Below are 141091 nucleotides of genomic sequence, written 5' to 3' on the forward strand. Positions count from 1 at the left end.
GCAGCATGCTTTTAGCTCTTCCACGGAGCCTGCTCCCCTCCCTGGAATTCACAGCCAGCGACAGTCAGTCTGGGAAGTGACAGGTGGGGACTGATAAAGAAGTGCCCTGTGTTCTGCCAGGGGGTGGGAAGGGGCCTCAGCTGAGTCTTGTGTGGCTGCCTGGCTCCTCCATCTCGGGGAATTCCCCTCCTGCCTAAAAGTCAGCCCAGCCCAGCCCTCCTTCCTGCAGAAGCAGAGTGAGCGGAGGAGCCTTCACAGGGCCAGCAGCCCCGCTGCACACACCCTTGTCTTCTGCCCTTCTCCAGGTGAGTGACCCAGCGTGGGGGCGGTGAGCCAGGCAGGACAGGGGAAAGGGCTCACTGCACAGGGTGCTGGGGCCACAAATCCCTCCCGCCTCTGGGCCAAGAGCCACCGGCCTCCTGCTTTCCTGCCAGCTGGGGTCAGCAGCGGCTCCGGCCCAGGTCTCTCTTCCCCCACTCGGGGCTTGGGCCTCTCTCCCTCTTGCTGGGCCCCATTCTCTTCTTGCTTCTGTCCCTCCTGTTATGTCCCCTTCCTGCCCTCCTCTTTGCCTGGCCTTCTCAACCAGTCTTTTCTAACTGCTACCAGTTTTTCCAAAGGGAAGGGAAAGAAAAGTCTATTTTTATCTTATTCCTCCCTCAAGAAAAGGGGGTAGGTTCATAAGTGTGAACGTGGATGTGTGTGTGTGAACGTCTGTGTCTACATTTGTGAGCATGTGTCTGATCCACTGATACGTACATGTGTATGTCCGGGGAGCAAAAGTGTGCAAGCATGTTCCTGTGTTTGTGTGTGTGTGTGTCTGTGGGTGTCTGGGTCATTATGTGTGTGTCTGTGTGTGCGGTGAGTGTGTAGGTGTGTGTGTCTGGGTCGTTATGTGAGTGTGTGCATGTCTGTGTGTGAGGGGGAGTGTGTGGGTGTGTTGGCAACTTTAGTGATCTAAAGCTAGCCAGGAAGCGGCCAGGTGGGAGTCTACCCCCACCTTTCTTGGGGACATGGACTTTTCTGTGGCTGAACCTTTAACAGAGCCCGGGGCACCAGGAGTGGGTGAAGGGCTGACAGACAGTGGTGATGTGGCCTCCTCTTTGATCACAAACAGTCCAGATTTTCCAAAGCTGGTCAGAGGCCCAGCCCAGGGAAGTCCCTGGCTAGGAGTGGCAAGGAGTGGAGGCCAAGTCACTGACAGTGGCTTCTGGGTGGGAGAATCAGGAGGGGCCCGGGAGGGGGGAGCATGAGAGGACATGGGGTGAGGCTGATGGAGGCTTGCTCTCAGGGCCCTGCCAGGGCTTCCCAGGATTAGAAAAACTCTCTGGTTCCCATGGGTCTGCCCCCTCAGGGGCTGGGCTAGGCCTGGGCGAGCTTGGATCTAAACCCAGATCCGCTTATCACCCTGACCTGGAGACAGGGAGGTCGGAGGGAGAGGAGCTGGAGCAGGGGAGGCCTGGGGTTCCTCGGGACTGTGGGAGGAGCCTGGCGAGGCCACGTAGGCCAGAATGTCCCCCAGTGTCACTTTGCCCTTTGCTCTCCTCCAGTGGTATCCTAGAAACCCTATGTCCAGGGATTCAGGGGAAATAGTTGGGATTGAGAAAGAGGAAAACAGGAAAGAACTTCTGGGCCTGGCAATTCCGAGAACACACTTCGTAAGGTCTGCTGCAAGTTCCTCCATGGCTCTAGGCCTCGGGGTCCTCACAGGAAACAGGAGGTAAACAGTCCCTGCCCACCCTGTGGGACTGATAATTATTGTCGCTGCTTTTCACTGATGCCAGGCCCTGCGGCATTTCACTTGCTCCGCCACGTGCACTGGCCACTGTTTTAACCGTCACGTTATGGATAAGGAAACAGGCAGAGAACGATCAGGAGGGACAGTTGCTGTGGCAGGACTGTGAGCTGGGCCCAGGTCTGTCTGACTTGAGCCCACACCCTAACCGTGGCAGGACTTGCCTCTTGTGGGCATATGGTTCAATTCGTGTCAGGGTGCCGAATGAATGTGCAAAGTTAAGGCTCTCTTACAGCTGTTGTATCTATGCCCTCATTCAGTTATTTGGTAGGTAGGGGGAGAGAATTAAAAATGTCTTCTCAGACTGAGGGTGGGAAGCCGGGGCCGCAGACTCTGCTCGCTTATTTACTTCTTACCAAAAAACACGATTACCTAGTACTTCAGTGAATGTCATGTGCGTGACACGCATTTCTCATTTAACTATCACTGAAATCTCTTTCTCACACACACACACCCAACACCAAAAGCACCTAGAATCCACCACAGGGTTTTACATTCCTGAGATGGCCTCAGGTTATAGATACAGGAGACTGGATCGAAGGAAGAGACCCAGACCAGGATTGCTCTTTCCCTCGTTCCTTAGCTGCTTGCCCTGAATTTCACTGACTCCCCGGCCAAGACCCCAACCTAACTCACTAACTCACATAATGGAATGATACACATGCTTGTGTGCTTTGGAAGCTCCATTTCCCATTAGTGGGGCATGGAGATGGGTTCTAGTCCCAAGTACTAATCACAGACTGGCTGTAAGATCTCCGGCACATCCCTGCCCCTCTGGTCCTCAGTGGCTTCACCTCTACTAGAAAATGGTTGGGTTTGATCCTTTCTAAGGACCCTTTATTTTACTTTTAAAAATAATTTTTCTGCCCTGGCCAGTTTGTCTCAGTGGTTAGAGCGTCGGCCTGCGGTCCGGAGAGACCCGGGTTCGGTTCCCACTAAGGGCACGTACTTCGGTTGCAGTTTGTCCCCGGCTCTGGTTGGTCGTGCGGGTGGCAGCCACTCGATGTGTCCCTTCACGTCGATGTTTCTCTCTCTCCTTCCTCTCTCTCCCTCCCACTCTATCTGTACAAAAAATGGAAAAATATCCTCGGGTGAGGATAAAAAAAAAAATAAATAAAAATAATTTTTCTTATTGATTTTAGAGAGGATGGGACAGAGAGACAGAAACCTCAATGAGAGAGAACATCAATTGGTCGCCTCCTGCGCGACCCCCCCAGGGGATCGGGCCCACAACCCCAGGCATGTTCCCTGACCAGGAATCAAACAGGCAACCTCTTGGTACATGGGTCGATGCTCAACCACTGAGCCACACCGGCCGGGCACTATAACCCTTTAAAAGGACTGGAATTTTGAGTTCTTTGTTTTTCTAGCTGGCAAGATGCCATACACAATGCTTAGGAGTGTTAAGAATTTAAGAGCCTGGATCATCCTGTTCTAGTTACCCTTTGCTGTATAAGACCTCGTTCACGTCATCTGACAGCTCCAAGCCCCAGTTTCATCTGATAATGGTCCTGACCTCTGAGGGTGGTTGGGAGACAAATTATGTAAAGTGCAGGCCTAGCACCTAGCAAATACTCCACAAATGTTACCTTTTAATGTTTTCAATATGCAGCCTCCATTCCTCTTTAGGCTCTTGATTTAGAGTTCAATCAGTTATGGAAGGCTTTTGGGGTATGGTGGGGTTTTTTTTTTGCTTAGAAGTATAAATTTTTTAAAACTATTTTTATTGTTGACAGTATTACAGATGTCTCCGTTCCCCACCCCTTGCCCTCCTCCACCCAAGTCCCCTGCCCCACCCCAGGCCTTCACCACACTACTGTCTATGTCCATGGGCGATGCATATATGCATATATGTTCTTTGGTTAATCTCTTCCAGACCCCTCCACCCCTCTGAGATCTGTCAGTCTGTTCTATGCATTCATGCCTCTGGATCTACTTTGTCAGTTTATTTTGTTCATTAGATTCCATATTTAAGTGAGATCATGTGATATTTGTCTTTCTCTGACTGGTTTATTTTGCTTAACATAATAATCTCCAGGTCCATTCATGCTGTCACAAAGGGTAAGAGATCCTTCTTTTTCACAGCTGCATAGTATTCCATTGTGTAAATGTACTACAGCTTTTAAAAATATAGATATGTTTTTATTGATTTTTCAGAGAGAGAGGGAGAGAGAGATAGAAAAATCGATATCAGAGACAAACATTGATTGGTTGCCTCCTGCACAACCCCCACTGGGGGTTGAGCCTGCAACTCAGGCACGTGCCCTGACCAGGAATCAAACCAGGATCTTTCAGTCCATAGGATGACGCTCAATCCACTGAGCCACACCGGCTGGGCATACCACAGCTTTTTTACCCACTCATCTACTGATGGGCACTTGGGCTGTTTCCAGATCTTAGCTATTATAAATAATGTTGCTATGAACACAGGGGTGCATATATTCTTTCTGATTGGTGTTTCGGGATTCTTAGAATATATTCCCAGAAGTGGGATTGCTGGGTCAAAGGGCAGATCCATGTTTGTTTGAAGAACCTCCATACTGTTTTCCACAGTGGCTGCACTAGTCTGCATTCCCACCAGCAGTGTACCAAGGTTTCCTTTTCTCCACATCCTTGCCAGAACTTGTTTGTTGATTTATTGATGGTAGTTATTCTGACAGGTGTGAAGTGATACCTCATTATAGTTTTAATTTGCATCTTTCTGATGATTAGTGAATTTGAGCATTTTTTCATATGTCTGTTGGTCATCTGTATATCCTCTTTGGGGAAGTGTCTATTCAGGTGTTTTGCCCATTTTTTAATTGAATTGTTTGTCTTCCTGGTGTTGACTTGTATGAGTTCTTTGTATATTTTGGAAATTAAACTTTTATTATTGACTAATCTTTTCCCATACAGTACGTTGCCTTTTCATTCGTTGATGGTTTCTTTTGCTGTGCAGAAGCTTTTTAGTTTGATGTAGTCCCATTTTTTCCATTGTTTCCCTTGCCCTAGGTAATGTATTGGTGAAAATACTGCTACATGAAATGTCTGAGATATTACTGCCTATGTTTTCTTCTAGAATTTGTATGGTTTCGTGACTTACATTTAAGTCTTTTATCCATTTTTAGTTTACTCTTGTGTATAGTGTAAGTTGGTGGTCTAGTTTCATTTTTTTGCATTTACCTGCTCAATTTCCCAACATCTTTTATTGAAGAAACTTTCTTTACTCCATCACATGCTCTTGCCTCCTTTGTCAAATATTAATTGACCATAATAGTGTGGGTTGATTTCTGGGGTCTCTGTTCTGTTCCATTGATCTATATGCCTATTCTTGTGCCAGTGCCAGGCTGTTTTGACTACAGTGGCTTTGTAGTATAGTTTGATATGTGGTGTTCTGATCCCTCCAACTTTGTTCTTCTTTGAGGTATTTTTTTAATTTCCCTCAGATACAGATTTAGGTCTGACTTTGGAGCAGCCTTGGTGGAGGTGGTAGAGGGAGTGGCGGAAAGGAGATTGGGAAGCTGCATGCTTTAAAACAAAGCAAAATTAAACACAGGCCTTTTGATTGTCCTCCCAGGTGGGGCTTTGCACAGGTGCTTGTTGTCACGCTAGAAGAGCAACAGGTTCCCAGCTGCCTGAGTCACTCAGCTCCCTGTTTCCTGGCTTGAAAATCTTCCAGATCTGGGGAAAGCAGGAGTGACACGCTAGGGGACCTATTTCCCACCATGCAGGCCCCCAGTCTAAGGTGCCATAGTGGATGTGGATGGTGGATGGAACCTGGGGAGGCTGTATTTCTGGGTTTAACTGTGACGTTCTAAACAATGCATGCAATCCATGTCTACACATCACTATCATTTCACAAATGCCTTCTGTGTGCCAACTTTTGGGCTTTACTTGCATTATCTCATGATCATCTGAAGACTAAGTACAATTATTATCTTTACATTCACAGAGGAATTGAGGCTTAGAGAAGCCACCCAGGTAGTAAGTGGTTGAGTAGGGGTTAGAACCCCATTAGTTATATTCATAGCCTATGTTCATAATGAGTGCTGAGTTTCTGTAAGATAGTAAGAAAAATCATGACATTGTAAAGGCAATGTGGTGCAGTGGAAAGTGTACATATGCCTAAGAGCCCAGATCCTGAGTTCCAACACTGGTTACATCACTCAACATGTATGGCCTTGAACAAGTCCTTTACTACATTGAGGCCTCTATTTACCCATCTGTCAAATAAGGGATTGTGATCAATGCTCTCCATGGCCTCTAATATGGTGGGATGTTCCGAAGTCAAACAAAAACTTAAAAAAGGATGGAAGGGGTGGGTGAGGTTATGACTTTGAAGGGATGCGTTTTCTCACACAGTAATTGCTAAGAAAAATTATTCAAAAGTAGGAAATCAGGCAAAAAGATGACTATGCAATCTTTTAATGTCATACTAAAGCACTGTCCAAAAATCCCACCTAGGAGTCATTTGGCATTTTCATCTGGAATGAAATTATTTTCCTAACTCTCTAAGGTCAGACATTTTACAAAAATGGCTGAAACAGTTTGGAAATGCAAATCGTTGGAGACCCTTCATTTTTTTAAAAGTAAATTTCAGTGTTCATGAGACAACTTGGGTTGGGATTAGGAAGAGAGCATTTTAGGAAGAGGCAATTTGGGATGTACAGATAAAGAACAGGAAGAAAACAAGTTTGGGGGGACCCAATGGGTAGAGATGCAGCCTGAGGACTGCCATATAGATTCTAATCTTCCTGTACCCTCCGCCTTGGTGACACTCAGTGGTGCTATGGTGTTTGCATCCCACAGCAGCTCCCTCCATTTCTTCAAAATCTGGGTATAATGTGTACTTATTTTCATAATTAAAACGAGCCGGAATATTGTTTTGAGAATTTGATAACACCTTTGAAGTAACTGAAGGCATCCCAGCAGGTCACAAAACCTGAAAGGAGAATGCTTGGATTAGGCATATGCTTGTGTGTGTGTGTGTTTGCACACAATCACAGTTGATTGACAGGTATCTTAATTTGTAAAATGAGGGCCTGTGTGAAATAGCTTCTCAAATCCTTTCTGAAATGAAAACTTACCCTCTTTAAAATAAAATGATGAGCCCTGGCCAGTTTGGCTCAGCGGTTAGAGCGTCGGCCTGCGGTCCGGAGAGACCCGGGTTCGGTTCCGCTAAGGGCACGTACGTCGGTTGCAGTTTGTCCCCGGCCCTGGTTGGTCATGCGGGAGGCAGCTACTCGATGTGTCCCTTCACGTCGATGTTTCTCTCTCTCTCTCCCTCCCACTCTATCTGTACAAAAAGTGGAAAAATATCCTCGGGTGAGGATAAATAAATAAATAAAATAAAATAAAATGATGATCTTAAAAGGAAGGGGAAAAAAAGTGTCCCCAACCTTAAACCAAGTTACTGCTCCTTATGGATCTGGGAAATCCCACAGCCTCCTTGGGTGCTCTGGCCCACCTAAGGTATACTAGGTACGCAGGGCAAAGGCCAGCTCTGGATTTGTCCACCTGGGTTTGAATCTTGGTTCAGCCACTCACGTAAGTCATCCAACCTCTCTGTGCTTCGTACGTACATTTATGGTTAAAAAAAAAAAAAAAAAAAAAAGGTGGGGGGTACAAAACCCGTCTCACTAGGGTGGCTGCGCAAATTAAATAAAGTGATGCATGCAAAGTGCTCACAATGTCTGCAGCAGCAAATTTTAACAGTAACAATACGCCTCCTGAAGGGTCCTTCGAGCTCGGAATTTCTGAGCTCTGATTAGAAGGCCAGGAGCGCCCTGGGCCCTGAGCTTGGGCTCTGGCTGGGCTCCAAATGCTTACGTGCTCTTTGGCAAGTTCCTTTCTCGCTCTGGCCTCGTGCCCCTCGGCCCGAGGAAGTTGTGGGGTGGTCTCTGCGGCTCGTCTCCGCTCTGAAGCTTGGGCTTTCAAGGAGGCCGCAGCCTCATTCCGGAGGCCGGGTCGTCCGGGGTGGGGAGGGCCTGTCAGAAGCTGCCCAGACCCGGGGAAGTCGCCGGCACGTAGGACAGGATACCCGCGGCCACTCAGCGGTTCTCCGGCTGTTTACCTCGCTGGGCCCCACCCTGGCGGCCGCGCGCCCGCCCGCAGAGCACGGCGCGATTGGACGAACGGCCTGTCAATCTCCGGGGACTTTCCCAGGGGTGGGGCAGCCCGGCCCGCCCCTGGCACTTCCTCGTCCCAGCCCCTTCCCTGGAGCCAGTGGAGAGCTGCGGCGCCTGAGCCTCGCCTGGGCCGCTAGCCGGGGGTGGGCGCGGGCAGTGAGGCCTTGTCCTCAAGGCCCTCACTCTCAGGTAAGCCGGCTGGGCCTCAGCAGGGGGGAGGGGGAGGGGGAGAGTCTGGGACCCGGCCGTTCAGAGCCTCAGCTGTGACCTAGTGTGGAGTGGGAGGTCAGGCAGGCCCGGCCAGGTGGCCTGGGCTCCTCGGCCCCCGGCTCTGGCGCTGAGGTCCCCGGTTGCGGGGCGCCTCCCGGGGTGGCTGGCGGGTCCGACTGTGTGGGGAATCCCTGCCCGTCGCGGTGGGTGCGCGTGCGCACTGCGTAGGCGAGCGCGTTTAGAAACGGTGTGCAGGCCAGTGCAGGGCTTGCAGGCGGTGTGCACCCGCCGGGCGGAGGGGGTGTGCGAGGCTGCGTCTGTTTACAGTGCAGGAGACCAGTTTTGGAAGCGCTGTGCACAGGTAATAAAGAGGACAGTCTTAACTATCGTCGGGCGCTTTCCAAGCGCTGATCTAAACCCTTTACATGCATTTAACTCATTTCGTTGTCACATTCCCTCTTCAAAATGAGTATTGTTATTATTATCCCTTCCAACCGAGGCACTTGGAGACAGGGGTCACACAGCTAGGGAGTTGCAAAGTCAGCATTTGAAAGTGGGCATTTGGCTCCATAGCCCCTGCTCTATTGTTTTTCTGTTGAACATATTTGCACAGCGTTGGAGGCAACATTTGTGTGTATCTGCAGGGTAGCTGTAGTGAGTTTTCTGAGAGTGATTTTGGGGGTGGATTTCTACGAATGGGTGACTTTTCTACTGTGGAACATTTGTGTGCATACAATGATGTGTATACAACTGATGACATTATACATTTATTAATTGTATATATGGGGAGTGGGTGGAAATTTTATGTGACTGGGCAACAGATTATGTTGTGGTTGGGGGGGGCGGGACTTATGTGGATGATGCTTAAGAATCAGCAACATTCATCCCCACCCCCTTGCACAATGACAGTGCAGAGGAAGCTGTGGATTTCTAATGCATCATTTTTATTTTACAGTATAGTCAAAATGGAATTTAAGCAGCACTTACTCACTTTCCAAACAGTGGGGTATGGTAGAGGGGAATTCGGCATCTGCTGAGAGGTCAGAAAAAGGGAATCTCTGATACTTTTTTATTCCTGACAATGGATATTGCATTAGGAAGCTGGAATATTTATTAGTACAAACTCATAGCAATCCTGTGATATATCAACACCCCTATTTTACAGCAGAGGAAACCTGAGACAGTGAAAAGCCAGTAATGGTAATAACAGCTTACATTTATCAACACGTACCATGTGCCAGGCATGGTGCTTTACATTCAGTATCTCATTTAATTTTTTCAGTAACCCTAGGAGATCATTACTATTAGTAGTCTCAATTTTCAGGTGAGGAAACTGAGGCCCAAAAGGTTAAGCCTTGTCCCAAACTAGTAAACTTTGAACCCTGCATCCTGTTTCCTTTCCATTGACCAAGGCTCTTGTCCTGGCTGTGTTCTGGGAAAATAATGTGACCAGGGACTGGCACTTCATGAAAGCACTTGATCATGTCCCTCTGGAAGCTGTGAGAGTCCTGTGTTCTACATACTTCCGTGACCCTGTTCTACAGAATTCTGTGGGTGTCCCGTGGGTATGGTGTGGCATTAATGCTGAGGGTTGGTGCCTGCCCCTAGGCCCACACCAGTCTTTTGGGGCCCCAGGAAGCCATGGGGTCTGACTCATACCCTTACCCCTAGTGCTGCTTGTGACTCGGGTCCGGATGTCCTGGGTTGGGTCGGGCCGACCTGATTTGAGCATCTTAGAATTGTAAGAGTTTGTCTATCTGCCTCCCTCTCTGGGTACCACTGGGTACCTTACTTCTGTACTCACTGCGGTTTAGCCATGGCACCTGCTTTTATTCCCTGCCAATCTCGGTCTTTCCTTGAGGCCTTTTATGTGCTGTTCCTTCTGCCTGGAACATCTTTCTCCAGCTCTTTCCATGGCTGGTTCCTCCTTGTCTTTCAAGTCTCAGCTCAAATGTCACCTCCTCCCAGGGGCCTTCCCTGACCTTCCTATGCAAAGTAGCCCCTTTTTTCCACTTTCTGTCATAAAACTGTTGTATTTTTTTCATACATTTGTCATCCTCCGTAATCTTGTTTATTTGTAAATAGAGTATATTTAGTATACTACATAGTAAATGTAGTACAGAACTTAGTGTCTGGCATACAACAATGTCAGTGTTTACTTGTTTGTTGTCTTTCTCTTTTCCTGGAAGAGAAGGGTGAGAGCAGGGACCCCTTTAGTTTCACGTGCGCACCCCTGAGACTAGATAAGAGTGTCTAGGCTAAGGCTCTGTTGGCTTTGTTCAATGGCTGAGTAGAATCGAAAAAACTAGAATAATAGTGCATTTCCCAGGTGAGGAAACTGAGGCCTAGAGATGGGAAGGCACTTGTCCTGGAGAGGTGATGGCAGAGTGGGGATGAGAACCAGAACTTGCTTCCCGAGGCATTTTTCCCCCTTCTGATAGTCAGCAAACATTTCCTATTGGCCCTTGTGCCTGGTGCTGTGAATGTGACGTGATGCTCGGGTACATAAGGAATTGGCTCTGCCCTTGAGGAACTTGTAGTGGAATGGGGAGAAATGTGCTCTGAGAGCTGTCTGGAAGCCATTGTGTGCCAGCAAGTGCCAGGCAGTGAGTCTGACTGGAGTGCGAAGCAGTTTGGAGACACCAGGTGGGCAGGGGGCTTCTGGAGAGAGGTGACTCCAAGGTCAGGCCCTAGAAAGATGATGTGCAAAGTGGTGGCCTGAGCCCCTTCTGGAACTTGGTAGGCTGGGTAGTGGATTTGCAGTAAGGCTCTGCTGGGTTGGGGAGGCTGACCAGCTGGGCTAGCAAAAACCCTAAGGTCTTGACTACCAGGTAGAGACTTGTTGGTTTTTCCCTGTGGGCAGCACTGGGAAGTGATCAGAGCATTTGGTTGGCAAACTTAAGCAGGCATCAGAACCACCTAGGAGGCCTGTTAGATTGCTGGGCTGTGTCCCCGGATGTCTGATCTGATGGGTGCTGGTGATGCTGCTTCTGGTCCGGTGGCTCTTTGAGACCCCTGGTGTGGAGTGCATGCTTTGGAGTTCAGCACACCTGGGTGGGTACTGCCTCCGCTTCCTCACATGTAAGATTCTGTGATGTCAGTGCTACCTTTTAGAGTGCGCGAATGAATGAGACAGTACATGTCAAGCACTGAGCGCAAGGCTGACATGGGGTAAGCCATCGATAAATGCCCACTGCTGACCTTGTTAATGATGATAAGCATAAGGATGTGGAAGGGATTTCAGTAGGAGAGGATGGGATGGTCCATTTTTCTGTGCCTTTGACTCTCTGCCACCTATAGACCATGCTGTGTCTTCTCTGGCTGGGTCTGCCTTTGCTTTGTCTCAGACATCTGGTCTTTCCATCCGATTGGAATAGTGGAAGCTCATCTGTGTGAGGGACACAGAGGACATCTGGCCCAAATTCCCTCAACAGCACCCCAACAGGTGATCACCCAGCCTCCACTTGACCCCCACCCTCAGGGTCAGGGAGCCCTCTGCTTGGCAATGTTGTTACAGATGGTTTGCTTTTACAGGAGGGGGAATGGGCTTGGTGCAGATTTTTTCGTCCTGACCTCCTCTTTGTTCCCTCATTGCTCACCTGACCATTTTAGAGGAGGAGGGGAAGGAAAGAGGCAGGGCAGTATCGTGGTGTGGCAAAGAGGGCACAGCTGGCCACTAGAAGACCCAGGGTCGCCTCCCTTTGCATCATTGCCATCCCTTGTAGCCTTGGGGAGGTCTCTTCGCTTTGCTGGCTTTGGTGTCCCAGCTGCAAAATGAAGGGATTGCACTGGCTGGTGCCTCGGGTGTCCTCTTCCAGCTCTGAAAGTTCTGTACCCTAGCCATTGAGCCTCCAGCAGTTTCCGAGCTTTTCCTGGTGGACCAGGCCTTTCTGTGCCCACCCTCCCTGCTTCTAGAGGCTGCACCACTGCCCTCCTTTCCCTGTCCTCTGAAGGGAAGGTGTCTGGGGTCCTCTGGAGAGTGGCCAGAAAGAAGGCACAGGGAAACAGGGAGAAGCTCCCCAACCCTAGAGACAGACCTTGGCAGTCACCACAACCGGTTGCAGGAAGTTCGCGATGTTTCCCATGACTGGCCCAGGACAGTCACTCTTCCATAGGAACCGGTGACTGGCCTGCGCAGCAGCTGGCTCTTGGTCTGCGGGCTGCCCTCCTTGTGGAACTCTTCCCGAGGACCTCACCCCGAGGCTGCTCCCTGTGTCCTTGTGCCCCTGCAGGGTGAACCAACCAGGTGGTCCAGCAGATGGATGTGTGTGGGGTGCAGGTAGGGGGAGGGGTGCCGTGGGAGTCATGTCGCCAGAGTCACACTCGGAGGCCAGAGCTGGTATGTTTAGGGTGGGTGTGGGGGGTGTCCTATGAGTCAGGGGCCTTTGGTTTGCTCTCCACCCACACTGGAGAGTACTCACTGCACTGGCCATTGCCCTCTGCCAACATGACCGGCTTCGTCAGAGGGCTGAGGAACCCTGGCCCCTCCATACCCCCACTTCTGCCTCTGCAAGTGCTACCTCCCTCTCGTTCCAGCCCCTGGGAAGAGGGTCTGAGGACAGCATCATTGACTTTTAGAACATATGAAGGACTTTTTCAGACATAGAGGCTAATATGCAAATACCTGGGCACCCACCAGGACACATTTCTGTGCACCTGAAATTTCTCCCTTCCCCTCCCCTGAATTTAGACTTTATTCTCCTGCATTTCCCCATAGTTTTATTATAAATATATGTTTCCCTAGCAATATATAGTTTTATTTTATATGCTTTAAAAAGTTAACTTAAATGCTGTGATACTGTCTGTCTTCTTCTGAAACTTGATTGTTTTGCTTAATATATTTGTGAGATTTATCCATGTTGGTATCTCTAACTCTGGGTCACTAAAGGTTCATTCATTTTTTATGGCTGTGTAGTATTCCCTGATATGAAAGTGCCCCATTATATTGACTCATTTTCTTTTTCATTAGGTAGTTTTCAGCTTTTTCTGGTAAAACAGACACATTTGGATTTTATCTGAGTGGTCTTACTACCATCCAACTATCCCCTTCCTAGCCAGTAAGGCTCCTGTTGGGATAGCACTTTAAAACCCATAGAGAGCTATATGGTTTCTAGTTGGTGTTCTCAGCATTTTCATAGGGAGAAACAAGGAAACCTGTTGAGAGAGCAGAGCCAGGATTTGAACGTGTTCAACCCTCTCTCCATCATATTTGGTATACAGGAATTCTCAAATGTTGTCATCTTCCCTCTTAAAGGGGAAGTTACAGGGTTGGAGAAACCCTTCCTTGGATAAACCAGCTCTAGGCATATTAGAGACTGGGAGACAGAAGGACAGTTGAGTTCCCCATCCCTTTTGTCCCAAGGTTGGACCTAGGGCCCTTTGTCCCTCTAGCTGATAATCGAGGTCCTTCTGGGTTGGGTGGTGTCCCAGCTGCTAAGCGGGAAGTGAGCTTCTGGTTATGGAGTGTGTGCACTGTGGATCCCAGGAGCTGAGAGGAGGCATGCATGGGGGGAAGGAAAATGGACTGGGATGGCTTCTTAGCCCTCCTGAGGCGGCTTTTAGCCATGGGGAGCATAGGGTGGGGACTGGTGATGTCCCTTGGGAATGGTGTGGCCTTGAGCCAAGCTCTGCACCTGTCTCGACCCAGCTTCCTCTCTAGCAAAGCAGGTGTCAGGCCCGGTGTGAGGACCCACGGACAGTGGGCAGGGAGATTTGCACCTGCTCCCAGCCGAGAGTGGTTATCCCAAGTCTGGTGCTTCTCTTCCCACCTTTGCCAGCCCTGACCTTCCTGAATCCAGATCTTTTCTGGTAGTTTCTAGGCTGAAACTCCTCTGTAGTTACCAACTTTCCCACCACCAGATACCTTGACTAGAAAACTTGCTCCTGGACTTTCCCTCCTGATCTGCGATCACGTCCCTGCAGCCTTGTCTGTCTGCGTGAAGCAGACACGTGGGAAGGAGGCTCCCACCCTTGCCCACAGCCCTCCAGCCTCATTTGGTGCCAGACCATAGGCTTTTCCAATTGCTTTGACCTTGTCAAGACACTTACATTTAAAAAAAGTTTTATTTTAAAACTTCTCTTTAAAAAGTGACAAAATAACATGTGTTCATTGGAGAAAACAAAAATCTCAACCAATACAAAAGGTGTAAAGTAAAAAGTAAAGTTGTCTTCTCTCTTCTTCCTCTTCCCTGCCCTGTCTCCACTGTATTTTAAAATTAATTTTAACTAGACCAAGACTAGATTTTCCTTGTAAAGAGCTAAAAAATTACAGGTAAAATAAAAGCTTCTTTTGATTCTGATCCCCATCCCAGTTTCTCCTCTAGAGCTGTCTACTCGTAGCAGTTTGGTGTGTATCTTTCCAGACCTTTTTCTATGCACATTTGAGATTTTATACACACACAGATACACACACAGTTGTGTGTGTGTTTATTTTTTTAAAATTCTGTTATACATATAAATCTGTACTTTGCCTTTTTTCCTTAATATTTAATGCGCATCTTCCTGTGTCATTGCAAAGCAGTTTGTCCCATTCTTTTTATGGCTGTATAATATTCCATTGAATAAGTACACCATAGTTTATTAAACTAATCCCCCCTTGATGGACATTCAGGACATTTTTGCTGTTACAAAGCATGTGACAGTGCACATCTTTGGCCAGCCGCTGTGTATAGTGATGCAAAGATTTCTAGATTCTTAAATAGGGGATTACTCAATCAGTTACCTCTGGGCCTTTAGATAATTGAAACCTCCTTATGCATATTTTTCTACAAGAGAACTTTGTTCTCAGCCAATCAGGCACACAAGCAAGTTGTTGCCATCATTGAGAAAGGGCACGTTTTACTGCTGGTGACCCAGCTGTAAGAAAAACAAATGTATATTAGGTGAGATCAGTAGAAACATAATATATAAAAGGGTGGAGGTGAAAGTTTCTCTGTTTGGCCAGGCAGACCACACCTGGAGTGTTTTGTTTAGTTTCAGGACCAGCTATAGATAGGGTAGAGGAGGTGGAGGGTTGAGGGGAGTGAGTGGGGAGGAGTCTGGAAGCCAGTCCCTGTGGCAAACAATGGAGGGAACAGGGGTTGATCGGCTTCACGAGAATGCTGCAGGGTCCGGATCTCTTCAGTGCTGAAATGGAGAAGAGAGGCAACTTGTTCCTTATTCCAGGTGACCCTAGAGGCAGGAGGGCTTGGTGGGAGCAGCACTGGAAGTAGCCTGACTAGTGCGGCTGCCCAGGGGAGGCTCCTCGGAGAGGAGGTCTAGGTCACCGAAGGTGATCACCACTGTCCCTTGCCCCCCCCCGGGACTGGACAAGCACAGGGCTGAATTTCCCCTGCGCTTCCTTCCAGCCTGAGATTCTGAGTCCTGGTGTCCGCTGGTGATTAAGGGCAGCCTGAGACCTGATTGCATACCAAGTTAGAGAGGCATAGAGGCAGGGGCTGGGAACCCCGGGGCCATGTTCCAGATAGCAGGACAGCAGGCCTGGTCTCCCCCTTACCCCCTCAGCTTCAGTCCATTACTCCTCAGGCAGTGCAGGCCAGTGGAAAGGGCACCGGTATTGGATCTGACACATGGAGACTGGATTCTTTGTTCTGCCACTAACCAGCTGTGTGTCCTTAGGCAAGTGACTCAACCTCTCTGAGTCTGCTTTCTGATATGAAAAATAGAGATAATGCTACCTAACTGAGAGCACTAGTTTTCTTACTGGAAAACGGATAATAGTTTTTATCTCTGTGTGGTGAGAGAAGAATGAGGCAATGTGTATCATGACGCAGCCCAGGGCCTGGTACGTGGGAGCACTTCACAACTGTCAGCCTCTCCCAGCTTTAGTTAGGTGCTCCTTGGTCTTCTTTTGCAGTGATTGCAGCTGGCGGATGTCCCTGGCCCACTCCCCTGTCCCAGGCTGGTAGTGTGGAGCCTAGGTCTTGCAGGCTGAGTGGAGGCAGCGGGGCTTCCTCTGTGGGTGAGTCAGAGGAGGGGATGAAGGCTAATGGGGCGAAAGCGGAGGACCCGGTGAAGAGCTGCAGACACTCTCTGGGAGTTTCTGACTGCTCTTGGGGAGGCGGCAGCACTCCCCCCCCCTCCCCGTAGCACTTGTGGGAGGGCTCATGTGGGAGGGCTCATGGGTCAGGGAAATCCACTTGGGTGTTAGGAGGAATTGGAGCTGCAGAGAGTAGTCATAAGGTTATAGAAAAGGGTGATAATAAAATGCAAGTTCTGGACTGTTAGAACTAGAAGGGGCCTTAAAGATGATCTGGTCTTGTCTGGCCGGTGTGGCTCAGTGGTTGAATGTCGACCCATGCACAAAGAGGTCACCGGTTCGATTCCTGGTCAGGACACATGCCCCTGTTGTCGGCCCGATCCCCAGGGGGGAGCATGCAGGAGGCGGCCAGTCGATGTTCTCTCTCATCGATGTTTCTTTCTTTTTTCTTTTTTTTTTTTTTTGATATTTTGTTCAGATAGAGTGGGAGGGAGAGAGAGAGAGAGAAACATCGACGTGAAAGGGACACATCGAGTAGTTGCCACCCGCACAACCCAACCAGGGCCGGGGACACACTGCAACTGAGGTACGTGCCCTTAGCGGGAACCGAACCCGGGTCTCTCGGGACCGCAGGCTGACGCTCTAACCGCTGAGCCAAACCGGCCAGGGCTCTCATCGATGTTTCTATCTCTCTTTTCCTTTCTCTCTTAAATCAATAAAGGAAAAAAAAATTATATAAAAAAAAAGATGATCTAGTCTCCTCACTGTGTTATATGATTACTATTGTTGCAAACCCTTCCTTTTAGGAAACAGGCCCAGTGAGAGGAAGGTGTTTCCTGGGGTTCCTTGACTAGATCCCATGATTTCTAGCCCCAGCCCCTCCTAGTGCAGCCAATCGACCTGCAGCCTCTTGATTGCTGACTTGCTTGCAGAGACTTAAGTTCTTAGCTCCTCACTGGTTAGGATGCCAGGGCGAGCTTCCCGAATGCATACCATCTAAAGTAGGTGCTGTCTTGCCCTGGCTGGTTTGGCTCATTGGTTAGAGCGTCGACCTGCGGTCCAGAGAGACCCGGGTTCAGTTCCCATTAAGGGCACGTACCTCGGTTGCGGTTTGTCCTTGGCCCTGGTTGGGTCGTTTAAGAGGCAGCCACTCGATGTGTCCCTTTCATGTCAATGTTTTTTTCTCTCTCTCTTCCTCTCCCTCCCACTCTATCTGAACAAAAAATGGAAAAATGTTCTCGGGTGAGGATAAAAATAAATAAAATAAAATAAATAAAGTAGGAGCTGTCTTTGCTGATAGTTATCAAGAGAGCACAGCCTGCTCGTTGATGGATGAGCCTGGGACCACAGTTTCTCTGACCATGAAATGGGTGGGGACAGATTTTTGCTTTAGTTGGCAAGGTGCTTTCATGATGCCTCACTTCCTCTCATCCCTGGTGGGCATTGAAAGATATTTCCATTTTCAATTGAGGAAAATGAGGTTCAGATGATTCTCTGTCTTGATGAGTGTGGTACTGTGGTTCATGGGCTTCTTTTTTTTTTTTTATCCCCACCCAAGGACATTTTCTATTTTTTGTTCAGATAGAGTGAGAGGGAGGGAGGGAGGGAGGGAGGGAGAGAGAGAGAGAGAGAGAGAGGAATATCGACATGAAAGGGACACATTGAGTAGCCACCACCCAGGGCTTCTTGTACCTACATTTTCACTGTTTGTGATATTGTGCCAGTATCCCTGCTTAATGGTTATTTGTAGGCATTGAGTGGATGGCACAACCTAGCTTACTGAGCTTATGGAGGACCCTAAAGACTTGTTAAAAGAAGGAAGAGCCCTGGCTGGTTTGGCTCAGAGGTCAAAGCATCGGCCTGTGGTCCAGAGAGACCCGGGTTCGGTTCCCACTAAGGGCGTGTACCTCGGGTGCAGTTTGTCCCCGTCCCTGGTTGGGTCGTGCGGGTGGCAACCACTCGATGTGTCCCTTTCACGTCGATGTTTCTCTCTCTCTCTCCCTCCCACTTTAGCTGAACAAAAAAGTGGGAAAATGTCCTCGGGTAAGGATAAAAACAAAAAAAAGAAGGAATAAATGAGTGGGGGGACTTGGTCCTTAAATCAGCCAGGCACAGTTGTGGGGCTGCCTTCTGCTTTTACTAAGAACCTACTATGTGCCAGATGCTGAGCTAAGTACTACACATTATTATTGGGAAAATTTTATTATAAAATGAATAAATTTCTTGTCACATAAACCAAACAGTGAGGAAGTAGGAAGGGAGAACTCCCTCCCAACTATATACATATTGTTTCATTTAATATCTTTTTTAAAAAAATTTTTTTAATTTATCCTCACCCGAGGACATTTTTCCATTTTTTGTTCAGACAGAGTGGGAGGGAGAGAGAGAGAGAGAGAGAGAGAGAGAAACATCGACGTGAAAGGGACACATCGAGGGGCTGCCACCCGCACGACCAACCAGGGCTGGGGACAAACTGCAACCGAGGTACGTGCCCTTAGTGGGAACCAAACCCAGGTCTCTCTGGACCTCAGGCTGACGCTCCAACCGCTGAGCCAAACCAGCCAGGGCTCATTTAATATCTTTAATCTGATACCAGGTAGAGGCTGTTATTATTCCTGTTTGCAGATGAGGCAGCTGAGGCTCAGAAGAGGTGGGGGACTGGTTCAGTATCACAGCCTGCAGGGGCAGACAGAGCTGGGATTGGAGGGAGGTGAGTGCAGGTGCGGCCCCAGGTGCAACACGTGAGGCTGACTGTCACTCAGGGTCACATGCGAGCACTTACGCACCCGCTTCAGTGTTGCACCTGCTCTGCCCCAGATCCCGCCCTGTTTGGACTCTTTCTTCCTGACCCCCAGGCTGTATTATCTGCAGTGTGCTGGCTCTCCTCTTTCCTTGACCTGCTGCTGGCCCCCGAGGCTTGGCTGTCAGTCATTCCTCAGGCCAGCTTTGAGACAGCCCCAAGCTTCTCTCCTGTCCAGGCACACCAGGGAACTGAGGTGCCGAGGGTAGATGGGCTCGTCTATGGCCATGAGTAGCAGAGAAGACGCTAGGACACTCTGACTTTCTGTCTTGTGCCTTCTCCTGGAGACCCCTTTGCTTCACCTGTCTGTCACCCCCACCCTCCAGCATCTGTGGAAGCCCTTGCCTCTGCCTGGGGCATTGACTGTTGGCCACTGTGACCTCCCAACTTGCAAAGCAGAGATCTGCGGGACTTTTCCCTCCGGGCCGGAAGCTTCACTTGCCCGAGGCTTGCAGGGCATAGCTGGCCCCAGGGTGCAGCCAGTTCCCGCAGCATCCGCAGCATCCGATGGGGCTGATTAAGCTCCAGAGTGGGCCTCGGTTCCCTCATCTGTCAAGAGACTCCTCTCGCCTCCCTCCCGAGCCTGTGTGACCACCAGATGGAAAGAGTGCCTGGGGGACTACGAGGTGTTTTGCAAATGTCACTGGTTATGCAAGTTTCTATCTTTTGGGGGGCCTGGGAGCCCCCCTCCTGGTGACAGCACATGACAGTCTCAGATGGGCTGAAGTATTTCAGGGCAGAAGCTGGGATGTCAGTTTAGTTCTGAATCTCTCCTTTTCCAACCTTCTTCTTCTGGCTTGTGATTTGGGCCCGTGCTCACACCCCCTCACACCCTCTTAGCTGCTGCCCGTCACCCATCACCGTCACCGTCACCGTCACCGTCACACTGCTGCCGCCTCCTCCTTTGGGGGCTGGTTGCTCCTTCAGTTTCAGCAGCACCACTTCCATCCTCACTGTGTGGTCACTGCCTGGCCCGTCTGCACCCAAACTGGGCCTCTGGTTCCATGGGCACCCAGGCCGCCTAGGAGCAGCTTGTGGGAACACCCCCACCCCCAGCTGAGGCATTGTTTAGGAAGCAGGTCTGAGCCGGCTGCCTCTTTACCATCGGCTGTTTCTGCGTTTGGAAGATGGCTTGGTGTCCCATTGCTGGAGGGTCGTCTGCTGGGCTGTAGCTGCTAGAACAAGGCCCAGGTGGATGTGGGGTGTGGGCCAGACCCCGCAGGAACACAGGGTGGGGCCTCTCCTTTGCAGCGGGATCCCAGTGCAGGGGCAGGAATGGATGGTGGGGGCAGTGGGCAGGCCGAGAGAGGGACCTCTGTTTCCAGCTCCATCCTGACTTGGTGACGTGGGTCTTCATGCTCTGGCCCTGACTGGTGGCCTTCACACCGTGAGAGAGAGTCAGAGGGCCCCGGGACCCTAGGCACTGAGTTCCCGCACTGCCTAGGCAAGGGGTGGGGTCTGTGACCCAGCTGTCAGCCTGGGGGACAGGAGAGTAGAACGTAGCCCCCCATCAGAGAGCCCAGATACCTGGGAATGGTCTCAGCCTCATTGCCCTGGGAGATTCCTTCATCCGGGGAATGATTCCTCTCCCCAGGAAAGGTTATAAAAACTCTGACCAGGAGGAGAGTCCCTGTCTGCCCAGCGGTCATCCTGGAACTGCTGACGACCATCTGGGCATGAGGTCAGCAGGTCGTGGAAATCCCCATTTCTCTCTGTCTCTCCTCCGGGCCCTCCTTTGGGTGGCTCCTCTGATATCGAGAGGGTTCTCACAGGGGGTGCTTTCGTCTTTCTTCCATCTGCCCACTGCCTGGCGGCCTGTTCTTCTCCCTGCTGAGGCTGGAGTTAGGGAGAGTAGCACTGCCTGACCCCTCTTTTGCTTCCCCTGAACCCCTTTCCCTGTCAGCTCCCCAGTGCAGAGGGAGAGCCCGGGCCCGGTGTGGTTTGAATGGTGTGGAGATGGGTTTTCAGTTCCGCCATCCTCCATCCTGCTGTTGCCTGGCCTTACATCTGGGCATCTCAGAGGGACCACAGCTTTGCCAGCCCTGATTCTAGAAGTGCGTGGTGGTTCAGGGGCCTCTGGTCAGTAGGTCATGGCCAGGCTCTCGGGATATTTGCACATGGCCTCTCAGGAGGCAGGGGCTCCTCTGGTCCTGTCTCTCTCTGCTCTGATTAGAGATTGTTTGATGCTTTATTCTGGACCACTCTGAAGATACCCTGGTAGACAAGATGGACTCGGCCCCTGCTTTCATGGAGCTTCTAATCTATTGGGCAAGCCAGATGTGAAGCAAAAAGCATACCCAAATGATCGTGTAATGTCATCTGTCAGTTCCATTATGGGTGGGTACAAAGTAGTGAGCAGAAGCCAGGACTTTTGCCACCACTTATCACCAAAGGTGACTACAGGTCCCTTCCAGCTCTCAGCCTCCCCCCCAGTGAACTCCACTTCACTGCCAATCATGGCTCACCTTCCAAGTGCCACCTTCTCCGTCAAATGCCCAAAAATGCGGACAGCAGCCCTGACCGGTTTGGCTCAGCAGTTAGAGTGTCTGCCCATGGACCAAAGAATTCCGGGTTTGATTCCAGCCAAGGGCACGTACCTTGGTTGCAGTTTGTCCCCAGCCCTGATTGGGGCTGTGTGGGTGGCAACCAATCTATGTGTCTCTCTCACATCGATGTTTTCTCTCTCTCTCTCTCTCTCTCTCTCTGTCTTCCTCCCTCCCTCCCTCCCGCTTTATCTGAAGATAAATGGAAAAACATCCTTGGGTGAGGATTTAAAAAAAAATGTGGACAGCAGTCAGATACACTTCATACTGGTCAGTAAGTGTTTTCCTGGAGCAGACATGAGGAGAAAGGGGAGCACCGGGGAGGACCCCCTCCCACACACACACATCTTACCAACATTTTGAATACTTTGCTCTATGCCAGTCCTTGTGTTAGTGTCTTACCCACATTGTCCTTAAGTCAGTGAACATTTCAGGGCTTTCTTGTTCTACTGTGTAGCATTGACCTTTCATGTTGAAAACAAGCCCCACCCCCACCCCAGCTGAGTGATGACTTGTGTGGGGCCAGTAGGCAGCTGTCCTTTGCCTCTGTGGGGCCCAGCAGGGCGTGGGTGCCTCCCACAGTGTGTATTCATCTTCTCTGTTTGTCAGGCTTGGAGGGAGGGGTCCCACTCACCAGAATTTTATTTTTCTTTCTCTCTTTTGTTTTTATCCTCACCCGAGGACATTTTTTGCATTTATCTTCAAAGAGAGAGAGGGAGGAAGAGAGAGAGACATATCTATGTGAGAGAGAGACATCGACTGGTCGTCACCCACACAACCCCAACTGGGGCTGGGGACAAACTGCAACTGAGGTACATGCCCTTAGCGGGAACCGAACCCGGGTCTCTGTGGTCCACGGGCCGACATTCTAACCACTGAGCCAAACCGGCCAGGGGAGAGCTTTATTTTTCTTTCTGGCCCGTAGTCCTTGTTATTTCTTGTGCTTCAAGGCAGGGGACATAGCCCAGAGGGTAGCTAACAGCTCCATGTTACCCTACAAACTGGCTTGACCTCCTCTGGCCTGAGCCTTGTTGGGGAGCTGCTGGAGCCAGGGCTAACGGCTCTCTTAGGCAGAGCTGGACTTGCATCTCGGCTGTCACCTGCTGGCCCTGCATTCCTGGCCCAGTGACTTAACCTCGCTGAGCCTCCCTTCTAATGTGAGGATAATCTCGTGTGCGTTTAGGGTTGCTTTGTGGCCTACCTGGATAGTGCGCCCGAAGCGTTTAGTGCAGCACCTGCCACGGAGATGGCTGGTGGACAGTGGCTGTCACTTCAGTCCTTACTCACCCTTTTCTTTCCCAGAGCGCTGCGGGGTGCTCAAAGGGCCTGCGGGGGTTCTCTGGGGGTGGGGGTGGGGCGTCTTCGGAAGGCCATTTCCAGGCTCCAAGTCCTGAGGTCCCGGTGGAGGCCTTTGGAACTTTTTGTAGGGCTAGAGGCAGGATTAGGTTTTCTGCCCCAGAGCCTTTGCACTTACTGTTCTGCCCACCTGGAATATTCTTCCCCCAGACACCTGTCTGCATGGCTAGTTCCCTCACCTCCTTCAGGTCTTTGCTAAAATAACTCCTTCTCTTGGAGGTCTTTCCTGGCAGTTCCCCCGTACAATTCAAGTCCCTGCCTCGGGCATCCCTGTTTAACTTTTGTCCATAGACATTTTCCTCACTATGTCTGTCTGTCTATCACCTCCACCACTAGAATGTAAGCTCCATGAAGGATTTTGTTGGCTGATAATTTCCCCGCACCCATACTGGTACCCAGCACAGAGTAGGTGCTCAGGAAATCATTGCTGAATGAACGAACGCATGCTAAAAGAAGTTTCTCTACTAAGTTGTAGAGCTAAGATCCTGAAATCATTTTCCAGAGTGATTTCGAATGAAAGAAAGCAGATGAAATCAAACAGATTAATGCAACACACTTGGTATGCAAGGAGATAAGGGTCTGTGGAAATTTCATCTGTTCATTAGAACTGGAAGGGACAGACCATACGTGATATGAGACTGATGGAGGAGGGTGACGGTGTGAATTGGTACTATGTATTAATGTTAGTCTGGGTTTTTCCTCCTTTCTTTAAGAAAAAGAGGTGACATGCGTATAAATGGAACTTTGGCTTGGATTGACTTGCTTATCCCTTAGGGCATAAGCATTTCACTGTAAAGATCACTGATTTAGCGTAAGACTTTCATTTCCCCTCCCAGAGAGGGGAAGGGACTGCCCACATTTTCACCCCAATTTCACAGTGAGTTAATGGTTAGATCATTTACTTATTCAGTAAATATTTATTGGACATTTGTTTCATAGCAAATATTGTTTTGGGTGCTGGGGATGCTGTGAAGCAGGGTCCCTGTTCCTCTGGGCCCCACCGATAGGGCATGAACTCAGGTTTTTAACTCCAAGTGCAGTGCTTTCCTGTACTCCATCCACACTGCACCTCAGAGCTGATGGCTGTTCCAAGCGAACCAGCAGCGCAGTGAGGCTGCTGAAAGAAACGGATGCCATTCTCGGGTTGCATTTGTAGAGGCAGAGCATCCAGATCAAACACAGTGACTGTCCTGCTCTGCTGGACTGTGGCCACACCAGCCTGAAGTGCTGTGTTCTCTTCTGGGTGATGGGGACTGCCTTCTGGGGCACCTCAATGGCCTGGCCAGCCCCCTGATTTCCTGCTGTTGTCCTTACAGCCAGCCGGGCACCACGGCAAGGGGCTGAGCCACCCTCATGGAAGGGAGAGGACCATACCGGATCTACGACCCTGGGGGCAGCGTGCCTCCGGGAGAGGCGTCCACAGCTTTTGAGCGCCTAGTGGAGGAGAATTCCCGACTAAAGGAAAAAATGCAAGGGATAAAGATGTTAGGTAAAGCAGACGCGCGCTCTCCCTGCAAGCCTCCCCCTGTAGCCTGCAGTGCCAGCTGGCATATGCCTCCACCCCGCCCTCCCCTGTCCTTCCTGGCCCTGCACTGGCTCCTGCCCCACAGCAGTGTCTTTATGCACTCCCATAGCGTGGTGGCAGCATTCCAGCCCTGAGTCCCCAGCACCCCAAAACCATGACAGGACTTAGCATACCTTGAGGGACTGAGAAAGAGGCATGGGGTCAGGGAGAGGGAGCTAGAAGGTCCATTTTGTGGGTGTAGAAACAGAGTAGCCTTGTCTTCCAGAACGCCAGAGAGGGGGAGAGCTGACTTCACCAGGGCAATCGGGCACGGCCCCCAGGTGTTGGAGCAGGGAGCCAAGCTTGGCTTGAAGCAGGCGGGAGTAGGCCCCTTGATTTCTCTTTTCCTGGCTTTTGCTCAAGCTGTCCCCACTGCCAAGAGGAGTCCCACCTACCTCTGCATGATGGAGCCGTCCCCATCCATCAGCACCCAGCACACATGTCATCCCTCCTCCATGAGAGACATTCACTGATTTCCGCACGCAGAGGGGTCTCTCTTTCCTCCAAACTCCTAAAACTCTTCCTTTGCCTTGCTGCCGTTTTCTCTGGTCTTAGGTTTTGGGGGGCGACCTCAGTTCACCAATTTTCCAAATGCTTTCTCCTTGCTTCGCAGACCGCTGCTTGGAATGGCATATTGGGGAGTGAGGAGTGGAGTTGCCCCTTCTCCACTTGTGGGAGCAGGAAAACCGAGGCCCCAAGGGTGGTCGGTATTATCGAGGGTCTCATCCCTTAAGACTGCCCCAGGCTGTGGGTGGCCCCCGGGTGCCATGATGGTAGGTTTAAGAGAGCCCTGACCTTCTGTGGGGTCCCGGCCCGCTGTGGCGGGACTGGGGCAGGAAGGGGGTGCCAGGGGCCAGGAGTTTGTCCTAGATTTCCCTCCACTCCTCCCCTGATTGCAGGGCCCTCTTCCTGTTTCCAGAGGTGGGCTGGAATGAGGTATGTCCCACTCAACCCACGAGGCAATAGGGGCAGTAAATTCCAAGGCCTGAAGCATCAAAAGCCAGGCTGAAGCAGGTTTAGGGGCACGGGGTGGGGAGAACCCTCGCATGGAGCTAAGTAATTTCTTTTGCCCCTCCTTTCCCTGTTCTTTCCAGGGGAGCTTTTGGAAGAGTCCCAGATGGAAGCATCCAGGCTGCGGCAGAAAGCAGAGGAGCTGGTCAAGGACAGCGAGCTGGTCAAGGACAGGGAGCTGCTCCTACCACCGTCTCCCACGTTGGCCTCCTTCGACCACCTGCCGGAGCTCACAGGTCCAAGGGGACTCCGGGTTGTTCTCTACTTTTCCTTGTACTGCCAACTCCCCAAGCCCTCAACAGTGGACACGAAGTCTACACCTCCTTCATGTACCCTTGGGCCACAGGCCATCCTCCCAGTCATGTTTCGGATGGGACTTCAAAATAATGTCCCAAGATGGTTGGTGACTCAGCACTCCCGAGGCCCTGGCAGACGTTAGTTATAGATCACAGCACTCACGATGTGGCCTCAAGATCTTTATCAGCACATTTATTCAGCAGATATTTGATGAGCCGCTATCGTGTGCCAGGCAGAGCACTCCGGGCTCTACTTCAAGTCACTCAGAGTTGGCATATGAGTCAGTACCTCCCTGGTCTGGTCTCCCTCCTTGCCTTTACAGCTGGGGAAGCTGAGGCCCATGGAAGAATGTGGACTTTCCTATTAGCCTACTGTGATGTATTTCAGATGGGAGGTGACCTCTGTTACCTATTAATGGAGAGTGTTGACTGTGACTAAGGGTTAAAGTCCTGTGTGTGGTCACCATGCTTTCCTCTGGCATGTCTCCGAGTCCAGGGCAAGGTCTGGGGCCAGAGGGGCCAAGGTGTCCACACATGGGGCGCAGAGGCTTCGAGCTGCAGCCCCACATGCAGTGTCAGCCTAGGCCAGGGCAGGCTTCCGTGTGGCTGGTGGTCACACTGGCTGAATGGACGAATGGAGGAAAGGAAGGACCCCAGAGTCCACTGTGCTGCAGTCAGCAGGTGTTTGCAGCCTCCACTTGTCCCTCAGCAATGTTTGCTGAGCCCCAGATTAGGGCCGGGTCCACCCCCAGAGAGAGATGTGCAGCTCCCTCTGGGGAAACCTGTGGCAAGAGCCCGGAGGTCCGGGAGGGAGAGCCAAGTTTGAGTCCTGGGTTTTCCATTGCTGGCTGTGTGACTGTGGGCTCGTTGGTGACTTTTCCGTGCCTCGGTGTCCTTGCCTTTAAAATGGGAATTCAGAGCTGTTGTGAGAATCGGCTGGGATAATAAATGTAAAAACATTTTGTTAATTGCAAATCGTCATCCTTGTCATCACTGAGGCAGGTCCAGGGTAGCAAGGAGCAGCGGCCAGCAAGTCTAGGGATAATGGTGTCGCTGCCCAGGTTCTGTCCCTACCATTCCAGGGCTGGTCATTTGCCCAGGCTCCCTGGCCCCAATGGGACCACCTCCCATTTTCTCAGACTCATGGAGGGAACTCGAGGCCTCCTCTGGCCAGGGCTTTCCTCAAGGGGGCGGTATCTGGGCTTTTCCCCTTCCCTGCTGCTCATCCATGTTTTCTCAATTCTCTAGGAAAGGATGCAAATGTCCCAGCACCCCCTGCCAACCCTGCTCTCCCCAGTGACAAGCCAGAGCCACTCCAAAAACCTCCATCCAGTGTAAGTTGCATTTGGAGTCCTGGCTGAAAGTTGCCTGGACTTCAAGGTCCCTTTGGCAGATACAAGGACACGAAGAGAGAGGGCTGGGGTCTAGAAGCCCAGGTTCTGACTTGCTGGGTGAGGTTGGGCAAGCCGATCTCCATCTCTCTGGGGTCTCCGTTTCTTTTAAATGAAGGTCATAGTTAAAACTTACCAGGAAGACCCTGCGGTGCACAAGGAGGCCCTCATACACTGAGCTGCAGAATGGGAAGCACGTGTTGGCAGTGCATAGTGCAAGAGAAGCGGACGGAACTCCCATTCTCAGAGGGGCTGAGGACTTGCCTGGCGACGTTTCGCTGGGTGTCCTAGGACCAGCAGGGACCCCAGTGATCGTATCATGTAGCACCTTTATCCTGCAGATCAGGTCCAGAGTGAGAAGAGCACTTTCCAAGGTCGCGTGTAGACAGCAGGGGAGACGTAGAGGTGAAAGGGAGATTTTTAAGGGCAGAGCCAAGATTCAGAGCTGGCTTCCTGGCGGCCATGAGGCTCAGCAGAAGCTGCGAGCAGAGGTCCTGCCCTCCGATCCCGCCTGTCTGCCCTTTCCGAGGGAGGGATGAAATCGTCTTTGCAGACAAGGCAATCCCAGAGCAGTTGCTAGCTCACAGGGACCGTCGGCCCATGTGTTGGTTGTACAACCAGTAGCTGAGAGATGAGAAGACTGGGAGTCCTTGACCACGCTGGACTTGGGTGAATCCTGGAAAATCCAAATCTGTTGACGCAGTGTTGGATGTATCCCCGATCTGGGTTCTCTGGGGCTGGTTTGGCAAGTCTGACCACAATGACTGCTGTCTGTGTTCTCCAGGTGACCGATCGGGACACCTGGGCCTTGGGAGACAGCTCTGGCGCCATAGCACGAATGTTGGTTTTGCAGGCCTTGACCTTGCGTCCAGTCCCTAATTTTGCATTAACTAAGTTTTGCATAACCCTCAGTTTCCTCATCTGTCCAAAGGGGAGATGACCCTCTCACTATAATGGAGTTCATGAAAACATTTTAAAAGTGCAAGTTTAAAAAAAAGATCCTCAAGTTATAGTGGGTCATGATCAGCTAGTCCGGTGTCCCTGTTTTACAGACGAGGAAACTGGTCACAGAGGGCCTTGTACACTCAGATCACACGAGTGGATTGTGGGCAGACTTGTTGGGATCCTGCTTCATGGTCTCACATGAACGAATGTGCAACTGCCCAGGGACCCCACTCAACACCAAGGGGCTACCCCGATGAACTGGTTATGAGAGGACACTTTGTCCTTCCAGTCTCTGTCCCTCCCTGCTTCTGTAAGCTGTGGGCTCCCATAGGAGGGGCCAGGTGTTTTTCCCTCAGGCAACCTCTAACTCTCTCTGCACAGGGCACCTCCTCCGAATTTGAAGTGGTCCCCACCGAGGAGCAGAATTCTTCACCAGAGAGTGGCGGCCGCACCAGAAACACAGTGGTGAGTGGATGGCAGGTCCCTGGGCACATCCCATGTCTCCTCTCTGTTTCAGTCACTTGGCCTTGGGTGAGAGGCACAGGACCGGCTCAGGTCCCTTGGGCACCCTGGAGTCACTTGGGGATTTGTGGGGGGCCAAAGCAGGGGATGTTTCTCACTCGCATATGCAAATTCCTTGCTGGTGACTTCCCCTACTCGGGTCACAGGGACACCTGATCATTGTGAAAGCCTAGCTGGTCTCCACTGAGTGCCTGGCAACCACCACACTCTGTGACTCAGCCTTTAGGACGGTGGGCTTCTACCCGGGTCGGGGAGAGCAGCGTGTGGCAGGTGATTTACTGTTTCGCAGGCTGTTAGAAAGCTTCTGTGTTTTGTCTCCGGGGAACTTATGTCCCCTGTCCTGCTCTGTCCCCGAGGCTCCAAGGAGCTGGCAGAGGCAGCGAGAACCCCCTGCTCAGAAAGATTTGCTCTGTGACCTCGGACCAGTAACTTCATCTCATTAATAAGTTCCTCCTTAGCCCCACCATGTGCCTGGTCTGTGCTGGGCAAAGACAAGCGGCCTCCCTGCCCTCTGGGAGCTTGTCGGCTAGCTGGGGAGATCAGAGGGTGAAGCAGTTTGGGGGCTGTAAATAGAGCAGCATTCCCCACCCGGAATCTCTGTGAGGAGGGGCAGTGGGGCTGAATGCAGAATCGAGGAAGCAGTGTTATCTCCTGTTAGAGCAAAGTGCTAACATACGACATCGTGTTCACGGAACAGCAAGGAGCCTGGTTCCAGCCCTGGCTCTGCCACTGACCCACTGGGCGACTGGGCAAGTTCCTGCTCCCCAGCCTGAACCCCGAGGCTCCCCTTAGCTCTGGTGTCCTGAAACCTGCATAAATGTGTAGGGGAGGCCTGCTAGAAGAGCTGAAACGTGGGCAGGGCCAGGAACAACGAGCAGAGGGGACGCTGTGGGAATGGAGCCTGAGCAGGTGTGGGGACTCAGCCAGGGGAAGGAGGGGGTCTGAGGTGCCTGGCAGGGGGGCAGTTAGCTGTAAGGTGCCACTGTGGATTCTCAGGTACAGTGTTGGCATAACTAAGGCACTGTCTTGGGAAGGAATATTGTAGGCCCAGGAGAGATGGAGAGAGAGAGAGAGAGAGAGAGAGAGAGAGAGAGAGAGAGAGAGAGAGAGAGAGATTATGGAAACTGGACTCTCTTGCCCACGGTATGCTTCCTTTCTTCTATGCTCTACTGGGTTGGATTCTTTGAAATATCTAGAGCTATGATTCCTAACCTGTTTTGAGTCTTGGGTCCTCTGAGAAGCTGATGAATACATGGGCCATTCCCCAGAAGACGCATGTTTAGACATAAAGCCAGGCAATTCTGGTCTCTGTGTGGCTCTCCGGTCAAGACTCCCTGAGCCAGAGAAGCAGTTCTGCACGTAGAGTGAGACTTTCCTGCTTCCAGAACCCGGTGGGACAGAGGCAGGGAAGGGGTGTGTGCACTTGGTTGATGAGGATTCTGAGGGCCAGCAGATGAGTGATCCGCCCTCAGGCACTCAGCGAGGCCCAGAGTGTGGGAGGATGGTGGCCTGGGAATCCCGGGTCCTGCCCTGTGAGTCAGCCCCAGACAGGGAACCTGCGTAACTGCAGAATTTCCCTGGGCTGAGCTGGGATCAGGGGGGAAACTGAGTCATGAGGAATGGAGAAGCAGAGGGAGAATGGCTGGCAGAGCCTTGTCAGACCCTGGTACAGCACGGTCCTTGTCCCCTCCCCCGCAGCAGGAGCTGGGCCCCCTGCCCCACGAGGACAGCAACCTGATGCTGCACCTGCAGCGCCTGGAGACCACCCTGAGCGTGTGCGCTGAGGAGCCCGACCACAGCCAGCTCTTCACCCACCTGGGCCGCATGGCGCTCGAGTTCAACCGGCTGGCCTCCAAGGTGCACAAGAATGAGCAGCGCACCTCCATCCTGCAGGTGAGGCCGCCAGGGAGGGTCACCTGGGATGGGTAGGTGTGCTTCCCCTCCTCCTCCGGCTCGTCTGGGAATCCAGGGTACTCTGGGGACTTCTGAGAATGATGCTGACATTGGGGGCTGACCTTGGGCTTCTTGTTTGGGGTGGTGAGCAGGGTACGGAAGTTGTGGGAAGGGATGAGGAAGAGGAAGGACATTGGGAAATAGGAGGTGGGCAATGCAGATTTCTTGGCCTGGGTACACTAGGGCCATGGGTGTGGCAGGCTAGCAACAACCCTGCGTTGTTCTTCACAGACAGGTGGGGGAAGGGAGGGAACAAAGGCAGGAGGAGCATCAGCACCCCCACTTTGCATCGGGAACAGCCCTCGAGAGGTTATTTTTGCCCAAGCTTACCTGGCTGGCAGATGGCGCACTTGGGGTTTGGACTTCAGTCTGTCATACTCCAAAGCTTGTGCTCTTAACCACCATCCCAACTTGCCACCCCCGCAGAGGAGGCCTCCTTTTGTAACCCTTCCTGGGCCGTGGGAACGACACCAGATTTACTTCCTAGGTCAGCACAGGCCTTGAAGTCATATGGTCCTTGGTTCCCGTAGGGACTCTTACTCAGTGACCTTGGACAAGGCACTTACGCTCTCTGTCCCCCACCGTCCCTATCAGCGACCTGGTGCTGGGAATGCCTGCCTCATGGGCTGCCCGAGTATTAAGTGAAGCCCCTGGTTCAGTCTAGAACACAGTAAGTGCTCGAAAAGTGGTCACTGTTAGGATTTGCTGATGACCAGACATCCATCCTGGGCAGGGGATCCTAGCCTTGAGGGCTTAGGGGTAGGGAAGGATTCACAGATGGTGAAACTGAGGCTCCTAGGGGACCTGCTCCCTGGTGACGGAGCTATAACTTGACGTCTCCTCCTCCCTCCCCGACCTCCTACACCAGTCACTGGTCTGGGTCTCATTCGTGGCTGCAAACATTCGCATGCCCAGTTAATGGGGGGACGTCCCCGGGTGTGACCTCCAGGCTGGAGACACGGTGTGAGGAGAGATGTGGGGAGTGGAGGGCCCCCATTCCACCTCGAGCGAGGGGGCGTTGGGAGGTGAGGCTGGAGGAGTGGTGGGAGCCCGAGCCGGGCGGAGGGAGAGGTCCTCCGATGTCAGCAAGGCTTACAGGTGTAACGCTGAGCGCTGGGGGTGCGCCCGGGGCGTCGCCTGGGGGAGATCGTTTGCAGTGGCAACTTTTCAGCTTTGAAATGAGGGTCAGTACGGGGCCTCATAAAAGGGGGTCCTGTCGACCTTTACTTTTTATATCAGGTCCCTGTTTGTTTCCTTAGCTCTTCTCATAGTTTGTGATAATTTTATTAGGTGGTTTATTTACTTTGTGGGTTTTTTCCTTGCACTCCTGCTAGAAAGAGGGGCAGGTACGGTGTCTGTCATCGTCATCATTATCCCAGTGTCCGGCACTTAGTAAGTGCTTAAGGCACATTTGTTGAGTGAGTGAATGAATGAACTAATGAACTCACAGGTGAGCTCTGTCAGCCCCTTTGGTGGAACATGATGACCTTTGTGCTGACCTTTCTCCTTTGGCTGCTCTGTGCCCAGGGCATTTCCCCAGAAACTTAGAGGAAACAGCCCTCTAGCCTAGAAGGGTGGAGAGCACGTGAGGCCATGTCTTGGCCTTCCCTCAGTGTCCAGGAGCAGGACGTTCTGTTCCCTGGAGGCCCCACCCATGGCCAGGTGTCCTGGGTATTTGCCCCGCCTATGGGTAGAGGCACATTAATCCGGTTCCTCTTCATTCATCCACTGATTTGTTCACTCAACAAACATGTCCAAGGTCGGGTGTGACGCAAGGCCTTTGCTAGGCACTGGGACCAATTACAGTAGTTTTTGTTCTCTGCCCCTTGGACACCATGTTTGACCACCTCCCAGTTCCAGGCTCAGGGCCTTCCTGTCTCTCCTGCGAAACAACTCTGAAACCTCTCAGGATAACAAAAACGCTCCCTCATTCCGCGTGGCAGGGACTTGTTTCCGCTCCACAGTTACTTAGTGGCCCCTTCATCTCTTGCCTTTTGGAATATGAGGCAGCCACAGCCACAGGGGGAAAGAAACCAGAGAATGTGTGTGGGCCAGCCCAAGACGGACACTTACCACTTCACTCATCCTTCGCTGGCCTTGATCACAGCCTAGGGGAAGTGGAAATGGAAGAGGCAGGTGTGCTCAACTCTGCCCCAGCCCAGCCCAGCCCACAGCCCAGCCCACAGCCCAGCCCACAGCCCAGCCCACAGCCCTTACCTCCCTTCTCTGCTCTTTCATCATGCTGGGGGGAGGGGCTGGGGGAGGGGCGGAGACCAGGTCAGGGCCTGCCAGATGGAGTTTATCCCCCTGGTGGTTCTTAACAGCTGTGCAACCTCATGCAAATGAATTCACCTGCGCTGGCCTACTTTTAAAATAGACGCGAATTATGTGGCTTTGGGGACGCTGTGAGGCTCCATGAGGCAGTGAGTGGAAGAGCACTCAGCCATGTACTGGGCGCGGTTAGGTGCTCACTAAGTACTTGTTGAAAGATCGAGTACTTAGAACCGACGCGGCGCAGCACCATAACCATTCGGCATCCCCTACCCCCCGCCCCACCTGTGAGGCCCTGAGTCTGGCTGTCCACCTTGCATGCCCCCTACCTCGCAGTGCTTGGAACACAGATCCTCAAGTGTTGCCAAGAGATTGACAGTTCACAAGGTGCTTGCCCTCTCACAGTCTCGTCCTCACAGCGACCCTGCGAAGGAGGCAGAGAAGGAATGGCTGCCCACGTTTTGTAGGGGAGGGAACTGTGTCTCAGAGGTGAGGGGAGCCTGAGCCATGCCTGAGGATTGGTGAGGTCTTGACCGAATCCCGTCTTCTGATTTGCCCGTTGACCACCCTTGGAAGCCTTGCCCACCTTCCAGATCGACTAAGCTCTTGGGGTTCCTAGGTCTCAGATCTTCACTTGTTCATTCATTCATTTGGCCATTCAGACATGTGTTCCTTCAACAGAGTTAAGTGTCGGCCTCTGCTAGGTCCTGAGCTGGGGCTGGGGAATCTGGCAGTGGACAAGACATGGGGAGGGGGTCCCCGCCCTCTAGTTGCTCACAGTCTAGTGGAGGTGGGGTGGGAATTGGGTATTAAGAAAATGAGGGCACAAATGGTTCTTTAGTTCTCATTGTCACAAGTACCAAGAGCAGAGCTGTGAGCAAGGATACTGGAGGTGACCTCACTCACTGGCTCTTGACTGGGCATCCTCGTGGCTGGGCCTGAGGGTGCATAAAGGAGCCAGGATGGGCCGAGTGGCTTGGCTCTCAGCTGTCCTGGGAGGGGTTGGGTCAGACCACGCAAAGGGGATAATGTGTAGGGACCTGGTAACTGTAGCCCCTGTCCTGTCCTCCAATATCAATCTACGTTAGGGATGCACCCCTCCTCTTCCCTTGCCCTCATCTACCTCTCTGTCCTGCAGACCTTGTGTGAGCAGCTTCGCAAGGAGAATGAGACCCTGAAGGCCAAGCTGGACAAGGGCCTGGAACAGCGGGATCAGGCTGCCGAGAGGCTGCGGTAAGTCCAGGCTCCTCGGAGCAGGGGTGAGGAATATGATGGCCAGGAGGAGGGGGTGGTGCATGGCACTGATTTCTGGACTGAGGGCTCTGAGGCCTGTGCCCAGAGTCCTGCTTTGGATGTCTCGTGGTTATTCTCCTTGGATACCTGGGAGAGTGTCTGTGAACAGTGCCTTGAGAACTTCAGAAGGTCTGTACATTGCACTTCCTCCTTGGGAACTTGCCCCCGAGCTCAGCCTGTTGAAGGCTGTTGGCTGGCTGGAGGAGTCCGGGCTCAGGACCGTGCTGCTCCCTGCTGGTCATCATTCTGTTCTGCTGTTTTCCTGAGAACAGTCAGGGCTCCCTCGTCTGGGCTAGTGGGTCACGGACTTGCTTCTGCACCAGGATCACTGAGGGTCAGGCAAGGCATGCAGGTTGGCACTCCCACACCTCCCTCCTCTGCCAAGATTCTGAGTCCGTGGGTCTGAGGCAAGGCCTAGGCACCTGCATGTTCCAAAGGGCCCCTGTGATGATGATGTAGGTTGGCCTGGGATCACATGTGAGAAGCTGATTTCGAAGGTGAGATCACGAGGGCCAAACCTTTGTGCAGAGGGAGATGGGCCCAGAGAGAGAGGCATGTGAGGTCCAGAGAGAGCAACATGTAACTACTGGGCCACACTGGGCCACTTGGAATCTGCATGTATTTGTTTACTTCCAAGAAGTTGGCGTTTTATAACCATAATGACTCCATCCATGGATCCAAAAACCCAGGCTGGAGGAACGACTCATGACTAGGAGGCAGGCGTACAAGTCCCCGCTGTGTGACCTTGGAAAATCCACTTTGCTTCTCCGTTTTTCTGTTACGATGTGGAAACCCAGCTGGCGAACAGAACATAAATATTTCCCATATTTCAGTCACACCTGAATCCTCATCACCACGTTTATGATGTCCTGTGTCACCTACCTTATTATTTATTTGAGAATTGTCTTTCATTTGAATCATGTTTTGACTTAAAATTATTATAAAGAGAGCTTTCACTAGAGTAAATGGAAGACAGCATTATCTCTAACGAATAAAATATAACTCCAACAATAAATGCAATGAGAATCAGAGGGTATTCATAAATTCCAGCCAAGTACCATGCCCACCGAAGGCTCTGAGCCTGAACCCTGTTCTCTCTCTTAACAAGGGAGACTGGCAAGTACTGGAAAGATTTTCAAGACCTCTTAACATCAAACTGAGACTTGATTCTACAGGAAGTTTGAAGATAATCGGGAGGGATGCACCTTTCTCACTACCGTGTGGTCCTGGGTTATTTCAGGCAGGTTTGGGCGTGTCCTGGAGATGCCCCGTTGAAGGCATCCCACAGCTGAAACCCTGCTGTTGATTGGCGACTTCCAGGGGAGCCCACAGATTGCCACAGGTGGCTTAAGGATGCCCTTTTGGTTCTACTCGAGGACAGGTTTCAGGGTCTTGCCTAGCACCCCAGGACTCAGCTGAAATCCAGCCTCCTTAACCCAGGGCCAGCAACGTGACCTCTGTGTTTGCCTCCTACCCAGGGAGGAAAACATGGAGCTCAAGAAGTTGTTGATGAGCAGCGGCAAAGAGGGTGTCTGCGGGCTGCCCGGCTCGCCGAAAATGGAAGGCGCGGGCAAGAAGGGTGTGGCTGGACAGCTGCAGGTAGGTGGTCAGAAACTCCTTCCCCAGCCCCTGATTGCCAGTGCCCCATCACCACCTGCAGGCAGGGCGCTCTGCCTCCTGATGCAGCCAGGTCACTGTTCAGAGGTTTTGTTGTTAGGCGGCTTTTCCTTAGCCTGGCCTGACAGTCCACCTCCCTGGCGTTTCCTCCACTCAGTGCTTGTTCTGCCTTCAGCCACGCGGAGCATTCGTTCCCTGCCACACACGCTTGGGCTGCTGCCGTGACTGTGGCCCCGCGGCCCGTGGCCCCACAGCCCTCTTCTGCAGGGGGACAGCTCCAGTTCCACTGCTCACAGAAGGGGGTGTCAGGTCCGAGGTGCAATGTGAGCACATCGTTCCTTAAACACAGCCCAGTTTTTAAAGTCAGTTTGAGAATTTACACTAATTTGAACCATGTTTTGACTTAAAATTATTATAATGAGAGCTTTATAAAGGTCTCTTACAGTGTGGCCCCCAAATGTCATTTTAACATCTCATATATTCCTGGCAGATGTAGGGTGTTAGCCCCTGCAAGCTTCTCAGGGGCTGCTGCGGAGGGAGGCGGGCATGGCCTGGTAATGCCGCCGGGCCAGCCCACTTGCCCCCTCCCCACCCCGCCGTAGCCCTGGCCGACATCCAGTCCCCAAGCAGGAGCTGGCTCTCCTCCCTCACCCAGCCCGGGCCTTCCTCCCAGTGCTGCGCTGAGTCCTGACTTTACGAACACGTTTTTCCCCTTTAATGGGTTTTAATGGCTGCATAGCAGGACTCAACATCTTTAACAAGCCCCACACCTATTTAATAGTACTAATTATCCTAATAACTTAATTACTTCTTACTGTTGAGCTTCCCCTATTTGGACCTACTCTCTACCTGTACGGTAGGCAGGGCCAGGACTATTACTCCAGTACCCAGCCGTGCCCAGAGGCAGGAAAGAGTGACCTTCCAGAGGTCATGTGACATCACTCATCACGCTCCCTGCACCACGTGCTGTCAGGCGGACCTGGGGTGGGGCGGGAGCCGTGCTGAGAAGGGGCCATCTCTGCTTCCATTTCCCTCCCCTCCGAGTCACTTGTGGGTCCTCTTGTGGAAGTGACTTGGGGACTCTTCTGATCTCTGGGTTCTCGGGGTTCTGTGGGCAGGCCTCTTCACTTTTCCAAAGCCCTTCAATATCAATTCACCTCACTCGACTCCCCGGAAGGCCAGATGTTCTTACCGCCCCGCCCAGAGGAAGGTCCTGTGGCAGGCTTGCCTTATGGGCAGCGCTGAAGCCTGTGCCCTGGAGCCCCCTGTGGGTTGAATGCTGCTGCCACCTTGGACAAGTTACATACACTCTCTGGCCTCAGTTTACTCCTCTGCATAATGGAGGTATTAACACTACCTCTGAGGGTAGTCGGAGGGTTCAGTGATGTGATGCCCGTCGAGTAGGTTTAGTGCTTGGCATGTGGTCAACAGTGAACTTCAGCTGTTGCTTTTAATGGCATATTTGGAGCCAGCAAGCAGGTAGTCTGACTCTTCTTTTCTTTGTGGAGGTTAAGAGTGTACCCTCTGGGAACCTGGTACCTCCTTTTCCTCCTTCCCCAGTAGTGTGAGCACAGCTCCCCTCCAGGAGGCAGCAGGCTTCTAGGGTCAGGCCCAGCTCTCTCTAGAAGGAGGTGGTGGCCCCTGGAGGGCTCCCCCAGCTGCTTCCTTTACTCCTGATTCTGTGGTGTGCTTACAGACCTTAGCCTGCAGGGGGCACTTGAGCCTCCCAAGTTCTGCTCTCAGGCTCACCTCGTGCCTTAGTCCTACAAAACCACGGTTCAGTGATCAAAACTAGAAAACGAACTTGGGCACAGAGTACTATTGACTAAACTGCAGACTTTTCAGATTTCACCAGATTTTTACTAACGTGCTTCACCTGTACCAGGATCGATTCCAGACCCACACTGTATAAATGTCACGACTCCTCCAGTCTGTGACAGGTCCCAGTGGCTCCTTGTCTTTCACGAGCTGTACACTTTGGATTATACTAGCCAGTTATTTTGTAGAATGTCCCTCAGTTTGGGTTTCTTGGATGTTTTCTCGTGATTGAATTGGGGTTATGGATTTGGGCAAGAACAGCACAGGAGTGACATCACGCCTTTCTTACTACATCATGTCACCGCTATATCATGTCCATGTGTCTTAAGAGTCAACCTTGATCCCGTGGCTAAGGGGGTATCTGTCAGGTTTCTCCACATAAAATGATAGACTTTCTCTTTGTAATTCTTAAACACTTACTTTTTTAAAATGTTTTTATTACTTTTTAGATAGAGAGGAAGGGAGAGTGAGAGATAGAAACATTGATGAGAGACATCAGTTGGCTGCCTCCTGCACGCCCCCTACTGGGGATTGAGCCCGCAACCCAGGCATGTGCCCTGACCAGGAATTGAACTGGGACCTCTCAGTCCATGGGACGACGCTCAATCCACTGAACCACGCTGGCCAGGCTGAATACTTATTTTGGAGGAGAAATTTGGAGGCTGAATAAATGTCCTGTTTCTCCTTATGCTTTCCTCACTAATTTCAGTATCCATGGGTGACTCTCTCTGCAGTGATTGTGATGACTGTGCTGTAGTATTATAATGGCAGTTTTGTGTTTGCCTCATTTCTTCCACAGTCACTAACTGGAATTCTTCTGTAAGGAAGAGTTGTCCCTTCTCCCCATTTACTTGATTATTCTGCTATTTCTTTCTACCAGTATGGATTCAAGGATATTTATTTTATTCTTTAGGTTATAATCTAACACTGAAACAATTTATTTTCTTGTTTACATTGTTTCAGCTTGGCTGTAGGAAGCCCTTTCTCTCCTATGCCCATTTGACATGCCATTATTGTCGTCGTCATCATATTTATTTATTTATTTATTTTTATTTTTTGGTACGTGCCCCTAGTAGGAACCGAACCCAGGACTCTCTGGTCTGCAGGCCAATGCTCCAACTGCTGAGCCAAACTGGCCATGGCATCATCATCATCATTATTTTTGAATACTTCCTTACTCTCTGGCACCGTGAGATGCTCCAAACCCATTTCTGCCCCAGCCCTGGAGTTAACCACTTGTCCAAGGAGCCCTGTTCCTCTTTGTTGGAGAATGGTATTTAGAAACCAAGATCTGGGCCTTAGGTGTGCTCATTGCTACTGGAGGGTCTGCTTTAGGCTGTCTCAGAGGACAGAGCTAGGAATGTGTACATGTACTAATCACACAAACACACATCTTTATTTTTGTATTTTTCTGAAAACATTTTTAAATAATCATTTTGTAAAACATTAAAAAATATATAACTCTTGTCTTCCAGGCCAGAGGATTGGGGGCTGACGTGGGGGTGGGGAGGGGAGAGCAGTTGGCAGTACCTTAGAGACAGAGGCTGAGCAGGGAAAGAAGTGGCTGTGGGGGAGGGCAAGGGAGGAGGACCTGGGGGCCACTGTGGGCCAGGGAGGGGCAAGAGTGATCTCAGTGGACTTCTGGAAGGGGGCTTAGTCATGATGGGATGTGTAGCAATGTCCTGGTGGGTAGGAGGGCAGAGGTGAGTGACAGATGGTTGGGTGAGGGGCCTGAGAGGAGCTCTGAGCAGTGAGAGATTTGTCATTTGAGGCTTTGCCAAAGGTCCCTGTGTTTCTCCCCAGGCTAGTGTGGCAGCGGGTAAGATCCCAGAGGCGGGAGCCTTGGGTGCAGCCGAGAAGAAGGTGAAGATGCTGGAGCAGCAGCGCACAGAGGTAGGTGGCCCTCCCTGGTCCCCTGGCTCTGGCTAGTCCGAGGTCACCATGGTGAGTTGCCATGGTGACCACTGAACCATGGGCCCAGGGCAGATTCTGAGTGTTTTTTATTCTCTAATTTTCACTGTTTTATATATTTAATGATGTAGGGTTGTTTTGTCCCTGAGGAATTGTAATATTGGCAAATGAGCAGTGTCATCTCAGAACTGAGGGAGTGTTCGGTTTTCTAAAAAGCTGCCTGGTGCTCCATTTTTTGACTAGCCTGTAATTTCTGTACCCATCTCCACAGCCTAGGTTGGCCTCTAGGTTTTTTGGTAATACAAACATTGTCAAGATGATCAGTGCTATAGCTTTATTTTTATGTGTAAGTGCTTCTCTTGGTTGCTTTTTTCAGGGTGGAATTATTGGCTTAGAGAGAACGAGGACTTATATGTAGTCCCAAACTGCCCTCTAATGGGGTGTGTGTCACGTAATTCTACACCAAACTTACGTACTGTTGTTGTGTCTCGGCGCTGGCCTCGCTGTCCTGGCAAGGATCAAACGGGGTGGTTGATGATGGGGTGTCTTTGAGGAGCGTTGAGTTACTGAGAAGCGAGGGGTTGAGGGTGTCTGTGGCCAGTGCGCGCACACACTGCGTGCTCCTTGGGAAGCTGGTGCGTGGAGTTGGTTCTCTGTGGTCCTTCTCTCGTATCCCCGCTAACCCCCATCTCTCCCCACAGTTGCTTGAAGTGAATAAGCAGTGGGACCAGCATTTCCGGTCCATGAAGCAGCAGTATGAGCAGAAGGTAGCGTGGGCTTGTGGGAAGTCAAGGCTGAGCCCAGCTCCCAGCTGTTGTCAGCGCATCCCCGCTGTCCTGCTCGGCAGCTTTAACCTTGGATGGCACGCTCACACCCCCTCTCTGCCTCTCACCCCAGATCACTGAGCTGCGCCAGAAGCTGGCAGACCTGCAGAAGCAGGTGACCGACCTGGAAGCCGAGCGGGAGCAGAAGCAACGGGACTTTGACCGCAAGCTTCTCCTGGCCAAGTCCAAGATCGAAATGGAGGAGGCAAGTGTGCCGGGCCCACAGGTTCAGCTCCGGGAGGCCTGCTCCGCCCTCCCCGGGGAATGCACGAGCGGGGGCAGGATTCGGGAGACCCGAGGGCTCCAGCTCAGGCCCTGGTGCTCACGGGCCATGTGGCCCTGGCAAAAGCACTTTCCTCCCCTCGCCCCAGTTTCCCATCTAAAAACAGAAGATTTGGATTACCAGTTGTTTTTTATATTTCCAAAAGAAGAACATTTTGTTCAAATAAAATCATACGGGCTAAGGAAGCACAGAATATAAAGAGACAGAAGCAGGCCGGCTCTGGGGCACTTGATGGGGTGGGGTGCTGTTGAATGTTTAGCGTTGTGATGGCAATTGGTTGGGGACATCGCTTCTTCATTCATTCGTCTAGTCATTGTTCAACAGAGCACACACTTGGCACTGCTGGGCACAGAGACTCAGCAGTGAGCGGTCCGGTCCCACCTTTGAGGGGGAAGAGACTAAACCACTGGTTCTAGAAGCAAATGAGCAGAAGTGTGTTAAGCACTACACAGGAGAAATTACGGGGATCAGGGAGAGGGCAGAAAGAGGAAGCAGATTCAGTCTGGGGGGTCAGGAATACTAAGAAGTAGCATCTGATCTGTCATGTGTGTGACTGATACCAGCCAAGGCCCTTCAGGATCCTGTCACAGCTTAAAGGGGAAAGGTCGTTTGACCCCCAGACTCGGGGGAGATTTTATATGTCGCAACGTCTTCCCTGTCGTGGGGACTGTTATTGTTTAGCTTCAAAATGGACATTTGCAACACATTACATTTCAGAGTTTTCTCTCATTAGCATGTGACACCCAGGGGCCTTATCTGAGCTGTCACCCTGCCTCAGTGACCATCTGTTCCCATGACGATGAGTGTTAGGACACTGCTTATCTTTTCTCTCGAGTGCAGTCACATCCTGTGACTGTCAGCCAGCCCCCTGGCTCTTTGGTCCCTTTCCCTGGCTCACATCAATAGGTGGACAAGTCCCTGGATCTGCCAGCACCTTCCTCTCAGCTGGGAGAAGGTGGGATATTTCAAGACCAAGTCCAGTCCTGTAGATAAGGACACATGGTGATAGAAGCCATGCTAAATTCTGGAGCCGCTTCAGGGAGAATCCAGAACAGCTGGACCAGGGCGGCCCTCGGCAGTCTCGGGCTACCGCCCCTATTTTAAACACTTTCGGTGCCTTGCAAGGTGAAAGAGATCACAGAATTAAGAGACCTGGGCTCGAGCCCTAGCTCACTGTGGCCTGGGAGACGTCATCTCCCCTCTCTGCAGTCATTTCTCATCGTTTAAAGGGGCTAGGACTTGATGCTCTCTAAGGGCCAATCCCGCTGTGGCCCTCTGCAGTGAAGAAGCCCTGACTGTGCCATAGTGGGGGTGGGAGCAGTGCTTCCACCTTGAAGCCTTCCCTGATTTCTTTTCAGCTATAGCACACTCTCTCTTTTTTAAAATGTTTTTATTGATATTTAGAGAGAGAGGAAGGGAGAGGCCGAGAAAGATAGAAACATAAACATCGATCAGCTGCCTCCTGCATGCCCCCACTGGGGATCGAGCCCGCAACCTGGGCATGTGCCCTGACCGGGAATCGAACCAGTGACCTCTTGGTGCATGGGTCAACACTCAGCCACTGAGCCACATTGGCCGGGCTAGTACTCTCTCTTTTAACCTCTCAGGACCGTTTCTCTGTGGAGGAACACATTCTGCCTTATGCTACGTTTATCTCTCTGCATGTCCTCTCCTCTGGGTTCAGACCTAAGAGCAGAAGGCCCTTTAGAGATTCTCGGTGACTTCTCACTTTCTCTGTGCCACAGAAGATCCCTGTGCACATCTGGCAGAAACTATGGCTTTTCTCCCTAGAAAATTGCACAAAGCTTTGCATTCAGTTTTGGGGCTCTCCGGCCTCCTGAAGCCCATCTGTGCATCATGTTAAGAACCCCTGACCCGTGGCCGATAGGTGAGCTTAGGTCAGGGAGGGCTGTGACAGTGCCCCAGGTCTCAGCTGGCTGGGGGAGGAGCGGGTTTCAGAGCCCAGGGCTTTTCACTCAGCCAGAGGCCCCTTCTTTGAGGACAGGGCGTTGCTGCGCTGCCCCCGGGGCCTTGCACGGTGCCCGGTGCCCGGTGTAAGTAAGCACAGTGAGGGCCGCTGAGGGAGAGGAGCGGAGGCCCGCGTGAGCGCGGGTGGGCCGCGGTGCAGGAGTCCCAGCCTCCCGGAGAGGCTTCCTGCTGGCTAACCCTGTGCTCCCTGCAGACCGACAAGGAGCAGCTGACGACAGAGGCCAAGGAGCTGCGCCAGAAGGTCAAGCACCTGCAGGATCAGCTGAGCCCGCTGACCCGGCAGCGGGACTACCAGGAAAAGGAGATCCAGCGGCTCAACAAGGTGGGCACCGCGGCCCCGCGCCCTGGGGCATGCAGAGCCCCCCCGAGCCCAGCCACAGTGCCCAGCCCATCACCCACCCTCCGTCAGGGCACTGGTGCTGAGGCCTCGGTCCCACCCGAGGTTCCCCGCCTCCGCCTTTCCCTCCCCACGCGCTGAGTGGCCAGCCCTGGGCCGAGCCTGTGCTCACTCCCCTCCATGCCCCTGGATGTGCTGTTTCCTCCCTCAGGCCACCCTGCCCAGCGCTCAGGTTCAGCGAGGCCTTCCCGCGTCTCACTGAGGTCACCCTGTTCTCTGCACCTAGAGTGCCGGCCACTTCTTTCACACCCTCCTGGCATTTCCTTGTGATCACTTATTTAACATTCTGTCTTCTCATGCCCTGGGCATGTACCCCCAGCGCCTGGCACAGTGCCTGCACCAAGTGCTGTTCAGGAAACACCTGAGGGTTCTCCTGACAGGAGTGAGAGAGCACAGGCCCGAGGGTTCCTGCTCCTGTGAAGTGAGATCCAGGGAGACGGGCCCGGGGGGGGGGGGTAAAGCAGAAACCCTCTCCTCTGAGCCAGGGTGAGTGGCAGTGGGCCAGGCCAGGTCTGTCCCCTCTCTGGGCCTCCATGTTGCCATCCGAACCCTGGCTGGACTCACACTAGCCCTGCCCACCTTCCCGGGCAGCGTTAGAGGGACACAGGGACACAGGACAGAGGAGCTTGGAGAGGACGTTCTCTGAGGCTGGAGGACTTGTTGAGTCTGTGGGTCAGCTTTGCTCTTTCGTTTGGTTTTGGTGTTTGAAAAGCATTGATCATGCTGAGTCTGGGTCCTTGGGACTTGATCTCAGAGAAGAGAATGATGTGTCCCGACCTGGGGCATTTGGGCTCGAAATTCTGGCAGAAGATTGTGTGTAGTGCATAGAGAGAGCTCCAGGCCCTTTGGCAGAGCTGGGGACAGAGACACGAGTGTGGATGCCTGATGCAAGGTGCTCCCTGTCCCTGGACCTCACTCTTCCCCCCTGAAAAATGGGGCAGATGGAGGAGTAGGGTGAAAGGGAGGCCACAGCCTCCTGTCACAGGGTCCGGAATTGACTCTTGGTTCAGCTGTGTTTCTGAGAGACTCAAGGAGACCAAGTGGGGGCCCCAGTCCAAGTTGGGGAATGTTTTCTTTACCTCTGTGCCATCCAGGGAGGTACCATGGGTAATGCTGACGTGGCAGGCAGAGGCCCTGCTGTCCAGGGGGCTGATCGCGAGAGGTGTTCCAAAGTTCTCCAGTAACATGTTAACAGGGTTGAAGGAGAAACCAGCTGGTGGAAACCTTTTAAGATATGAGCAAATTAAAATTAAAATCCAGTTTAATCTGCCCTGGCCGGTTTTGCTCAGTGGTTAGAGCGTCGGCCCTTGGACCAGAGAGTCCCGGGTTCGGTTCCCACTAAGGGCATGTACTTTGGTTGCGGTTTGACCCTGGCCTGGTTGGGGTCATGTGGGTGGCAACCAGTCGATGCCTCTCTCACATCCATGTTTCTCTCTCTTCCTCCCTCTCTCCCTCCCGCTCTATCTGAAGATAAATGCAAAAATGTCCTCAGGTGAGGATTAAAAAAAAAAAAATCTGGTCTAATCTAACTTCAGAAGAGTATGGAAAGGTCAGTTTGGGGAGAACAGGTTGTAGAAGCGGAAGAACCAGTCTCAGGGCAGGACAGTTACTGGGGAGACTGAAGATTCTCCCAAAGGACTTAAAGGGCCTTCTAGGTCTGGGTGCTGGGCTTGAGCCACACCTGCCCACGGAAAGGGAATTCTTTCTTCTGCGTGAAGACCCCAGTTTGGGCTGCTGGTTAACAGCACACCCTGGATTTGAATCCACACTGTGCCTCTTACTAGCTGTGTGACTTTGGCCAAATCACTGTAGGTCTCTGAACCTCAGTTTTCACATTTGCAAAATGGAGATGATACTCTTTTCTTCACAGGACTGTGGAGAGGGTTCAACGAAATGATGTGTGTATAGTGTTAATAAATAGGGTAGCATTTATTAACTAGTCCTGGAGGTAGTGGTTATTATCATTATAGTTGTTATCAGGAAGGGGGTCCCTGAGGACGACCCCCCCCAGTGAGGCCTGGCTTTCAGGACTTCTGCTGACGGGCCGCTCTTCTCTCTTCCCGATCTCAGGCCCTGGAGGAAGCACTGAGCATCCAGCCCTCCCCCTCATCGCCACCGGCAGCCTTTGGGAGCCCGGAAGGAGCTGGGGGCCTCCTCAGAAAACAGGAGCTGGTCACGCAGAACGAATTGCTGAAGCAGCAGGTGAGCCTGAGGGGAGGAGGCCAGGTAGGGGGTGCTCCGTGGGAGCTGGAGCATTCCTGAGCACCCAGGGAGGGCTTGGGATCACATGGAAGCTGTAATTAGCCGTCCACTTTCTGGCCATCGGCCGGGACCCTGGTCTGGTTATTGGTTTATCCTTTCCGGCAGCGTGTCCCGAACTAGGTCATTGCTCTGCCATCTCTACCCCAGCTGTGCCATTATCGACCTGGTGTTTTAAGAATAAATTTTATTTTATTTATTTATTTATTTTTATCCTCACCTGAGGACATTTTTCGATATTTTGTTCAGATAGAGTGGGAGGGAGGGAGAGGAAGAGAGAGAGAAACATCGACATGAAAGGGACACATCAAGTGGTCGCCACCCACACGACGCAACAAGGGCCGGGGACAAACTGCAACCGAGGTACGTGCCCTTAGCGGGAACCGAACCCGGGTCTTTCCAGACCGCAGGCCGACGCTCTAACTGCTGAGCCAAACCAGCCAGGGCAAGAATAAATTTTAAATTACCTTCAATAAATGTAATTAAAGAGAACTTTATATTACTACTATAAATAGAAAAATCTGTGATTTGGTATAAATAAAAAAGTAACCATAAGCAAGAAAGACAGTAAACACAAAACAGTGTTATTAGATTCAAGAGGGATACTCTTGTCTGATGAAGACTCTGAACTTGAGTCCTCTTTCCCTTCGTTTAAGGGAAACTAACACATACTAGAAAGGCATGAAAGACATACCGGCATAACACGGAGACTTTCTCCTCGAGGGACGCAGGGATTGGAAGGAGATTGAAAGGTTGTCCCGTGTGTTTCCATGTGGTGCTCTAGCGGCTCCTGTCGTCTCGTCTCGACTGGTAGCATCTCTGATCTGCAGTAAAGAGTTGGATCTGCAGGTGCAGAGGCGGACCGTCCCAGCCCCTCCCTGCTCGGCTCCCCAGAGCCTCGGGAGAGCTCTGAGGCCTTCTGCTCTTGGAGGGCCTTCCGTCCACACGCTGGTCCTGTGGCCTCCGCCTCTGGGCCTAAGCAGAGTGAAAGGACTGGACTGGCTGATGGCTGTCGACCTTTTATTTTTAAGTCATAGATTTGTTGTTTAAATGAAGCCTTATGTTGAAGCCCCAAATGTAAAATAGGGGACCCAGAACTACTCTGTTTAGTCCATTTGAAGTTGGGAGTGGGGTTGGAGGTGCACGCATTCCCCACCACACAGGGACTGCTGAGAGGGGGCTGGGCGACCCCAGCTCTGACGTCTGTGACTCCCAGCAGCAGGCCCGGGGTTCTGGGCCTGAGTACGTCTGAGCCCCCACTCAGAGCTTCCCCTCCCCCTCACCCCTCACCCGCGCCCCTCCTCGCGCCCCCAGGTGAAGATCTTCGAGGAGGACTTCCAGAGGGAGCGCAGCGATCGGGAGCGCATGAATGAGGAGAAGGAAGAGCTGAAAAAGAAGGTGGAGAAACTGCAGGCCCAGGTCACCCTGTCGAACGCCCAGGTGAGACGAGCTGGCCCAGTGGTCTGTCCTCGTGGGACTGGGGCATGGATTGGAGGGTCCCTAGTGAGACTGGATGTCAGGACACTCACTGCTTCTCCTTCCGGCTCTGCTGCCAGGTTTCTGTGTACCCAGTGAGACACACCCTCCCACCCCTGCCCACTCTGGCTTTCCACACCTTCGATGCCTTTAAAGAGTAACTTCAAGGATTGGGCCTGAGTCCCCCCAGTCTCTTGCAGAATGCACCTAAACATTGTTAATAGGGAAATACAGAAGCAGTGAGCTCACTGAGTTCAGACCTCCCACAATGAGCAGGCCTTACCTGTAGCCACCGGCCTGGGCTGCTCCGCCCCACAGGGCCCTTCCCCAGGCTGCCAGGCAGGACAGCCCGGACTGGTGGCCCTGTGCATCCGCTAATCAATCCTAAGCTGCTTAAGCCTAAGTCCAGGCTTGGCCAGGAAGCACCTGGGCCAACAGTCTTCTCTTCCTCCTCCTCCTCTTAGCTAAAAGCTTTCAAAGATGAAGAGAAGGCAAAAGAAGCCCTCAAGCAGCAGAAGAGGAAAGCAAAGGTGAGGGGGCTTGAGGGAGGAAGCAGCCCTTCCCTCGCCAATCTTCAGGGAGCTAGTCTGATGGGAGAGGCATGTTTGCTCAGGTGCCCATCTGACTAAGGAGGCAATGCAGATAGAGCGCATAGAGCAGGATCTGGGACAGAGTAAGTGCTCAGGTCACAGCGGCGGTCATCACTGCTGATATTCTGTGCCCGTGTACCAGCATTCTCTGTCCATGTACCAGCCATCTGTGCCCAGGTACCAGCTGTGTTCATATACCAGCCATTCGTGCCCCTGTACCGGCCTTTATGCCCATGTACCAGCCATCCGTGCCTCTGTACCAGCCTTTATGCCCATGTACCAGCCATCCACGTCCATGTACGAACCATCCGTGCCCATGTACCAGCCATCCACGCCCATGTACCAGCCTTTATGCCCCTGTACCAGCCATCTGTGCCCATGTATCAGCGTTCCCTGTCCATGCCCATGTACCAGCCTTCAGAGAACTGAAATTACAGAGGATGAGAGAGGAGGTGCGTGTCACTGGGGATGGCCTGTCGCAGGCCAGAGCCAGACATCGGCCCTTCTTGCAGGCCTCGGCAGAGCGCTACCACGTGGAGCCTCACCCAGAGCGCCTCTGTGGGGCCTACCCCTACGCCTACCCGCCCATGCCAGCTATGATGCCACATCACGGCTTTGAGGAATGGTCCCAGATCCGCTACCCCCCGCCCCCCATGGCCATGGAGCACCCGCCCCCACTCCCAAACTCGCGCCTCTACCACCTGGTGAGTCTGTACCCTTCACTCCAGGACACGCAGGCACCCAGACACGTCCCAGAGGGCAGGTCCAGTGAGGGTGTCGGAAGCTCCACCCTCGGCTCCTTCCTAATAGCCCTGCGGTGTCTGGCAGGTGTCCCAGGGCAGGGCTCCAGCCCAGAGCTGCTCAGGTCACTGATGTTGGACAGAAAAGGCTGAGAAAGGGGGTGGGGCAGCAAGGAGGCCGCCCTCCAAGCACCCAGGCCCAGGTGTCTGAGTTTGTGTTTGACTTTCTCCTAGAACTTCCACAAGCGGTCAGGTGCCACAGGCCCTCCATGTTCTCATCCTCCCTTTTCTCCTCCTCTTCTCTTCCCAGTTTCCTTCCCTTCCCAGTTTCCTTCCCTTCCCTTCCCTTCCCTTCCCTTCCCTTCCCTTCCCTTCCCTTCCCTTCCCTTCCCTTCCCTTCCCTTCCCTTCTCTCCCTCCCTCTCTCCCCTCCCTCCCTTTCTTCTCTTTTCCTTGCTTACCTTTCTCCAAAGAGCTGCTGTCACCTGTCCCATCCTCTCCAGCCCCCTGCCACACCCCCTCAGGCACCCCCACTCTCACGTGGACAGTAACAGCAGCCTCCCAGCCACCTGTCCTCAGCTTCTCTCCCTGTGGCCGTTCTTTTCACACGTCTTTAAACACTGGAGTATAGTGTGGACTTAAGAGGGTTATAGAGACCTGGATTCTAGTAGAAGTTTGGCCCCTTTCCTAGATGGTTGACCTTTAAAGAGTCACTTAACGCCCGGCCGGCGTGGCTCAGTGGTTGAGCATCGACCCCTGCACCAAGAGGTCGCTGGTTTGATTCCCGGTCAGAGCACATGCCCAGGTTGTGAGCCCGATCCCCAGTGGGGGGCATGCAGGAGGCGGCCAATCGATGTTCTCTCTCATCAGTGTTTCTATCTCTCTCTGAAATCAATAAAAATTATTTAAGAAAATAAAAAGTTACTTAACCCCTCTGAGTTTCAGTTTCCTTCCCTATAAAATGGGGGTGGCAACCTGGATTGTTGTAAGGATTCGATTATAGTCGACTCTCCACATCCACTGGTTCCACATCTGTGGACTGAAAACACTCAGAAAAAAATGTTACATTGATGCTGACATGTGCTATGCAGTTAGGCCTACGGGTTCAGGTTCTTTTTCTTGTCATTATTCCCTAAACAATATGGTATAACGATTTACCTAGCATTTACATTGTGGTAGGTATTATCATAATCTAGAGATAATTTAAAGTATATGTGCATAGGTTATATGCAAACACTACAATATTTCATACAAGTGACTTGAGTATCCTTGGATTTTGGTGTCCTTGGTGGAGGCGGTCTGGAACCAACCCACTGAGGATACCAAGAGACAGCTGTATACTTGATTAATATCTATTTAGTACTGTTCTGGCATGGTATCTGCTATTGTAATTTTCTTTTTTTTTTTTAAATTCTTTTTCTTTATTGATATTTAGAGAAAGAGGAAGGGAGAGGGAGAGAGAGATAGAAACATCGATGAGAGAGAACATCGATTGGTTGCCTCCTGCATGCACCCCCCCCCCCAGCCCCCGACTGGGGATCTGGCCCACAACCTGGGCATGTGCCCTGACCGGGAATCAAACTGGCAACCTCTTGGTGCATGGGTCGATGCTCAACCACTGAACCACACCAGCCTGGCTGCTACTGTAATTTTTGGTTGTTGGTTACTAAGCACCGGTTTTGTTGCAGCCGGAATACACCTGGCGGCCACCCTGTGGAGGGATGCGCAATCAGACCTCCCAAGTGATGGACACGCCTACGGCTAGGCCTGCAGAACCAGGTAAGCATGGTCCCCTAGTAGAGAGTTTTGGAAGGATCTCAGCTGTGCAGAAACAGAGTGGGCTGTGCCAGGAGGTGGTGGGCCCCTTCACAAAGGTGTGTGAACCAAGGCTACAGACAGCTTGGAGGGAATGTGCTTGGAGGAGTTAGTGGCTGGGAGGAGGGACTGGGCTGCTCAGTCCTTTTCTCATGTTCCCCAGAGTCCTGGAGGTTCTGTGGAGCCTCCGGAGGCTGCTCTGATGAGGGGCATAGGGTGGACAAAAGGGCAGGGCTGTCCCCTCTTCCAGAACTGCTCCACTCCTGGGATCTGGAGCTAGACCGACTGGGCTCCAACACTTCCAAGATCTGGAACTTTGGGCAGGTTTTTTTAAAACCTATCTGTGCCCCAGCTCCCTCCTCCATAAAGGGATAGCAGTCTGCCTGCTTCTTAGGGCTGAACTGAATGGATTTAATGATGAATGTCCCTAAGGTGCTTCGCCCAGGGCCTGGCACTCAGTGACGCCTAATAACTCCAGCATGGCTTTCACTGTTACTGTATTGGTTCCCATGGGACTTTGAAACCTACGGTACCACCTCATCTTTAAGTCCTCAATTTTCTGTTTAGACTCCACAAACAATGACCGCAAGGTGCCTCAGTGAGACCAGATTACGTCACTTGGTTCCACCTTCGACTTGCAGAGCCAGCTGACCTCAGATTTCCGAAAAACTAGAGGGCACGTGCTCTGTGTGGCCAGAGTCTGAGCCAGACAGGAAGCTGAGATGGGCCCCCAGCGTGTGCCCTGTCCCAGCCCAAACTGTTCACAGACTGGGCAGGGTCTACCCGGAAGGCTTCCATCTGGACCCTTCGTTTGGCGTGACCGGAAAAAACCTCACTGCCTGCCTGCGTGGAGAAAGGACCTGGCATCCTTTGTGGAATCCGCCAGGGGACGTCACTCTCAAGAGGGGGGTGCACCTGAGACTCCTTTCTTTCAAAACTTCCCCAGAATGGTTCCAGCCTCTGTGGGGACCATGTTCAATTCATGTGTGTGTTTAATTTTTTGCTTCAAGCTCTGTAGTAGCAGGACCTAGAGCATGCCCAGCCTTACGCCTCTGGGAGGAGCTGCAGGAAGAGTAGGCTTGCCTCTGGGAGCAGAAGAGAAGGACAGGGTGTTCCAGGAACACCTCCACCTGTCAGCGGCAGCCTTGCTAGCGCCACGCAGCCTGGGATGGAGGCCATCCAGCCACATCTGCCGAGGGCCCAGCCTGGAGCTGCCAGGCCCTCGGCCCCGCCACTGGAGGCTTGTGGTGCTCTCGGCCCGGACTGGGGTGGTTGTCCGTCCCTGGGCAGCTCTTTGCACGAATCTTGGAATAAATCCAAGTGGAAGATTCTGTAACGTGTTTTGATGTCCCGGTGAATGTTTCCCTCCCAGTCAAGCAGAGTGCTGCTGTCCTGCTCCCTCCCCTCTGTGCCCTGTCCCCTCTGTCTTCCCATCTCTTGATATCCCCTGGGGTCCTGCTTAGAGACCCTGGGAGGGTGGGGCATCAGGGCAGTGGAAGGAGCCTGGGCTTGGAGTCAGGTGATCTGGGTCTAAACTCCAGTCCTGCACCTCTGTCATCAGGAGACATGGGGCAAGGCCTGGGCCTCCCATGAGCCTCCGTTTCCTCATCCGCCGAATGGAACGCCTCATCTCAGCCCTAGCTGCCTTGGAGAATGGTGGAAGGGAACACGAACAGATGTTTTATACTCCAAATGCTGAGTGAGAGACGCAGAGTGGGCCTAGGCAGAAACCAAAACGCAAGGGCTGAAGCACTCCGTCTTTTCTCTTCCTCCTCCTGCCTCCCGCACGCGCCCTTATCCCAGCTGGGGCAGCCCCATTGAGGAAGCACCACAGTAGGCTCAGCTGCTGCAGAAAGGCCTTTACTGGACAGACAGGGTGAGTCTAATGCCAGTGGGCCAGGGTGAGGGGTGAGGGCACATCCTCCGAAGTAGCGGGGGTGGCATCCCTGCCTGGGGGTCTCAGCCTGAATGTACTAAGAGCTGGCCCTTCAGACAGGCTCATGGGAGGTCCGCCCACAAGGGCTTCGGGCCTCTCCTTCATGGAGATGCCACTCCTGACATGGGGAACGTGGCCCTTGCTCTCACGCCAGCCTTGGCTGTTCAGGGAGCAATATGGGGTGGGGGGTAGGGGCTTGGGAGGGCTCTTCAGGAAGGATAGAGGCTGGGCAATGGAGGAGGGAAGTTGGACAGCGTGGTGGACCCAGAGACTTCCGGGCACTTCGGTGGTGGTATTCGGAGGCAGTGGGAGATGCTGGCCCCAAAGCTGAGGTCCAGGCAGAGCAGAATAATTAGATCTAGAGCTGGTTTTTCTTTGGGCTCAGCTGCAAGTGAATTGTTATCACTGGAGCAGAGAACTGGAGAGAAGGGGTGTTCTTCTCTAGCACTCTCCACAGCACCCCGATTTGGGCACATGTATTGGTACACATACCTGGGTGTTTGTGCAGGTACACACATGGCTGTACACACTCAGTGCACTCACACATCTGGTCACACGTGTAGGCGTGTGGTCAAACACCCACATGCATAGCAGTGCAGACAGACTTGTAGGCACACTTTTGTGTCAGGCTGGGGCCTTATATAATAGGAAGGGGTCTAGGGTGGGAGTGTGGTGTGGCTGGAGAAATGGATTCCTTCCTGAGCAGAGCCCGTCCCGGGCCCCGCGTGGTGGATGTGGGGTGGGGCAGGCCTCAATTACTTCCCCCTGACCCCGTGGGCTGCTCTCTGCCTCATGTAGGCCAGTATGTCCAACTTGACGTTGCTGACTGTGGTCCGGTGGTACCAGCGCATGATGGGTTTGCCGTCTGGCCCCACCAGGAACTTCTCAAAGTTCCAGCGGATGTCATGGACCTTCATGGGTTCCCAGAAGAGGCGGTCAGTTGAGCCCAGGAGCTCTGAGGTGGGAGGACAGGCATTCTGGAACAGGGAGGAGCCAGGTTAACCCTGCTTGGGCCCCTCCCACCCTCCCCAGGGCCAGGGAACAGCCTGCTGCTAAGAAAAGAGTACCAGTTTAGGAAGTCAAAGATGATCTCAGAACCATCTTTGGCTCTAGCAGATTGTGAAACCCTTAACTTGTCCCTTCTGGGGCCCTGCCTTGGGCCTTATTTGTCAGATGCGCTGATGAGGTCCTAGGGTGTGCAAAGCCCTGTCGTTGGAACGATAGTCAGATGCCAAGAAAGTCCCGAGAGCCGAGAGCCGGGAGGCCCAGGCTCTGTCTCTGCACTGGCGGGGCGGCTGCAGCCCTGTCCAGAGCTGGGGGCACGGGGCGGAGCAGCGCCTGCAGAGGTGGCCGGGCACTCACCTTCAGGAATGTGTAGAAACTTTGCTCTTTCTCCCCATTGACATCTCCTTTCTCAAAGAGTTGGAAGTTGGGGACATAGCCCCCACCGGGTCGTACATGCCTAGGAAAAATGTTCTTAGGTGGGTCCCAAGGAGATGGACAGGCCCAGGGCTCATAAATGAGAGGAAGGGATAGAACAGGGCAGGGGGTATTGGGAATCTGGATTTAATTCCATAGTGGGCCAGGGAGCCAATGGATATTGCCAGGGCATTCGCATAACATGGGTCTGCAGTCTTTTCTTTCCAGTTTGGTACCTTCTCAGTAACCCTGCCACATACATGCACCCTCCCATCCCATCATGCAGTTACAACCAGCCCGCCTGACCCTGTCCCCTCTTCCCCTCAGTCCACTAAATGGGGTTCCTGGAAAGGGAGAAGAGTTCCTGGGGGCTGATAAATGTCCATCGTGAGTAGGAGCCAATGCAGGAGATGCCTGGAGCCTGGGCTGGGACGGAGGGCTGGACGCTGAGTGAGCACTCACTTGAGGCTAGGCAGGATCTCCGAGTTCTCTCCCGGCTCCTGCTTTCCGAACTGGTTGCAGGGGAAGCCCAGAATGACCAGACCAAATGGTTTCAGCTCGTCTTGTAGTACATTCAGTTCTGGGCCAGGGAGAGAGAGCAGAGACCGGGTGGCTGGTGAGCAGCCCAGCCTCAATGTACCACCACCTGCTTGCCCATCCTGCAACTGAAATCCAGTTCTGACGGGCGCTTGCCCAAGATCACTCAGCGAATGTGTCAGTGCTGGGATTCAAGGCCCTTCCTCCTGACTCTAAGCTGAATGGGCTGGAGGTTTTGGGGGAAAAGAAAGTAATACCTTTCCTCAAATCAGCAGTCAGGCACCTGCCCACTGCCAAGCTCAGCCACCTGGGCGGGGCTCCTGCAGGACTCCGGACTGAGTTTCCTGGAGCAAGGACTACCCATCCCTGGGAGAAGGCAGAAGACTTCCCTGGAGTGGGGTGGGGCCCTCACACCCTCCGCTACTCTGGGAATTCAGGGATCCGAGGGAGGCATTGGCCCAGCCCCCTCGGTGCCCCTTGGCCTCTGTACAAGGCCAGTACCAACCCTACTCCTGCACAACCGCACTGCTCTATCCCAAGGGCCCGACAGGAGCATTCTGGACAGAGCACCCCCTGCCCACGGAGCCATCCAGCCTGCCGTCACTCCACTTGCAGGAATTTGCCCGGAACATCCAGCTTGCCCTGGCCTCCTTCCAGCACCCCCGCCCCAGCTGACTGTTCGGCCCCAGGGGAGTTTCCCGGGTGGTGTCAGCTGCTTGTGGCCTGCAGGGTCCCTCTTTACTCTGCCCAGCTGAAAGGAAAGGAGTGGGGACACTAGCGTTCCCAGAACCGGGGTGAACTGCCTTGAGCCCCTTGCCCGCTTTCCAGAGAGGGGCGAGAAGTGCTGAGGGCGGGGGGCTGAAGGCAGGCGAGAAATTCTCAGCAAGACAAAGCTACCACTTCTTACTCTGAAAGGACACTTCAGGAATAACCCAGTCTCCTCCATCCCTCTGCTTTTAGGGCAGTTGAGGTGCACAGGAATGAAGAAGGATAACAGGGAGTCTTCTAGAACATGTCCAAGGCCAGCAGATCTCAGGCTTAGATAATCATCTTCACAAACCATGGAACACAGCATGGGGACACACGGTCTGGAATCTCAGGATCCCTGTCACGCCCTTCCGCCTTGCACCAGGAACATGCCTGTGACCGAAATATTCCCAGCTGGCAGGAACGGCCCCAAATAGAGCAGGGGAGGTGGGGTGGGCTCTTACCACGGTACTGGTTCGTCAGCCCTCAGTAGCTGGCCACGTTGACAAAGAGGATGTATTTGCCAGCATACTGCTTGAAGGCGATGAACTCATCCCCATTGAGGGTGAGGGCTCCGTACTCGTAGATGGTGCCGCTCACGTCAGCGTGGCAGTCCGTCTGGAACAGAAGACCGGCACCAGGGAGCAGTTAGAGCTGGACGGGAACTTGGGTATCTCCATTTTCCAGACCATGAAAGATCTCAAGACCACTCCAAGCTTTGGAACTAGGCTAGAACCGAGGTCTCCTAATTCCCTGTGCAAGGTAATGATTAGGAAAGCACTTAATACGCTGGTGAACCTGGAGAATTTCTTATTGTCATAAATATTTACCAGGCCCGGAGGGAGACTACGCTGATACTGGATGGGGAGACTGGTTGGCTGCTGCAACAATCCAGGCAAGGGATGATGAGGGCCTGAACTAGACCATTGTAAAGGAAGAGCTGAGCAGAAAGAAGGAAGCAATAGTGCAGAGAGTGGTGATTCAGAGGTTCCAAACCTGGAGGATTGGAAAAGTGAGGCTGTTGTTATAAAGTAGGGACACAGGAGCGGGAGCCAGGCATGGAGGATGAAGGGGATGAAGGGTAAAGAACAGGACCTCGCATGTAACTCCAGATGTTCCCTGTAAAGGAGCAGTTGTGACGATGATCCTTGTGCCTTCCTCTCTGCCCAACCTCTGCTCCACAGTCAACCTCCAGGACAAGTAGGGACGGGTTACTATGAACTGTGAGCGGGGAACCTGGATTCCACATCCAGCTCTGCCACTAACTCCTGTGTGGTGCTGGACTGGCCCTTTCTCTTCTCTGGGCCTGTTTCCTCTTTTATGACACGAGAACCTTGAACTGGATCAGCTGTTCTCAACTGTGATGGCTTGACAGCATCCTATCAGTAGGAATACTGCTAGCAAGCAGGAGATGGCATTGACTCCACTCTGCCCCTCCCTCGTCTCGGGCCCAGATTACAAAAACCTGGGTCTACTCTTCAAAGGATGTCACAGCATCACTAACACAACAGCAGGTGGGCTGGTCGTGATGGGAAGGAGAAGAGCATGCCACTGTTGTATCGGGTACTGTCTATAGTGCTTTCCGGCCCTGACTAGCTATGAGAAGTGGAAAGACAAACAAACCAGCGTTATAGACCAGGAGAGACAGAGACAGGGATTGAAGTTGAGAAGCAAGTCCACACCCTCTCTTCCCATCAATCCTGGAAGACTTGCTGTTGAGGTGAGGTATCTCGGTGAAGGGTGAAGGGAGCCATCTGGGCTGGGCAGGGTGTGGCTGCAGGAGGGAGAAGAAAAGCCACCTCTGTCTTGAAGATGCCACAGGCCTGCTGAGCCAGGTGAGGCTGGGTCCCTCGTTCCCTGACAACCACAAGCTCTCTTGGCTTCGGTGCTAATCCTTGCTTTACCTGAGTCTAGTATCCCATGCCCCATGACTTGGTGGGTGCCAAAGGCAGGCCTTAGACCTAAGCTCAACATTCCTCCAGCCCCAGGCCTCCTTGGCCCTAGCTGGGATCAGTTCCATTGCAAATCTGACAAACAACTGAGGGCACAACAAACACACCCCACGGGCCACAGAGGTCCAGCAGCCAGGAGGCAAGTCCTCCCTGCACGCCTGTCCACTCCGCCCTAATCCGAAAACTCTGGGAAATGGAGAGAAAAAAAAAGGCAAGAGGTTGTCCAAATAATGAAAGCTTGTAAACAACAGGAGGATCAAGTTCTGGGCACAGTTTCAGGGTGGGGGTGGGGCACGGGGCATCTCCTCTCATTAGGCTTTAGTCTTTGCTGGCTGTGCAGCACTGGGCAAGTCACTTTCACTCTCTGAGCCTCCCAAAATGACTGTGAGAATCTGATGGCAGAAACTGTCTTGAAAACCTCTCAGGAAGAAATCTCCATATCCAGGGATAGTGATTATTCCACCTGCAGCTAGGTAAAGGGCCCCGCTGTACCCACATTGTTGTGAAGAGGCCTTTGACATTCCCCAGCTACTAGCAGGGTGTCTCCAGGAGGGGCCAGTGAGGTCAGAGGGGGTCAGAGGGTGGCCAAGGTCGGGGAAGCCATGGCTGGCACTCACCACTGGGCATTACAGCCCAGTTCTCCCAGGAGCCCCCTCCTCAAACAGGGAGGCCAGCGAAGACAAGGGGAGCGGCAGTGAGCATGCCCCATCCTCCCACTTGGACAAGATGGGAGAGTTCTGATGGCTTGAGAGTGGAGGGGGGTGGGGACCCCACCGCTGGCTTGGGCTGCCGGCGTGTGTCTTTCTCCTCTCCCGTCTCACCACTCTCATCAGTGTGACGCTGTGAAAGGGCACCTGGACGGGCGCAGGAGGCCGTGCCTCTGGCGCTGTGGCCAGTGTGAGATGGGGTCAGATGCAGTGCTGCCATAAGGGCCCTTCAGCTGCGTCAGCTTGTGGTCCCATGATTCTCTCTGCCTGATTTAGTCACCTAGAAACCAGCGGTTACTAGGATCCTGTGCACGTCAGCAGTTGTTACTCTCTCCGGCTTCTGCGCAGTCCTTTTGTAAAGCAAGGACAGGGAGCCCGGGCAGCCTTAAGCTGGACAGGAGAGGGGACACAGCAAGGAAAGGGGGGTTCCCTTGGTTCTCTAGCCCATCCCTTTGAATTGGGAGGAGACAAATATCTCCCTGAGGCTATAACCTTTGGTCCATCCCACTCTCCACATGCACCCTGCCCCACCTGTTGGCCCTGGAGTGGGGATAAGGTTAAGTGTTTGAGTCCTAGAACCAAGGTTATGACATCACAACTCTCTAAGGACCTGGGAGGAGAGGTGGACATGCCCAAACTGTTATTAGCCAGCAAGTCCTAGCTAGTAACATCTGATATGATCATACCTCACCCTAAGACTTTTTTAGACCATACCCATCCTGTTCTCTCTGAATCCATCTATTCCACCTCAGAATTCTGCTGAGAACACACAGCTATGATGAATTATGTATGGGATTCATGCTCTTTCTTACCTCCAGCCTTCCTGAGGCAGGGCCCAATCTGCCCTTCTCTGGCTCTCCCCAAACTGAGGATATAGGACCGACTCCAAGGTGTTGGCCTGCCCGTGGTCTGCCCCTACCTCCACTCCATATGCTAATCTTGAAATCAGTTCCATCCCTGCCCTGGAAAATGCCTTTTGAGTTGGAGATTATGAACAGGACTGGATACCAAGGAGGAGGCTTGGAGGAAGTGGCTCTAGTCTCTGCTGCTTCAAGGAGGGACACACTGGATAGGATTTAGGCTGAGGACAGGACAGGGGATAGAAAGAGGCAGAAGGAACCCTGTGCTTGGAATGGGCTTTTGGAGCAGTGGATAGAATTTTGGAAACAGAATCATAGACTCTTAAGATCTTAGAATAAAGACCTGAAGATTTTAGAAACACAGAGGCTCAAAGCTTCTCTTGAGTTTACACAAGGTGGTGTGTGTGTGTGTGTGTGTGTGTGTGTGTTGGGGGGCTGGACCTATGCCTGGCTTGTCTCCCTGCCCTGGGGAAGAGGAGAGTCTACCCGGCCCACCTGGGCATACACAACCCAAGGAGATAGGCACGCTAAGTCATCCTGGCCTCAGCATCCCCACTCTAGCTAAGGGTCGCAGCCAGCTGGGGACAGACTGAGGCTCAGAGTTCTGCCTCTCCTACTGAGCTGGCAGACCCCAGCCTGCTCCAACTGCCAGGTGTGCTCAGGCCAATAGGGCAGTGGGTGGTGGGTTGGGAGGCTGCCCCAGGGCAGGAAACACTCCAGAGAACAGTGTGTGGATTTTGCATCCCTTCTGAAATCAGCTTCATTTTGCCCCTATTCCACTGCCCCCGCCCTCCCTCCTGCAGATGGAGAAGAGTAGGGATCTCGTCAGGGTCCTGGGTGTTGGGCTGCCAGTCCACAGACCTCTGCCTCTTCTCCCAGGGCCCCAAATCCAAGTGCATTTCGACCTGCGTTTATTCTTGGGCTAGAAGATCCCCCGAGGCAATTCTTCAGAACAGGGGACCACCCAGCTGCAGTTCTCCCCCCTTTCCTTCGGGCTTGTCAGTCTCCCCAGGAATCTCCACCACCAACCAGGTTCCCCGGCTCTAGGCCTTTTTCCGTGACTGCACCCCCTCGGGCCCCACTGGAGGGGAGCGGCTCGGGTCCGGAGGTGGCATGGGTGTGGCGAGGCGACCCTGAGGAAGCCACGGGGAGAAATCGCGAACTCGGACGCAGGACTTTCCTCTCCTCTCCTCTCTGCCCACCCAGGGCTCCCAGGGCTCCCACAGATGGAACCGATCCTCTGGGCGTGGGGTCCCGGCACAGGAGAGGGGGCACCCGGAGTTAAGGGCGTGCCTCCCACCCCTTCCGGGGGGGAGCCCGGGATGAGGGTGCCTCGCCACCGCGAGATGGACACCTGGGGGCGACGCGCGTTCCGGCCCCGCCGCGGAGGCTCACTCACCTTCGACTTCTCCTGCCCCCGGCCCGGCGGGACGAGGCCGGCCAGGAGCAGCGAGAAGAGGCAGGATGCCCGGAGCAGCCGGGCCATGGCGGGCTGCGGGGGTCTCGGCTCGCCGGAGAGGCGGGTCCCGGACCACCGTCCAGTCCGTGTGCAGGGGCCAGTGCGCTCGGCCACCTTTCAGCCCTCAGCGAGGACCAATCCGCGGCCGGCCCGGAATCCTTGCAGCCAATCGCAGGGCGCCTGGCATTGCAGGGGCGGGCACGATTTACCCGCTTCTCCCCCTCCCCGGGCTCGGGGCACAGTGACGTCAGCAAGTCTGGGCGAGGTGGGAGCCAGGTCCTCGCGAGCCGGAGCGGCCCGTCCTCGGGCTCCAAAGGGCGGGCGGAGGCAGCACGGCCCCCAGCACAGCGGGCAGAGGGCTCAGGGAGCCCGAAGAACGGCCGGAAGGCTCGGTCCTCGGAGCGGTTCTTGCTCCGCACCCATTGTGTTCCCGCTTCCCGCGGCCCCGTTCCCTGGAAGGAGCGTCGAGGACTTAAAATGTCAGCAAGATCTGAAGTTAGACTTCTGGGAGCGTTTACTCTGCGCATGTTTAATGTTTAAGAAGCGGACTGTGGGTGCCCTCGGAGTTTGAATGCAGCCCCGTCCTGGGTAGAACTCTGGGATACCTCAGCCGCTTGGCGAGCGGGAAATACCTTTGCTCCCCGTGTGGTGTTGAACAAGTTGCTTTCCTTCTCGGGGCCTCGGTTTCCCCATGTGTGTAATGGGTTTGGCTGATCATCTCTAAGGTCCTGATAGTTCTGGCTAGATGCCTTGCTTCTAAAATAAGTGACAGGCTAGGAATCCCTGGAGAGTAGGGACCATCATCACCACCTGGCACAGGGCCTGGAACACAGGAGCTTCATGTTTGCTCATTAATCAATGAATTCATGTCTTTGCTTGGAGATAGTGGTGGTCGGGTCAGGCAGATCTAGGTCTGGGCTGTCTGGGTTTGATTCTGTCCACAGATAGGGGAATGTGCTCTCCAAATCTGACTACCTGAAAAGCTTGTGATGCGGGTTCCTGGGCCCCTCTTCAGAATCACTGCCTTAGAAGCTCAGGGGCAGAGGCTGAGAATCTGCCTTCAGACAGTTTCCAAAAGTGACTCTGAGGCAGGTGATTCTCCGTCTTCTGATGGAGAAGTGCCTTGACATAGCATGTTTTTATTATGATTTAAGACACTGTGTTCCTGTGGGGACCTGGAAGGTCTGGCTCAAGTTCCACAGTCTCATGAAGCCTTGCTTACCTCAAACCACAGCCTGTTGTTGAAATGAAGGGAACCTTGAATGTCAGGAAGTCTTTAAGTGAGTTGAAGCACAGAAACACTTGAACACAGAATATGTGCTCAATAAATGTGATTTATTCAACCCCCTCATTTCCCTGAAGCCTGGAGATGGGGAACAATTTACCCAAGCTCCCATAGCTAATAGGTGGCAGAGGGGAGACCAGAATCCAGGCGCCTAAACTCTAGTCTCAGGCCCTCTTCACGTTGTTCTGTTGTCTTTTTATGGTCATATATACCCAGAGGTACAAATCTTGTATACCTATCAGTTTGTCAAATTCATTGTTCATTAGCATCAGTAGGTATCTAGTGACTCTCCAAATGTGTGCCCAGCATCATGTTAACACCATGAGAAATGTGAAAGAGTTTTCTGGAAGTTGTAATCCCTGCCCTCAAGGTGTGTCCAGTAGAGCAAGGACTGGGATGAGGCAAGCGGCACCTAGGGTCATGCAAGTGCAGAGCTGGCACCCGAGTGTGGGCCTCCCTACATTTTGCATCCTGTGTTGCCTCACCCTAGTCCCAGCCCTGCTGTTCAGTTTCTTTGGGAGAAACGAGAAGGCCTCAGAGGCCTGAGGCTTGCTGTGGGGCCAAAGACAAGTTACTTTCCTTCTCTGGCCTCACCAAGGTCTCAGGGGTGTTCTCTGTGGCCCTATAGCTCCAAGGGTCTAAGGAAGTCCTGTGCTGCACCAGACTCAGGAGTCCTGATTTTGGGACAGTGGATGGGAGGTCGGGGAGTAGGGCCTGGCACTGAGGAGGCCTCCAGGCTGCAGACTCCTTTCAAAGGAGGCGTGAGCCTCAGTCCAAAGAGCGTGAGGACAAGAAGGAAAACAGCCCTCCCCAGTCTTCCCAGCTTCAGCTTCTTAAGTACATTTTGGTGATTTGTTTCCAGGAAGCCTATGTTTTGAAAGATGTTAATTCTCTACCAGGCTGTTTCGTCTTACCCTCAGGTTAAAGTCCAAATTCCTTAGTGCTTCAAACAATGAATGTCCTCAAAGTCCAGCCACCTCCTCCGAGTCTTTCGCCACATGGCCCTTACTCTGTCCATCCCAGCTGCGCTGGACTCCAGTGGATCTCTCCCACCGCGCCGTCCTCTCTCACCCCACGGTTTGTCCATGCTGCCCCTCTGCCCGAAGCACTCCACCGCCTCTCTTTACTGCTTCTCTCCTACTGTTTTTCAAGTCTCAACTTCAATGTCACTTCTTAGGGAAAGAGTTTTGTTCAGGTCCGCTTATATGGTCCTCTTATTATATATAGTTCAGCGCCCCTAACAGTTTCTAGAGCACTTGACACTTTCTACATCTACCCTTTGTGGTACTTCCTTGTCATTTCTTGTTTGTCTGTTTTCTATGCTAAATCATAAGATCCACAAAAGCTTAATTCCCAGCACTTTTCACAGGGCTTAATACATAGTAGATGCTCAATAAAAATCTATTAAATAAATAAAATACTATTTGGCATAAAGAATAAGCAGAGCTTCAGGTCAGCGCATGCTAACAAGTTTGAGCCCACAAAACTGGTCTGATTTCAGCTGCCAGTAAGACTCCAGCCCTGCTGGTTAATGCTGAGTGTGAGTTTATCAGAAGAGAAGATTTGCATTGAGTTTTGGAAAAGGAAGGGTGGAAACAGATGCTATAAGCCAGTTTTTCTTCCAACCTGAGAAAGTACTAGGTCCCAGACACATGGGCACCCAGTACTTCTTCACCCTCTTTTTTTGAGACATATACAGGGAGCTTACTACCTAACCAGATATCTGCTTGGTGGATGAACGGGGACTGCAGATGAGTTAAAAGGAGATTTTTTGTTTTTAAAGTGCTGATGGCCCTGAATGAGTGGCTCAGTTGACTGGAGCATAGTCCTGTGCACCAAAAGGTTGCAGGTTCAATCTCTGGTCAGGGCACATACGGGAGGCAACTGGTCGATGTTTCTCTCTCTCTTCCTCTCTCTAAACATATCTTCAGGTAAAGATTAAAAGAAGAAGAAGAAGAAATGCTGATGCTCTGTGTCTTCAGGGAAGATAAAACATGAGTTAATAAACAATAAAGGGTGTAAAAGCCAAAACAGTGGAAGTCAGCCCGGCCATTGCTGAGTAAGTGCTGGACTCAGTGATGGGGTCAGCCAGCCCAACTAATGGGTCCAGATGGAGGCAGCTGCAAGGAGGCCCAGCCCCCATCACTTCAGTGCCAACTTCAAATGGTGGGTCTGTTTTGCAATCAAAACGGGATTGCAGAAGCCAGGTAGGGCCAGGTGCTGGTTTTCTGAGTAAGTGGTGGATCCTAGATCAGATCCAGCCAGGAGAGAGGGAGTCTACCAGGACTTTGGAAACCAGGGCCTTCCAAACTCCGAGCCTGTTTCCTCATCTATGGAAGGAGGAGTCAGACAGGTTGATCTCAAGGGCCAGGCTTTTGGATAGTAACGGCCAGCATCCCCCCAACATCCTGTATGTATCAGGCACTGCCTTAGATTTGTGCACTTTTGGAAAAATCTCTGCAGCCCTATGAAGGAGCTAACATTATCATCGCTGTTTTACAGATGAGGAAATGAATACATGGAGAAGTTAAGTAATTTGCTTAAGGTCATGCAGTTGGTAGGTAGCAGAACCAGGATTCTGACCCGGATGTCCTGTCTCCAGAGCCCTTGTCATTAATCTCTAAGCCACTAGGTGAGTGTGGCTAGGGAGCACTTGGTATGTGTCCAACTTGAGATGTGCTATCACTGTAAAATACACACTGGCTTTTGAAGACTTAGTATGAAAAAAAGAATGTAAAAACATCTCAATAAATCTTTATATCATTATACATTGAAATGTTAATATTTATATATTGGGTTAAAGAAAATATTATTCTTAAAATTAATATCACTAAAAAAATTTTTTTTAGCCCTAGCCGGTTTGGCTCAGCGGTTAGAGCGTCAGCCTGTGGTCTGGAGAGACCCAGGTTTGGTTCCCGCTAAGGGCACGTACCTCAGTTGCAGTTTGTCCCCGGCCCTGGTTGGTCATGTGGATAGCAGCCATCGATGTGTCTCTTTCACGTCGATGTTTCTCTCTCTCTCTCTCTCTCTCTCTCTTTCTCCCTCCCACTCTATCTGTACAAAAAATGGAAAAATGTCCTCGGGTGAGGATAAAAAAATAAAAAAATAAAAAAAAATTTTTTTAAATGTGACTGCTAGAAATTTTAAAATTAAATACACAACTGATGTTATATGTCTGTTGAACAGCGCTGGTTTAGGCTATATATTTATAAGAGATTGGTATAGGATTATGGTCTCTCTGAAATCCAGGCTTATCTCCTGTCTGAGGTCCCCTGAGACCACCTTCAGGTTCAGCGATTCACTAGGAGGACTCACAGCACTCAGCATGTGATCAGACTCATGAGATGATTTATTACAGCGAAAGGACACAAAGCAAAACCAGCAAAGGGAAAAGGGGCAAAGTCTGGAGGAAACCAGGCACAAGCTTCCAAGCGTCCTCTCCCAGCTGAGTCACACAGGATGAGCTTAATTCCTCTAGCAACAAACTGTGACAACACGTGTAAAATGTTGTCCCAGGAAAGCTCATTGGAGAGTCAATGCCCAGGGCTTCTATTCGGGGCTAGCCACATAGGCATCCTCTGTCTGGAATGGAATTCCAGACTCCCAGGCGGAAATCAGATGTTCAGACAGAGCACATTGCTTATACAAACAGCTGAGGTACAGTGCAGTTCTGGGAACAATAATCCTCCTGAAATCGAAGTTCCTAAATGCCAACCAAGGACCAACCATGCAGGCAGATCTTTGTAAGGATAGCAGCCTCGGGCCTGTTCTGTTAACTATTTTGCTCAGTCTCCTGGTTTAATTTCAACAGGACTTGGCCTTGGCACATACTGAAATGCAGTTAATGACTCCCACTCCCTCCAAAGTCTGCTTTGTTGGGGGGAGGGTTATAAAAAGGGCAAGAGTCCCTAGGAATGATCTCATTCAACCCCCTCATTTGAGAGGCTATGGCTCAGAGAGGCTGAGAGCTTTGTCCAGGGTCCCGCAGCAAATACCAGTGTCTGTGAGAGTCAGACCTAAGCTGGATGCTGTTCCAAGATTTCAGTCAAAATGTCCCTTCCCTTCTCTTGATGTCTTCATATGTTGCTGGAACACAAAACATGTACCTTCTCCCTCATTTCTTAGTAGGGAGCCCTATGCCTCTGCTAGCCTCACTCCACCCACCCATAATCCTCTCGAGGTTATAGTTAGCGGGGAGACAACGGTGCTGGAGTAGTAATCACAACCTTCTAAACAATTACTACACAGTGAACAACTCACATCCTACTTCTTGTGGGTTAACTAGCAATGCACAAAACCAATGAGGTCTAGAGGGAAACAGTAAATTCCAGAGTAGGACAACCAGATGGTGTGGGTAACTTACCTGCCCTCCTGCCTCCCTTCTCCCAATAGGACTACAGCTAACAAATGGCCGAGTCAGGCCCTGGCCGTTTGGCTCAGTGGTTGAGCATTGGCCTGCGGACCAGAGAGTCCTGGGTTCAGTTCCCGCTAGGGGCACATACCACAAAAAAAAAAATGGCCGCGTCAGATCCGCATCATTCTTACCCCTCCCCCAACTTCGAAGGTTCAGATCAAGGGAACTTGGGAAGTACACCTGAGAAAGTTTTGGACTGAGAGTCTGGAGTCCTGATCCTATCTCAGTATGTACCTTAGACTAGTCCCTTCTCTCTGAGCCTTGGACTCCGCCCAACTCTGAAATGAGGAAATTCGAATTCTAAGGTTTTGTCCACCCTGGTCAGTCTATAATTACACGGTTTCTCATTGACTGACTGCAGGGGAGGAGTTCCCAAGGCTAAATGGGGTGGTGCTTTTGAGTGTTTGCCCAGTCAGGCACGGGTTAGAGGGTGAGGGTGAACTATGGGTAAGTCATCTTGTTTCCTCCTCTGTGGTTACTTTCACCCTCAATGGTTATTTTGATTTTAAATGAGCGAGGCCACTTAGTTCAGAGCCTGCATATCACCTCCCCTTCCACATCCCCTGTAAGATGAAGAGGTTAAACCCTGACAGTGTCTTCCATCTGGGGACAGGGGTGACCTTCCCCAGCTGTTAAACGTGGTCAATAATTTCTGCCCTGCTGACTCAGTAAGGTCTTAAGGAGGCCCTGATAGAGGGTAGGGGCTGAAAGACACTAGAATTTGAACTCCAGCAAAGACTTAAGAATTACTCTTTTCCTTCCAGTTCATTCTTTGTCTCCAAAACCATATCTTGCCGATGCCTTTTCCTCGTATACTTGTAAACTTACTAAATGTTAATTAATCCAACAGATGTTTATTACTCTGTGTTAGGCACTGTGCCAGCTGCTAAGGATTTGACCATTCAGAGCAAATAAGACGTGATACCTGACCTCAAGGAACTCACAGCACGGTGAGCTGATGATAGTCACTGGCTGCACAGGGTGATGGGTACTCTCGTGGGGACAGCACGGGAACAGCTCACCTGGCTCAGTAGTAGCTGGACTGGCTTTCCAGGTGCAAGTACCTAGTAAGCTGGGAAGGAGTACAGGGAGTCAGCTGAGTGAGGGGCAGGAAAGTGATAGGAAGAAAGGAAAACATTGTTTGGGGTGAAAGGAACCATGTGATCAAAGGTCCTCCATGTTCTTTCGGCTGAAGGTAAGAGGTGACAAGAGATAAGGTTGGAGCAGTACCAAGGGCAGATGGCAATGGGCTTTGATGGCCTTGGACTTTATCTTGAGGACAGTGGACAAAAGAAGACCCCATCACTTTTTGTTATTGTTTGTTTTGTGATTCCTTTATTACTTTCCACAATTTTAAACGATCTCATCCGTTTATTTGCCGACCTATTTATGGTCTATCCCATTCTCCAGCCAACTAGAATGTAAGCAATGTGAGATCTAAGACCAGGTCCATTTTATTCTCTGTTGTAACTCCAGCCCCTAGCAGAGTATCAGGCACACAGAATAGTCAATAAATAGTTTAAGAATAAATGAATGAATGAGAAAAAGAAAATGAGGGCACACAGCTTTGAGAGTGCCTTATTCTTCATTTGTCCTTTGCCTTTATTTAGGAATAAGCTTCTGCCTCCTATCCTCCCCAGGAGAGAGGTGTGGCTCAGAAAGGGTTGTCTCTTGCCTTCAGGTAGTGAAGTGCAGGTGAGACTAAGAAATGGGCTAGGGAGGAGGGCCGGGGTAAGCTGACCCAGAAGCCAAAAGCCGGCCTGAGTTCCAGACATAAAGTTCTTTTTTCTTAAGGGGTCTGTGGTCCACGGGAAATAAATAACCTGGCCCTCACACTGAGCCCCAAAGTCTTTTAAGGCATAGGTCAGAATCAGTTCTTGTCCTATTTCTCAGGCTTTGCTCTCTCAACTTCATAGAGACTGTCAGGCCAGAAGGGTCCTTAGAGATGACCTAGTTCCTTGCTACTCAAAATGTGGTTCTTGGACTCCAGTGACACACGTTCCCAAAGCTGCTTGCCCTGCCCTTGCCTCTATCTTTTCCCATCTAGTGTAATAGGATAATTGGGATCTAGTTCTGGCTTTGTTACGTTTTAATTAGCACCCCCCTCCACATCCATTACCTGGGGTCCCTGATGATGAGCTCTGTGGGGTGGGAGCTATTATCTTCACACTTGAAATGGTAAGTTTCAGGATCAGAGAGAGGATTGCCCAAGGTCACAGGGCTTGTACGTGGGTGTACAAGCTGGGTGATGAACAGGGCTTTTCGGAGGCCCCACCAGTAACGCTCCACCTTAAAACCATCCATTTCACAAGCTATTCACGTGAAGTGGCTTTGAAACATAATCTATATAGGGTGAGAGATTCTTATCAGCCTTTCCCTCCCTCTGTTCCTCCTCTTCTCTAAGCCCTTTTTAAAGCACCCCCCCCCTTTTTTAAATCCTCACCCAAGGATATTTATCTTCAGATAAGAGTGGGAGGGAGGAAGAGAGAAAGAAACATCGATGTAATAGAGACACATTGACTGGTTGCCTGCTGCAGGACCCTGACCAGGGCCCCAGGGCCCCAGAGCCGGAGATTGAACCACAACCAAGGTACTTGCCCTTGACAAGATCAAACCCTCGACTCGGGTCCACAGGCTGATGCTCTAATTGCTGAGCTAAACTGGCCTGGGCTAAGCCCATTTTAAATTGCTGTGTGCAGGCATTCTTTCCCTGTCCTTACATTTTCTCTTAAGATCCACCCTAGCGTACCCTCCCCCTCTTGAACTGGAACAGCGTTGAGCTGAGCCGAGAAATGCTTGGTCCTTGTCACTCAGCCCTTAAACCCTCTCACTGGGCTATTGTCTTCTTACCTGTAGAGGGTGGGGGAGCTGCGTGCACTAGATGACCTATAAACTCTTCAGACTTCAGTCTGTGTGCACTCCAGGTATGCTAACTGAACCCCTGAATGGGCAAGGCTGAAGAACCCCTCGGGGAGAAAGACTCTCTTTCACGTGCCTGCTTTATTGTCCCCTCCTAGATGGTGCCCGTCTCCAAGCAGCTTTGCAAACCTTCTCGCGTGTAATTGCTGTTCCTGGAGCTGTACTCCTGGCCCTCCCTTGTGAACAGGTTGCTAGACCCAGTGAGCTGTTGTTCCGGAGGAACACATTCTCAGCTTGACAGTCAGCGACTAAGGCACCGATACCCACTCTGAACTCGATGATTTTAAAGCCCTTAAGTAGGAACTGCCATGGTACCTGTTTTACAGGTACCGAGGCTTATTGGTCAGAGTGACTTGCCCAAGGGTCATAGTGAGCCACAGAGCTGAACACTGAAATGCAGGCTTTCGGACTCAGGTTCCATTCCCTCCATCTGTCTTTTCATTCGTTTTTCATCTTTACTGAGCACGGACGACAGTCAGGTCCTGGGTTGGGCACTGCGCATACCGTCGTGACCATGACATGTTTCCGCACATGTGGGAAGGCAGACTGTATAAGTCATGTGTGTCTTCCACTCCATGAAAACGACAAGTTCGCCCTGGCCGGTGTGGCTCAGGGTTAGAGCGTCCGCCTGCGGTCTGGAGAGACCCGGGTTCGGTTCCCGCTAAGGGCGCGTACCTCGGTTGCAGTTTGTCCCCGGCCCTGGTTGGTCGTGTGGGTGGCAGCCACTCGATGTGTCCCTTTCACATCGATGTTTCCCTCTCTCTCTCTTCCTCTCTCTCCCTCCCACTCTGTCTGTACAAAAAATGGAAAAATGTCCTCGAATGAGGATAAAAAAACAACAACAACAAAAAAAGACAAGTTCATACCGACTATAAACTGTATGTTTTTTGAGAGGAAGTTTCTTTTCCAGATTACCCCCTTTCTTGCTTCTCCTTCCAATGGCCATTTGTTCCTGGTCCTCCCGTCCAAGTCGGTCAAGGCCCTGGCTGAAGTTTGGGCAAGTCAGGCCCATAAGCTTCACCCGAGGCTCTAAGCCCTCCTTCCCTGCCTCTGGCAAAAAAACAGCCACTGCTTCTCCCCCCGAGGGTGGGGACAGATGGCACCACGCCAGGGGCCCTGAAGGAGAGGACCTGCTCCCCTATACAGGGGCTAGTCTCTCATCGCGGCTTGCAGATCAGGGGTACAGGGCTGGCAAGGAGACCTGGAGCCCAGGCTCATCCATTGGTATTGTCTGCTTGGCCGGCTCAGTCAGACAAAAACGAAAGGCCCCTATTTCTCTGGGCTGTGGCCTCAAGCCCCAAGTCAGGCACTGGGAAGCGTTAAAAGTGAGTCACATGAGAACTCTGGCTTTGGCCTCAGAAAACCCTGGATTTGAGTCCCAGCTCTGCTTCTTTCTAGTTGTTTCAGCGGGGCAAGGCGTCTTGCCTCATCTGGGAAAAGGGGATGTATTGTTATCCTCACCTGAGGATATTGTTAGATTTATCTTCAGATAGAGCGGAATAGAGGGAGGAAGAAAGAGAGAGAGAGAGAGAGAGAAACATCAATGTGAGAGGGACACATTGATTGGTTGCCACCCACATGACCCCAACCAGGCCCGGGGACAAACTGCAACCGAAGTATGTGCCCTTAGCGGGAACCGAACCCAGGACTCTCTGGTCTGTGGGCCAACGATCTAACCACTGAGCCAAACTGGCCAGGGCAGAAAAGAGGATTTTGTATGGACTGAGGTAGTGGACTAAAAACATTTGGTGCATTGTTTGGGATGTATTCCTCCTCCTTACATGGTTGTTGTTATTAAAGATGTCAGTGATGGCCCCAAGTATCTTAGCCACGGAGTGGGGGCCTAAACTTAGCATCCTGGAAGGCACAGAGCCTGGGCTCCAACCCTGAACATCCTGCCACCCCACGGCCCCCTCCAGCGCCCCCATGCTCTGCACATCGCCTCCCGCAGTTCCACCACTCACCACAGCTTTGTCCCTGCTCCGGTCCGCCCTGCTCTTTCTGTACCGTGGAGCATATGACCTCCAAGGGTTCCATCTGGTTTGGAAAGTCTTCAGCTAGTTTCCTAGGGTCTCCCTGGGACAGTCGAGTACTTTGTGTACAAGATTCTGAGCTACTGTTAGCCAGAGGTCCACAAAGCCGGGGAATGTGAGGTTTCAGGACTTTAGAGCACCCTGAGAATGCCCTGCTTTCCCCAGGGGCACACAGCCTCTGTTGTCACTTGCGCGCAATAGCCGAGGTGAGCTGAGTGAGCGCCTACTATGGGTTAGGCTCTGCTCTAAGGGTTTTATGCAATTTTTCATGTGTTTTTTTTTAATTGATTCTTTTTTAGAGATAGGAAGGGAGAGAGAGATAGAAACATCGAGGTGAGAAACAATGATTGGCTGCCTTCTGCACGCCCTCCACGGGGGATCGAGCCCACCACCTGGGCATGTGTCCTAACCCGGAATCAAACTGGGACCTCTCAGTCCATAGGACAACAATCAATCCACTGAGCACATCAGCCACGCTGATCTAAGTGTTTTAAACAAACTATTTAATCCCATAACAACTCTATAAAGTATGTATAATATAAATTCTATTTTAAAATTGAGGAAACTTCCCACTCTCTCTGAAGAAAAACAGAAAAAATATCCTAGGGTGAGGATTAAAAAAAAAAAAAGGTCCCGTCAGTGTGGCTCAGGGGTTGAACATCAACCCATGCACCAAGAGGTCGCAGGTTCGATTCCTGGTCAGGACACACGCCCAGGTTGTGGGCCCGATCCCCAGTGGAGGGCATGCAAGAGGCGGCCATGTCTCTCATCGATGTTTCTCTCTCTCTCTCTCCTTCTCCCGTCCTCTCTCTAAAATAAAAAAAAAAAAAAAAAAACTCTTTAAAAAAATAAAAAAATATATCCTGGTCTCTCCCATTCTACATTCTCCCTCCACCTCCAAATCCATCCTACGGGCTGTTTGTTAAAAGCAGAGCGGTCCAGGGTGTGGCCCTGTCGGTCAGAGCCAAGGCTGGCGTGGCCTGGCTGGCCCCACAGTGGTCAGCCCTCTAGAGCTTAGCTTGGATCCCTCTCTCACCCACCCAGGCCACATGAGGACAGTCAGAGGAGGCAGAAGAGCCGGGGATGGAGGTGGGGCAGGACTGGAGCAGGCGACTAGAAAGGGCAAAGAGCAGGGGCCAGGATTGGGGAGAAGGGGTGGAGTGGAAGAGAGAAAGGGAAAGACAAACACTGAGTGAGCCCTGCTGGTGTGGCTCAGTGGATTGAGCGTCTCCCATGGACTGAGAGGTCCTGCTTCGATTTCTGGTCAGGGCACATGCCTGGGTTTCGGGCTCAATCCCCCATAGGGAGAGCCGATCGGTGCAGGAGGCAGCCCATCGGTGGTTCTCTCTCACATCAATGTTTCCATCTCTCTCTCCCTTCCTCTCTCTAAAAAAAAAAAAAAAAGTCAATTAAAATACATTTAAAATTAAATGCATACATACATACCGCTGCGTGTACCAGACACAGTGCCCGCACCTTCCCATGCATCCCGCAAGGGGGCCCCATTGTTACCTCCATTCTTTTTTACACAGGAGGAAACAGACTCAGAGGGATGAATGACCTGCCCAAAGTTATGGGCGTGTCTACTGTCAGACTGTATCCCCTTTCCATTATAGAAGAAAGCAGAGGAGGACAGGAGGAAGGAAGAGGAGGAGAGCCTTAGTGGGAGGAGGGAGAAGAGGTGACGTGTGCGGGCCTTGGTGCTCTGCCTGGCAAGGCCACGGGCCCAGAGCTGGCCTGGCATTGCAGAGGCTCACTGGGCGAATGTTTACGAGAAGCCTCAGCATTCGGAAGGAGCATGACCTCTCAGCCTGTCTGCTCCTGGACACAAACAGCCTGTTACTAACCCCAGACTGGCTCCTCTGCTGCTTAGCTCTGTCTCCTGGGACGGGCGGGCATGGAGGGCAGGCGGTGCCCGGCCAAGAGTTTCCAGACGGGGAGGCGTGACTGCCAGGAGAAGGATGGTCCTTAGAGAGCTGGGCCAGAAGGGGCCACAGAGAGCACACGTCCTGTGTCCACCCCTCGCCGACTTGCTCAAGGCCTCATGGTAGGTTAATGGGCCCTAACAACCTTTGACCCAATGGTTGGCACTTGAAGGAAATTAAAGCTTGACTCATGTTGTTTTCCCTAATGACCCCCACCATTAGAGCACCGTGATGAAGTCATGGCTGTAAGGCACTTGGCAAACCGAACCCCCCGGAGCACCTGGGAAGTTGTTCTCTCGTCCAGTCCCTCACTCCTCCCCAGTCCCTACATCCCACCTTCATTCAATCCGTTAGGACAGACTTGAGTGGTGAGACACACACACACTCACTCACCCCATGCTTACCACCACGCGCCGAGTCTTAGCTGGGAAGTGAGGGTTGTCACAGATTGACCTACTGGGTTGTTGGGAGGATTAAATGAGATACGTCCTATGAAGTTTGGCACAGTGCCTGGCACGTCCACGTGCTCAGTGTTAGCTACACCTACTCCAGGTGTCCCCTGAGAAAGCCCATACAGGGCCTCCCGCCGCGATCCGCTGGCAAGCGACCTGAATGGGGAATATCTCGGAGTGGGAGACAAGCGACGCGGCAGGTGTCTGCTGGGGCTGGAACGGGAGGGAGTGGATTTCTTAGGCAGCTTGCAGGACCAGAGTGAGAACACCGAGAACCACCGCGGTGGAACTTCTGGGAGAGAAAGGGTAGGTCCAAACACAAGAATCGGATACAGTGTTCCGGGATATTTACAACGTAGGAAAGAACAAGCAGTCTCGTTTCCAAGGCAAGCGGTGGGTCATGGTGACCTTTCAAGTACACAGTAGTTTGTGGCAGTAATTGAAAGGCGTTAAAAACTAACTGAGCTCACAGGGTTCATCTGGCTGACTGCCTCTGCAGAATTATGGGTGCAGCGGCTGCCCCTCCAGCTTGCCCTTCCAGAAACTTCTCCCAGTGTTCCCCATAATATATCCTACTCAGAGTCTCGGAATAGGTGCCTGTTTCTTCCATTCTCTCTTCTTCCCATTGAATCTATCTGGTTTTGCGTGGTTGGAGTGGTTTCCACATGAATCATGTATGATTACATCTTTCTTGTAAAACGAAAACTTGACAGCTGAGGCTAAAATCCCAGGTTGCCCCCTTCTGCTCTCTATTTTTGTCACAACTCTCTAGCACAATTAGCAGTATGCTTATTCTTCCAGCATTTTCTACACACACACACACACACACACACACATACACACAACCATTTAAAATATATAGGTGGCAGCATTTTTGGACTTTTCTTCTTCTTTTTCCATAAGTAGTGTTACACATTATTATTGTACTGCAACTTGCTTTTCTCACTATTGTACATTAGAGCTCTGTCCAAGCTAGTATTTTTTATCTACTTAATTTCAAATCACGGCACCATGTGGATGTTTTATGGTTAATTTATTCTTTCCATCACCTAGTCCTTCACCGGCTATAAACAATGCTACTGTGAACAGCCTCCGTACACCTTCCTGCGCACCTGTGATTTCTCTAGGAGAGAAATCTGGCCGTGGAATTACAGACTATTTTAAGTATTCACAGACCCAGGAAGAGGCCCTGGGTCTGAAAATCTAGCTCTGTAAGTGGAGGGCAGGGAAAGGCTGAAGAAAGAGGCTGCCCACTCAGTCTGGTAGTTGATAGAGTTTACTGAAGGAAATGTACATTAATAGGAAGTAAAGGGGGGTATCCATGGGCGCTGGCACCTGAAAGCTACCAGCTATGGGAAATGACTTTACATGCTTGACCAGGTCAGGACAATGACCTGTTCCAGGAGCCAGCATGTACCAGGGGGCAGGGGAGGGGTGCTGGTTTATGTCAGAGTGGGCATCGATTACGGCCAGTCTCCAAGGGGAGTTACAGTAAGTAATCTCCACTCTGACCCAGGTCCGGCTCACAGGGCAGACAGCAGTCCGGTGTTGGAGCAGTGTCTCCTCCACAGTTACCAGGGTATGAACATGCCCTGCTGATCTCAAGTATAGACTCTCCCTGGCTGGCTCCGGGTTCGTTTCTTCTAATGCTCAGGTAAGACATCTAAATCACCAGCTTCCTGCCCTGGCCGGTTTGGCTCAGCAGTTAGAGCGTCGGCCCATGGACCAAGGAGTCACGGGTTCGATTCCGGCCAAGAGCACGTACCTCGGTTGCAGTTAGGTCAGCAGCCCTGGTCAGGGTCATGCGGGAGGCAACCAGTTGATATGTCTCTCTCTCATTGATGTTTCTCTCTCTCTCTCTCCCTCCCTCCCTCCCTCTCCCTCCCTCCCTCCCTCCCTCTCTCCTTCCTTCCCACTCTATCTGAAGATAAATGGAAAAAATAAATCACCAGCTTCCTACTTCTAATTCCCCACTGAACAAGCCCACCCAGAGGTCCCTCAGACTCCTGGTCTCATACCTCTTCCCACCTTGCGGGCCCTCCTTGGAGTACACGCTCACGTTCTCCCAGTTGTCCAAACATGGAAAACTCAGCCGTACTTCTCTCTCCCCCAATGTAGTGAGATGTCCAATCTTGTGGATTTTATCTCAGTAACATTTTTTGGTTCTCATTCCTTCTTACCTTTCGCCAGGATTATTTTAACAACCCCCTAACTAGTCTCCTTTGTTCCCTTATGCAATGCACCAAAGTCACCTTCATAAAGTACAGGTGATGTCATTCTGCGTGTTTGGTTCCCCGCCTGAATATAAAATAGGGTAGGATCTCCTTGGCTTGCTATTCACCAACTTCTCCAATCCGGCTCAATTTTCTCTCTCATTTTTAATCTTTTCAGATTTGCCTTTAATCTCTTCAGATTCTTCCTCTTTCACACCCCAAGCACAGCGATCCCCTTGTATTCCCAAATGTGGCCGTATTTCTTGCTTCCCAGATTTGGTTTCTGTGTTTCCTTCTCTACGAGTCTTTCCCCAAGCTCTGCCCAAACAAACATTAAGGAGGTGGATTGCAGTGTTCGTCTCTGTAAAAAGGATATAATAACTTTTGGGTCCAGGGGGGGACTTTCAATGAGATTCTGCCTCTTACAGAGAAAATGCTAAATAAACCTGAACTGGTAGTATTGTCACAACTCTTTTATAAAGCTGTGCCCAGCCTCACTGTGACTTTCCTGCCTTCCTGGGCTCTCTGTATTCTGGTGGGCATTTCATTATTCGGTATTTTATGTTTAAGTCTGTCCTCACACTTGAAAGCGATCCCCTGAGGAGCAGAAATCTTCTTATTTATTTCTGAATAGTGTCCCAGCACAGTTCCTAGAACTGAATTGAATGTAGGGAGAAGGTCTTGCTGCTGTCAACTCTGGAACAGCTGCGCCAAGTGGACAGGCAGCTATGTGGAAGCAGCGGACAGCTCTGAACCCCACCTTGGCCCTCACTGGTTGGTGATAATCTGTACACCGCGCTCCGTCTCCCCACCCCAGTTTCCTTATCCATACAAAGGGGGACATACTAATAGCCACCTCATAATGTCAGGGTGAGCTTATGTATGCCAAAGAAGTCGATGGGTTTTGCTTGTTTCTAAAATCTTAGTAGCCTGCTTCCCCCTTGTGGATAAAATTCAAATCGCATATTAAAATCAATCAAGATAAATAATCTAGGAACCAGAGGTTTATCTCAACATTGGGTTTTTTGTTGTTGTTTGTTTTTACTGAAAAATTGAAAACAAACTAGACCTCCAAATGGAGGCTTGGCTAAATATATTATGGTACACCAACGCAAGGGAATATTATCAAGCCGTTCAACTATAATGAAATAGATGTCTGTGGTATACTGCTAAGTAAAACCCTAGTTATAAACATATAAACGATGCCCCATTTTTGTAAATATCTAATGTTAATAGTGCTTATGTTGGGAGGTAAAATTCAGTTGCTTTTCACTTTCTTCTTTATTGTCGTATGTCTGAGTTCTTAACAATGAGCATGTATTGTTGCCATTAGAAACACGTAGCTCCTCTTATTGTGGGGAACCTATCAGTGAAACAAGGACCCCACTAATTACCTGTTGTGACAGGGAGAACTCTGAGTCATATTTTAAAAATACCTCATGCTCCAGTCAACGCGTGCACACATAGTAAACTAAGGTTGAGTTAACCCAAGATGCATGGACCTCACCGAGAGGCAGGCTCAACAGTCATTTTTCTGCTCCTTAGACCTGCTTCGTGCACAGTCCTGGGTGGGAGGAGGTGGGAATAGCAAGCCGAGGAGAATACAGGATCCCGGGCTGGAGTTCTGGGAACATCTCAGAAGTGGGCCGGTGGGAGCTGTGTATCCACTGTCCGAAGTCCTGAATCTGACCCTTTGTTCTCAGGATCTGTCGTCGTTATTGTTGTCAATCTGTTGAATTATGTAAACTTTCTGGTGCCGTCCAGATCCAAAATTCTATGGTCCTGTTTCCATGGTGCTGCGATTTTAAGATTCCAATCCATTGGTGGTTCGGTTGTCAAGGCAGTTACAGGCAGCCTTACTCTCTTCTCTGGGGTCTCCGGGGTCTGAGACCGCAGACATGGCTGGCTGGTATTCCTGAGCCAAGTGACGTCTTCTTACAGGAAACACAGCTCATTTGTAGGTCTGTGTGAACCACCTTATAAGGAGAAGACAGCCACGAAAACCACCCTGTACTCCATAAGACAGGCACGTTCCAGGGAGGAGAGAGGACATGGAAAAAAGCGCCCTGGGTAAGTATTTTTTAGAAAGAGAAGTAACCCATTGGCCACTAGACTCAGATGCCATTTGTGGGTTCTCCAGCATGGAGACAGTCAAGATTTTATATGCTGTTGACTCTATTATTTCAAGTAGTATCCCTCTTGTGAACATATTACATTACTATGGTACATCTGTTACAATAAATAAACCAATGTCGACATATTATTAGCAACTAAAGTCCATACTTGATTCAGATTTCTTTTGTTTTTATCTGATGTCCTTTTTCTGTTTCAGGATCCCATCCAGGATATTACATTACATTTAGCCACCAGGTTTCCTTAGGCCCCTCTTGGTAGTTTCTCTGACTTTCCTTGTTTTTATAACCTTCACAGTTTTGAGAAGTACTGGCCAGGTATTTTGTGGAACGTCCCTTACAAGGGACCCATTTTAGAATACAAGGTGTTGACTCTTTCCAAGGACCCAGGCTCGCTCTTCCAGGGAGTTATATACCATCAAGAAAGAAAAACAAAACAAAACTGGAGATCAACGAACACTTCTTGAATCCTACAGAGAACTGAGGTCACAGGACAAATCAATCGCTGCCCTAAAAACTATACAGAAAGGCAGATACTGAGAAGTTACTGGGCAGAAGCCCACCGGTGCAGCCAGGAACAGTGTAAGTGTTCTACCAATTCCTACAGCAATTGATGAATTGCTGGAGACTCAGTGTGAACTAGCGTAAGGGTTAAAAAGTCTGGAGTTCAGATTCAGGAGGGCTCCCAGAGGTTCTCACAGTGAAGATCAAGGAGAAGTTCCCCTCTGCTTCTGGCAGGGGGATCAGAAAAGGAACCATTCTGAAACACACCCAGCGCCTGCCCCAGTGTGGAACATCTGCCCTACAAACAGAGTTTGGGGAAGGAAATCAGGGCCAGTTTCATCGGTCTACCTTGCCCTGGGTTGAGCCTCTGCCGTACAGTCAGGAGCTGGGTTGGGAATGGGAGTTCAGTCTTCTCAGCTGCGGCTGACTGAACTTGAGCTTCTGTCATGGGGCCGGGTCGGATGGGTGAGCTGCTTACTACTTTGAGAATATTAGGCTTGAATGAGAAGATTCCCCTCCTTAATACGATCTGTCTTCTAAGTCACTTTATTTCACTGAAAAGGTTTATATCAGGTTGTTGATTCTCAAAGCCTTTTTTTTCTTTATTGATTTTAGAGAGAGGACGGGAGAGGGAGAGAGAGATAGAACATCGATGAGAGAGAACATCGACTGGCCGCCTCCTGCATGCCCCCCAGTGGGGATTTGGCCCACAACCTGGGCATGTGCCCTGACCGGGAACCGAACTGGTGACTTTTTGATTCATGGGTCGATGCTCAACCACTGAGCCACACCAGCCAGGCGATTCTCAAAGCCTTTAAAATAATTCTCTTACTCTTTGAAGTCTAGAAATAGTTGTTTAACTCTGTAAGGCCCCATATTTCTGGACCCTCCATTTGCTTTCATTTTTGCTTGTCAATCATTAACTTTTCCTGATTTTATCTCTTTCTCATAGTAGCTCCCCAAATTCAGAAAATATTACCAATATTCTATTTTCTAATATCTTCTAGAGCTGTCAGCACAGTGGGCGTATGTAGAGGAGACAATTCTACAAAATGTTTTGCCAGCTTGGCAACATCTTTCCAGCCTCTAACATCAGTTTTCTTATTGCCCAAGGGCTAGGCCAGTATCACATATTTTAGTTTTTGTTGTTGGAATTACACCTCTAGGACCAAACCCTAGACTCAGTGACTTAATATAAGGTCAGTGGAGCAATGGTTCTAGGCCCACAGCCTTATGAGAATGAACCAGAATGATGCACATGACCCCTCACCATCATGTCTCCATCTGTCATAGTCCTGAATCACTTCCTGGTCTGTTTTTCTAATTAGAATGTCTTTCTAATTATATCCTTGGCAAATATAAAAATAGCTAACATATTACGGGCATTATACATATATTATCTTGCATAATCCTTGCAACAACCCAACAAATTATGGTACCATTATCTCTAATTCACAGAAGAGAAAATGAGGCTCAAAGCAGATCTCGAACCTAAATCTATCTGGCTTCAGAACGAAAGCTCTTACACCCCCTCCTGCACGCCTCTCCCCCGAATTCCTAATTCTCTACTACAACTCATGTTAGGAGAATGAGGTTCCATTTATAATTCATAAAGAAGGACCAAGTTGATTTCTAATGCCATGGATATTCACATGGAAACTTACAGGATATTTATCCCCCACCATGGAATGAATTTTATTTTTTTTTAAGTAAACAATTATTTCTGCAAAGTATATCTCTATTTCTGAATTGTAAAATTCTCATGAAAGTATTTCTTCCTAATCGATCACAAGGTGAATTAGGAAATACCAAATAGACAGAAATGGTGTAGGGTACAGCAAGCCCCCTATCGTATTGTTGGATCATGCAGTTCTTACAGTTTATATATTCATATTTATTACGAACTCCAGTGAAAAGCCGTCACGTGTGCATTAGTTTGCTAGGGTTGCCGTAACAAAGTACCAGAGACCGGGTGGCTTAAACAGCAGACATTTATGTTCTCACAGTCCTGGGGATTGGAAGTCCAAGGTCAGGTGTTGGGGAGACCTCTCTCCTGGCTTGCAGATGGTCTCTTTCCACTGCCTCTTCATGCGGTCTTTCTGCTAGCACCCGTTTCACTGGTGTCTCTCCATGTGTCCTATCTCTTCCTCTCTTTCTTGAAAACATGTTTTTATTGATTTTTTAAGAGAGAGAGAGAGAGGAAGGGAGAGAGAAAGAAACATCAATCGGCTGCCTCCTGCACGCCCCCCACTGGGGATGGAACCTGAAACCCAGGTATGTGTCCTGACCGCGAATCAAACTGGGACCTCTCGGTCCATAGGATGACACTCAATCCACTGAGCCGTACTGTCCAGGCCTATCTCCTCTTCTTGTAAGGACACCAGTCAGATTGGGTCAGGGCCCACCCTAAGAGACTCATTTTAACTTAATTACTCTTAACAGGCCCTATCTCCACAAACAGCCACATTCTGAGGTACTGGTCATTAGGGCTTCAACATCAGGAGTTTGGGGGCATGTAAGAAGGGGGAAATTTAGTCAGCAACCACTTTTTAAAATTGTAGTGAGTGTTTGAAGAGGCCAAGGCTATTTCCTCTGTTCACTCTCATAAGCTATCTATCTCATATTTATGTATTTTATATGAATAACAGCACCCTTACAATACTCCATTACAGATCCAGGAGTAGCAGAAGTCTTTTACACGCACCAGCAAGCAACAGGGGGAAAGTTGGTTACTTTGCACTTTAGAAATCTTATTGAATGTCAAGTTTTCTGTTACACTTCGTATTTCTTCATAGAAGTAAAAATGTTATTATCTAATACAGAAAATCTTGGTAGATGACATTTTATATGTAATACTTATTTTATATTCACAATTACGTTGTCTTCACATATGCGATTCAAGCACATATATGACCTGTCATGTGGTACCTAATGTAACGTAGCACAGCTAGGAATAGAATGCTTTCGTATCTTGCAGATTGTGCATGGGTGGTTTTCTAATTTTGTCCTGACTAGTGCAGTTCCTAATATTTTGAACATCTTTCTAGTCCACAGTGAGCATTTATCCTTTAATAAGCAGGTGTACTTTCTGTAATACCTTCTAGAAGTACTTTGGCATCACATCTGGAATATGATTTCTACCGAAACAAAGCTACGTTCTCTTTTAAATATGTTGAATTAATAGTCTCCTCCTTAGTAAGACTTCTTGATACATGATAAGGTTTGATTTCTACTGAAGGCTTTCTGTCACTGTAATAATTTAGTGGAAGATATTCCCACATTAATTTACTTTTTAAGAAATGTTTTCACCCTGGCCGGTTTGGCTCAGCGGTTAGAGCGTCGGCCTGCGGTACAGAGAGACCCGGGTTCGGTTCCCGCTAAGGGCATGTACCTCGGTTGCAGTTTGTCCCCGGCCCTGGTTGGTCGTGCGGGTGGCAGCCACTCGATGTGTCCCTTTCACATCGATGTTTCTCTCTCTCTCTCTCTGTTCCTCTCTCTCCCTCCCGCTCTATCTGAACAAAAAATGGAAAAATGTCCTCGGGTGAGGATAAAAAAAAAAAAAAGAAATGTTTTCTTTCCCTGGCTGGTTTTGCTCAGTGGTTAGAGCATTGGCCCCCGGACCAGAGAGTCCTGGGTTTGGTTCCTGCTAGGGGCACGTACCTCGGTTGCTGTTTGTCCCCAGCCTCGGTTGTGGTCGTGTGGATGGCAACCACTCAATGTGTCTCTCTCACATCAATGTTTCTCTCTCTCTCTTGCTCCCTCCCTCCCACCCTCCCTCTTACTCTATCTGAAGATAAATGCTAAAATGTCCTTGGGTGAGGATTTAAAAAAAATGTTTTCGTTATGAGGCCTCTGATGTCGACAGAGGGGTGAGCTGTGTCTGAAGGCTTTCCCACACCGATGACAAGCATAGGGTTTACCTTCTGTATGAGTTCTATGATGTATAATAAGACCAGACTTCTCAGAAAAGGCTTTCTTACAGTCATTCCATTCACAAGTTTCCTCCCAATATGGATTTTCTGGTGTCTAGTAAGGCAGGACACTTCATTGAAAGCTCTCGCACACTTGGTGCATACATAAGTTCTCTCTCCCATGTGCATCTTCTCGTGTACAAAGAGGTATAAATTCATGTGGAAGGCTCTCCCACATACATCACACACACAGGCTTTCTCTGCAGTATGAGTTCTCTGATGAAGGTTGAGGTGTGATTTTTGGGAAAAGATTTTCCCACACTCATTACATTCATAAGGTTTCTCCCCAGTGTGAATTCTCTGATGTTCAATGAGGTGTGAGTTATGAAAGAAAATTTTCTACATTCAGCACACTCATAAGGTTTCTCTCGTGTAGGGATTCTCACATGTACAACGAGATTTGATTTCTTGCTGAAGGCATTCCCACACTCAGTACATTCAAAGGGCTTTTCTGCTATGTGAGTTCTCTTATGTATAATGAGGTCTGATTCTGAAAAGGCTTTTCCACATTCACTCTTTCTTGCATATCTTCTATTGCCACTGGATAAGTTTAAATAGTTTGAACTCCTACCTTAAGAGTTGCATTTAAAAAAATTTTTTTTAAATCCTCACCAGAGGATATTTTTTTTTCTATTTATCTTCAGACAGAGTGGGAGGGAGAGAAAGGGAGAGAGAGAGAAACATCAACATGAGAGGGACACATCAACTGGTTGCCTCTTTCACGACCCCGACCAGGGCTGGGGACGAACTGCAACTGAGGTACGTGCCCTTGGCTGGAATCGAACCCGAGACTCTTTGGTCCGTGGGTGGATGCTCTACTGCTGAACCAAACCAGCCAGGGCAAGAATCGCATTTTTAAAGAAACAAAGTCTGTGCTCAGAAGAAATCTATTTCTAAGTGCATTACACTTACTAACCTTCTCCTCAGTCTCCTTTTCCCAGGTTCTGAATGCAGTGTTCTCCAAAAGTGTTTCTTGGTTCCTCTGGCGTCTCTTCATGTGATCATCAACTTGCCAGAATTCTTCTAGAAGGCATCAAAATAAACATATGTCAGTGACTATTCCTGCTAACGTATTGTGGCTCATAACTGTTTGTCCTGTTGTGACAGTGAATCTGGACTTGCAGGCCCAATGTCCATACATAAAGATCAAGACTAAATGAAATCTATCTCCCTGAGCTTTGTAAGAAAACCACAGCTTTTTTCTTTAATTGTAGTAGTAGACACAGAAACGGAGAATATAGTATGCCAATGGACACACATATATCTGGCTATATAAAAACAGGACTTTGCAACCTGAATGGAAATAACCCAAGGAGAAGTAAAAAAGAACAAAGAAGAACAGCTGCTATAGGGTCAGTGAGGAGAGCCTATCTAGGGGAATTAAAAGTGACTAGAGTGAAATGGTGATTAGAGAAAATAAAGAAAGGACTGGATGAAGAACAGAGAAATCTGAGCTAGAGCCCGGTCAACTCATTGGTGGAATGCTGTACATCATTGTTCACTCATCTCTTTGCTTCTAGTGCCTTTGAGCTCCTCTCCGAGACTGGTTTTATAAAACTATCAATTCCACTAGCAAATAGGAACACCATTATAACCAGTGCTTTAAAAAAACATATAATAGTAATTCATTCTTGTATGGGTGTGAGGGCCCAGGGATTCCTATACCCAGTAAGAGGAAAATAACCATTGGATAAGCCGAGTCTTACCTGCCCAGGGTTAGATTTACTACTGAGTTCTACCTTTTTTCTTTTTGTTAAGGATATTTTTTATGTTGATTTTTAGAGAGAGTGTGCCTTTGGGAATCAAACCGGAGACCTTTCTGTTCATGGGCCGATACTCAAACCCCTCAGGAAACACCACTAGGACCAGGGTTTTTTTTCTTAGATCTTTAAATAAGCAAGTTGCAAGTCTGAGAGTCTTCATGGAGAGGTAATGTGGGTAGCTTCTATCCAACAGCCAACAAGTACATGAATGCCCTAGGTCCAATAATCCTTGAGGCATTAAATTCTGCAAACCGTTATGTAATTGAGCTTGGAAATGGGTCTTTTCCCCAAGTGAGCCTTCAATGAAACCCCAGCCTGGGCCAGTACTTTGATTTATTAGATTTGTAGGAGACCATGAAGTAGGGGACCCAGATAATTCATGTCCCAATTCCTGACTCATCGGGAGACAATAAATGTAAGCAGCTACATTTCAGTACCCAGATAATAATATACTTTATAGATAACATTTTATTTGAGGTTTATTCTTCCATCATTTGCTTTTTTTTTTTTTTTTGCATTTTTTTTTTGTTCAGACAGAGTGGGAGGGAGAGAGAGGAAGAGAGAGAGAGAGAAACATCGACGTGAAAGCGACACATCGAGTGGCTGCCACCCACACGACCCAACCAGGGCCGGGGACAAACTGCCAACCGAGGTACATGCCCTTAGTGGGAACCGAACCCGGGTCTCTCTGTACCGCAGGCCGACGCTCTAACCGCTGAGCCAAACCGGCCAGGGCCTATCATTTGCTTTTTATTTTATTTTTTATTTTTCCTGTGTGTGTGTGTGTGTGTGTGTGTGTGTATTTCCTTTTTATCTTTATTGTTGAATGTATTAGAGATGTTCCTCATTTTTCCCCTCATTGAGCCCCTCCTCCCCACTCCCGCCCCCCTCCTGCCTTTTCCCACACTGTTGTCTGTGTTCATGGGTTACATATAAATATTTTGGTTTATTTCTTTCCACTCCCCAACCCCCTGCCCTTTGAGGTTTGTCAGTCTAGCAACCAATTTGTTCTTCTTAATCCCTTCACCTTTTTCACCCATTCCCCCAACCCCCCTCCCATCAGGTAACCAATAAAATGTTCTCTGTATCTATGAGAATGTTTCTGTTCTGCCTGTTCATTTTGTTTGTAGATTCAATTGTCAATAGATATGTATTCATTGCCATTTTGTTAATTCATATATTTTATCTTCTTCCTCAAAAAGACCCTTCAACATTTCATATAATAACGGTTTGGTGGTGATGAACTCCTTTAACTTTTTCTTGTCTGGGAAAGTCTTTATATGGCCATCGATTCTAAATGACAGCTTTGCAGGATAGAGTAATCTTGGTTGTAGGTTCTTGCTTTTCATCACTCTGAATATTTCTTGCCACTCCCTTCTGGCCTGCAAAGTTTCTTTTGATAAATCAGCTGACGGCCTTATGAGAACTCCCTTGTAGGTAACTAACTGCTTTTCTCTTGCTGCTTTTAAGATTCTCTCTTTGTCTTGAACCGTTTGCATTTTGATGATGATGTGTCTTGGTGTGGGCCTCTTGGGGTTCATCTTGTTTGGGACTCTCTGTGCTTCCTGGACTTGTATGTCTGTTTCCTTTACCAAGTTAGGGAAGTTTTCTGCCATATTGTCAAATAGGTTTTCTTGTTCTCTCTCTTCTCCGCCAAGAGGCGAATGTTGGCACACTTGAAGTTGTCCCCGAGGCTCCTTACACTCTCCTCATTTTTTTGGATTCTTTTTTTCTTTTTGCTGTTCTGATTGGGTTTTTTGGCTTCCTTATATTCCAAATCAATGGTTTGCTTCTTGGCTTTACCTACTCTACTATTGAATCTGTGTAAATTATTCTTTATTTCAGTTAATGTCTCCTTAATTTCTGACTGTGCATCCTTCATTTTTGACTGGTCCTTTTTTATGCTCTTGGGCCCTCAGTAAGTTCACTGAGGTTCTCACTAAGTTCATTGAGCATCCTTATAAGCAGTATTTTGAACTCAGCATCTGTTAGGTTGCTTATCTCTATTTCACTTAGTTCTTTTCTTGGGGGTTTGTTCTGTTCTTTCATTTGAGACCTGTTTCTTTGTCTCCTCATTTTGGCTGCCTCCCTGTGTTTGTTTCTATGTATTACTTGAGTGGTATGGGGTTAGCTGAGACCAGATGCTGCTTGTTTGAAAGAATTTAGGAAGCCCTGGCCAGTTTGGCTCAGCGGTTGAGCATCGGCCTGCAGACCAGAGAGTCCCAGGTTCGGTTCCCGCTAGGGGCACGTACCACCAAAAAAAAAAAGGAAGAAAGAATTTAGGGAAACCTGAAACAGGATCCAAGAGAGGCCAATCCTATGGTTAAGCAACTGGAAACAGCTTGGGTGGGCCTGAAAGTTGGTGGGACGGGGCCTCAGGGAGTCACCAGGGCGGGGCTACCAGCGTGAGCCCGGTTGCTGGAGTCCCAGATATGGCAGCTGTCTGCCGCCCCAGGGAAGGGCTCCCCAAAGGAACAAAGGCCTCTGACAGCACATTTGTTCAGGAGAAAGCCCCCTCTCCAGCCCTCGCTCTAATGCCAATCAGCTCAGTTCTTCCCTGTATGTCTCTGGCGCCCCTCGAGCTGCCTCCCCTCCAAGCTTAGAGGGAGTGAGTCTGATAAGTTCATGCGCGGGCCCTTTAAGGAGCTGCCTGGGGCTCCAGCCACTTCAGCTTCCCTGAGCCTCAGTTCCCGCTGGTTTTTCCAGCCAGAAGTTATGAGGACTCTCTTCCTGGCACTGGAGCCCTGAGCAGGGCACCTGGTGTGGGAGGGGGACCCCTCAGTCCTCAGGGACGACCTTCCCAGCTGAAGTGTCCTCCTGATTTTTGTGCGCCACACGTGGGTGTGGGCCCAGCCTGTCCACCCCCACTCCTTCTACCAGTCTCGATGTGGCTGCTTCTTTAATTCCATAGTTATAGGACTTTATTCAGCTTGATGTCAGGTGGTTTTGAATGATGGTTGTTCAGTAGTTTAGTTGTAACTTTGATGTGGTTGTGGGAGGACGTGATACCTCGTTTACCTGCGCAGCCATCTTGACTGGAAGTCTGCTTTTTATTTTTAATGTAAACATATATTCATCCTCATTATTCACAGATTCTCTATCTGCAAAATTACTTACTTGCTAAAATTTATTTGTAACCAACAAAATCAATACTCGCAGTGTTTTTGCAGTCATTAACAGACATGCGCAAAGCAGCAAAATATCTGAGTTGCCCCAGGCACACATTTCCAGCTGGGGCTGAACAAGGGATGCGCTCCCTCTATTCCAGCTCCCAGACAGGGCTGACCACAGGATGGAGACCGCAGGGGCGGCACAGTGTAGTGCAGGGAAGGCCAGCTCTGGGACCCGTGGATGGAGTTTGACTCCAACTCTGGCACCTGTTAGTGGAGTGACCGCAGGTAAGTCCCTTAAAGCTTGTGAACCTCATTTTCTCTTTTGTAAAATAAAGAAAATAGAATCTGCCAGGATGGGTTGATTTTAAGAATATAATCGTAATTACACAAAGTAAAATTCATGCAGTTGTAATTTAAGATTGTAATCTATGTGATATATATGTAGTATGTATATATACATGTGTGTGTGTGTGTGTGTGTGGGTGGGTGTGTGGGTGTGCATGTTTCCCCTAGGAGCAATGCTTCAGGATTTACTAATTCTGTGTATGCAGACTATAACTATCATGAATAACAAGAATTGACTATATATTCACTCATTTTCACATTTCAAAAAATGGAAGGGTAATAAACTATTTCACTTTCTTTTTTTCACATAACTTTATATTCTCAAGTTCACTCTATATTGTATATAGAGGTAATTCTTTCTGTCTCTCATAGTGAAATAGTACTGTTTTTGTGTGTGCCATAATTTATACAACCAGACCTCTGTTAGTAGATGTTTGGGTTGATTGCTATCTTCTGGTATTAAAAATGGTACTGCAATGGATAATGTTTGAATATATAAATATTTTTTGCCAATGTGTCTTTTTGATATATATTCCTGGAAATAGGGTTTCTGAATCAAATGGTAAAAGCTATATAGTGTTGTGGTTTTAGAGATAAACATGCATATATTTGATAATCCTCCCCTTAAAATATGGAGCTCAATTCCCATTCCCATTTAACAAACAGTACAGAAGAAGTAATAAATTATGACTTCCACTTTAGGTTATAAAAAGACTGTGGCTGCCCTGGCCAGTTTTGCTCAGTGGTTAGAACGTTGGCCTGCGGTCCAGAGAGAACCAGGTTTGGTTCCCGCTAAGGGCACATACCTCTGTTGCAGTTTGTCCCCGGCCCTGGTTGGGTCGTGCAGGAGGCAGCCACTCCATGTGTCCCTTTCACGTCGATGTTACTCTCTCTCTCTCTCTCTCTCTTCCCACTCTATCTAAACAAAGAATGGAAAAATGTCCTCTGGTGAGGATTAAAAAAAAAAGTGTAAAAGCTTGGTGTAAGGTCCAAAGGTTATGATTACAATGATGTCTCATTGGTTTATTTTAAAAATCAAATGACTTTTTTTCTCTGACTCCAACCTTGTCATCACTCTCTCCCCCGTCTCCATCTCCCTCTGTCCGGGCCTCCTGTGTTCTGTCCCTTGGATTCCCACTTCTGCTCCTTCGCCTCCCGTTTGTGCTCTTCTGCCTCCTGTCTCTGCCTCCCCCTCGCCCCACTGTCCCTGCTTTCTCCTAGTCTCTGGGGCTCTCCTCCCTCGTTCTGTGCCTGTCTCCTCTTCTGTCTCGTTTTCCCGTCAGTCGGCCTCTGCGGCTACTAGTGCACTAGTAATTTTCCGTAGAGAATTCCTTACAATCGTCTTTAGCATTAAATTCGTTATTCCTGTATCTCTCCTTCCCCGGCCACCCGGGTCCCTCTTCCATCCCTCGCACCCTCTTTCCTGCGGTGGAGGCTCCGGAGGGACTGCACCGCCCACCTCCCACCCCTCCCAGCGGTAGACGCGCAGGGGGCTGTACCATTACAAACACGTAGTCAGCCCCCAGAAGATGTTCCTGTTCCAAAGTCTCCCTCCCTCCTGCACCTCGCAGCGTCCCCGTGCTCCTGCGAGACCTCTCGGCACAGCTCGCACCCGCGGGACGTGTCCTCCTCCACTCCGTCCCCTCCCCTCCCCGCGGGTGGCGCAGCCCAGCCTCTGCCGGGAAGGAGGGGCCCTGCGTGTACGGAAGCAAGTGCACGGAGCCCGATGGCGATGGCGGCTCCCGCGCGCGGAGCGTGGGCGCGGCCACATTGCCTCCTGGACAAAGGCGCGAGGGTGCGCAGTGGGCAGAGCTGCCCGGGACGGTCGGCGCAGCCTCGGAAGCCCCGGCTCTGCCCCCCCAGACAGGAAGCGAAGGCTCATCAGTGAGGATGTGACCGCTGTCCCGGGTTAAGCCGGGACTGGCCTTTGGGGACGTGGTCACGCAGCCCCAGGTCGGAAGGCAGACGCCTGCGGTGAAGAGTTATCTTGGACTGGCAATGAGAAGTGAGGGGTCCGTGAGGGTCAGTGACTGCAGGTTGCAGAAGTCATGACGGAGAAGGAAAGAGGGATTGGGGTTGGGTTTCTGTGGGAGGCAGGGATGGTGTGAGCTATGAGATTAGTAATTGGGGAGTGATGTGTCAGTGATGGGGTTGTCTGTGGGGTCAAAATGGCGCGTAGGGGGACACACTGGTGGGGATGACTTAGGTCGGTGATTTTGGGGACGCCGGAGAATCAGTGATTGGTGAGGGGGCTGTGGACTGAATGACAGGGGCGTCCATGCGGTGGTCAGTGCTGTGATGAGCATAGGGGGTTTCTGTCAGGTGTGTGATTGCTAGGCCCAAGGATTCAGCTATTTGGATGAAGCAGTAATGCTATCAGGGTATCATGGTGACCAGCCCTAAATTACTGGGAAAGGTTTTTACATACATTAAAACTTCCACAGGTTATGGGCAACTGTTGCGTTCTTAAAGGTCAAACCCCTTCTCAATCCATCATTGCACACTTAATCTGGTGGTTCCCACAGAAATGACCATGTTAAAACAAGACCAAACAAAAAGGATAGGGTTATTATGGAAAGGGTGATTTCAGTCCTACTTCTTTCTAAGCTTATTGAAATCATTATATATTTTATTCAAGAAACATTTATTGAGCACCTGCTGGTTGCCCAGAGCTTAGTAAGATGATTTCTCCTGATTTTCCTTCCAGATCTGTTTTGATAAAGTCTCCCTGTCATGGGATCACTCACTTCCTCCGAACCAGTTCAGTCCTGTCTGTATGACTCCTCCTGGAACTGAGGAAAATTTACCAGGTATGTACCTTCCTGCGTTGAGGCAATAAAAATTGAAACAGAAAACCTGTTGAAATGAACACTTACATCCATGAATATTCGTTGGCAGGAGAGTTCACTGAGTTGAGGGAAAATATAATAGAGTATTGGAATTCAATTGCTGGTTCTTTCTGAAAAATAAAGGAATACATTTCTTAGTTTTCCATTTGGTCATTGCCATTCTTATTGCCAGGAACTCCATCTACAGTTAAATCTTTATAGAGATCTATACATGTTAATTGCCTTATGAAAACATTGAACAATATAATTGCTTGTTCCCAGAGGGAGAGTAAGTTGTTAGTAGATCAACATGTAACATCTTCACATCTGTACAGTTAAAAACCCTTGTCTAACTTCTGTGTGATCATAGTATAGTCACAAGAGGACTTCCTTCACATGGCGCTTGCTGAACATTCTGTAAGGTCCGGACAACTTTCTCCCACAGGTTGGCCTGTCATCCACCCACTTCTGGTGGTAGTTGTTTCTAGACGGGTGAACATGGAAGCTGCAGTCTGGGTCTAGTCTGTGAAATGTCCTTCTGATCACCACTTTGCTTTTTCAGGTATCTGTTCTTTTAGAGGAGAGCAGAAAATGATGAAATCCCAGGTGAGCTGCTTTTAATTTTTAAAGTTTCCTCCTTGGTTTTCCCATATACTCAGATAGAAAAGTAAAAATAGCTAAAATTGGATTAGGGAAAAGGTAGCCAAATAAAGATCAAGACCTAGGAAGACTTGCTAGGTAATATATAGATATCCTGGCGTGAAACCATTTACAAAAATTGATGTACCAATTTTTTCTAATCTCTCTTGCAGACATCTTCAGTTACATGATTTGCAATTCTCTAAAGAGAAAGCAGATAAATTTCCCAGGGGAAGAAATGATTTCTTGCTTTATAAGACTAAACCTTCCTATTTAGGTCTTTGTCTGGAACTAGGTGATGTGATACAGTGTTGTCCCCAACACTCCTGGGTTAAATACAATGTACATTTATTGTAGCTGTATCATAAAATGCTCTCTTCTAGAGGGAAGGTATCAGTGTCACAGCCATACTCCATGAACTTTTATTTTTTCTAGCTAGGGGTATGAAACTATTACCTGTGGGCCAAATCCAACTTTTTTAAGCAAAGTGTTGGTGGCAGCACAGCCATGCCTGTCGCTTACGTGCTATCCAGGTCTGTGTTCTTGCTGCACTGGTAGAGCTGGTAAGTAAACAGAGACCACACAGCCTGCAATGCTGAGAACATGTGCTTCCTGAAAAAGTTTGTTGACCTCTGCTTCAGAGGACCAGGTTGAGTGCAGAGGCTTCCTATTGTCCAGCTGTATCCAGCACTAAAATCAAGATAACGCATAGGATCGTTTTTTCTGTATTTAAGAGTTAGCTGTTATTTTTACATCATCATTATTATTGTCAAATCTTGAAGTCAGCTTTTGAATTCGGAGTCCTTACGGATATTTTATAATGGAGCCTAACAACTGAGTTCTCTTGTGAAAAGGTAGGACTTTTTTCCCTCTTGGATGCCAGTAACTTTAGAGCTGTGTGTCCAATACAGAGCCGTCAGCCACATGTGGTTATGGAGCACTTGAAATTGGCTTGTCTCTCGGGAAAGGTGCTGTAAGTGTAGAGTTGGGAACAGGATTTACAGGTTACTGAACTTTGGATCATGCTGGGTTTTGAAGATGCAATTTTAACTCACTAATAATTTTTAAAAGTTAATTATATGTTAAAATCAGGGTTTGAATATAATGAGATAAATATAGATTAATGAAAAAAAATATTCGAACTTGGCCGTTGTAACTTCTCACTCTCATCTCCCCCATCTCTCCCATTTTCCCAGTCATCCAAGCTGTAAAAATTATTTATAGTTGACAAAAGTACAATTTCCCACTGATTGTGCATGATATTTTTCTCAAAAGTAACAGGTTTTATATATATTTAGTTAACTAAAATATTCAAATACCATTAATAAAGCAAAACCTGAATGCTAGAATTATATCTATTAATTTTTCTATCAGAATAGATATCCTGTACCTTCCATATTTATCTTTTTCATGCTGATCCTCTTCAGATCAAAATAATATAATTGACTAAGGCACACAATATATTTATATCTGTATCTAGCTGTCTACACACACACACATATATGTATATATATTTTTAATCCTCTCCTGAGGATATTTTTGCATTGATTTTTAGAGTGGAAGGGAGGGAAGGAGGGAGAGAGAGAGAGAGAGAGAAAGAGAGAGTGAGAGAGGGAGAGAAACATCGACGTGAAAGAGACAAATCGATTGGCTGCCTCCCTCACGTTGGGGTCCAGGGATTGAACCTGCAGTTGAGGTACATGCCCTTGACCGGGAATTGATCCCAAGACTGTTCGGTCCGTGGGCCGAGGCTCTAACCACTGAGCCAAACTGGCCAGGGAACAAAAAAATATATTTTTTTTAATCCTCACCTGGGGGCATTTTTCCTTTTTTTTTTTTTTTGTACAGATAGAGTGGGAGGGAGAGAGAGGGAGAGAGAGAGAAACATCGACGTGAAAGGGACACATCGAGTGGCTGCCACCCACACGACCAACCAGGGCCGGGGACAATCTGCAACCAAAGTATGTGCCCTTAGCGGGAACCGAACCTGGGTCTCTCCGGACCGCAGGCCGACGCTCTAACCGCTGAGCCAAACCGGCCAGGGCGGAACAAAAATATTTTGAACTTAACATGAACTTTATTCTCTCTAGCATCTTCACTCATTTTTTTAATCCTCACCAAGAACATGCTTATTGATTTTAGAGAGAGGGGAAGGGGGGTAGAGAGACAGAGACAATGTGAGAGAGAAATGTCAATTGGTTACCTCCTGTGTACACCCCAACTGAGGATCAAACCTTCAACCTTTTAGTGTATAAGATGATGCTCCAATTAACTGAGCCACCCGGCCAGGGCAGCAAACATTTCTTGAGTACCCAGTATGTGTCCTATGCAATGGCTAGCTATCTCAAGAACATTTCGGCATGGTTCTTTGCTGGAAGGAATGAGGAAGAAAAAGGGGTAAACTATGTGGAAACCATCACTGCCATGTAGACATGAGAACAAGGAACGGGTACAGCAGAGAGCAACTAGTGTTGTAAGCAAGTGGGAACAGGATTAAAAGGTTATTTCGATCATGAGGGAAGGTACGGTGAGGATGGGAAACAACATTTGCAAAAGGAAAAAGAGCAGAGTGATTTCAGGAAGGCTGAGAATTTGAGGAAAACTAAAGTGCAAGGTGTCTCATGGAAAGCTTGACCAATGATGATGTGAAAGTCATAAAATATGAAAGATCTTGTTTACAATATCAAGGAGGTAGTGGTCAAGAACCCAAACTATTGAATCGGAACACTTGCTTTTAAATCTTAGTTAAGCAATCATATAGTCAGTGTACAGCCTTGGCAAGTAGTTAGCCAAGCCCTGTAAACTTCAGTTTGCTCAAATGTAAAATGGGAGAATTAATAGAGTCGTCATGAGGATAAACTAAATGCTTGGCAGCTTGATGGTCTGAACATGGGACGTGGTGTAGGATGAGAGAACCTGTAAGACTGAGATGAGACTATTTGTGTATTTAAGGATGGGACCAAAGCAGGCTTTTTAAGCAGGGAACTGATGATATTTGAAACAATATTTAATTTGTTTTCATTCTGAAAGCAACATTTGATAATAATGGAATATTTAGGGAAAAACCTGAAAAGTTGTTTAAAATAATACAAATCATTCAGATTCTATTAGATGACAACTATTGTGAACATATGACGACATAATTAGAATACTCAGTTCTCCCTCCAGAAATACTTTCAGGCTATGTACACAGCGGAGTCCTTAATGCCACGTCAATACTTTGTGGGAGGGTTTTTTTCTCTTTTTTCGTGTGTGAATGTTTCCTGCACATTTCTTTAATTTGTTCTTCAGTATTGCTGTTTCAATTGATGTATTTCATTATATTGCTAGCTATTGAGTACATAAAGTACAACTGTAGCTAAGATTATTTTTCTATGAAATGTGGGGATTTGATTATTATCAAGAACTCTAATTTTCTGTGATTCGCTAAATTTTATACTTAAAAAAGACTTTTTTTCCTCTATAATTATTAATAAAAATTCTCTCGTGTTTCTTTTTTTGTTACTTTTATGGCCTTGAGTATCTTACACAGTTTAAATTTAGCTTCATCCAGAATGTACTTTTTCAGTTTTCTAAGACATAAGTAAGATATGGTGTGTTAGTCTGCTTGGGCTGCCATAACAAAGTACCACAGACCGGGGGTATTAAACAGCAGAAATGTATTATCTCAGTTCTGGAGGCTACAAGTCAGAACTCAAGGTGTCAGGAGGCTCGGCCCCTTCGAAGGGCTGTGAGGGAAGGACCTGTCCCGGGGCTCTCTCCTGGGCTGACAGATGAGCAGCTTCTCCCCGTCTCTTCAGACCATCTTCTCTCTGTCTGTCTGTCTTTCTGTTGAAGTTTCTCCTGTTGGTATGAGTCATATGGGATTAGAATGCACCCTAGTGACCTCATCTAACTAATTATATCTGCAATAGACCTATTTCCAAATAAGGTAATAATCTGAGGCCCTGGGGGTTAGGATTTCAACATATGAGTTTTCAGGGATATAATTTAACCTATAACATGTGGATTCAACATTATTCTTTTCCTGTTGATTACCTAGTTATTTTAATACTGTTCATGGAATAATCCATTTTCCTCCCAGTTATTTATATGCTGCCATTATCATTTATTAAATTACCATTTGTGCTAGGTAGACGGTTTATGATTTACCTCTTCTGTTTTCCTAACCTGTCCGTCTCTTTCTGCTAATGACAGGATTTTACATTGTTTCTCCCAAATATCCGGGTACAAAGCCAGGTGTAGGGATAGTATTGCATGCTCCAGTAGAAGTAAGAATGATCACTGCAGATTGAACAGGAATATACTGTTACAGGGCTTAGTGTCATTCAAGGATGTGGCTGTGGATTTCACTCAGGAGGAGTGGCAGCACCTGGACCCTGCTCAGAGGACCCTGTACAGGGACGTGATGCTGGAGAACTACAGCCACCTGGTCTCAGTGGGTAAGGACCACTTTCTGTGTGACTCAGACTTGTGCAAGCAAATGCCTTTCTTGTCAGTTGCTGTGGTTAGGTGGTTCCTGACACACAAAATGACTGTTATGACCGTCATGCCTTCCCCAGTGGCGGTCATTCCTCTGCCGAGGGCTCACTGCACTGCCTCCCTGTGGACAAACTGCACCTTCTCTTCTTCCCTCAGTGCAGTGTGCCCCACGTCCTCTGTGTTCCCATGTCGTAGGGCACCCAGTTTCCAAACCAGATGTCATCTCCAGGTTGGAACAAGGAGAAGATCCATGGATCATTAAGGGAGACACATCACATTGGATTTATCCAGGTAAAAATCAGGCAGAAGGGAGACAAGGGAAGTGAAATATCAGCTTGTTTGTTTTGTTTTCTTTAAGGGATTGGTGCCTGAGGCCTATGTTTTTGTCTTCTTAAAATTTCTTATTCTTTGCTCCTGTGCTGAGAATCTAGTAGGCATTCAGCTAATAATCAATTAAATAATTGTGAGTCTTTATAGGGGGAGCTATTTCTTACTGATCCCCACTCTTTCATATGTGTGTATATACAACCTACTAGGCAACAGAAAGCACATAGGTTATACTCTAGAAGGTAAGACTTCCAGGTGCATGGCTGTAAAAATTAAATATCAAATATAGTTACTGTTTTTGAAAATTCAGAGAAAATTAGTATCTAAAGAGATGCATCAGAATTGAGAAGGCATTTTTTAGAGTATCCAGCAATAGCTGCTTTGAAAGATGTTAAGTATGGATGCCGAAGAAGGAGGATGAAGGCAAACGGTTGGAGTGTGGTGGCGTTGGTGAAGGGGAGGGGAGTATGTGAGTTAGGGAACTATGGCTCTTCTGGGGAACTTTGCTGGTTTTATTTCATACATATAGAAGATGAATGTACTGAATGTGGGAAAGTTATTTATGAGGAATGGTGGAATTCAAGCTTGGAGTTTTGGTGTGTATCTGATACTGAGTCCATAAAATCCATAACAGGATCTTGGATTTTCCTGTTGTTTGTGTTAGTTGTTAATTAGGAATGTAGACAGAGGAGAGTTAAAGAGACTGTGTTTCTTTGAATAGTAGTGGCAGGATAATAGTAGTTAAATATATATATATATATATATATATATATATATATATATATATATATATCTCAAATGGTTTATAAAATAAATGAATTACAAAAATGAAATGTGTTTTCATTCAGAGAGCAGGATAAATACGAAGATTCTAGAATAGTAATCCAAGATTAGAATAATAGTAACTCAAACACTTTTCTGTCTCTTTCATGTCTAGCTTTTCCATTAACGTTTCTCTTTAACATCTTTGTCTGCCCATTCACCTGATCATACTATATGCTGTATTGTCTATAAGATGGTCTGTTTCTATCCCTATTTTCAGAGTTCATCTACTAGGTTGGATTAATTATTTGTTTCACCTGTCTGTGTTCTGTTAACTGTTCTTTATGATTGTTTTATTTATCTTTCTTTTCTTTAGACAAGAAGAGTAACCTTGACAACCCTCAATCATGTATTTTGGGGTCTTTTTCCTTCCATAATAAGTCACTGAAAGGAGTCACAAAGGATGGTTCATTGTACTCCATTTTAAAAGTATGTCAAGGTGATGGCCAACTGCAGAGATGTCCAGAAAACCAAGACAGACTTTTCAGTCAAGTGACAGTTATCAGTAACAAAACAGTGACTGTGGAGTCAGGCCATAAATATAAGGCATTGGGGAAAATGTGTCAAGAGTTTGTAGAGACAGATTGTTCAAGAAAAAGACCCCATAACCACGATGCATTTAAGAAGTACTTGAAATCTAATATTGATGTACCTAGTTGTAATGAGATTGGTTCAAGAAAAATTCCTGATGAGAGTTTTCGATGTGGAAAATCATCTAGCCATGATGTGTCCAATTCTAATCTTGAGAAAATTCAAAATGGAGTGATACCCTGTGATGGTAAAAACATTTTGAACAATAAACAATCCCTTATTCATTATAAGAATACCGAAACTAAAGAGAAAACCTGTGTATGTGTTACATGTGGAAAAGGCTTTGCTAAGAAGTTACAGCTTATTGTACATCAACGAATTCATACGGGAAGGAAACCATATGATTGTGGTGCATGTGGAAAAACCTTCAGTGAGAAGTTTCATCTCATTGTACATCAGAGAACTCATACTGGGGAGAAACCTTATGAATGTTCTGAATGTGGAAAAGCCTTCTCTCAAAAATCATCTCTCATTATACATCAGAGAGTTCACACTGGGGAAAAACCATATGAATGTAGTGACTGTGGGAAAGCCTTCTCCCAGAAATCACCCCTCATTATACATCAGAGAATTCACACTGGAGAGAAACCTTATGAATGTAGAGAGTGTGGGAAGGCCTTCTCCCAGAAGTCACAACTGATTATACACCATAGAACTCATACTGGAGAGAAGCCATATGAGTGTGCTGAATGTGGGAAAGCCTTCTGTGAAAAGTCCCACCTCATTATACATAAAAGAATTCACACTGGAGAGAAACCCTACAAATGTGTTCAGTGTGCGGAAGCCTTCAGCAGAAAGACGGAACTCATCACACATCATTTAATTCATACTGGGGAGAAACCTTATGAATGTACTGAATGTGGGAAGACCTTCTCCAGGAAGTCACAGCTCATCATACATCAGAGAACACATACTGGAGAGAAACCTTATAAATGCAGTGAATGTGGAAAGGCCTTTTGTCAGAAATCACATCTCATTGGACATCAGAGAATTCACACGGGAGAAAAACCTTACAGGTGTACTGAGTGTGGGAAAGCTTTTTCTCAGAAGTCCCACCTGCCAGGACATCAGCGAATTCATACAGGAGAGAAACCTTACATATGTGCTGAATGTGGAAAGGCCTTTTCTCAGAAGTCAGACCTTGTTTTACATCAGAGAATTCATACCGGGGAAAGACCCTATCGGTGTGCTACATGTGGGAAAGCCTTCATCCAGAAGTCACAACTCACGGTGCACCAGCGAATTCATACCAGTGGTAAAATAATAATGAACTGAATACAGAAAAGCCTTTAGTATTAGCTCAAGCCTTAAGAAATACTAGAACCCTGAGTCAATTTATATGTTTGTGGAAGACATCATTATACACAAAATTTTACAGGAGAATTCATGTCTGTAGTGTGATGATAATTCAGAAAAGCTGATGGAAAATTCAATCAATGTGGCATGTAAAGCTTTTAAACTTATTAACTGAATGGTCAGTAGAACAAATTATATATACAGAGTGATGTCAAGTTACATATTCCTTATTATAGCACATAACAATAACATGACATTGCAAAATTGCTAATATTAGCTTATCATAATTTTGACCGTACACCCATACTCTATAAAGGACACGAAGAAAGCTTGAGTTAAAAAAAAAAAAAATCAACGTTTAGAAATTACATTGTAAGGAGGGTCCTAGCATGACCTTTAAAGATATATGTAAAATTCTTGTACAAAGATGGAAAGATAGGTTACTCAAATTCAATAAAGGTTATGTTTATGTTTTCCCATATCAATTCATATAAGTTGACTTGTATCTCTGGATGAATTCTGGACCTTGAAATTGATGTTTCTTGACCAGGTCTCCCCTTTACTCTCCCTCACTGGGAATGTGGAGTGGTAGAAAGACTTTGGTGCAGAACCATATGGTCTTGGGTTTAAATCCTGGCTCAACTATTTACAGATTATGTGACTTCGGGCAAGCCTGCTAAACCCCGTTGAATATTTTTTATTGCTGGTAAATAAAAGTGCAATGCAAAGCACACTTTTAGTTATTATTAGTTCTTTTTTTTTGTCCTCACCCAAGGACATTTTTCTATTTTTTGTTCAGATAGAGTGGGAGGGAGAGAGAGAGAGAAACATCGACGTGAAAGGGACACATCGAGTGGTTGCCACCCGCACGACCCAACCAGGGCCGGGGACAAACTGCAACTGAGGTACGTGCCCTAAGCAGGAACCAAACCCAGGTCACTCTGGACCGCAGGCCGATGCTCTAATTGCTGAGCCAAACCGGCCAGGGCTTATTCTTTTAAATCTTTACTTTCTATCCTACAAGAGGGTGCTAGACTAATTTTTAAAAGACATCTGCACTTGTACTTCAGACTCTCGCTTTTGATACCTCATTCCTATGACTGGTTCATTTTACTGTCTGGTCCTGGAGGCCTTGATTATTGGTATGTTAAAGTGACATTTTATTATATTGTTATTGTGTTTTGCATACACTTACATAAACTGTAGTGATTGCACACAAAGACCCTGTCTAACGTCTCTTCAGTTCCTGTCTGACCCCTGCCCCGCAGCCTCAACTGTTTTCCCTGAGGACCAAGAGCACTTACAGAAGAAAACTATTGGGATAAGAAATGCCTTGCCATAGATTTGAGACTTTGATATCACTAAATTATCTCCCACCCTCTTTCCTGTGGTTTTACCAGTTTGTTCACGAGCAGCTCTAGAGGAGGACCCATGCTGGAGGTGCCCTGCAGAGCATACCTGAAAAGGAGGAGGTATCTCTATGGATAAACATAGGTGACCCATGTTCACCTAGTTCTCACTTGATTCCTTCACGTTTCCTGCTCACCTGATCCCTTCTTGCACTGCTGAACTGTCCATTGTGAAAAGACAGGGCCCCTTCAGCTGAGAACCTCTTCAGGAGAGAGGGCACACCTGTCAGGGATGTGGAAACCTGTGTGGGCCAATTCCTGGTCTCTGAGACCAGGTAGCGAGCCGAGAACACTAACATCAGATAGAGTTGACCATTCAGACCTGGGAAAGAAGGCTTAGGGGTACAATTTATGAGTTAAGCCACTCAGAGGGTTCCTCGTGGAGGATGTCCCGAGTGGCCTTTATGAAGGCAGAAGGACAAGAGGTCACATTCGGAATACACAAAGTTAATGGAGAATTTATGGAGAATAATAAATTCACAATCTCTACCTTACAGGCCTCATTTGATCTTTTTACTGGCAGCCCCCAGGCAACCTCGTTGATCTGACAATGGGTTTCTCTAAAAATCCCACTTTAGAATTAGCATCTATGGTTTAACATGTCACGTCTCTTCAGCATTTACTAGAGGGGCTACCAGTGCAGTGGAGCAAGAAAGAGAAATGATAGGCATAAGGACTGGAAAAGAAAAAGTAAATGGACATTATTTGCAGGTGATACGATTGTGTATAAAGAAATATACTGACTAATTATTAGAACTAAAAAGTTTAGTTTTGTACAACTTTAATATTAACAAACCAGCAACAGTGAAAATTTAAAGATACCATTTATATTAGCATCAAAAATAGAAAACACCTAAAATAAATCTAATCACGAAGTGCAGGATCTCTACATAGAAACAACTAAATGCTGTTAGATCCTGGATAGGATCTTGGGGCATAAAAGGGGCTTTTAAAAAGTTTTAAAGCCCTGGCCAGTTTGGCTCAGCGGTTAGAGCGTCGGCCTGCGGTCCGGAGAGACCCGGGTTCGGTTCCCGCTAAGGGCACGTACTTCGGTTGCAGTTTGTCCCCGGCCCTGGTTGGTCGTGCGGGTGGCAGCCACTCGATGTGTCCCTTCACGTCGATGTTTCTCTCTCTCTCTCCCTTCCTCTCTCTCCCACTCTATCTGTACCAAAAAATGGAGAAGTATCCTCGGGTGAGGATAAAAAAAAAAAAAAGTTTTAAAAAATAGTGGAAAACTGATGAAATTTATATATGAGTTTTATATTCGTTAATAATATTATACTAATGTTAACTTCCTGGTTCCCATCATTGTACTATCTTTATGTAAGATGTTAACGTGAGGAGAAGCTGCGTGAGGGATATCTATTATATTTGGACACTATTATATTTGCAACTTTTCTGTAAGTCTAAAATATGTTTTTAAAATATGAGTATCTGTTTTGGCTTATTATATTAGTAATTAAAAGAAGTTATTCCCAATATCTGGCAAAGAACACAAGTTATGTGGTCAGACATAGCTTGAAATCCCAGCTCTGATGATGATGAAGAATTTATGGAGAATAATAAATTCACAATCTCTACCTTACAGGCCTCGTTTGATCTTTTCACAGGCAACCTCATTGATCTGATAATGGGTTTCTCTAAAAATCCCACTTTAGAATTAGCATCTACTGGTTTAACACTGCAGGTCACTTCAGTCCTCTGAGCCCCCATTTTCTTCGTCTGTAAAACTGAGATGACAATGCCTTAATGATAAAATTGTTATGAGCATTAGATATGACTGTAAAGTGCCAAGTGCACCACCTGGCACGGAGTAGGCAAGCAGCAAGATGAAGCTTTTCTTCCCACAGGAGATATCAATGAACTACACAGGCGAGTTGACCCTTGTGCCCTATGGAGACCATCATCCAGAGAGGAAAACAGCCAGATCATTTTAATATCACACGATGGCTTTCTCGTGGTACTTACCAATCTACCTTGCACAATCCACGATTTAGCATTTGTGACCCTCATGAGCAGATGAAAAAAGAACTGCAGTTCACCAGTGAACATCCTCATGCACATTTATTTTATTATTTTTTTATCCTCACCCAAGGACATTTTTGCATTTTTTTTTTTTTTTCAGATAGGGAGGGAGGGAGAGAGGAAGAAACAGAGAGAGAAACATTGACATGAGAGAGACATCGACTGGTTGCCACCCTCATGATCCTGGGACAAACTGCAACCAAGGTACGTTCCCTCAGCAGGAACCAAACCTGGGACTCTCTGGTCCACAGGCTGACGCTCTAACTGCTGAGCCACACCGGCCAGGGCCATGCACCTTTATTTTACACACTTTTGTTCATATGTCTGCAGAATACATTTCTAGAGGTGAGACTGCTGGCCAAGGAGTATGCCCATTTTGCCTTTTGGTAGCTACTAATACATTGTTGATGTATGCACAACCATGTTGATCTGCCCGTGACATACAAAATCAGTGCATGGCCGTTATGGGGAGAGACTGTGGTTAAAAACACAGTGCCTTCTCATAGTTAAAAATCACCCACATCAGATCTGACTGCCTGGGTTGGACTACTAAGTTTTCAAGAATAGATTTAGTGGTCATGATTCTGTAGAGGGCATTAGAACATTGGGTATGAGATTAAAGAAGCTGACATCTAAGGAATCTCTGAAATTCAGCCTTGGGAAAAACTCTCAAATGTAGCTCATTTGGCCCTGGGCCCTTCCATATGTGATGTGTTTTCCAGATGAGTCTCAGAAAGCATCAAAGACTTTGCAAGACCAGTCTTTGGCTCCCCTCCCAAAGCACCCTGGCTCCAGCTTCTAGAGTTTCTGCTAAGTCTTAACCTCAGGAATCTGCTTTCCTTTTACCTCAAAGACAGGTATGTACATTGTGCGCTCAGTGAAATGGCCTGAGTATTATTGTAACACTCCACTGGTGGTCCCAGGAGGTAAATGAGGTTTTTACAATAAGCAAAAAGATGTTCTCTTGCATCAGAAGGGAGACACAGCTGAAGGTAAAAAGAGCAGCCAGTGGCAAAGCTTGACATCAGATGGAGGTGGCCAACTGCAGATGTTTGGCTATGATTCTGGGGCTCTGTGGAGAAGCTGGGCTGATGGTAGAGATTGGGAAGTCCTTAGCAGTAGGTGAGACCAAGAGATGGATGAGTTCACCAGAGACAGGGGAGAAGAAACAGAACTCAGGAAGGAAACAGAACAATCTCTGAAATGAAGAAACCAGGAGGATTGGTTGTCAATGGTGCCAAGAAGGAGTTTCTAGTAGGAAGAAGTGATCAGCCACATCAAACAGCAAGAAAGTTCTGATTATGCAAAAGCCAAAAAAAGAAAATAGCTCAATTCGAGCAGTGCCAAGACAGCCGTGACCCTAGGCTGATATCACACAACAGCAGCCAGATGTCAGCCTCATTTATCATTTATTTCACTGGCTCACACTCAAACATTCTTCTCTCAAGTGCTCAGCCATTCAAATTATCTTGTCTCCCCACCTCCCCTTCAAAGTTTAAACCATTTTTTATGGAGCCCTGACCAACTCTGAAATTACAGAAACACAGTGGATGTCTTTCTATATTCTTCGCTCAGTGCCTTTTCTAGTTGTTACTGTCACCTCAGAGTCAGCCCAGGCCAGGGAAGAGGGGGGGAGGGTAGGTCATGGCACCTACAGGTGAAAGTGGATTATCCCACTGAGGGGTTTACCTCCCAGAGTTTGGGACTATCTTTTTCCTTTCATCTCTCAGTAAAGCCAATGCCCATCTTGGTGTCATGAAGTCATGCTTGTTGTAACAGGGTGGTGCCCTTGCCACTGCCATTGCCTCTTTGCTCAGCTGTGGTCTTGATGTGATGCCTGTACACAAACTGATAAGGATCTGTTGTGTGCAAAGGTTTTGATGGCTCGGTATCTTAGACCACGCCGTGTACAGGGAATGGGGGATGCTGTATTGTATAAGGTCCCCAGTGAAGTGGGATGGGCTGGAATTTTGAAGGAACACAAACATTCAGAACATAGCAGATGATGTGAGCAGAAACAACTTGGAGGAATCAAGGGAGGAAACATTTACCCACCGCCTCCATTTGTCCTATACAAAAGTATCTTAACATGGGGTCCATTGGGCCCTTGGGAGTCTGCAGATAGAATTCAGGGAGTTCAGGGACTTAAATGGGGTTAAATATTTCCTATTTTTGATATAAATTTAAAGGATTTATTTAGCAAGCATTTATACGGTGTCTACTATGTGCCAGTCACGATCCTAAATCCTTTAGAAATAGTAACTTATTTGGTCTTCAAAACAAGTCCATGAGGTAGATCACTACTGTTATTCCCTTCACAAAGTTTGTCTCAAACAATTTCTTCAGAATTCAAACAGTAATTTTATTTTATTTTTCTTTATTGATTTTAGAGAGAGAGGAAGGGAGAGGGAGAGAGAGAGAAACATTGATGAGAGAGAACATTGACTGGCTGCCTCTTCTTGCCAGCTGCCTCTCAAACATCAAAGACATGCGCATTGTGTCCCAGCTGTGATGGCAGGAACACCTCTAGAATGCTCCCCTGGTGGTCTCAGGAGGTGAAGGTTTATCCAATAAACGAAAAGACCTTTGGCACCTGAAGGAACACCGATGAAAGTAAAAAACAGCAAGCTTCCGATGGAGATGTTTTTCCATGACTAAAGATTAATCATCTTAAGTTCAAGGGCAGGAGCCTACAGGAGTCAGGGAGTGGAGGTTAGGTGGAGACAAATATGAAGGAAAAGGGCTGTTAGCTCCTTGGCCCAGCCACAGGCCACTCCCTCTGTTAAAAGAGTTACCAAGAGCTGTCCATCCAATCTCCCACATCACCCCATTTTCTTGCAGGTCCAGCCCTAATTCATATTAATAAAAGACCTCACCGATGACATTGTGCCTCAGTTCAGAACTCCTTAATGGCTCACTTCCGCCTACCAAAAAAGGTACATGCAAATCCCTCCCTCCCACCACAGCCCCAGCCTCCCTGGGTGTCTCACTTCCTACAATGGCCCTCACATACTCAAAGGTGAAAGCCCTTGTGAACCTCTGGGGCTGTATCAGACCTTTCCTTCCTTTGAATCTCTGCCATATGTGGGGAAACTACCATGGAGGCCCCTAACAGGTTCCATGTTGGAGGGTATTACTTGAATCTCTGTCTTGTTCCTGCTTTCTACTTCTTAAAGAGAGGAACTGAAACGCCTGAACTCACCTGGTCGGTGCTGAAGTCTTTGCAGCCTTGAGATGTTTGAACTTTGCAAATGCCAGGACACAGACTCACTGCTTATGGCTGTCTTGATAAAAGACACATGATCTCTCATCCTAGTTTCCTTAGTAACCTAATAAGGGTTTGTTTCCCTAGCAACTACAGGCAGGGCTTTGTAGCTAGCCTGTCTGGTGTGGAGTCCGGGGTTGCTCCTCACCAGCAAAAGGACCTTGGGAACCTCACTTAGCGGGAAGATGGTTGTGCAATGGTTGTACATTAACCCGAGTTAATACACTCGACTCCGAGATGGACGGGTCCTACATGATGATGGGCTAAAGCATCTTCCTTTGTAAGACGCACATGGAGCGATTGGCTGTCCAGTCCCTGAGTGTCCATGGAGCCGCCCCAGAGGCATAGGGAGCTGGAACTCCCCCACCCCCCATTCCGTTCCTCCCCTTCTGAGTCTGGGTCCTTCTGGGGCCTGTTTTGCGGTCACCTCCTTGTGGCTACCACGCACACCTCCCCAGTGTCCCACCCCTTCCAGCAGGCGGGCACAGGCAGTCCTCCACAGGCCCCTTTTGCCTCAGAACCCAGGAGGGAGGGACAGACTCAGAGCAGCAGAGGATGGGGCGGAGTCAGCATCACCTGAGATGACCGGCCTTTGGACCCAGACCATTCCTGCGGAGGGGAGGGCTGCTCCAGCCTGACGTGCGTTTCCTGCAGACTCTGGCCGCAACGTGACTGCCAACAGCAGTTCTGCAACTGCTCAGCTCAGGGCCTCCACCTCTGCTAAGCCACCCTCACTGCTGCTCTTAATCCGCTCCTGCCCATTGGGACCTGCCGCCATCACACACTCCTGGGTCCTAGTTCCCCAGCAGCACCCTCCAGGGCGGCAACACCGTCTGCCCGGCCCCTCCAAAGGCAGCACGGTCTCTCTCGCTGCAGACCCAGTGACCCTGCGGGGGGGGGGGGGGGGGGGGTGGTACAGGAACCAAGTGGTCTCTAAGGCCGTGAAAGGAAGTAGATATAAGTGGAACTCGCCCCATTCAACTTTTGAGCCCACCACAAGAAACAGGTTCATTGCCAGTCACCTCTCAGTGAGGTCAGGGTTGGTAGAAGTGAGCACAGAGCTGGGGGCCTGAGGAGGGACACTTAAGACCCTAGTGGCCATGGGGCAGGAGGCTCAAGTTGTGCAACGTTGCTAGAAATGACCACGGTACACAGTCTGGAAGATGTGCCAGGGTGGCGTCAGCAGGTGTGTCAAGCCAGAGAGTTTAAAGCAAGGCAGGGGGCGGGGTGGGGGGAATAAACCAAATCATTTCTATGCATATGTGCATAACCAATGGACATAGACAATAGTGTGGGGAAGGCAGGGGTGGGTGAAAGCGGGGTGGAGGGGGTCAATGGGGGGAAGGGGGGATATCTATAATACTTTCAACAATAAAGATAAATAAATTAAATTAAGCAAGGCTATGACAAATGATATTTAGGTTTTAGGGAAAGGGTTTCAGTAGCATCTTGGAAGATGACTTTAAGGGGAACATCTGTGGACTCTGACCAGTTAGGTGGCTGTTGCAAGAGATGGTGACCTGATTTGGGTTGGTGATTGTTGGGAGATAGGAGAGAAGAGGCACCGCATTCAAGAATCATGAAGGAATTAAATTAAGAAGACATGGTGATGGATTAGATGGGGTGATATGAGCATTGTTGTTGGGCTCTTGGAAGATGTTATTTCTACCAACCAAGCCAGATAATGGGGAAGAGCGGGTTTGTGGATCAATGACAGAGTTCAGTGCTACTAGGACATGTTTTTTTGGAGATGCTAAGGGGCATCAGCTGGAAGTGGCCAACTGCACATGTTTGGCATGATTCTGAAGCTCTATGGGGAAGCTGCTGTTGGTGGTGGTAGAGTTTGGATGTCCTTAGCACAGAGGTAGGTGAAACCAGGAAATGGATGAGTTTACCAGAGGCAGGGAGGAAGTGGAACCCAGGAAGGAAACAGAGAAGAAACAGTCAAGGAAGTATAAGGGAAACCAGGAGAGTTCCTTTCATGCATGCCAAGAAGGAGTTTCTAGTAGGAGGAAGTGATCAGGTACATCAAAACAGCAAGAAATTTCTGATTATACAAAGGCTGAAAAAGATGGACTTAATTTGGTCAGTGCCTAAGTCACAGTGACCCCCGGCTGACATCACAAAGCATCATCCAGATGCTCACCTCTTTTATTCAGATGGCTTACATTTAGGTGACCACTCACAGTTATTCTCATGTCTCCCCCTTCTCTCAAAATTTAAACCATTTTATTTGCTGGTGCCCTGACTGACTCTGAAATCATGGACACACAACAGGTGTCACTCATTTCCATCCCTCAGTGCCCTTTCTATTGGCTACTGTCACCTTGGAGTCAGCGCAGGCCAGTACAGGTGTAAAAATGGGTTATCTTGCTTCAGGGTTTACCTCCCAGGGTTTAGGACCACCTTTGTTTTCCTTTCATCTCAGAATAAGGTCAATGCCCATCTTGGCATCATGAAGTAATGCTTGTTGTTACAGTGGTGGTGCCTCGGCCATTGCTCCTTTGCTCACCGTTGGTCTTGGTGTCTCCGTGATGCTTGCATACAAATTCATGAGTATCTGTCGTGTGTAAAGGTTCCTTATCTTGGAATACAGCTGTGTATGGGGATGGGGATGCCATATTGCACAGTCCCCAGTGAGGTTGGATGGCCTGGGATCCAGAATTGAGGAAAAGTGAGGTCTGAAGAGGACCTTTCTCCTCTGATATGGGAGGAAAGGATGGTGTGAGCAGGAACAATTTGGAGGTAACAAGGGAGGAAGCAGTTGCCTAATGTTCTCCATTTGTTCTAGGCACAAGAATTCTTAACCTGGGTCTATAGGGCCCTTGGGAGTCTGTGGATAGAGTTCAGGAAGTCCATGGAATTGGATGGGGAAAAATTACAATTTTATTTTTACTTTTGGGTGTAAATATTATTTATTTAAAAGCACTTACACAATGCTTACTATGTTTCAGTCACTGTTCTATATCCTTTCAAATATAGTCTTTAATCTTCTTAATGAGTCTATGAGGTAGGTAACTATTGTCTCGCTCTCTCTTTATTTTTATTTTTGGCAAGTACAAAAATACACACTTATTACATAACGTATGATAGTAACATTTGTCAAGATATATTATACAATTCAAAGCAATTTAGAGAAAGCATCCATATAATATATTATATAGGTTAACAGTATAATAAAATGACATTTTCTTTACACCATGCAATATTAACCAACTATTCACATTAAATATTACAGGATTCTCTAAGGGAAAACGGAGCATAGAAATGCTTATTTAAGACCCTCAACATCTTTTTCTTCAATGCTTCAAATTGGGTGGGTGATTTTCTACTTGTCAATATGGGGGAGGGTACAACGATTATTTTGTTAAGTAGAGAAGAAATCCCCTCCAGAAAGGCAGCGCTAGCCAGAGTGCTTCATTCACGTCTTACAGCCCTGATTGTTGATCTCCCCAAGTGTAAGGGAATCCCTGCTGCCTTCATGCACCACAAACACTGTACATGGATACATGGGACTCTAACTTACAAGGTGACATCTGCTTCACATTCGTGACTGAGATGGCCAGTGGCATGAAGGAGTTCTTGGGGCTCAGTGTTCTAAAAGTTCATTATAATGCTTAGGGCAAACAGGGCTGTGTACTCTAGAGGTGGGTAGTACCAACAGCTAATACTGAAAAAACTTTTATCTTACAGAAAACGTTGCTTTTTCCCCCTATAACTTAAAAATGCAACGTTTAGGACAACAGGGAAAGAACATTTGACATGAAGGTGGCTGGAGAAGTAATTCGGAATAAGCTAGTTTGTGGGAGAAAGGTCCATGCGATGTTGGACTAAAGAGACCCAATGGGTTCTAAGCAACTTCTTATAAGTGAAAATGAAGGAAAATACATATCTGTTCCTGACTCTATCCCTTCCTACTGGCTGGCAAGGCAATAATCCAGAAGATGTACCGTGTAACCTTTAAGGTGAGAGAGGAGAAACGTCCATGGATGTGAAATAAACTTATGGGGTACAAACTATCGGTACGCCATGAGTCATTGGGAACAAATATATGCACGCACTTCTGGAGGTGAGGAAATACAAATCCAGTGATTGAAAAGAAGGCCTGACAGCCGAGATGCTTTCTCTCTCTGCTCCTATCCCTTCACTCCCGTGACAGGAACAATCCCATGCTCTAAGAAGGAAAAGCCTCCCAAACACTTAGGTGATGTAATTTTTTAGTCTAAACATTTTGCCAGATGGTCTCAATAAAGAGAATCATTTTGTTGTCCTAAGTATTAGCAATGACTATCTTTATGTCCCTATCCCAGGTATTTTATTAAAAAAAAAAAAAAAAAGTCATAATAATTATTGTCTTGATGTCATTATTAGCCCAGTTTCTATTCTTCTAGACATCAGATTCCTGTGGTTAAATGTCTATGGTTGTATGTTTGTCTCGAACATCACTAACTACTATAGGCCCTGAGTCTGGGCTGGACACATCATCCACAATCGAAGAGCTGGATGAGGATCCTGTACAAGGTGAAGCACCAGGAGAGAACTGCCCACTACTCTCTCTTTCTTCGTGTGACTCATACAAAGCTCAAGTCTGTCTTCCATTAGCCTGAATGGAGAGCTACTGTGTTTCTAAAAGTCTTGGCGGGGACAAGAGATATATTGCAGGGCTGTCTGCATAGTCCTAAGTCCTCCCATTGCGTGGAACTGGGCTGTCTGCACAGCAAAAGTCCTCCCATTGCCTGGAACTGGGCTACCTACACAGCTCCAAGTCCTCCCAGTGCCTGGACTGGGCTGTCTGCAAAGCTCCAAGTCACCCCATTGCTTGGAACTGGGCTGTCTGCGCAGCTCCAAGTCCTCCCATTGCCTGGAACTGGGCTGCCAGCGAAGCTCCAAGTCCTCCCATTACCTGGAACTGGGCTGTCTCCTCAGCCCTTTAACTGGGCTGTCTGCACAGATCCAAGTCCTCCCATTGCATGAAACTGGGCTGTCTGAGCATCTCCAAGTCCACACAATGCCTGGAACTGGGCTGTCTGCACAGCTCCAAGTCCTCCCAATGCCTGCAACTGGGCTGTCTGTGCAGCTCCAAGTCCTTCCATTGCCTGGAACTGGGCTCTATGCACAGCTCCAAGTCCTCCCATTGCCTGCAACTGAGCTGTCAGCACCGCTCCAACTCCTCTCATTGCCTGGAACTCGGCTGTCTTCGCAGCTCCAATTCCTCCCATTGCCTGCAACAGAGCTGTCTGCACAGCACCAACTCCTCCAATTGCCTGGAATTGGGCTGTCTGCACAGCTCCAAGTCCTCCCATAGCCTGGAACTGGGCTATCTGCGCAGCTCCAAGTCCTCACATTGCCTGCAACTGAGCTCTCAGCACAGCTCCAAGTCCTCCCATTGCCCGGAGCTGGGCTGTATGCACAGTTCCAAGTCCTACAATTGCCCTGAAGTGGGCGGTCTGCACAGCTCCAATCCTCCCATAGCTTTGAACTCGGCTGTCTGGTGCACAGTTCCAGTCCTACAATTGTCAGGAAGTGGGCAGTCTGCCCAGCTCCAAGTCCTCCCATAGCTTGGAACTCGGCTCTCTGGTGCACAGTTCGAATTCCTACAATTGCCAGGAAGTGGGCCGTCTGCACACTCCAAGTCCTCCCATTGCCTATAACGGGGCTGTCTGCGCAGCTCCAAGTAGTCCGATCGCCTGAAACTGGTCTCTCTGTGCAGCTCCAACTCCTCCCATCACCTGGAACTGGGTTGTCTGCGCCACTACAAGTCCTGCCATTGCCTGGAACTGGGTTGCCTGCGCAGCTCCAAGACCTCCCATTGACAGGAACCGAGCTATCTGCTAAGCTCTAAGTCCTCCCATTGCCTGGAACTGGGCTGCCTGCACAGCTCCAACTCCTCCCATTGCCAGGAACTGGGCTGTCTGCACAGCTCCACGTCCTCCCATTACCTGTTATTGGGCTGTCTGCGCAGACCCAAGTCCTCCCATTGCCTGCTTCTGAGCTGTCTGCGCAGCTTCAAATCCTCCCTTCGCCTGCAACTGAGCTGTCGGCACAGCTCCAAGTCCTCCCATTGCCTGGATCTGGGCTGTCTGCGAAGCTCCAAGTCCTCCCTTTCCCTGCATCTGAGCTGTCGGCACAGCTCCAAGTCCGCCCATTGCCTGGAACTTGACTTTTTTCGCAGCTCTAAGTCTTCCCATTGCCTGCAACTGAGCTGTCAGCACCGCTCCAAGTCCTACCATTGCCTGGAACTGGGCTGTCTGCGCAGCTCCAAGTCCTCCCATTGCCTGCAACTAAGCTGTCTGCGCAGCTCCAAGTCTTCCCAATGCCTGGAACTGGGTTGTCTGCGAAGCTCCAAGTCCTCCCATTACCTTGAATTCGGCTGTCTGTGCAGTTCCAAGTCCTCCCATTGCCTGGAATGAGACTGTCTGTGCAGCTCCAAGTCCTCCGATTGCCTGGAACTTGGCTGTCTGAAGAGCTCCAAGTCATCTTATTGCCTAGATCTGGGCTGTCTGCACAGCTCCAAGTCCTCCCTTTTCCTGCAACTGAGCTGTCAGCACAGCTCCAAGTCCTCCCGTTGCCTGGAACTGGGCTGTCTGCGCAGCTCCAAGTCCTCCCATTGCCTGCAACTAAGCTGTCTGCGCAGCTCCAAGTATTCCCAATGCCTGGAACTGGGTTGTCTGCACAGCTCCAAGTCCTCCCATTGCCTGTAACTGGGCTGTCTGAAGAGCTCCAAGTCCTCCCATTGCCTGCAACTGAGCTGTCTGCGCAGCTCCAAGTCCTCCCATTGCCTGGAACTCGGCTGTTTTCGCAGCTCTAAGTCTTCCAATTGCCTGCAACTGAGCTGTCAGCAACACTGCAAGTCCTCCCATTGCCAGGAACTGGGATGTCTGAAGAGCTGCAAGTCATCCCATTGCCTGGATCTGAACGGTTTGCACAGCTCCAAGTCCTGCTATTGATTTGAACTTGGCACTCTGGTGCACAGTTCAAATTCCTACAATTGCTAGCAACTGGGCTGTTTGCCCAGCTCCAAGTGCTCCCATTACTTTGAATTCGGCTGTCTGGTTGACAGTTCGAATTCCTACAATTGCCAGGAAGTGGGCGGTCTGCACAGCTCCAAGTCCGACCAATGATTTGAACTCAGCTCTCTGGTGCACAGTTCGAATTCCTACAAATGCCAGGAAGTGGGCTGTCTGCACAGCTCCAAGTCCTGCCAATGATTTGAACTCGGCTCTCTGGTGCACAGTTCGAATTCCTACTATTGCCAGGAAGTGGGCTGTCTGCACAGCTCCAAGTCCTTCCATTGCCTGGAAGTGAGCTGTCTGCGCAGCTCCAAGTCCTCCCATTGCCTGCAACTGGGCTGTCTGCGCAGCTCCAAGTAGTCCGATGGCCTGGAACTGGTGTCTATGTGCAGTTCCAACTCCTCCCATCGCGTGGAACTGGATTGTCTGTGCCGCACCAAGTCCTGCCATTGCCTGGAACTGGGCTGTCTGCACAGCTCCAAGTCCTCCCATTGCCTGGAAATGGGCTGTCTGCGCAGCTCCAAGTCCTCCCATTGCCTGGAAGTCGGCTGTCTGCGCAGCTCCAAGGCCTCCCATTGCCTGGAACTGGGCTGTCTGAAGAGCTCCAAGTCATCCCATTGCCTGGATCTGGGCTGTCTGCGCAGCTCCAAGTCCTCCCTTTCCCTGCAACTGAGCTGTCAGCACAGCTTCAAGTCCTCCCGTTGCCTGGAACTGAGCTGACTGCGCAGCTCCAAGTCCTCCCATTGCCTGCAACAGAGCTGTCTGCGCAGCTCCAAGTCCTCCCATTGCCTGGAACTGGGTTGTCTGTGCAGCTCCAAGTCCTGCCATTACCTGGAACTGGGGTGTCTGAAGAGCTCCAACTCATCCCATTGCCTGGATCTAGTCTGTCGGCACAGCTCCAAGTCCGCCCATTGCCTGGAACTCGGCTGTTTTTGCAGCTCCAAGTCCTCCCATTGCTTGCAACTGAGCTGTCTGCACAGCTTCAGCTCCTCCAATTGCCTGGAATTCGGCTGTCTGCGCAGCTCCAAATCCTCCCATTGCCTGCAACAGAGCTGTCTGCGCAGCTCCAAGTCCTCCCATTGCCAGGAACTCGACTGTCTGCGCAGCTCCAAGTCCTCCCATTGCCTGGAACTGGGCTGTCTGAAGAGCTCCAAGTCATCCAATTGCCTGGATCTGGGTTGTCTGCGCAGCTCCAAGTCCTCCCTTTGCCTGCAACTGAGCTGTCAGCACCGGTCCAACTCCTTCCATTGCCTGGAACTCGGCTGTCTTTCGCAGCTCCAATTCCTCCCATTGCCTGCAACTAAGCTGTCTGCACAGCACCAACTCCTCCAATTGCCTGGAATTGGGCTGTCTGCACAACTCCAAGTCCTCCCACTGCCTGGAACTGGGCTGTCTGCGCCGCTCCAAGTCCTCACATTGCCTGCAACTGAGCTGTCTGCGTAGCTCTAAGTCCTCCCATTTCCTGAAACTGGGCTGTCTGCGCAGCTGCAAGTCCTCCCATTTCCTGGAACTGGGCTGTCAGTGCAGCTCCAAGTCCTCCCATTGCCTGGAACTAGGCTGTCTGCGCAGCTCCAAGTCCTCCCATTACCTGGAACTCGGCTGTCTGTGCACCTCCATGTCCTCCCATACCTGCAACTGAGCTGTCTGTACAGCTCCAAATCCTCCAATTGCCTGGAATTGGTCTGTCTGCCCAGCTCCAAGTCCTCCCATTACTTTGAATTCGGCTGTCTGGTTGACAGTTCGAATTCCTACAATTGCCAGGAAGTGGGCGGTCTGCACAGCTCCAAGTCCTGCCAATGATTTGAACTCGGCTCTCTGGTACACATTTCGAATTCCTACAATTGCTAGCAACTGGGCTGTCTGCCCAGCTCCAAGTCCTGCCAATGATTTGAACTCGGCTCTCTGGTACACATTTCGAATTCCTACAATTGCTAGCAACTGGGCTGTCTGCCCAGCTCCAAGTCCTGCCAATGATTTGAACTCGGCTGTCTGGTGCACAGTTGCAAGTCCTACAATTGCCAGGAAGTGGGCGGTCTGCACAGCTCCAAGTCCTGCCATTGATTTGAACTCGGCTCTCTGGTACACATTTCAAATTCCTACAATTGCTAGCAACTGGGCTGTCTGCCCAGCTCCAAGTCCTCCCATTACTTTGAATTCGGCTGTCTGGTTGACAGTTCGAATTCCTTCAATTGCCAGGAAGTGGGCGGTCTGCACAGCTCCAAGTCTGCGAATGATTTGAACTCGGCTCTCTGGTACACATTTCGAATTCCTACAATTGCTAGCAACTGGGCTGTCTGCCCAGCTCCAAGTCCTGCCAATGATTTGAACTCCGCTCTCTGGTACACATTTCGAATTCCTACAATTGCTAGCAACTGGGCTGTCTGCCCAGCTCCCAGTCCTGCCAATGATTTGAACTCGGCTGTCTGGTGCACAGTTGCAAGTCCTACAATTGCCAGGAGTGGGCGGTCTGCACAGCTCCAAACCCTGCCATTGATTTGAACTCGGCTCTCTGGTGCACATTTCGAATTCCTACAATTGCTAGCAACTGGGCTGTCTGCCCAGCTCCAAGTCCTCCCATTACTTTGAATTCGGCTGTCTGGTTGACAGTTCGAATTCCTACAATTGCCAGGAAGTGGGCGGTCTGCACAGCTCCAAGTCCTGCGAATGATTTGAACTCGGCTCTCTGGTGCACATTTCGAATTCCTACAATTGCTAGCAACTGGGCTGTCTGCTCAGCTCCAAGTCCTGCCAATGATTTGAACTCGTCTCTCTGGTGCAAAGTTCGAATTCCTACAATTGCCAGGAAGTGGGCCATCTGCACAGCTCCACGTCCTCCCATTGCCTATAAATGGGCTGTCTGCACAGCTCCAAGTAGTCCGATCGCCTGGAACTGGTCTCTCTGTGCAGCTCCAACTCCTCCCATCGCGTGGAACTGGATTGTCTGCACCGCACCAAGTCCTGCCATTGTCTGGAACAGGGCTGTCTGCACAGCTCCAAGATCTCCCATTGCCTGGTACTGGGTTGGTTGCGCAGCTCAAAGACCTCCCATTGACTGGAACCGGGCTGTCTGCTAAACTCTAAGTCCTCCCATTGCCAGGAACTGGGCTGTCTGCACAGCTTCACGTCCTCCCATTACCTGGAACTGGGCTGTCTGCGCAGCCCCAAGTCCTCCCATTGCCTGCTTCTGAGCTGTCTGCACAGCTCCAAGTCCTCCCTATGCCTGGAACGCGGCTGTCTGAAGAGCTCCAAGTCCTCCCATTGCCTGGAACTGGGTTGTCTGCTCTGCTCCAAGTCCTCCCATTGCCTGGAACTGGACTGTCTGAAGAGCTCCAAGTCCTCCCATTGCCTGGAACTGGGCTGTCTGAAGAGCTCCAAGTCATCCCATTGCCTGGATCTGGGCTGTCTGCGCAGCTCCAAGTCCTCCCTTTCCCTGCAACTGATCTGTCAGCACAGCTTCAAGTCCTCCCATTGCCTGCTTCTGAGCTGTCTGCCCAGCTCCAAGTCCTCCCTATGCCTGGAACTGGGCTGTCTGAAGAGCTCCAAGTCATCCCATTGCCTGGATCTGGGCTGTCTGCGCAGATCCAAGTCCTCCCTTTCCCTGCAACTGAGCTGTCAGCACAGCTTCAAGTCCTCCCGTTGCCTGGAACTGAGCTGACTGCGCGGCTCCAAGTCCTCCCATTGCCTGCAACAGAGTGGTCTGCGCAGCTCCAGGTCCTCCCATTGCCTGGAACTGGGTTGTCTGTGCAGCTCCAAGGCCTCCCATTGCCTGGAACTGGGCTGTCTGAAGAGCTCCAAGTCCTCCCATTGCCTGGAAATGGGCTGTCTGCGCAGCTCCAAGTCCTCCCATTGCCTAGAAGTCGGCTGTCTGCGCAGCTCCAAGGCCTCCCTTTCCCTGCAACTGAGCTGTCAGCACAGCTTCAAGTCCTCCCGTTGCCTGGAACTGAGCTGACTGCGCAGCTCCAAGTCCTCCCATTGCCTGGAACTGGGTTGTCTGTGCAGCTCCAAGTCCTGCCATTACCTGGAACTGGGGTGTCTGAAGAGCTCCAACTCATCCCATTGCCTGGATCTAGTCTGTCGGCACAGCTCCAAGTCCGCCCATTGCCTGGAACTCGGCTGTTTTTGCAGCTCCAACTCCTCCCATTGCTTGCAACTGAGCTGTCTGCACAGCTCCAGCTCCTCCAATTGCCTGGAATTGGGCTGTCTGCGCAGCTCCAAATCCTCCCATTGCCTGCAACAGAGCTGTCTGCGCAGCTCCAAGTCCTCCCATTGCCAGGAACTCGGCTGTCTGCGCAGCTCCAAGTCCTCCCATTGCCTGGAACTGGGCTGTCTGAAGAGCTCCAAGTCATCCAATTGCCTGGATCTGGGTTGTCTGCGCAGCTCCAAGTCCTCCCTTTGCCTGCAACTGAGCTGTCAGCACCGGTCCAACTCCTTCCATTGCCTGGAACTCGGCTGTCTTCGCAGCTCCAATTCCTCCCATTGCCTGCAACTAAGCTGTCTGCACAGCACCAACTCCTCCAATTGCCTGGAATTGGGCTGTCTGCACAACTCCAAGTCCTCCCACTGCCTGGAACTGGGCTGTCTGCGCCGCTCCAAGTCCTCACATTGCCTGCAACTGAGCTGTCTGCGTAGCTCTAAGTCCTCCCATGTCCTGAAACTGGGCTGTCTGCGCAGCTGCAAGTCCTCCCATTTCCTGGAACTGGGCTGTCAGTGCAGCTCCAAGTCCTCCCATTGCCTGGAACTAGGCTGTCTGCACAGCTCCAAGTCCTCCCATTACCTGGAACTCGGCTGTCTGTGCACCTCCATGTCCTCCCATACCTGCAACTGAGCTGTCTGTACAGCTCCAAATCCTCCAATTGCCTGGAATTGGTCTGTCTGCCAAGCTCCAAGACCTCCCATTGCCTCCAACTGGGCTGTCTGCGCAACTCCAAGTCCGCCCTTTGCCTGGAACTGGGATGTCTGAAGAGATGCAAGTCATCCCATTGCCTGGATCTGGGCTGTCTGCGCAGCTCCAAGTCCTCCCATAGCTTTGAACTCGGCTGTCTGTGCACAGTTCCAAGTCCTACAATTGCCAGGAAGTGGGCGGTCTGCACAGCTCCAAGTCCTCCCATAGCTTTGAACTCGGCTGTCTGGTGCACAGTTGCAAGTCCTACAATTGCCAGGAGTGGGCAGTCTGCACAGCTCCAAGTCCTGCCATTGATTTGAACTCGGCTCTCTGGTGCACATTTCGAATTCCTACAATTGCTAGCAACTGGGCTGTCTGCCCAGCTCCAAGTCCTCCCATTACTTTGAATTCGGCTGTCTGGTTGACAGTTCGAATTCCTACAATTGCCAGGAAGTGGGCGGTCTGCACAGCTCCAAGTCCTGCCAATGATTTGAACTCGGCTCTCTGGTACACATTTCGAATTCCTACAATTGCTAGCAACTGGGCTGTCTGCCCAGCTCCAAGTCCTGCCAATGATTTGAACTCGGCTCTCTGGTGCACAGTTCAAATTCCTACAATTGCCAGGAAGTGTGCGGTCTGCACAGCTCCAAGTCCTGCCAATGATTTGAACTCGGCTCTCTGGTACACATTTCGAATTCCTACAATTGCTAGCAACTGGGCTGTCTGCCCAGGTCCAAGTCCTGACAATGATTTGAACTCGGCTCTCTGGTACACATTTCGAATTCCTACAATTGCTAGCAACTGGGCTGTCTGCCCAGCTCCAAGTCCTGACAATGATTTGAACTCGGCTGTCTGGTGCACAGTTGCAAGTCCTACAATTGCCAGGAAGTGGGCGGTCTGCACAGCTCCAAGTCCTGCGAATGATTTGAACTCGGCTCTCTGGTGCACATTTCGAATTCCTACAATTGCTAGCAACTGGGCTGTCTGCCCAGCTCCAAGTCCTCCCATTACTTTGAATTCGTCTGTCTGGTTGACAGTTCGAATTCTTACAATTGCCAGGAAGTGGGCGGTCTGGACAGCTCCAAGTCCTGCCAATGATTTGAACTCGGCTCTCTGGTACACATTTCGAATTCCTACAATTGCTAGCAACTGGGCTGTCAGCCCAGCTCCAAGTCCTCCCATTACTTTGAATTCGGCTGTCTGGTTGACAGTTCGAATTCCTACAATTGCCAGGAAGTGGGCGGTCTGCACAGCTCCAAGTCCTGCCAATGATTTGAACTCGGCTCTCTGGTACACATTTCGAATTCCTACAATTGCTAGCAACTGGGCTGTCTGCCCAGCTCCAAGTCCTGCCAATGATTTGAACTCGGCTCTCTGGTGAACAGTTCAAATTCCTACAATTGCCAGGAAGTTGGCCGTCTGCACAGCTCCAAGTCCTGCCAATGATTTGAACTCGGCTCTCTGGTGCAAAGTTCGAATTCCTACAATTGCCAGGAAGTGGGCCGTCTGCACAGCTCCACGTCCTCCCATTGCCTATAAATGGGCTGTCTGCACAGCTCCAAGTAGTCCGATCGCCTGGAACTGGTCTCTCTGTGCAGCTCCAACTCCTCCCATCGCGTGGAACTGGATTGTCTGCACCGCACCAAGTCCTGCCATTGCCTGGAACTGGGCTGTCTGCACAGCTCCAAGATCTCCCATTGCCTGGAACTGGGTTGCCTGCGCAGCTCCAAGACCTCCCATTGACTGGAACCGGGCTGTCTGCTAAACTCTAAGTCCTCCCATTGCCTGGAACTGGGCTGCCTGCACAGCTCCATATCCTCCCATTGCCTGGAACTGGGATGTGTGCGCAGCTCCAAGTCCTCCCATTGCCAGGAACTGGGCTGTCTGCACAGCTTCACGTCCTCCCATTACCTGGAACTGGGCTGTCTGCGCAGCCCCAAGTCCTCCCATTGCCTGCTTCTGAGCTGTCTGCACAGCTCCAAGTCCTCCCTATGCCTGGAACGCGGCTGTCTGAAGAGCTCCAAGTCCTCCCATTGCCTGGAACTGGGTTGTCTGCGCAGCTCCAAGTCCTCCCATTGCCTGGAACTGGACTGTCTGAAGAGCTCCAAGTCATCCCATTGCCTGGATCAAGTCTGTCAGCGCAGCTCCAAGTCCTCCCTTTCCCTGCAACTGAGCTGTCAGCACAGCTCCAAGTCCTCCCATTGCCTGGAACTGGGCTGTCTGAAGAGCGCCAAGTCCTCCCATTGCCTGGAACTGAGCTGACTGCACAGCTCCAAGTCTGCCCATTGCCTGGAACTCGGCTGTTTTCGCAGCTCGAAGTCCTCCCATTGCCTGCAACTGAGCTGGCTGCACAGCTCCAGCTCCTCCAATTGCCTGGAATTGGGCTGTCTGCACAGCTCCAAGTCCTCCCATTGCCTGGAACTGGGCTGTCTGCGCAGCTCCAAGTCCTCCCATTGCCTGCAACAGAGCTGTCTGTGCAGCTCAAGTCCTCCATTGCCAGGAACTCGGCTGTCTGCGCAGCTCCAGTCATCCCATTGCCTGGATCTGGGCTGTCTGCGCAGATCCAAGTCCTCCGTTTCCCTGCAACTGAGCTGTCAGCACAGCTCCAAGTCCTCCCATTGCCTGGAACTGGGCTGTCTGAAGAGCTCCAAGTCATCCCATTGCCTGGATCTGGGCTGTCTGCGCAGCTCCAAGTCCTCACTTTCCCTGCAACTGAGCGGTCAGCACAGCTTCAAGTCCTCCCGTTGCCTGGAACTGAGCTGATCTGCGCAGCCTCCACGTCCTCCCATTGCTTGCAAACAGAGCTGTCTGCGCAGCTCCAAGTCCTCCCATTGCCTGGAATTGGTTGTCTGTGCAGCTCCAAGTCCTGCCATTACCTGGAACTCGGGTGTCTGAAGAGCTCCAACTCATCCATTGCCTGGATCTCGTCTGTCGGCACAGCTCCAAGTCCGTCGAGCACAGCCCTCCAAGTACCGACCATATGCCTAGGAACTCACGGTGTTTTTGCCAGCATCCAAGTCTCCCAGGCTTGCCAACTTGACTCTTTTCTGTTGCCCACAGCTCCAGCACCTCCTCCAATGCCTGAATTCGGCACTGTCTGCGCGAGCTCCAAAGTCGCTCCCATTGCCTGGACTGGGTGGTCCGGCACGCAGCCGCACAAGTACGCCATTTCATGCCAACTGAAAGGCGGGCAGCCCACAGCCTTCAAGTCCTCCGTTGCCTGGCAATGAGCATGAAGGCGCAGCTCCCCGTCCTCCAATTGCCTGCAACAGACTAGCGTCTGACCCGAAGTCCAAGTCCTCCATTGCTGGAAATGGTAGGTTGTCTGGCTGTGCAGTCCAAGTCATTGACCATACCTGGAACTGGGGGGTGTCTGAAGAGCTCCAATCATACCATTGCCTGGAGATCTAGTCTGGTCCGGCACATGCTCCAACGTCCGCCACTTGCTGGAACTCGGCTCTTTTTGCAGCTCCAAGTCCTCCCATTGCTTGCAACTGAGCTGTCTGCACAGCTGCAGCTCCTCCAATTGCCTGGAATTGGGCTGTCTGCGCAGCTCCAAGTCCTCCCATTGCCTGGAACTGGGTTGTCTGCGCAGCTCCAAGTCCTTCAATTGCCAGGAACTGGGCTGTCTGCTCTGCTCCAAGTCCTCCCATTGCCTGGAACTGGGATGTCTGCACAGCTTCACGTCCTCCCATTACCTGGAACTGGGCTGTCTGTGCAGCCCCAAGTCCTCCCATTGCCTGCTTCTGAGCTGTCTGCACAGCTCCAAGTCTGCCCATTGCCTGGAACTCGGCTGTTTTCGCAGCTCGAAGTCCTCCCATTGCCTGCAACTGAGCTGGCTGCACAGCTCCAGCTCCTCCAATTGCCTGGAACTGGGCTGTCTGCACAGCTCCAAGTCCTCCCATTGCCTGGAACTGGGCTGTCTGCGCAGCTCCAAGTCCTCCCATTGCCTGCAATAGAGCTGTCTGTGCAGCTCCAAGTCCTCCCATTGCCAGGAACTCGGCTGTCTGCGCAGCTCCAAGTCATCCCATTGCCTGGATCTGGGCTGTCTGCGCAGATCCAAGTCCTCACATTGACTCCAACTGAGCTGTCAGCACAGCTCCAAGTCCTCCCATTGCCTGGAACTGGGCTGTCTGAAGAGCTCCAAGTCATCCCATTGCCTGGATCTGGGCTGTCTGCGTAGCTCCAAGTCCTCCCTTTCCCTGCAACTGAGCTGTCAGCACAGCTTCAAGTCCTCCCGTTGCCTGGAACTGAGCTGACTGCGCAGCTCCACGTCCTCCCATTGCCTGCAACAGAGCTGTCTGCGCAGCTCCAAGTCCTCCCATTGCCTGGAACTGGGTTGTCTGTGCAGCTCCAAGTCCTGCCATTACCTGGAACTGGGGTGTCTGAAGAGCTCCAACTCTTCCCATTGCCTGGATCTAGTCTGTCGGCACAGCTCCAAGTCCGCCCATTGCCTGGAACTCGGCTGTTTTTGCAGCTCCAAGTCCTCCCATTGCTTGCAACTGAGCTGTCTGCACAGCTCCAGCTCCTCCAATTGCCTGGAATTGGGCTGTCTGCGCAGCTCCAAATCCTCCCATTGCCTGCAACAGAGCTGTCTGCGCAGCTCCAAGTCCTCCCATTGCCTGCAACTAAGCTGTCTGCACAGCACCAACTCCTCCAATTGCCTGGAATTGGGCTGTCTGCACAACTCCAAGTCCTCCCACTGCCTGGAACTGGGCTGTCTGCGCCGCTCCAAGTCCTCACATTGCCTGCAAGTGAGCTGTCTGCGTAGCTCTAAGTCCTCCCATTTCCTGAAACTGGGCTGTCAGTGCAGCTCCAAGTCCTCCCGTTACCTGGAACTAGGCTGTCTGCGCAGCTCCAAGTCCTCCCATTACCTGGAACTCGGCTGTCTGTGCACCTCCATGTCCTCCCATACCTGCAACTGAGCTGTCTGTACAGCTCCAAATCCTCCAATTGCCTGGAATTGGTCTGTCTGCCAAGCTCCAAGACCTCCCATTGCCTCCAACTGGGCGGTCTGCGCAACTCCAAGTCCGCCCTTTGCCTGGAACTGGGATGTCTGAAGAGATGCAAGTCATCCCATTGCCTGGATCTGGGCTGTCTGCGCAGCTCCAAGTCCTCCCATAGCTTTGAACTCGGCTGTCTGTGCACAGTTCCAAGTCCTACAATTGCCAGGAAGTGGGCGGTCTGCACAGCTCCAAGTCCTCCCATAGCTTTGAACTCGGCTCTCTGGTGCACATTTCGAATTCCTACAATTGCTAGCAACTGGGCTGTCTGCCCAGCTCCAAGTCCTCCCATTACTTTGAATTCGGCTGTCTGGTTGACAGTTCGAATTCCTACAATTGCCAGGAAGTGGGCGGTCTGCACAGCTCCAAGTCCTGCGAATGATTTGAACTCGGCTCTCTGGTACACATTTCGAATTCCTACAATTGCTAGCAACTGGGCTGTCTGCCGAGCTCCAAGTCCTGCGAATGATTTGAACTCGGCTCTCTGGTACACATTTCGAATTCCTACAATTGCTAGCAACTGGGCTGTCTGCCCAGCTCCAAGTCCTGACAATGATTTGAACTCGGCTGTCTGGTGCACAGTTGCAAGTCCTACAATTGCCAGGAAGTGGGCGGTCTGCACAGCTCCATGTCCTGCCATTGATTTGAACTCGGCTCTCTGGTGCACATTTCGAATTCCTACAATTGCTAGCAACTGGGCTGTCAGCCCAGCTCCAAGTCCTCCCATTACTTTGAAATCGGCTGTTTGGTTGACAGTTCGAATTCCTACAATTGCCAGGAAGTTGGCCGTCTGCACAGCTCCAAGTCCTGCCAATGATTTGAACTCGGCTCTCTGGTGCAAAGTTCGAATTCCTACAATTGCCAGGAAGTGGGCCATCTGCACAGCTCCACGTCCTCCCATTGCCTATAAATGGGCTGTCTGCACAGCTCCAAGTTGTCCGATCGCCTGGAACTGGTCTCTCTGTGCAGCTCCAACTCCTCCCATCGCGTGGAACTGAATTGTCTGCACCGCACCAAGTCCTGCCATTGCCTGGAACTGGGCTGTCTGCACAGCTCCAAGATCTCCCATTGCCTGGAACTGGGTTGCCTGCGCAGCTCCAAGACCTCCCATTGACTGGAACCGGGCTGTCTGCTAAACTCTAAGTCCTCCCATTGCCTGGAACTGGGCTGCCTGCACAGCTCCATACCCTACATTGCCTGGAACTGGGATGTCTGCGCAGCTCCAAGTCCTCCCATTGCCAGGAACTGGGCTGTCTGCACAGCTTCACGTCCTCCCATTACCTGGAACTGGGCTGTCTGCGCAGCCCCAAGTCCTCCCATTGCCTGCTTCTGAGCTGTCTGCACAGCTCCAAGTCCTCCCTATGCCTGGAACGCGGCTGTCTGAAGAGCTCCAAGTCCTCCCATTGCCTGGAACTGGGTTGTCTGCGCAGCTCCAAGTCCTCCCATTGCCTGGAACTGGACTGTCTGAAGAGCTCCAAGTCATCCCATTGCCTGGATCAAGTCTGTCAGCGCAGCTCCAAGTCCTCCCTTTCCCTGCAACTGAGCTGTCAGCACAGCTCCAAGTCCTCCCATTGCCTGGAACTGGGCTGTCTGAAGAGCGCCAAGTCATCCCATTGCCTGGATCTGGGCTGTCTGCGCAGCTCCAAGTCCTCCCATTGCCTGGAACTGGGTTGTCTGCGCAGCTCCATGTCCTTCAAATGCCAGGAACTGGGCTGTCTGCTCTGCTCCAAGTCCTCCCATTGCCTGGAACTGGGATGTCTGCACAGCTTCACGTCCTCCCATTACCTGGAACTGGGCTGTCTGTGCAGCCCCAAGTCCTCCCATTGCCTGCTTCTGAGCTGTCTGCACAGCTCCAAGTCTGCCCATTGCCTGGAACTCGGCTGTTTTCGCAGCTCGAAGTCCTCCCATTGCCTGCAACTGAGCTGGCTGCACAGCTCCAGCTCCTCCAATTGCCTGGAATTGGGCTGTCTGCACATCTCCAAGTCCTCCCATTGCCTGGAACTGGGCTGTCTGCGCAGCTCCAAGTCCTCCCATTGCCTGCAACACAGCTGTCTGTGCAGCTCCAAGTCCTCCCATTGCCAGGAACTCGGCTGTCTGCGCAGCTCCAAGTCATCCCATTGCCTGGATCTGGGCTGTCTGCGCAGATCCAAGTCCTCACATTGACTCCAACTGAGCTGTCAGCACAGCTCCAAGTCCTCCCATTGCCTGGAACTGGGCTGTCTGAAGAGCTCCAAGTCATCCCATTGCCTGGATCTGGGCTGTCTGCGCAGCTCCAAGTCCTCCCTTTCCCTGCAACTGAGCTGTCAGCACAGCTTCAAGTCCTCCCGTTGCCTGGAACTGAGCTGACTGCGCAGCTCCAAGTCCTCCCATTGCCTGCAACAGAGCTGTCTGCGCAGCTCCAAGTCCTCCCATTGCCTGGAACTGGGTTGTCTGTGCAGCTCCAAGTCCTGCCATTACCTGGAACTGGGGTGTCTGAAGAGCTCCAACTCATCCCATTGCCTGGATCTAGTCTGTCGGCACAGCTCCAAGTCCGCCCATTGCCTGGAACTCGGCTGTTTTTGCAGCTCCAAGTCCTCCCATTGCTTGCAACTGAGCTGTCTGCACAGCTCCAGCTCCTCCAATTGCCTGGAATTGGGCTGTCTTCGCAGCTCCAAATCCTCCCATTGCCTGCAACAGAGCTGTCTGCGCAGCTCCAAGTCCTCCCATTGCCAGGAACTCGGCTGTCTGCGCAGCTCCAAGTCCTCCCATTGCCTGGAACTGGGCTGTCTGAAGAGCTCCAAGTCATCCAATTGCCTGGATCTGGGTTGTCTGCGCAGCTCCAAGTCCTCCCTTTGCCTGCAACTGAGCTGTCAGCACCGGTCCAACTCCTTCCATTGCCTGGAACTCGGCTGTCTGCGCAGCTCCAAATCCTCCCATTGCCTGCAACAGAGCTGTCTGCGCAGCTCCAAGTCCTCCCATTGCCAGGAACTCGGCTGTCTGCGCAGCTCCAAGTCCTCCCATTGCCTGGAACTGGGCTGTCTGAAGAGCTCCAAGTCATCCAATTGCCTGGATCTGGGTTGTCTGCGCAGCTCCAAGACCTCCCTTTGCCTGCAACTGAGCTGTCAGCACCGGTCAAACTCCTTCCATTGCCTGGAACTCGGCTGTCTTCGCAGCTCCAATTCCTCCCATTGCCTGCAACTAAGCTGTCTGCACAGCACCAACTCCTCCAATTGCCTGGAATTGGGCTGTCTGCACAACTCCAAGTCCTCCCACTGCCTGGAACTGGGCTGTCTGCGCCGCTCCAAGTCCTCACATTGCCTGCAACTGAGCTGTCTGCGTAGCTCTAAGTCCTCCCATTTCCTGAAACTGGGCTGTCTGCGCAGCTGCAAGTCCTCCCATTTCCTGGAACTGGGCTGTCAGTGCAGCTCCAAGTCCTCCCATTGCCTGGAACTAGGCTGTCTGCGCAGCTCCAAGTCCTCCCATTACCTGGAACTCGGCTGTCTGTGCACCTCCATGTCCTCCCATACCTGCAACTGAGCTGTCTGTACAGCTCCAAATCCTCCAATTGCCTGGAATTGGTCTGTCTGCCAAGCTCCAAGACCTCCCATTGCCTCCAACTGGGCTGTCTGCGCAACTCCAAGTCTGCCCTTTGCCTGGAACTGGGATGTCTGAAGAGATGCAAGTCATCCCATTGCCTGGATCTGGGCTGTCTGCGCAGCTCCAAGTCCTCCCATAGCTTTGAACTCGGCTGTCTGTGCACAGTTCCAAGTCCTACAATTGCCAGGAAGTGGGCGGTCTGCACAGCTCCAAGTCCTCCCATAGCTTTGAACTCGGCTGTCTGGTGCACAGTTGCAAGTCCTACAATTGCCAGGAGTGGGCAGTCTGCACAGCTCCAAGTCCTGCCATTGATTTGAACTCGGCTCTCTGGTGCACATTTCGAATTCCTATAATTGCTAGCAACTGGGCTGTCTGCCCAGCTCCAAGTCCTCCCATTACTTTGAATTCGGCTGTGTGGTTGACAGTTCGAATTCCTACAATTGCCAGGAAGTGGGCGGTCTGCACAGCTCCAAGTCCTGCCAATGATTTGAACTCGGCTCTCTGGTGCAAAGTTCGAATTCCTACAATTGCCAGGAAGTGGGCCGTCTGCACAGCTCCACGTCCTCCCATTGCTTATAAATGGGCTGTCTGCACAGCTCCAAGTAGTCCGATCGCCTAGAACTGGTCTCTCTGTGCAGCTCCAACTCCTCCCATCGCGTGGAACTGGATTGTCTGCACCGCACCAAGTCCTGCCATTGCCTGGAACTGGGCTGTCTGCACAGCTCCAAGATCTCCCATTGCCTGGAACTGGGTTGCCTGCGCAGCTCCAAGACCTCCCATTGACTGGAACCGGGCTGTCTGCTAAACTCTAAGTCCTCCCATTGCCTGGAACTGGGCTGTCTGCACAGCTCCATATCCTCCCATTGCCTGGAACTGGGATGTCTGCGCAGCTCCAAGTCCTCCCATTGCCAGGAACTGGGCTGTCTGCACAGCTTCACGTCCTCCCATTACCTGGAACTGGGCTGTCTGCGCAGCCCCAAGTCCTCCCATTGCCTGCTTCTGAGCTGTCTGCACAGCTCCAAGTCCTCCCTATGCCTGGAACGCGGCTGTCTGAAGAGCTCCAAGTCCTCCCATTGCCTGGAACTGGGTTGTCTGCGCAGCTCCAAGTCCTCCCATTGCCTGGAACTGGACTGTCTGAAGAGCTCCAAGTCATCCCATTGCCTGGATCAAGTCTGTCAGCGCAGCTCCAAGTCCTCCCTTTCCCTGCAACTGAGCTGTCAGCACAGCTCCAAGTCCTCCCATTGCCTGGAAGTGGCCTGTCTGCGCAGCTCCAAGTCATCCCATTGCCTGGATCTGGGCTGTCTGCGCAGCTCCAAGTCCTCCCATTGCCTGGAACTGGGCTGTCTGAAGAGCGCCAAGTCATCCCATTGCCTGGAACTGGGCTGTCTGCGCAGCTCCAAGTCCTCCAATTGCCAGGAACTGGGCTGTCTGCTCTGCCTCAAGTCCTCCCATTGCCTGGAACTGGGATGTCTGCACAGCTTCACGTCCTCCCATTACCTGGAACTGGGCTGTCTGCGCAGCCCCAAGTCCTCCCATTGCCTGCTTCTGAGCTGTCTGCACAGCTCTAAATCCTCCCATTGCCTGGAACTGGGATGTCTGCGCAGCTCCAAGTCATCCCATTGCCTGGATCTGGGCTGTCTGCGCAGATCCAATTCCTCACATTTCCTCCAACTGAGCTGTCAGCACAGCTCCAAGTCCTCCCGTTGCCTGGAACTGGGATGTCTGCACAGCTTCACGTCCTCCCATTACCTGGAACTGGGCTGTCTGCGCAGCCCCAAGTCCTCCCATTGCCTGCTTCTGAGCTGTCTGCACAGCTCTAAATCCTCCCATTGCCTGGAACTGGGCTGTCTGCGCAGCCCCAAGTCCTCCCATTGCCTGCTTCTGAGCTTTCTGCACAGCTCTAAATCCTCCCATTGCCTGGAACTGGGATGTCTGCGCAGCTCCAAGTCATCCCATTGCCTGGATCTGGGCTGTCTGCGCAGATCCAAGTCCTCACATTGCCTCCAACTGAGCTGTCAGCACAGCTCCAAGTCCTCCCATTGCCTGGAACTGGGCTGTCTGAAGAGCTCCAAGTCATCCCATTGCCTGGATCTGGGCTGTCAGCGCAGCTCCAAATCCTCCCTTTCCCTGCAACTGAGCTGTCAGCACAGCTCCAAGTCCTCCCATTGCCTACAACAGAGCTGTCTGCGCAGCTCCAAGTCCCCCCATTGCCTGGAACTGGGTTGTCTGCGCAGCTCCAAGTCCTCCCATTACCTGGAACTGGGGTGTCTGAAGAGCTCCAAGTCATCCCATTGCCTGGATCTAGTCTGTCGGGCAGCTCCAAGTCTGCCCATTGCCTGGAACTCGGCTGTTTTCGCAGCTCCAAGTCCTCCCATTGCCTGCAACTGAGCTGGCTGCACAGCTCCAGCTCCTCCAATTGCCTGGAATTGGGCTGTCTGCACAGCTCCAAGTCCTCCCATTGCCTGGAACTGGGCTGTCTGCGCAGCTCCAAGTCCTCCCATTGCCTGCAACAGAGCTGTCTGCACAGCTCCAAGTCCTCCCATTGCCTGGAACTCGGCTGTCTGCGCAGCTCCAAGTCCTCCCATTGCCTGGAACTGGGCTGTCTGAAGAGCTGCAAGTCATCCCATTGCCTGGATCTGGGCTGTCTGCGCAGGTCCAAGTCCTTCCTTTGCCTCCAACTGAGCTGTCAGCACAGCTCCAAGTCCTCCCATTGCCTGGAACTGAGCTGTCTGCGCAGCTCCAAGTCCTCCCATCGCCTTGGACAGGGCTGTCTGCGCAGCTCGAAGTCCTCCCTTTCCCTGCAACTGAGCTGTCAGCACAGCTTCAAGTCCTCCCGTTGCCTGGAACTGAGCTGTCTGCGCAGCTTCAAGTCCTCCCGTTGCCTGGAACTGGGTTGTCTGAAGAGCTCCAAGTCATCCCATTGCCTGGAACTGGGGTGTCTGAAGAGCTCCAAGTCATCCCATTGCCTGGATCTAGTCTGTCGGCAGAGCTTCAAGTTCATCCATTGCCTGGAACTCGGCTGTTTTCGCAGCTCCAAGTCCTCCCATTGCCTGCAACTGAGCTGTCTGCACAGCTCCAGCTCCTCCAATTGCCTGGAACTCGGCTGTTTTCGCAGCTCCAAGTCCTCCCATTGCCTGCAACTGAGCTGTCTGCACAGCTCCAGCTCCTCCAATTGCCTGGAATTGGGCTGTCTGCACAGCTCCAAGTCCTCCCATTGCCTGGAAGTGAGCTGTCTGCGCAGCTCCAAGTCCTCCCATTGCCTGCAACTGAGCTGTCTGCACAGCTCCAAGTCCTCCCATTGCCTGCAACTGGACTGTCTGCGCAGCTCCAAGTCCTCACATTGCCTGCAACTGAGCTGTCTGCGCAGCTGCAAGTCCTCCCATTTCCTGGAACTGGGCTGTCTCTGCCGCTCCAAGTCCTCACATTGCCTGCATCTTAGCTGTCTGCGCAGTTCCAAGTCCTCCCATTGCCTGGAACTATGCTGTCTGCGCAGCTCCAGTTCCTTCCATCTCCTTGAACTGGGCTGCCTGCACAGCTCCAGGTCCTGCCATTGCCTGGAACTGGACTCTCTGCCCAGCCCTAAGTCCTTCCGTTGCCCTTGGGGACATGTCTTTCTCTTTCTCTGGCAGTGAGTTGGCCACTGGGACACCAGAAACATGGGGAGGTGGCTCCATGGGTTCTTTTAGAGAAGTTATTTTCTTGTCCTCTACTCTGAATGTCCTTGATTTCTTGTTGAGGGACCAGTTTTTCAAACTGGCCAGACCACTTCTCCACCATGCGCTGGGGTGAAGGGTTAAGAATGCATTTGTGAATGACACTCTACAGCAGTGGTTCTCAACCCTCCTAATGCCGCTACCCTTTAATATAGTCCCTCATGTTGTGTTGACCCCCAACAATAAAATTATTTTTGTTGCTACTTCCTAACTGTAATTTTGCTACTGTTATGTCTTAGGCGACCCCTGTGAAAGGGTTATTCGACCCCCAATAGTGTCGCGACCCACAGGTTGAGAACCAGGCCTCCAGAGGCATAGGGAGGGGGGGGTGCTCAGTGTCCTCACCTTCTTGGTGCCCCGCCTCCCTCATATAGACACACTTGTCCGGGAGGAGCATCTCCCAGGCTGCCCCCTTCGAGTCTGCAGATGTTCATGATCTGTCAGCTGCAACAGTTTCCAGGAGTTAGCCGTTGTCCCAGACATTGATTTCACGTGGCCAGCTTCTCAGTAAGGGGCAGAGGACCCACTGCCAGGGCCACCCTTAGTCAAGCAGGCAGGCAGGACTCAACCATGAGCCTCCTGACTCTCTTTCACATGGGAGGGACCTGTAGTAGTCATCTATGGCTGCGTGACAAACGATCCAAAGACTTAACCAGCTGTAGGCAATACACATTTATTCCCTTGCAGTTTGGGGCTCAGGAATCTGGGCATGGCTCCCCCAGGTCCTCTGGCTCACAGTTTCTCACAGGGCTGCCATCAAAGTGTCAGCCAGTTTCAAAGACTCATCATAAGATTGGATGGGAAAGGCTCTTCTTCCAAGCTCACATATGTGGTTGTTGGAGTCAGTTCCTCAAGGGCTGTTGAATTGTGGGCCTCCATTCCTTGCTGGCTGTTGGCTGCTTGCCACCCTCAGCCACTTGCCACATGGGCCTCTTCAATAAGTCACCTTGCTTTATCAAAGCCAGAAAAAGAGTTTGCCAGCAACATAAAAGTCACAGCACTTTGGAAGCAAGTTACTCTAAAAGATGGGATTATATAAGACTGAATAGCAGGAGGTAGGGATCACTGGGGGCCCTCTTAGAGCCTGCCCACCACAGAACAGAGGCCCAGAAGGGGTTATTACTTACACAGGGCCCCACAATTAGTGGCAGTGGCAGTATTCCAAATGTGAGCAACGTGGCTCCAGAACCGATGTCCCCCCTGCACTGTGCTGCTTCCTGTGGTGTAAACTACTTGGACCAGTGTATGCACAGAATTTTCTGTAAGGTCGCACTAGAAACTGTGGATAAAAGTTTCCTGAGAGAAGGACAAAGAGTGAATAGGATATCAACCCCTTAGCAAATATATAATTTGCAAATATCTTCTCCCATTTGGTTGGTAGACTTTTCATTCTGGTAATGGTTTCCCTTGCAGTGCAGAAGCTTTTCAGTTTGATGTAGTCCCACTTGTTTGTTTGTGCTTTTGTTGCCTTTGCTTTGGTATCAGATCCAAAAAAATTGCCAAAACCAATGTCATGGAACTTAACTGCCTATGTTGCTTCCCAGGAGTTTTATGGTTTTAGGTCTTACATTCAAGTCTTTGGTCCATTTTGAATTAATTTTTGTGTATGGTGTAAGATGGTGGTCCAGTTTTATTTTATTTCTAGGCTCTCTACTCTGTTTCATTGATCTATGTGTCTGTTTTTATGCCAAGACCATACTGTTTTGATGGTATTGTAATACAGTTTATAATATACTTTGAAATCAGGGAAGGTGCCTCCAGCTTTGTTCTTCCTTAAGATTGTTTTGGTGAGTCTAGGTTTTTTTTATGGTTCCATACATGGGGAAATGAGGCACCTCAATGACATGGTCAAACAGCCAGTGAAGGGCAGAACCAAGGCTGGAGCCTACCACCCTGATGCAAAGCTCTCAGGGCCTTCCGTTCAGGGCTCTGGGAGAAGCAGAGCAGACTGGGTGAAACAAGACCTACACCCCTGGCTGTGCCCTCATTCCCCAGGCCTCCCTGAAGGTCCCCTTAAATGTTGGCCTAAACTTAGTGTCAGAGAGAGAGACAGGAGAATAGTAAGGTGAAGAAGAGACAGGGATGCAAAGGCGGGACATGGGGCAGAAAAGGGACCAGAAGGGAAACAGAGGGAACACAGAAGGGTGAGTTTGGAGGACGTGGAGGGAGCAGTGCAAGGAGCTGAGTCTCCAGCGTAAACAGGATTACTCAGCCAAAGCCCTGCCCGTGACACTGACGGCCACGTCAAACCCTGGACCTTCAGAGCTGACGTCAACCCGCCCTGACCACATCTGCCCGGCCAGATAAACTGTAGAGAGCTGTGCCAATTTTCCATTGCTTTATCGGCTGCATCTTTGTCAAGATTTAAAAAAAAAAAAAACACTAACCAAAAGACAGTCATTGAGCCCCATCTGCAGTGTTTAACGTCATCCAGTTCATCCGTAATTGCATCCCTCACTGCTATGTAACAACCTGAGCCAAGCCACAGAGACATGGTCAAATCTCCTAAAACGTCTCAAAGCTTGTTTTAATTTTGTCTTAAGTCAGGATCTGCCAGTGCTCTGGAGGAAACAAATATGCTCATCAGCCCTCTTCTCCCAAGCTGGTCCTCCTGGCGCCTGGCAAATGCACTGTCTCCTATTGTTATGGTAGTGAATTCTCCCGCACTGGGACCCACATGAGTCCATTCCTGCCACAGGGATTTCCAGACAGTGAGAGTGAGGTTAGCTGCCTCACAGCTGACATGTGAATTAGAACCAGAGCCTCAGATACCATGGAAACTCAGACTCACAGAGCCGGGACCAGAGTACACATGACAGATGTCTTGCCTTCAAGACATAAGGCCTCTTTTCCTGATCAAGGGGTATATTTTGTCTCCTTTATAGTATTTATTTAGAAATGAAAATGAGTGCATTGCCTCACAACGGAAACATGCCACTGTTCATCGGTTGCTGATGCTTCGGCTAAAATATTTATGACATATTCCTGGTGAACTTACCTTTGTACAATACTGAAGTGTATCGCTTCCCATGTCTAGTTCTTTTTTCTTCTATGAAGTCTGCTTTGACTAATTTCAGCACAGCCACCGAAGCTTCCCTTTTGGTAGGTTTTATATAGTGCTTTTTTTTCCAACTTGAATTTCAACATTCAGTTGTCTTTCTATTTGTGTCTCATATAAGGATCATGTTGTTCAATATTTTATCCAGTCTAACAATATTTATCTTTTTATTAGAACAGACTGTTTACACTGAGCTTACAACTGTCTGGGGATATAGATGTAAAAATGTGTTACTTATCAATGGTTTAGTTTGGATGAGCTCTATGACCTTCATATCTGTTTTCTATTTCACTTCTCTGTTGTGTTAACAAATATTTCACTTCTCTGTTGATTTTAAACATCAAATCATAGTAGAGCATTAAGGAGAAAAGTATTGGCTGTAGAGATGGACTGCACGGGAGCATTTCCTAGTTTACTGCTGATAGCTGCGACCCTAGACGTTTCTAAATCTCTAGAAGCTTCATTTTCTTCCCTGTAAAATGGGATGATGATAGCAGTTATTATAACCATCTGATAGGTTGCTATGAGAACTTGTTTTTAAAATTCACAGGTAAAAACATATACTAGTAATGTTTATATAGTATGCCTCACATTAATCTTACCTATTATCAAACAAGAAACATACTTTCTAAAGCTAATACATTTCCACAGCTACCCTGACCTAAAGAGTACAGCTGGATCTACTACCCCCCTCCACCTCTGTATCAGTGTTTTCTGATCATTTAGATCCACATTTATATTATCTTCGACAAAAAAAAAAAAAAAATCAGTTAGCTCTTAACAATGTTACCACACTTGCCTGGCCGGTGTGGCTCAGTGGTTGAGTGTCGACCCATGCACCAAGAGGTCACCGGTTCGATTCCCGGTCAGGGCACATGCCCAGGTTATGGGCCAAACCCCCGGTGGGGAGCATGCAGGAGGCAGCCAGTTGATGTTCTCTCTCATCGATGTTTCAATCTCTCTCTCTCTCCCTCTCTCTTCTTCTCTCTCTAAAATCAATAAAGAAAAAAAAATGTTACCACACTTTTGTGCATAACTCTTTCTCGCCTCTGAAATTATCCTCTTGGCTTCCCTAGCCTGTGCTGTTGACCTGCCCCACATCCCCCTGGCCCACTGGTCAGCAGTAATCACAAGAGGTATTGCCCCTGGCAGCTTTCCACATCAGGGGCTTCCTCTTGTCTGCCTGCGGGCTTTCTCAGCACGGGGGGAGCTTGCTCAGCTGCTAGGAGCAGCACCCTGAAGTTCAGGAAATGACAATCAGTGGATTAAAAATAAATAAATAAAGGCCCAGCACCCCTTTGTTATCTGCTAGCATGATTCTAAGGCTTTTTTTTTTTTTCCACAATAATTGAGAGTCCTTAGTGAGCTTGTCCAATTTCTCATGATGTTAACCCACTCATTGATGCATTCTATTTTTTTAGCTTTTCTTTCTATTTTTTTTTTTTTTTTTGCACTTTCCCAGTTTCCTCACTTGTGTTTCCTAGGATCATCTTCCAAATAAACACTTGCACTCAAGTCCTCAAGTGCACTTTCTGCACCCACTGAGATTATCACAGCGTTTCCTTCTTTGTGTCTGTGTGGTGGTTGTCAACAGTTTGATTTTACATGCTAAGCAATCTTGCATTATGAACATAAACTTAATATGGTTGTAATATACTACTAAAGATCTATCTATCTATCTATCCATCTGTCTATCTATAGCTTTAAAATTAGACAATAATCTTTGGCCCTTTCTTAGGAAATTATTGCAAAGAAATGATCAGACAACTGAATGGGGATGTAGATGCAAAAATGGGTTACTTATAGAAATAAAAAATAGAAACAAAGTAGGTCTTTTTCAGAAGAGGATGTTACAAAGAAAATGCACTGAAGGAAAAAATGTCAACAAGTTAAGGAAAGTTTTGTATCTTAATTACTGATGAATGATAATGCTTTTTTCCCCCCAATAATCAAAAACCAATGAATAAAAAAGAATAATTGTTATGGTCACCAGGTGGCAGTGTGGCTCCTATTTTTTCCAGCGGAGCGGTTCACCGTTTCCCCAGGTTGTCACTCCAGAGGTTGACAGCTTAGTAAATCAAGGTTTGTATTGTGAGCGTCCTGGAATCAAGATTGAGAGCTGTAAGGGACTCAGAACTTACCTGGTTCTGACTCCTCGCACTCTTACCACGCTGACTTGCAGGAATCTCCTCTGTAGCCCCCCACACTATGGTTAACCCCGGCACTTTTGAACACCCCCTTCTGAACCGGCCCACAGAGATATTAGGGAACTGTGTACTTCAAAGTTCTTCTTCAACCCTGGTTGGTTTGGCTCAGCGGTTAGAGCGTCGACCCAAGGACCAAAGAGTCCAGGGTTCAATCCCCAGTCCAGGGCAATGTCGTACCTGGGTTGTGGGTTCAGTCCCCCGCCCCAGTCGGGATCGTGTGAGAGGCAACCAATCGATGTGATCTCTCTCTCTCCCTCCCTCCTACTCTATCTGGGGGGAAAAAAAAATCAGTGGGAAAATATCCTTAGGTGAGGATTAAATAAATAAATAAATAAAGTTCTTCTTTAAAGGAAATGTACCCCCAGTGACCCTAGTCAGCTCTGCTCTCTGGTGCCCATAGAGCATGTCTGCTCTCCCCTCCACAACTTCCTTTTTTTTGGCAGTGGCATAAAAATTTTTAATTCAAAATAGACCTCTAAATAGGTTTTTTAAAAATAAACCAACCTCTCTTTTAATTTAACAACAGAATACATCAACAATCACAGACCAGTCTCACAATCGGCTCAAAAAATGCACATCATGGCAATTATATGCAAGTAATATATTTTTTAAAACCTGCATATATCATTATGTTATTTCCCAAAATATATTGGACAGGTGCTTCTGAATATATTGGACAGGTACTTCTGCTGTGTATCACCGGCAGTGGGACTCAAGGTCTGACCTGGCTGGTCTCCGAGACTGGTTCTGGTGCTTTAAGTTCTTGTATATTGTGTTATTGGGGGGGGGGGGGTCAAGGTTAACTGTCTAAAGAACGGGACCACAATGGAGTTCTTTGCTGTACCCGACCCATTAGCCAGACACTGGGTTGTGTGAGTGCCCATGTCCCCGGTACAAACATACTGACTTCTAGATTATTAATGCCTTCGGCACTTACTTTAATTAAACAAAATTAAGGCAAGGCCTAAATGTACTGCTAAAAGAAACGAGTGTGGCCCTGGCCAGTTTGGCTCAGCAGTTAGAGCGTCGGCCTGTGGTCCGGAGAGACCTGGGTTCGGTTCCCGCTAAGGGCACGTACCTCGGTTGCAGTTTGTCCCCGGCCCTGGTTGGTCGTGCGGGTGGCAGCCACTCGATGTGTCCCTTCACGTCGATGTTTCTCTCTCTCTCTCCCTTCCTCTCTCTCCCTCCCACTCTATCTGTACAAAAATGGAAAAATATCCTCGGGTGAGGATAAAAAAAAAAAAAGAAACGAGTGTGTATTAGTCCAAACTGGTGCTTTAGTCCTCAGTGGCTCCCAACCTGGGGTCCTTTCCTGTCAGTGCTTAGGTTCAGGCAACACAGAAACTGGTCCCTCAGGCAGCCCCCTGAAATGGTCACAGCATTGGGCGTATGGTCCAGTCCTCCCCTTCCCTCCCCAGGGAGAAGCTGAGGGTTTCCTTGTGATCATGTTCCACTGTGCTGAGGGGAGGATGGTCTCACAGATGTTCCAACCAGCTCCAGCACAACTGGTTGGCTCTCACACTGGATACAGGAGCCTCAGAAATGGAACTGGTCTGTGTGTTGTTGAATTGGTGTATCCATGGCGGGGATAAAGGGTTGGGATCCTTTCGAGTGTACTCTCTGCTCATAACAAAAAGTTTGCTGCAAATAAGTATGCCATGTGAGGCTGGCTGCAGCCTCATATGTTCCATGTTTGCCCTTGACCACTATTTCCTCTTTTAATTCCTACCTCTATACTATAGTCCTATTCCTGGGAAGAGTTGTCTGTTCCCAGTGTGTCCACTTCCTAAGCTCCCACTCGTTCATTAACTCTCAAAGTATGATTGCATTCCTCTCATATCATTTCCTACCACATGACCTCCTGTCTCTGCTCTGCTGGTTTCTCTCGAGTCCCCTTTCACTCCTATTCAGTGGTCTCCAAGTTCTGCTTTCAGTACCTCACTCCTCTCAGTCTTACACCCTGGCTGGGTGATCCGTACACGTTTCTGCCACCCCTACCATGTGCAGATGATCCCCCAAATGTAACTCCAGCCGTAAGATCTCTCTCAACAAACAGACCCAGGTTTCCAACTGCATCCTGAACGTGTCCACCTGAGTATCATAAGCACCTGAAACTCAGCAGGTCCAATACTAAATTCATATCTTACTTCCAAACCCTGTTCTCCCTGCATTCTGTGTCTGTGTCAGTTGCACAACTAGTCACCCACTTGCCGAAGCTGGAACCCTGGAAGTCAATTTGATTCTTCGCTTCCCCTTTCTGCTCCTGCATTCAAACTGTGTCTCTAAGACCCATAAATTCAGTGGAGAACTTTGACCTGAGTCCCTGAGTTTAATATGTACTCTTTGAAGAAAGACCTCAGACATGCTTGTTCTAATACTTTATTGGAAATTGGTTGTGTACATCAATGAGATCTAAGTAAAAGCATCATTTTCACACAATAATGTCCTGATATCTGTGCTATCTTTTTACATAATTTAATAAATCCAAGGATGCTCCTGATTTGGATCAAAGAGCTTGACTGGTCCAGAAATCTCTTTATATAAATATAAATCATAGCATCTAAAATAACCATCGTTTTGAGCTCGTTTCAAAAATTCTGAGAACATCTCTCAAAATATTAGTCTGTACCTTGGATTGGCTGCAGTGCTGGTGGAGGGAGTGAATGGGGTACACATCATACCATGGAGCTAATTCTAGCAGGAGCTGGGGCCGAGGGACAGAGCTCCCCTAGTGGGGGGCATACAAGGGGATGGGGCTGGAGGTCCTGAAAGCTGGCCAGGGAACTCAGCCACCCTGCATCCAACATTGCTAGAGTGTCAAAGCTATGACACTCCAGAACAGAAGGAGTTGTCCCAGCTCCCTTGGCATTGCCAAGAAGTGACAGAGCCCTCCTCCAGGTGGCATAGGGGCAGAGAGTCTGGCACCCAGAAGGTCTTGGAAAGTTCCACTCATCTCCCTCCCCCTGCCATGATCAGTTCCCTCCCAAATTAGAAAACTTGAGGGATCGGCACCTCAAAGGAAATAACTTCGAGCCAATCTGCTACTGGCCCCTGGGAATGAGGACAGGGTGTCTTTGTTTGGTTTGACCCAAGGGACAAGGACAAAGGCTGCTCTGCCCCAGTGTCTCCCTCGCCACCTTGAAGGCCATCATCAGCGATCAGGTTCTTTGGTTCCTCAGAGCTTCTCAGCATTCAGCTATAACACCTGGATATCTGTGGTGGCTTCACTGCTCACCAACAGCTTTAACCTACACCAAGTCACTGGTTCTCACAAGCCTATGAGGTAGGAAGGGCAGGGATCACAATCCCCATTTGAAAGACAAGGAACCTGAAACTCACAGAATTAGGTCCCCTGATGGAACTCACACAGCTGGCCAGTGGCAGAATCAAAACCAAAACTTGGGTCTCCCCTCCCATATCGAGCTCCAGATTCTACACTCCACAGTCCCTCCTGCTGCTGCTAGGCGACAGGGAGGAGTCTAGGGGAGGGGACGCTGCCCACATCCTTCCCCGGCCCCTCTTGGCAGGTTCTCAGACAGCCCCGTTGAGGACAGGGTGAGTCCGCATGCGATAGATGATGACCGCAGTGGCCGGACACAGCAACAAGGAGGTCATGATGACAATGGTGGCCAGGATGATGAGGACAATGACCCAGATGTCCAGGATGTGCTTGGGGAGCACTACTTCCATGGGGACCTGGCTGACGGCATCCATGCTGCGTCACTCTGGAACAGACAGGAAAGAGGAATCACTGTTTTGTGCCCTCTCCCTGCCTCCCTAGTTGGAAGGAAGCCTGCTCCAGGAGTCGGAAACTTGGGTCACTCACCAGCTGTGTGATCTCTAAGGTTGCCTGATCAATAATAACGGCCTTGTGTACTGAGGGCTTCCTCTGTGCTGAGCACTTCCCGGTACTAACCCAGGCCTCACTTCGACCACCAACCCAAGGAGGTAGGGACTACTGTTTGGGGCTATTTTATTTCTTGCCTTCATCTTCAGTTGTTTCCATTTTAGAAGTGAGGACTCTAGCCCTGGCCGGTTTGGCTCAGCGGTTAGAGCGTCGGCCTGCGGTCCTGAGAGACCCGGGTTCGGTTCCCGCTAAGGGCATGTACCTCGGTTGCAGTGTGTCCCCGGCCCTGGTTGGTTGTGCGGGTGGCAGCCACTCGATGTGTCCCTTTCACATCAATGTTTCTCTCTCTCTCTCTCTCTGTTCCTCTCTCTCCCTCCCACTCTACCTGAACAAAAAATGGAAAAATGTCCTCGGGTGAGGATTAAAAAAAAAAAAAAAAAAAAAAAAGAAGTGAGGACTCTAAAGCTTTAAAGGTGTAGATGTAATTTGCCCAAAGAAGTGAAGCCAGAATGGGTGGGACTCCAGAGCCTCCATGTTTAACTATTAAACTAGCATATCCCCAGCCTATTCCCTCTCCTACAAAGTGGGAGATTCATTGCTTTGGGTCCTGTACCCCTTCTCCCATTCTCCTGGTAACAGAGCCCCCTCTTTTCTGTGAAGAACCTACATATTCCGTGTTTTAGTTAGGGCGCTCGCCTGAGCACAGGGATGGATACGTGACCTAGGCTTAGACATCACGACTCTGCATAGCCTCCGCCCAGGGACTTGTCCTGGATGGAACGTCCCAGGACAAGCAATCCAGACTAGGTCGACCAAAATCCTCCAGGGCTTCTACTGGGAAAGGTGACTCTTTCTGCTGGGATGCGAAACTGAAGGGTGTGGGTCTGGGAAGGACGGACGTGGGGCTATTTCAACCATGTATGGAGAGCCTATCTTAGAGATGGAAAGAGAATCGGAGCCTTGTTACTTCATTTGGGCTTTTGAACCCAGCCCAGTCTGACACCATCTGCAGGCCAGGGTGTCTCAGGTTATAAGCCAATAATTTCTGGGTTTGCTTAAGCAGGGTCAGTTTGCCGTATCGTGGCAACCACCCAAAGCTCAGCTCCACAAATTACATCATCAAAAGTAATGCAGTAGGATTAATGCTAAACTGTAAACTATCTTGAGCCAGCAGTTCACAAAGTGTCTGAGAGATATCAAATATCACTTGCAGCTAAAAGAGTTCTGATAAAGTATATAAGTCAGTTGTTCCCAAACCTTTTCAATTCACAGCACTTTTAGTGTCTCAGTAATTTCTTGACAGCACTCCAAGACAAAAGAAATACCTGGCAGTTCCGTTTATTACGTAGATAGGTTCAAACAACTTAATGAGCATTTATGTCCTAACTAATTAGTAGCTGTTTGAAAAAAAAAATAGACACTAATTGAAAGAAAAAATATGCCTTTCATTCTTAACCAGCTACTGACTAATGGGAGGTGTGCAATGGTTGGACACCGCGTAACTTCTGAGACTGCGGAGTCCGACTGAACAAGGCCGTGTTCACTTCCTGTTCCACATTCATTGGTGCACAGTACTTGCCATATCGTGGCAACCAGCCAGAGCTCAGCTCCTCAAATTACAACAGCATCAAAAGTAATGCAGTAAGATTAATGTTAAACTGTAAACTATCTTGAGCCAGCAGTTCACAAAGTGTCTGAGAGATGTCAAATATCACTATTCTTGTCCAAAATGTTAAAGATTTTGCAGCCCCCCTACACATGTGTACTTTTCCAGTGAGTTCACCAGGGCTCGCCAGGGCTCAGTGCACTGTGGGAACTACAGATGTAATATATTCCTTGTCCAGAGGCTGGAGCAAACAACCTCCTAAGGTTCCTTCTAGATCTAGGATCTTTAATCCTGTGATTCTAGGTCCCAGGCAAAATTCCCAATTCCAGTCCTGTTTTCTGCTTTTACCTCATCAGTAACTTTTCTTTGTAATCCCTTTGGCTCCACGCCCACTGTTGCCACTCTAAGTACAGTGCTGGTGACCATGCTGATGGTACTGATTACCAGAGTAGAGTCCCCAAGACGTGCATACCAGGATGTTCGTTTCTGCATTGTTTGTTATAGCAATTGACATAACAGAAGTGTCCATAAACAGTAAAATAAAGTAGGTATATCCATGTAATAGAATACCATACAGCAACTTTCATTCATTCACTTAACAAAGATGTAGTGCTTGTTATACGCCAAACACTGTTCCAGTGTGTTACAAATATGAACTTATTTAATAGTTATTAAAAAGAGTGATGAAGAAGCCTGAAACACCAATCAGAACGAATATATGTACCCCCATGTTCATAGCAGCACTATTTACAATAGCTAAGATCTGGAAACAGCCCAAATGTCCATCAGTAGACAAATGGATAAAAAAGCTGTGGTACATATACACAATGGAATACTATGCAGCTGTAAGAAAGAAAGATCTCTTATCCTTTGAGATGACATGGAGGGACCTGGAAAGTATTATCCTAAGTGAAACAAGCCAAACAGAGAAAGACAAGTATCATATGATCTCACTTATTTGTGGAATATACTGAACATAACAGTCTGAGGAATGGGGTAGTTCCAGAGACGTGGAAGTGGGGTACAGACTGATAATCCCCAAAAGAGGGGGTGGGGGAAGATAAACCACAGAACTTATATGCATGTGTGCATGAACAATGGACATGGACAACAGAGCTGGGGACAGGGTGGGGAGGGAGGGGGAGGGGGGAATCAGTGGGGGAAGAAGGAGAAACATCTGTATCAGAAATAAATTAATTAATTAAAAAAATAAAAATAAAAAGAATGATGATCTGTGGGAACAAATTAAGTGCAGGATAATATGGATAGGGTCATTCCTTTGGTTCAGATTTTTTAGAATTAAGTAGATGGGTAGATGAGAGTATAAAAATGAAAACTCTTTCATGAGCGGAATCCCAAGACAGTTGTAACAGTGATTACCTTTGGGGTGTTAGGCCAGGAGTGGAAGTTTTTGCTTTTCATTCTTTATGTCTTTATAGCATTTGAATTTTCTAAACATGAGCATGTATTACTTTTTTTTAAGTTACTGTATATATATATATGAAAATTTACTGCTTTTGTTATTTTCACTGGTAATACAGAACATCTGCTAATTGCTTATAATGTTCTAAGATTCATAGGGACGGGCACAGGTTTTCTACTCAGTGGGAGGAGCATAGACGAGGAGTCCCTGGGGCCTAAGAATTTGATATTGTAAAGAAACAACCCCTTTTTCTTCTTCTGGATTGTTTGTTCTTTTTCTTTTTTATTGAAGTGTAATTGACTTATAACATTATATTACTTTCAGGTATACAATGTCAAGACATTTGTATATATTGTAAACTGACCATCACAATAAGTCTAATTAGCACCACCACACATAGTTACAAATTATTTTTTCTTATGATGAGAACTTTTAAGGTCTACTCTCTTAGCAACTTTTGAATATGTAATACAATATTATAAACTGTAGTCACCATGCTGTACATTACATCCCCATGACTTATTTGTTTTATAACTGGGAGTTTGTACCTTTTGACCTTCTTCACCCATTTCACCCACCCCCCCACCATCTGCCTCTCTATATCTATGAGTTCAGGGTTTTGTTTTGTTTTATATTCTACATATAA

General features: G+C 49.6%; 4 protein-coding genes and 1 long non-coding RNA gene across 15 annotated transcripts in view; 2 read left to right on the plus strand and 3 right to left on the minus strand.

Moving 5' to 3' along the window:
• The first annotated feature begins 241 nt into the window (after nucleotides 1-241).
• On the plus strand, nucleotides 242-51081 carry TNIP1 (TNFAIP3 interacting protein 1). Of its 9 annotated transcripts, none has more exons than XM_036241718.1 (18): nucleotides 242-305; nucleotides 24103-24275; nucleotides 25445-25597; nucleotides 26906-26991; nucleotides 28375-28458; nucleotides 30214-30408; nucleotides 33878-33972; nucleotides 35511-35631; nucleotides 39271-39360; nucleotides 40080-40145; nucleotides 40276-40407; nucleotides 42668-42796; nucleotides 44942-45073; nucleotides 46445-46570; nucleotides 47071-47136; nucleotides 47709-47900; nucleotides 49624-49714; nucleotides 50318-51081. In XM_036241718.1, the coding sequence occupies exons 2-18, from the start codon at nucleotides 24140-24142 to the stop codon at nucleotides 50350-50352; spliced, it is 1929 nt and encodes a 642-aa protein (XP_036097611.1). In that variant the 5' UTR covers nucleotides 242-305; nucleotides 24103-24139; the 3' UTR covers nucleotides 50353-51081. The 9 variants fall into 9 exon arrangements, with proteins under 9 accessions (XP_036097611.1, XP_036097614.1, XP_036097609.1 ...); XM_036241721.1 differs by lacking the exon at nucleotides 242-305 and adding an exon at nucleotides 7989-8088 and having other exon boundaries at nucleotides 50299-51081; XM_036241716.1 differs by lacking the exon at nucleotides 242-305 and adding an exon at nucleotides 7989-8088.
• Nucleotides 51082-51589: 508 nt separating this feature from the next.
• Nucleotides 51590-59473, minus strand: GPX3 (glutathione peroxidase 3). The gene is made up of 5 exons (XM_036241726.1): nucleotides 59308-59473; nucleotides 54854-55007; nucleotides 53568-53685; nucleotides 53049-53148; nucleotides 51590-52663 (listed from the first exon to the last, which is right to left on the minus strand). Exons 1-5 carry the CDS (start codon nucleotides 59392-59394, stop codon nucleotides 52442-52444), a joined length of 681 nt encoding a protein of 226 aa, XP_036097619.1. The 5' UTR covers nucleotides 59395-59473; the 3' UTR covers nucleotides 51590-52441.
• A 19751-nt stretch (nucleotides 59474-79224) lies between these two features.
• Nucleotides 79225-89388, minus strand: LOC118616094. Its single transcript, XR_004956526.1, has 3 exons — nucleotides 89313-89388; nucleotides 82132-82238; nucleotides 79225-79395 (listed from the first exon to the last, which is right to left on the minus strand). It is a non-coding gene; the product is annotated as an uncharacterized LOC118616094 (long non-coding RNA).
• ZNF300 (zinc finger protein 300) lies at nucleotides 88315-98097 on the plus strand. 3 transcript variants are annotated; one of them, XM_036241467.1, is made up of 6 exons: nucleotides 88315-88458; nucleotides 89144-89246; nucleotides 89827-89870; nucleotides 94219-94345; nucleotides 94581-94676; nucleotides 95851-98097. In XM_036241467.1, exons 1-6 carry the CDS (start codon nucleotides 88435-88437, stop codon nucleotides 97398-97400), a joined length of 1944 nt encoding a protein of 647 aa, XP_036097360.1. In that variant the 5' UTR covers nucleotides 88315-88434; the 3' UTR covers nucleotides 97401-98097. The 3 variants fall into 3 exon arrangements, with proteins under 3 accessions (XP_036097360.1, XP_036097361.1, XP_036097362.1); XM_036241468.1 differs by having other exon boundaries at nucleotides 94261-94345; XM_036241469.1 differs by having other exon boundaries at nucleotides 94615-94676; nucleotides 95851-95954.
• Nucleotides 98098-135931: 37834 nt separating this feature from the next.
• Nucleotides 135932-141091, minus strand: part of SMIM3 (small integral membrane protein 3) — an 18501-nt gene continuing 13341 nt past the window's right edge. Inside the window, exon 2 of the mRNA XM_036241526.1 lies at nucleotides 135932-137294. Coding sequence (XP_036097419.1) covers nucleotides 137101-137283 — 183 coding nt within the window. The 5' untranslated portion in view covers nucleotides 137284-137294 and the 3' untranslated portion in view covers nucleotides 135932-137100. The remainder of the gene's footprint in view (nucleotides 137295-141091) is intronic.

This window comes from Molossus molossus, unplaced genomic scaffold (genome assembly GCF_014108415.1).
Source record: "Molossus molossus isolate mMolMol1 unplaced genomic scaffold, mMolMol1.p scaffold_m16_p_4, whole genome shotgun sequence".
NCBI classification, from domain to species: domain Eukaryota; kingdom Metazoa; phylum Chordata; class Mammalia; order Chiroptera; family Molossidae; genus Molossus; species Molossus molossus.

Excerpts from the sequence above, each read along its gene's own strand:
- TNIP1 (XM_036241718.1), top strand. The coding sequence starts at position 24,140 with ATGGAAGGGAGAGGACCATACCGGATCTACGACCCTGGGGGCAGCGTG. Across the intron at positions 33,973-35,510 it reads CAGGCTGCCGAGAGGCTGCG|GGAGGAAAACATGGAGCTCA; the intron begins GTAAGTCCAGGC and ends CCTCCTACCCAG. Across the intron at positions 40,146-40,275 it reads AGCAGCAGTATGAGCAGAAG|ATCACTGAGCTGCGCCAGAA; the intron begins GTAGCGTGGGCT and ends CTCTCACCCCAG.
- ZNF300 (XM_036241467.1), top strand. The coding sequence starts at position 88,435 with ATGAGAAGTGAGGGGTCCGTGAGG. Across the intron at positions 89,871-94,218 it reads AGAAAATGATGAAATCCCAG|GGCTTAGTGTCATTCAAGGA; the intron begins GTGAGCTGCTTT and ends ATACTGTTACAG. Across the intron at positions 94,677-95,850 it reads ATCACATTGGATTTATCCAG|ACAAGAAGAGTAACCTTGAC; the intron begins GTAAAAATCAGG and ends TCTTTTCTTTAG.